The sequence below is a fragment of the Lutjanus erythropterus genome, chromosome 24 (assembly GCF_056507025.1).
Source record: "Lutjanus erythropterus isolate fLutEry1 chromosome 24, fLutEry1.hap2, whole genome shotgun sequence".
Taxonomy (NCBI): domain Eukaryota; kingdom Metazoa; phylum Chordata; class Actinopteri; order Lutjaniformes; family Lutjanidae; genus Lutjanus; species Lutjanus erythropterus.
The window spans coordinates 2,986,659-3,130,837 of NC_139340.1; the positions used below are offsets into that span (position 1 = coordinate 2,986,659).

A 144,179-nucleotide genomic window follows, 5' to 3' on the forward strand; every position below is an offset into this window, starting at 1 on the left:
TAAAAATTAAATAAACAACAACAACAAATAAATAAATAAATAAAGGCAAAATAATTAAAATAAAGTAATTACATATGTGTAAAAATAGGAATAAATAAATGTATAAAATGTGAACTTTGCAAATACATTTTGAGAAATAAATACATAAAAAAAATCAAAGGGGAAAATTATACAGAAATAAGACATAAATAAATGTAAACATTTATAAAACAATAATAAATGAAAAAAAATGAATAAAATGTAAATAACTAGGGAAATTAATAGTTAAATGAATACAGACACAAATTAAAACAAAAATCTATTTATTCCACATTTAATGTGTCTTTTATTTTGATAGTTTTGACAAGCGGAAGTCCTGTAGTTTCAGACCAACTTGACCTCTTGTGTTGGCAAACTTGAAGTCATCTGCACTTGGACGATGTCTTCAGGGACGGAAGGAGATACTTTATGCTTCTTTATCAACGGGAAAAAGGTGCGTTTAGCATTTAATTAAGTCATAAACCACTTGTCATATTGTTGTTGCTCGTTTTAGCTGCTAGCTGTAGTTTGTTCAGGATAACTTCGCCTACAAAAGTGTGTTCAAGCTGCGCAGACGTTTCCGCCGACATAAAAGTGACAGAAGTGTTTCTTTTTTTAATCTTAAAACGATATCAGGGCTTTGAAAAAAATATATATTTGTGACCCCTGAGATTCTGTGACAGATAAAGGCGGATGGATTCGAAAATAAGAGCCTCTGCTGTACATAAAATCACTGTCCAAGATTACAATTTTTCTGGGATCTCAGGGCATGCAAATCTCAGAATTTGGTGATTTCAAATGTGAACAAAACCACCAGATTTAATTGGTTGATTGTAAACTATTAAATATCAACTATTTTGATAATTGATTAATCGGTTTGAGTAATTTTTAAAGAAAAAAAAGTCAAAATTCTCTGATTTCAACTTATTACATGGGAATATTTTCTGTTTTCTTTACTGCTCTATAGCTATAATTTGAATATTTTTGGGTTTTGGACAAAACAAGACATTTGAGGACATCAACTTGGACTTTAGGGGGGACTGATAAACATTTTTCACCATTTTCTAATCAAGAGAAATAATCGACAGATTAGACGACAGTGAAAATGATTATTAGTTGCAGCCCTAATTTCCTTTTTCTGGAGCTTCATAGTAGGACTGAATAATAAATTGAAATTTTACTGAAATTGCAGTCCAGTCTACTGCAATTTTCAAATGGCAGGATGCACAGTATTTGTTAAAGGGGAATTGTGTGTCAAAATACCATTTTAAATGAAATATTGTGGTGCTGCAGAAGTGTCCTGGCCAACACATCATTCTCTAGACTTCAGAAAACATCTTTTTTTTTATGCATTAACCATAGAACCACTGACTGAAAGCACCAGGTCCCATTCAGGACTACAACACTAGAAACACTGCAAATGTAATTTCCCTTTATTCAGATGATGTTTTACTGTACGCTACCAACCCCCAAATCAGTATACAAAATTTACTATCCACCATAGAGCAATTTGGTACAGTCTCTGGTAACAGAATAACAAAAGCAACATTATACCATTAAATATAGAAGATATCACCTGGCTTCAACAGTTTCCTTTCAAAATAGTAACTGACAAATTTAAATATCTTGGAGTTTATATTACATAAGGAAACACTCCTTCTGTTTGAAGCAAATTTTCTGCTTTTGATTCCAAAACTCATTGAAAATTCAATTTTGAAAAACGCTGCCCATTCTTCTTGGCAGATTAAATGCTATAAAGATAAATCTTTCTCCCACACCTATTATATTTATTCCAGATTGTACCAGTTTATCTTCCCAAGGCATGTTTTAAGAAACTCAACGCCATTGTTAACAACTTTATTTGGGACTACAAGATCCAAACTCAAAAGAGGGTGTAGGACAAGGTGTACCCGATTTCCTCTATTATTACTGGGCGATGAATATCAAAAGCATAATTTTTTGGTTAGATGATTTATTTCAACAAGCCAACTGGCTGAAAAAGGAGAAGGAGGATTGTTCACCTTTAACCATAGGCACAATCATCATGTCCACCACCACTGAAGAAGTCAACATACAACCTCAGTCCTATAATACATGAAGCCAGTCGTGCATGCAGGACTGCAGCTCTGCACATCCAGACAAACTTGATGAGAAGCTGATATCTTATATCTATGATCTTTTACAAAACATTGGGAGAATGAGCTGGGCCAAGACATTTTAAAAGACAATTGGGACAACAGTTTACAGTATATTCATACCTGTTCAATGAATGCCAGGCATTGTCTGATAAAGTGCTGCACAGATTATACTAGTCAAAATCTAAACTCAGTAAAATATCCCCTAACATCTCTTCTCTGTGTGATAAATGTCAGTTCCAAGAAGTTAATCCATAATTTTGTACTTTGTACTTTGGACTGAAATATTCAGCTTCCTTCCCTCTATACTGAAAATCCCTCTGAAATCAGATCCAGAGAAATGATTGTATTGGGAATATCGGAGGTCTTTGGAAAACTGACTACCTTTCAACAACATTTTATTTCCTATTTCCTTTTATAGTGGCTAGAAATTTATACTTAAATTCTGGAAGAAAGCCGAAGCAACCCCAGTGAAACTTAGAGCGAATCAGGTTTGCCTGAAGTGATAAACTAAAGCAGTTTTCAGAGATCTTCACATCATTTATCTCTTATTTTGAACAACATAAAAAATGATTATAAACTCAAAAATTACACATAGTACTTGGCAGGTGGGTAAGTGGGTTAGATGAGTCTTTTCCCCACTTTTTTTCTCTCTTCCTCTCATTCATTTCTCTCCCTTTTTCAAGTTAAGTCATTTTTGTGATAATTGTAAAACCTGAAGCAGTTCCTTATTCTGTAATCGTTTGAATGCCTTTTTCAATGAAAATGAGAATACAGATGTAAAGATGATCTTTTCCTCTAATATTGCAAATCATATTGCAATTGCAGTGTCAGTCAAAATAATGATAGAACAATAAAAATTATGGTTTAAAAATGTGTATTTTGATGAACATTTTGTATTTTGATTTAAGTTTGTAATCACTAGGAGGTCGGAGGTTTAGTCTTAGTTTTTATTTTGATCTTTCCAGCATAATTGGAGAGTAAAAATCAACCACCCCCCCAAAAAAATAAAGTTTGATCCCAGTTCTCAAGAATGAGTAATATATAGTCATTTCTAACATATGTAAATATTTCCAATTAAATGATATTGTAAAATGTCTTATTGAAAACAAAATTTCTTAACAAAAACAGAAGTAGAAATCTATTCTGCTGGGACCAGCAGGCACATGTCAAACATGTGCTTCGATAACTTAATATAGAGAAGTCTGACTGTCTCACACTGAAAGTGTCTCCTATTGAACAGACAGCTTCATTTGAAGAAATCCCACTCAGAAATAAATGCTTGGTCCTAGCTCCGAAAAATGTGAGGGGAAAAAAATCAACTTGACATGGGAAATGGAATGAAATAACTCCGAAATTAAATTCTTTGGACGCAGGGAGCTTGACTTCAGACTTGTGGATGGATTCTGTTGTCGTGCTGCAACGAATAGATTTAAAAAATGATAAAGGATTTAACTGTTCTCTCATTTCAAGCATAAATGCCCAATATTTGCTGGTTCCAGCTTCTCAAATGTGAGAATTGTCTGGTGTATTGGACATTAATGGTTGTAAATTATATATATTTGGGTTTTGGGCTGTTTGTCAAAGAAATCAAGATGTCTTTTTAGGCTTTTTTTCTTTTGCCAGTCAGTGTTTCTAAAATTCAAGATGACGTCCTCAAATGTCTTGTTTTGTCCACAAGTGAAAAATATTCAGTTTAGTGTCAGAGAGGAGGAAATAAACTAGAAAATGTTCACACTTATAAAGCTGGAATCAGAGGATTTTGTTTCAAACCAATAATCAAGTACTCATTACAGTTCTACATTTAACCACACTTCAACAAACCCAAACTATCTCTTTATGTCCAATATTTGAGGAGATGTAAAGTAATAAATAGTCATGACATCTTTCTTCTTCTGTGTTCACAGGTAACAGAGAACCATGCAGACCCTGAGACCATGCTGCTGTCCTTCCTCAGAGACAAGTGTATCCTTCACTCATATGCTTTCTTGAGTTGACTGAATGTAATGTTGATGTGAGCGCCTCCCACAGGCTCTTTCCTTGACTGTCGCCTCAGTGAGGTTGACTGGAACCAAGTATGGCTGCGGCGGCGGGGGCTGCGGGGCGTGCACGGTCATGGTGTCACGCTACCAACCAGCCACCAAAACCATCACGTATCCTTTAAGATGAACTCTCTGACCCCGGTGCTCCGCTCTGATTGGCTGAGACACTGTCAGATTAATAAGGACCTCATAACAAGTCATTAAATACTACCAAGTGCACTGTAAAAACAAAAAAGTTGAGAAAGTGCACTTTTATCTTAAAAATAATAATAATCTTTAAGTTTTAGATGTTTTGAAAAGTTTGACCAACTAATAATGTTTTGTTGAACTAATTTACTTTTCTTCTTTGGATAAACTTAATAATTGTTAATATTTTAATATTTTAAGTTGCAACCATTTAATTTTCAAGGACCTAAACAATAATGAATCATGTTCACAGCTCCCTGTGGACATACCACTTTTTTGGGGTTTCTAAAATTCAAACATTCAAGTTTAACACTGACTCCCAATCTGCGGGTCAGGACCCCTCAAAGGTCTGAAGGATAACTTTTAGGGGCTACAAGATACTTAACAAGTCAGCAAAGAAGAAAACAAACATGAACATTATGCGTTTTTTCATACCGTCAAAATATTGTGTAGTTCTATCTCCATACTTCTTGAAATATAAACATGAAAAACCAAAATTAAATTCAAATTCCAGAAAGTGTATTTGTTATTCAAACAATAAAAGCATGAAGACATCTCCTGACATTGTCTCGCTGAAAGAAGCAGAGATGGCAGCATATGTTGCTCCAAATCCTGTATGTAGCTTTGAGCATTCATGAGGCCTTCACAGATGTGAGAGTTACCCATGATGCCATGGGCGCTAACGCTCCCCCATGTCCTTGGAGTGCTTTGGAGATGTTTATATAATAACAACAAACCAAAAATTCCTCAGGTTTCCCCCATGACGGAGACACAGCTGTCAGGAAATAGATAAGCAATAAAAACCTCAGAGTCTGCCAAACAGCCAGGGAGGTCGTGTTACAACTGGGTCAACATGGACCGGAAAATCAATTTGTTCAGCCATTTGGTTAAACTCCAAAATGCCAAACAGTCTTTCTGGTTTATTAACTAAATTAGATTTGTAGAGAACAAGAGGGAGTCTTGAGTGTGGGCTGTTATCTGCCAAAGTGGTTCGGACGTCCACAGTTCAGAGTTTCTGTGGTGTCTGTTCGTAATTTCTTTTCCTGGCACCAAACCAACACAACATCTTAGTAGAGGAGGAGAAAATCGATCATGAACACACGCATTCAACTGTAAAACAGACGCTGGGCAGAGACTATACACTGAACTTTGTCCTTATTTTATTATATGATTATTTATGTGCAGAGTGCTTGAAAAATCACATTTTATTTTTTGTGATTAATGGGAAAATAAAAATAGTACTAAGGAATTATAACAGTGAGCACAACTCTGAAGCATTTTCAAAACTGCTGTCCTGATCATTTTTATTTTTAAAGGAAAGTTTTTGTTTTTTTAAGTGGAGTCTTATGAGGTAAGTGTCCATCATCATCGTTTTACCTACAGAAGATGGCAGTCAACATGACCTCAGTATGTAGATTCAGAGAGGAGCACCGGCAAATGTATTTAGCTAATAAAATAAATCAGTATGAGTGTAAGCGTATGCTATATTCAGAATATTCTCACAGCTTTACCTTGCTGTCAGACCGCTTTTTCTGACAGGAAATCGCCGTTATGCAAGCCAAGTATCGTTCTTTTCAAAGCAACCAAACTCCATTAAGAAAAACTGTAATTTTACCTTGCAGAACACAGGAGTTGCTGGTCTACCGCTGCCTCGATCTCTTAGTTTGTTTGTGTGATTGTGTGACTTCAGTGAATCTGAACTAACTTTTTATAACACTGAAGTCACACAATAACAGAAACAGGCTATCCCACTGAAGCAGATGTAGACCAGCAACTCCTGTAAAATTACTGCTTTTGCTAAAGGAGTTTGGTGGCTTTGAAGAGAGCATAGATTTATATGATGGCTTCAGTTTCCTGCAGGATTAGTCTGTCTGACAGCAAAGTAAAGTTATGAAAATACTCTAAATATAGTGTACACACTACACAACAGTTTAGTGCTTAGCTGACTATGGATAAGTACCTCATAAAACCCCACTTCAAATAATCTAAACTCCAGCAAATATGGGGCATCTACGTTTTGTTGCCTCTCCCTGCACTGTGATTTTTTTGTCATCTTTACCTTTTTTGTGTATGTATATATATTTTTTTTAATTGTTCAAAATAAAACTTAACTAGTAGTAAACAGGATGGCTGGATCTACACTTAAATCCAGGTAGTAGTTGTGGTTGTGTTTGCAGTAGTGATAGTGTACTACAAGTACAGGGTTCTTACACAGTATGGACATTCCTTGTTTGCAGTGCACACTGCAGTAGCAGCAGTGGTTGAAGTACAACAATAAATGTAGCAGTAGTCATAGTTTAATCAGTTGTTGTTGTAATATGAACTGTGTTGAATTTATCTTCACCACACCGTCAGACATTACTCAGCCAACGCCTGCCTCCTGCCGCTCTGCCAGCTCCACGGAGCCGCCGTCACCACGGTGGAGGGCATTGGCAGCACCAAGACCAGGATCCACCCTGTGCAGGTCAGAGCTGGGACGCCTTATTCATCTGGTCTCATATTATATTAAAGTTATATTCATGATTTCTATGTGTTTGACCATTGTTGTAAGTACACAACTTGGCTGGTAGATATTCCCAAGTTTTATTATTTTCCTCTTCATATATTTAGGTTTCGCTTTATGTTAAATGCACAGTATGTAATTTCTGCCGCTCTCACATCAAAACAAGATCGACTTAAATTATGTGAAGTAGCGTGGGATCATGGGAGTTGTTGTCTTTGTTGTTAAACAACCATCACTGTACTTGTGTGGAACATGCCTTCCAGTTGGACTCCAGAAAGTAGTATAACAGACCTGACTGTCTGTGTACGTGGCCCTTTGGGTGTATAATTCAGGCTTTAAGCTAACTAGCACAAACAGCCAGAAGTAACAACTTTACGTCCCTCCAGACATGAAGCTCCAACCAAACGGATGTCCTGTTTAATGCGAAAACACACTGAGTCAAAGAAGAGATGTATGATTTCGAAGGCATTTCACGGGACCCTAAACTTTCTGCTGTGTTTGTAGGAGAGAATAGCGAAGGTTCACGGCTCCCAGTGCGGCTTCTGCACTCCAGGGATGGTGATGTCCATGTACACTCTGCTGAGGAACAAGCCTCAGCCCACCATGGAGGACATCACACAGGCTCTGGCTGGTGTGTTTGCTTCTTCTTTTTCATTATTTAATCCACTGTCATGTTTTAATGAATTTTACAAGAAGAGATAATTGATGTGTATGATGTCAAAAACCTTCAATCAATCTGGAAATCGGTCATGTGGATGACGTATACATGCGTTCATGGTGGTGACCATGTAGCCGGCTGATACCAGAACAAAAGTACGCAACAATTGCATTTTAATCATCTCAAATTTTATGTATTTTTGTTCCAAATTGAGGTTTATTATGATAGTATTATATGTTTTTAAATGCACCTGAACTCACCACTGTTCCTGATTATTTGCTGTCTTCAGATGGGGTCGTATTTACTGCGTTCAAGAGAAGAGTTTCAGAGTTTATGCTGTTAGTTCACACGTTCTATTTGAAGGAGGAACATTGACGAAAGGATTTAAGTCCCTAAAGAACTCTTTCTCTGTATAATCCACCTAAGAGGTTCTACAGATAATCTTTTTATATTCTGAGGGTTTTGTCTAGAACCCACTCAAGGGGTTCTGCTTAGAACCCTTTTATATTAAGGTGCAAAACACCTTTGACAAATCCTTGATGAAAGAGTTCCTCAGGGATTTTGATAATCCTTGAAGAACAGTTCTTCAAGACACTGTGTGTTGTTGTTTTCCAGGTAACCTGTGTCGGTGTACTGGATATCGACCCATCGTCGACGGCTGCAGGACCTTCTGTCAGGTACCAAGCTCACCTCTACAACCAACACAAGTTAGATCATTCAGGAATAATCAATAATCAGATTGATGATGATGCCAGATATTACAGTTTTATGACCAGTTGTAATTTAACCTGTTCGTGGTTCAACTGTTTGTTGTCACAATGCGTGAGTTTCAGAGGAGAAAAGCCTGATTTATTTTGATAAGTTCAGACCTTTTTCCAGGTGATCAAGCATGAATTTATGTGTTTAATTTAATTCAAAAGAAAATATTAACAAAAAAAAAAAGTTGAGAAAATCATGTCTTAAAACTTTTACTGTCTTCAATGGCCAACAGGTTATTTGACACGGAGTGAACCCGTTTATTTAAAAGAAAAAAGTGTGCCAAAATTTTTAAGATGTTATTTATTCATTCACTTATTTGTTCAAGCAGTGAAGACAAAAAGTCCAAACCATGTCCTTCTGCTGTATTTAACTTTATACTTCTCCACTGTCTTTATTTCCGACTTCATCTTACATTACATTTTTACATTTTTCTGCTTCATGTCCAATTTCTGACTTCCAGTGCCAATGAGTAAATAATGCTTTTAAATGAACATCCTATGAATAAGAAAACATTGAAAAGAGCAGCTGATTGTGTACTTGGTAATATCAGTATCATTAGTGAACAGCAGCAGTTTCGACAGTTATTAATAAATAAAAATAAAAGAGTAAGTCAGCTTGTATATCTTTTAAGAAGTTGTTCTTATGGCTTTTTGCCTTTTTTGCGACATAGCACAGCTGAAGACAGGAAAAGGAGGAATGAGAAAGAGGAGGCGACATGTAGGTCGGCCTCAAGTTGGAACTGAACCCATACAGCTGTTGAGGTCTCAGTACACGAGGCGGACGCTCGATCAGAGACAAAACAGGGCAGAATCTTTTTGATCCGGTGATAAAATCATAGTCACGCTATAGGAAAATGTAATGAGTGTAATTGTTGCACTGCTGTGTGACATTAATATAAATACAAATAGGAAGCCAGCTGCTGCCAAGCCAATGGAGCCGCAGACTGTTGTCTTAATGGAGAGGAAAATCCTGAGGAACCAAAGCATGTGAGTTTGTCTTTGTTGTCTCTTGTTTATAGTTATTCTTGTGTCTCTTGCGAGTCTTTTCTTGGCTTTTGTGTTTTTCTTTCATTTCATTCATGTCATCATGTGCTTCAGCCACAGTTGTTTGATAAGGACGAGTTTCTGCCGCTGGACCCGACACAGGAGCTGATCTTCCCTCCTGAGCTGATTGTAAGTCGGATGTTGTCTTATGCTCCAAGAAGTTGACTTTTTACATGCTTGGCACGCAGTCTGAACTCACACAGTGAGTGAGGGAGGTTCTGTCATTCCAAAATTCATGTGCAGCCCACCTGGGGGTTCTACCAAGGACCCTTCTATATTCCAGGGTTTGATCTAGAACTCATGCAGGGAGTTTAATCTAGAACTCACATAGACTGTTTTAAGAAGCCTTTTATATCATTTTATAATGGTTTTGTATAGAATTCACCCAGGGGGTTCTTCTTAGAACCCTTTTATATTCTAAGGGTTTTAATCAAGGACCCACATGGGGTTTCATCTCAATCCCACCCAAGGGGTTTACCAAGAACCCTTTTATATTCTGTGAGTTTTCTGTAGAGCCCAGCCCAAGGGGTTTCACCCATAACCCTCTTGTGTTCCAAGGGTTCTACAAAGAGTCAAATTGTGTTCTACAACATGGTTACAATCTTTGAACTGAGAAAAAATAAAAATCTTGTAACGCCGATGTTTGAACAATTCTTCAAGAACTCTTTCTTCCAAAAAGGGTTCTTTGGATGAAAGTCTTACTTTCTTCAGACAGAAATGGTTCTTGGTAGAACCCCGGCCCTGTAAGGAAGAACACTTTCGGAACCTGTACTTCTAACAGTGTGCGCACTTTGTCCACAGCTGTTGGCAGAAACATCGAGCCCAAAGACACTCACGTTTTGTGGGGAGAGGATGAGCTGGGTGTCTCCCGTCTCCCTGGAGGAACTGGTCCAGTTGAAGAGCAAGAACCCAAAATCTCCTCTGGTTCTGGGAAACACCAACATAGGTGAGCAACAAAACCAGGTTCATTCACAAAGTTTATTACAGAACAACAGGCCAGAGTCATTTCATCAACAAGTACAATAAATCTGGCAAATGTGTAAAGCAGTCCTCTTAAAAGGACAACATATGTCCATATATGGTATGATAAGTCAACAATTAGGACAGGACCAGTATTGAGATATGGATTGATGATCTTCAGGTAGAATAATGTGTCCTGATGATAAATTGTTGATCTGTTATTGCCATGTTCACATTCAGACCTCTTTAACTAAACTTTGTTCTCTCTGTTTTGTGTTAAAGGTCCTGACATAAAGTTCAAAGGTGTTCTACATCCACTGATAATTTCTCCAACCAGAGTGATGGAGCTGTTTGAGGTCACTCACACACCACAGGGTGAGGAACCTCCCTTTGTAGTTTATACCTCCATATCTGCAAGTACAAAAGAGTTCTGTTTTTTTCTGCTTTTTAAAACTGCTCAAGAACTTTTAAATGTTCCAGAGATTCACAACACTCATCAGACAGAAACCAAACTAACAGCTTTGTTGGTTAACAAAGTAGAGTTCTACCTAGAACCCAACATCATATTTAGAACCACCTGTGAAAGGTTTTACTGGGAACTGCCTATGAGAAATCCTCCAGAGAACCCTTCTTGGGGCTGATGGTTTCAGAACCCTCGCTGGGAGTTCTGTCTGGAACTTTTCCACCTTCTAAGGGTGCTAATAGGAACCCATCCATGGTTCTATCGAGGACCTACACAAAGGTTTCTACTGAGAAACTCTACCAAGAACCTTCTTATATTCCAGTGGTTTTATCTAGAGCCCATACAGGGAGTTCTACTAAGTACCTCCTTATATTTCAAGGGTTTTATCTAGAACATTCTCAGGGTGTTCTACTAAGAACCTTTTTATATTTCAACACCCAGGGGGTTCTCCTTGACTAAAGAGTTCCTCAAGGATTTCAACAATTGTTGAAGAACCAACAAAGGTTCTTTGGATGAAAAGGGCTCATAATGGAACCTTAAGTCTTACAAAGCACCCTGGACAAACAATCTCAACAGGTTGGTCAGAAGCAAATGGTTCTGGTTAGAACCTCAGCCCTTCAGGTATTGTCTTCTTAAGTAGAACAGTGGTTCCTCCTCTGCAGGTGTTTGGGTGGGAGCGGGCTGCAGTCTGTCTGAGGTTCTGTCTCTTCTGGAGAAGATGGTTCCTCAGTTTCCAGAGGAGAAGACAGAACTGTTCAGAGCTCTGATCCGACAGCTGGGGAACCTGGGGAGCCAACAGATCCGGAACGTCGCTGTGAGGACATTTTTTTAACTTCCTGACTTTCTTCCTCCATTTTTCTTTTTTTCTTAACTCATTTCTGTCTCCTCTACTGTTGCTGGGAAAATAACAAATTCCTAAAAATCCTAAAAGTGAAATTCTCTATTAGATGTGTTTGATTGTTCTTTTTTTTTTTAGTCTCTGGGGGGAAACATCATGAGTGCGTACCCAAACTCAGACCTGAACCCGGTCTTGGCTGCTGGGAACTGCAAAGTCAGCATAATTTCGAACGGTAAATAGAGTTTTGGAACTCTGTGAAGAATTTCTGATGTTTAGATTCATGTCAGACGTGTTTCATTTCCTTGACTCCTGATTAACAAGCAGTCATGTCTGAATCCACCAGCGGGAAGACGAGAGGTTCCTCTGAATCAAGACTTCTTTGTGAGCTTTGGAAAAACCCTCCTGAAGCCGGAGGAGATTGTTGTTTCTGTCTTCATTCCTTTCTCCAGACAGGTACAGATCTTCTCTCTCTCTGAACGTGCTCACCTTGGTCCATGTGCTTGCAGGTTTTTATTTAAGGCTGCAACTAATGATTATTTTCATTGCCAATTAATCTGCCAGTTATTTTCATGATTGATCAATTACTAGTTTGATCCATAAAATGTCAGAAAATGGTGAAAAATGTTGATGAAAGCCCAGGATGACTTTCTCAAATGTCTTGTTTTGTATAAATCTAAAAGATATTCTGTTTACTGTCAGAGGGGAGTAAAGAAACAAGAAAATATTCACATTTAAGAAGCTGAAATCATAAAATTTGTAGCTTTTTTTCCTTTTAAAAAGTTTGCAGCTTTATTCCCAATCAACTTCAACTTTACTTTACTTAACTTGTGACTTTGTTATCCTGCAGCTCACCTCTGAAATATCTCTGTTGTAATTGTAATCACTTTATTTTACACTATATTTCTTTCTATTTTGTTTTATTTTGATAATAATTTTTATTATTGTTGTATTCCTCAGATCACACAGCTTTTGCCACTATTTGGTTTGGTGTACATTTATTGCTTTATAACAATAAAAAATACAAATCAGAAAGAAATCACAACTTTTACCAAAATAATGTGTCCAGTTTTGTTGGTTTTGCTTTCATACCATTTATTACATTTCCAGGTATGTGTTAGGTGATGTTGAGTTGTCTTGTTTCTGTCATTGCTCTTACTCTTGTTTATTCCAAACCAAGCAAAACAGTGGGTGAAAACTTTATTGATACGTCGTTGTCCGTGTCCTGCAGGGGGAGTTTGTTCGAGCTTTCCGTCAGGCCCCCAGGAAGGAGAGCTCCTTCGCCACGGTGACGACCGGGATGAGAGTGTTGTTCTCAGAGGCGTCCAGAGTGGTTCAGGATGTCAGCATTTACTATGGAGGGATGGGGCCGACCACTGTCAGCGCCGCCAAAACCTGCGCCGCTATCGTCACCAGGTCAGAGACGTGTTAATCACACACTCTGGGGTAATTTAGTCTGATCAGTATTTTTGTTTTACTTTCTTTTTGATCTGAAGTGGTTTCTTTCCTTTTTTCCTTTCTCTTATTCCTTCCCTCTTCTTTTATTTGACCTCTTCAATCCCTTCTTCCTTCCTCTTTCTTTATTGTCCATTTCCTCTTGTCTGGTTTGTGGTTCTTCTGTCCACTTGTACACTCTACAGTAGAACCATAAAGTGTTCTTTGGCTTATTTCCTTCGGAGAACCCTATTTGTTTCAGAGAATTCTACCTAGAATCCAACATGAAGAGTTACCTGGAACCATCTGTGAAAGGTTTCACACAGACCCCCCAGTCAGAGGTTCTCCTGAGAACTCTTCTGTATACCAAGGGTTTTATCTGGAATCCACCCAGGGTGGTCTGCTGAGAACCGATTTATATTGTGGTACAACGAACCCTTGACCAAAGAGTTCTTAAAGGATTTCAACAACCCTCTGTGGGGGTTTTTGTCCAGTATCTTTCCACCTTCTATGGGTGTTCTTAATAGAACCTATGGCCTTAAAAAGAACCCCTGATGAACCCTTTCTTCAAAAAAGGGTTCTTCAGAAGCAAATGGTTCTGTGCAAAACTTCAGCCCTTCAGGAAGAACCCTTTTGGAACCCTTTTTTCTGCTCTAACTCTTTGAAAATGGAAACAAGAAGGCTGCATTAAAGCTGCAGTGATGAGTCAATTAATCGATTAGTTGTCAGCTGTTTAATTACTGATTATTTTGATCATTGATTTATCATTTTCAGCCATTGTTAAGAAAAAATGATGATGTGAATGAATGTATTTTTTTCTTCTCTATGACCAAAAACAGAATATCTTTAAGTTGTGGACATAACAAGACATTTTTCATTATTTTCTGACATTTTATGAATCAAACAACTAATCAGTTAATCAAGAAAATACTCAACAGATTAATTGATAGTGAAAATAATTGTTAGTTGCAGCCCTTAAGTGAAAGAAACCAAATATGATCTGAGAGACACTAAAGACTTGTTGGTTTCCATCAGGCCGTGGGACGATGAGACCCTCAGCCGGGCCTACGATGTCCTCTTGGACGAGCTGGTTCTCCCTCCTTCGGCTCCTGGAGGGAAGGTGGAGTTCCGTCGCTCTTTGACTCTCAGCTTCCTCTTCAAGTTTAACCTGGAGGTCCTGCAGAAACTCAGAGAGATGGTAGGAAACAGACTGCAGTTTGTTAAAATGTAAACGTTTAGCTGATTTAATGTAAGAGATATCTGTGTTTACAGAACGTGATCACTGATGAGCTTCAAGAGAAGATCCAGCCGTTACCCAGAGAGATCCAACCCAGCCTGCAGGAGTTCCAGGTCAGAAGATAACACTTTTAATAACCAGTGTACAGATTATAAACCTGACTACTTCCTCTTCTTCTTCTCCAGCATGTGCCGAAGGACCAGAGCGTCCAGGACCCAGTGGGGCGTCCCATCATGCACCGCTCTGCCATCAGCCAGGCCACGGGCGAGGCTGTGTACTGTGACGACATCCCCAGAACGGACGGGGAGCTCTTCCTGGCGCTGGTCACCAGCTCTCGAGCGCATGCTAAAATCACGTAAGGAGGAAGTGAAAAGTCTCTGGCCGACGAGATCTGATACACACTCCTCTAAACATCTTGTCTTTGGTCCAACAGAGGGCTGGATGTGAGCGAGGCTCTGCAGCTTCCCGGTGTCGTCGACGTCATCACAGCCAAAGATATTCCTGGGAAGAAAGTCCGAGCAATGTTTGGTTATGAAGAAGACGTACTTGCTGTGAGCGAGGTAGAGTGAGAGTGCGTGCACAAGAGTTGTGTACCAACCTCAAGATCAAATGACGTTCATGTTAAAAAAAATTTTAATATAATATTATTTACATATTACCTTTCTAATCATAGTTACAAAGTGCTTTACAAAGAGGACATACATTTAAAACATTGTTTTTATGCTGTGTGTGTGTTTGTGTACATTCTTGATTGATTGTATATAATTTCTGTCTGAAAATTCAGTCATTATCTACTCACCCTTATGCTGTTTGAATGTCAGGTTTAATTTTTTAGTCCACAAAACAGGTTGCAGATTCTCCCTGACAGTGGAAGTGAATGGTGACCAGATTTCACATGAAAAAAAAAACAACAGAAAAACATCTCACAGGTTTTATTTTAAAGAAATGCTGCTGCGCTCATCTTATTTCATTTATCTGCAGTATGATTGTCTGTCTTGCTCTTTGTGTGCAGGTGTCATGCATCGGTCAGATGATATGTGCGGTGGTTGCTGATACGAGAGCGCACGCCAAACGAGGAGCTGCAGCAGTGAAGATCAGCTACGAAGACCTGCCTGAGCCGGTTTTTACTGTCGAGGTCTGTAGAGTCTTATGAATCTAAATCACAATGAAGGTTTTATGGCTGCACCACAACATCAGATCCTGTTTTGTGCCCCATTTTGTTCACATTAACTTCTGACTTAATCTGAAATATTTTTGGTGCTGCAGGATTAGTTTTCCGCCCTGTGTCTTTCTAGTGTGGATATAATACACTCTTACTCTACACTACAGCCTCCTCACAGCTCACTGTGGTGTGTGTTGTTTCTGTCTGTGACAGGACGCCATTGAGAAGTCGTCTTTCTTTAAGCCTCTGAGGATGATTGAGTTAGGAAACGTGACTGAAGCCTTTAAAAATGTCAATCAGATTTATGAAGGTAAACTACTGTTTCTTTTAGTAGATTATTAAAGCGCTAGTTTGGATTATTTGAAGTGTGGTTGTATGAGGTACTTATCCATAACCAGTGTAGGAAGCTAATCAATGCTGCTATTCACAAAATACTTAAAAATATGTTAAAAATTGTTTATGTGTATACTGTATTTAGAATATTTTTGCTGTTTTATCTTGCTGTCAGACAGACTTTTTTGACTGGAAACTGCTGTCACATATTAACCAAACTCCATTGTCAAAAGCAGTCATTTTACCTCTGGTCTACTCCAGCCTCAATAATTTAGCTTGTTTGTGTTATTGTGTGACTTTGGTGTCTTGACAGGTAAGTGGTAGACCAGCAACTCCTGTGTTCTGAGGTAAAATGACTGTTTTTGTCAATGGAGTTTGGTTGGTTTAGAGATATTTTGTTTATATGACGACAGTTTCTCATTGGAAGAAACTGTCTGGCAGCAACATGAAGCACTGAAAATATTCCAAATATAGTGTACACTTCAATTATATTTTTTTAGGTGGCTAAAATATGTTTTTCAGCTAACCCTGTCGGCAGCAGTGCATTGCTTAGCTTGCTACACCAGTCCACTCTTTCTGTCCTGTAACTCATAACTCATATAAAACAGAAGCCGGCTTTGGACTGTGACGTTTTTGAAGTGATTTTACGTCACCATGTTTGCGATCGTTTCCTCTAGGAGAACTTCGAATGGGCGGCCAGGAGCATTTCTATATGGAGACCCAGAGCATGCTGGTTGTTCCTGTAGGCGAAGAGAGGGAGTTCAATGTTTATGTCGCCACTCAGGCGCCGGCGTTCACTCAGGTATACAGATATCTTGAGTATGTGATTTATTTACTGCAATAAGTCATAAAATGACCATAATGTTTAATCTGAGATCAAGGAAGCCACAGTGTTCTCCTTTGAAATTCTCTTCCAGGCTGGAATAACTGTTATTGCTTGCCTGTTTCACATTAATCAGACTTCAAATTAATGCTGAATTTTTTGCCAAATGAGTAAGTGTCTGTTTATGAGTTGTAATAAATCATTAATAATCTTTTAGAAGGAGTAGATGTTCATAATGGTTAAATTGAGCAAAATGTTAATGGGGTTTGGCAGGCAGTTTGAAAGTTTTTGGTAGGACATGAAAGACATGATTTGTCCCAATTTAAAGAATCGGTAATTTCATATTATTGTTGTTCCTTTCACACGTTTCCCATGCCAAGAAATGAATTGAAAGTTTAAAGAGAAATCAGAGGTAAGGTGGATTGTTATTGTTTTACTTTGTGTCATTTCCTGACTGCAGGATACAGTTTCAGAGACGCTGGGCATCCCGTCCAACAGAGTCACCTGTCATGTCAAAAGGATAGGCGGAGCTTTCGGCGGCAAGGTCACTAAAACCTCGATTCTGGCTGGTATTACAGCTGTGGCGGCGTGGAAGTAAGTCACAAAAACAACACTGAAAAACAACAAAGAGGATCAGAAATTCCTTTTCAGACTTTAAGAGAAATTGTTAGAGAAAACCGATAACATTTAAAAAAAAATAATTAAAAAGCAAGTGTATGTTGAAATTAAATCTTTTTTTTTTTTTCAGGACCAATCGTGCTGTGCGCTGCATCCTGGAACGAGGCGAGGACATGTTGATCACAGGAGCTCGTCACCCTGTCCTCGGAAAATACAAAGTACAAGAACACACTCGCGCTGGCTTTCATTTCAGTAAAGTTCTGAAAGTACTACTGGTGATGATCTAGATAGTTTTTTGATTGATCTGTGAAGTAAAAGAACTTAACTGTGTCAAGTTAGCTAAAGGCACTATTTAATTTAATTTGCATTTACAGTTGATTGCTGTTTCTTTCAGGTGGGTTTCATGAATGATGGCAGGATCGTGGCTGCAGATATCCAGTACTACACCAATGCTGGCAACACTATTGATGAATCTGTTCTGGTTGGTAACAGCGGCCATATTTATTATTTAGATAACATTTTAACTACATGTTGGCACTTAATCGACAATCTTCTTCACGCAGGTGATAGAAAAGATTCTCCTTCACATGGACAACGCCTACAACATCCCCAACCTGCGGGGCCGCGCCGCCGCCTGCAGGACCAACCTGCCCTCCAACACCGCCTTCAGGGGCTTCGGCGTGCCGCAGAGCATCATGATCGTGGAGAACATGATAAACGACGTGGCTGCGGTGCTGAGGCGCCCTGCGGATCAGGTCACACTCCATCCTCCTGTGCCATGCGCTTGATGTCATTTGTCTTATCAATAAAAAAACAATTTGTTTAAAACATAAATAATAGAATGCAAATCTTGTATGTTCTTATATTCAGTTGAATATTTCATGTTCAAACCGATAAACTTTATTGTTTTTTGTAAATATAAACTCATCCCATTCAAATTGTTACCACACTCTTTTGAAGTCAGGGTTCCAAAGGTTCCTCCTGGAGGGCCGTGATTCTACACCAAATTATTTGTTTCGTAAGAACGCTTTTATGAAGATAAAACCGATGGTATATAAACAGGGTTTTCTGTAGAACCCAGGGTGTGTTCTAGATAGAACCACTGGGATATTAAAAGGTTCTCTGTTGAACCCTTTTGGTATGTTCTAGATGAAACCTTTGGCAAATAAAGATCTTGGTAGAAAACCGTGGTAGGTTCTTAGAAGATGGAAATGTTCTGGATAGAACCCCTAGAGAGGGTACACAAGAGAAGGAGAACCTCTCATTGGGGGTTCTAGGTGAAACCTTTCACAGATGGTTCAAGATGTAACACTCCATTCCAAGTGGAACATTTTGGAAGGGTTCTATCAGGAACCAAAAAGGATTCTCTTTCAGGGAGATGGCCAAAGAACCCTTCATGGTTCTAGTTAGCACCTTTATTTGTAAGACTGCAGCACAGACTTCAAAAGTGTTGCTGCCCATGGCATCATGGGTAACATCTGTGAAGGTTCCAGTAATGCTGAAAGGTACAGTCAGGATTTGGAGCAACATGTGCTGCCATCCCTGCTTTGTTCAGCAAGACATGTTCTGCACGTGTTCCCACATGCTCCTGTCATGACTTTTTTAGAACGTATTGAAGGCATCAAAGTCAGAATGAGTTTATATTTACAAAAAACAGTAAAGTTTACCAGTTTGAACATTAAATATCTTGTCTTTATGCTGTATTCAGTTGAATATAGATCAAAAAAATCTTTGCACATTCTGTTTTTATTTAGCGTCCCAACATTTTGCACTGAAGTTTGTTTGTTTTTTTTGACAGCACAGCATAACTAACCCCTGTATTTCTTATTTTTTTTATTTCACCATCAGATTCGGGAGATCAACATGTACAAGAGTCCGTCAGTCACCCACTACAAGTTTGAGTTCAGCCCGGAGAACATGCTGCGCTGCTGGGACGAGTGTAAGGTCAAGTCTGACTACAGCGCCCGCCGCCGAGCCGTCGACCAGTTTAACCAGCAGAACCACTGGAAGAAGAGGGGCATGTCCATCATCCCCATTAAATACGGGATTGCATTTGGAGAGAGCTTCTTAAATCAGGTCAGCTTGATTTATTAGAGATATTTTAGTTTTTGTGAGGATATGTTCATCTTTTCAGACATGACAACCTTAAGATAATAAAGGTATTACTGTTATTCTTGTGTGCTTGTTTGTGTGTGTGACAGGCTGCAGCTCTGGTCCACATCTATAAAGACGGCTCGGTTCTGGTCACTCACGGCGGGACAGAGATGGGTCAGGGAATCCACACGAAGATGCAGCAGGTACTGCGACAGAGCAGCATTACGAAAATTCAGTCATCGTCTTTTCACCCTCATGCTGATCGAAGGTCAGGTTTAGTTTTTTTAGTCTGCAAAACACTGCTGGAGTTTCACAGGAAAACAGTGTCGCAGAATCTTTAACTCTGCTTTTGACTGTCCCAGACTTAACAACCAGTTAAGTAAGTTATTTTTAAATTCTACATAATAAATATAGTTTAATAACTTTGTTTCAGTAACTGCATCAATACTGACACTTTTATCTGAGTAAAACATGGAAGTCACCCTCAGTGTTTGGCAATGATCAGTTTCCATTATTCATTATTATTTTGTTATTCTTTTAGTCATTAGTTGAGTTTCTTCATTTTCTCACTTTTTCACTGGCTATCAAATGTTTAAAACTTAATATCTGAATTTATCACATTGATCTAACAGTAAAAAGAGATGCTTTTTAATGTAGACATTTAGTTTAGTGACATATCTTTCAAGTTTTTGGCCTCTGGATAAAACTGAAACACATTTAAATTCCTTAGTTTGTTCTCTTTATTCTTAAAATCAGGTGATTTTACTTAAAATTCAGCAAAAATAACTATAAATAGGTCCACTAAAAAATGTTTGAGTTTCAGCTCAGGGTTTGTTTGCCGTCAGGTGGCGAGTCGGGAGCTCAACATCCCGTCCTCTAAGATCTACATCAGTGAAACCAGCACCAACACGGTTCCCAACACCTGCCCCTCTGCCGCCTCCTTCGGCACTGACGCCAACGGCATGGCAGTCAAGGTAATGTCTACTCTCTCCTTTTTTTTATTCTACTTATAAGATATTATAATACTCACACATATATTTTTTTCTTTGATTCAGAATGCCTGCCAGACTCTGTACCAGCGACTGGAGCCAATCAGGCAGAAGAACCCCAAAGGACCATGGGAGAGTTGGGTACGACTTGATGTGGAAGGAAAACGTGAATTCTCAGTGGTTGCTGCGTGAAAACTGTTTCTCTCTGTCTCTGTCTTCAGGTCAATGCAGCTTTTTTTGAGAAAATCAGTTTATCAGCGACTGGATTCTACAGGTACGTCTGATTTAATGTATTTATTTATTTATTTATTTATGGAGTGAGAGTAACAGGTCCCTGTGTGTCCTCAGGGGGCCGGACACCTACATGGACTGGGACAAGATGGAAGGGCTGCCGTACGCGTACTTCACATACGCAGTGTGTTGCTGTGAGGTGGAGCTGGACTGTCTCACTGGAGACTACAGGGTCAGAACTCACTAACATAAAGAAATGTCAGGTGGTATTTTCAGAATTTTGAGAACTCTCTTGTCTTTTTTGTTTCTTGTAGACGGTGAGGACGGACATTGTGGTCGATATAGGCAGAAGCGTGAACCCGTCAGTGGACATCGGCCAGGTGAGTCTAGTTCAGGGGTTCTCAGTCTTTTTCACATTTTTGGGTTGTCCAGAGTACGACATGTCACCAAGTTTTACATTTTTATAAACGCACAAAAACACAGTATACAAGCTGACCCTCCCACCTCTCACATAGAGCTGCACCGCCCAGTCCTATACAATGTCCATGTCTTCTGTCCTCTCTCAGATTGAAGGAGCGTTCATGCAGGGTGTGGGTCTCTACACTCTGGAGGAGTTGAAGTTTTCCCCCTCCGGGCTCCTGTACACTCGAGGTCCGTCTCAGTATAACATCCCTGCGGTCTGCGATGTGCCGCTTCGCTTCAACGTTTATCTGCTGTCAGACTCCCACAACCCCCACGCCATCTACTCCTCCAAGGTCAGAGGTCATCATGTAAACATACACAACTCTGTTCTATGGAATGACTTTCTTTATTTGTTTATTCTTTGTTTGTTTATTTGCTTATTCTTTTCTCTGTCCTTTATTTGTTTCTTTGGTTCTTCATTTGTTTCTTTCTTGGTTTCCTTGTTTCTTTAGTTGTTTCTTTGCTCCTTTCTCTCTTTCTTTCTTTGTTTCGTTTTGTTTCTTTCTTTTTTCCCAAATTGAATGCTTGGTTGCCTTTACATCAGTGTATTTAACAAGTCATGTCCATAATGATTCTGTGGTTCTGCAGGGTATTGGAGAACCCATCTTGTTCCTGGGCAGTTCCGTGTTCTTCGCCATCAAAGACGCCGTGGCTGCAGCTCGCTCTGAGTCCGGGTTAGTCGGCCCGTTTTCTCTCGACAGCCCTGCGACAGCAGAGAGAGCCTGTCTGGCTTGTGCCTCTCCGTTCACTCAGAAGGTAAAAATACAGAAATACTGTAATATAAGAGTTTTAGACCCTTTGATGACAGTGTATCATGTATCATCATCGATGTATCATTATATAATCTTAATATTATGTAATGTACTTATTTCTGTTAATGTGTCTTTGTGTAATATTTAATTTCCAGATTCCAGCCCCCAAACCAGGAACTTTCAAACCGTGGGCCTTAAACATCTAACACTGAATCTGTGTTGTTTTTATTTTATTTGATCACAATAAAGGTACACTGACTACACACTAAATGAAACTAATAATGATTAAGTAATGCAGTCACTTTAGTAATACTCACTATAAATGTTGTTTAAGTGCAAATTGGGAGATTTCTTGTTTATTTTTATTGCACAGTGTATGATGTCAAATTAATGCCTTATAACCACTTAAATATGAAGTACATTTGATTTTTCTATGCTTGTGCTCTCATACTACAGTATCACTAAGTCAAATGAATGTTTTAATCTTTAGACAAATAACCACAGATCACATATTAAACAGGATTACAACATTTAATACACAGTCTGTGGCTACAAATCGCTTTTTGCGCTGCAGTACTCATTTTTTGCATGCATATTGACTGTGTATTGGTCCTTAAATGAATGTTAAAATGGTGCTGACCAATCACAGTGCTGCTAAAGGTTCTGTCTGAAAACGTTTAATAAAAAGAAGCAGCAGTACAACTGAGTCATGTTGTGATCTGTGTGTTTCTTCTTCATGTCTTTACAAATGTTTTAATAACAGCTCAGGTAAAAGACAGAAAAGAACCCTTTTATATCCTGAGAATTTTATCTAGAACCCACCCAGGGGGTTCTACCAAGAACCCTTTATATTCCAATGGTTTCATCTTGAGCCCATCCAGGGGGTTATACTGAGAACTCTATACTCAAAGAACCCTTGAGAAAAGAGTTCTTTGAAGATTTCAACAATAAAGAATGTTCTTAATGGAACTGTTTTAGAGCCATCGTCTGCTTAAAGGATGTAGTCCTTCAGTGTGACCACCGGGGGGTGTTGTGTCACCTTTAATTAGGGCCCTGCAGATTTGACTCATGGATAAACTGTACAAGGCTATTTGTACATATATGGATGCTGGTGGGAGGGCTGGGCCACTAATGTGAGCCGTGGACAAACAGGACAAACCGGTCTGACAGCTGATTTGTTTGGTCAGATAAATACAGAGACATAAGCGTTGCATGGAACTAAAGCAGCACAAAGGAGTGTTTGCTCAGATGTTGGTTACCATCTAAACCATGTTTTCAAGCTGCCTCTGAGTCAAGTCTAAACCCAAATCCTGGTTCAAGAAACGAGGGGTGCTTTCACACCTAAAAGTCCAAACCAAGGTTCATTTTTTTGAGACACTGATTACAGTCGGTCCAGTTAGCTTTGGTCTCACATTGCAATTATCCAAGTGGACTAAAGAACTTTACATGTCAGGCCTACGTCTTGTTGTCATCACCTACAGCTGAAATGTGTCCACATTTTTGTGAATTTTGTGTGAATGTGAGGATGATGTTTCAGTTGTGACAAAAAGGTACTATTAATCCTTTATTTGAGGGAAATAAATACAATTTTATGTCATTTAAAATTCTGTAATGTCACGATTACCAGCTAAAATATAACACTATTAAAATCATCACTGCAGAAACAGTCACTGTGACATGATTGTTTTGGTAGCTACAAGAAAATGCTTAAATATTTTAAGGAATAAACACTGATTTTGCTCAGTTTTGCCTGTGAAAAGTATTTCAGTATGAAGTCCAAGTCAGTTAAAATTCTGTAATGTGACATTGTTTGAATTTCAGCTGAAAATAAGCATAGTATATTTTGTCAAAAATAAAATATAATATATCTTAATTAAATATATTATCAAGTAATATGTTATAGTGTTTGGTTAAATGTATATTAAAACTAATGAATCCAAATCAGTCTAATAAATTCCATGCCCTTTAAGAAGGAAACTGAATTCAAAATACATTGTGAAATGATTTATTAATAATTAACTAAATAAATAAATAATTTTTTCCTTTTTTTTCTGTGAAACGGAAACCCCCTTTACATCACGCATGCGCAGCGGGCGGAGCCTGCGGAAGTTCTGACGGGAAGGTCTTTTTGTTTGGGCCACTGAGAGACTCGTCACTTGCTTTGATTCCCCTGGTTAACAACCGTTTTTTATCTGCATTAATTTCGGTGAGTAACAGTATCCTCTCCTTCTCAGTATTACCCCACACCTTAACCAGTAGGTAATAACGCTATTATGTCGGGTTTGATCTTGTAAAATAACGTTTTTTATCCGGGAACGTCGCCATGACGGGCGCCGTTGAGGGGTTAGCTTTCTCAGCTACAGCCTCGTTGTCGCTCATATATTTCAACAATGCCTCGATAAGAATTCATATTTCATGATGACATTTGGACAGAAAGTTGTGTTTAAGGACTGATCAGTATGTGCTGTCGGGTTTTAGTGTACAAGCAAAGGGTTAATAATTAAACTAGTTAACTAGTTAACCAGCTAGCGGGCCCGGCTAACAGCAGTGTCTCAGCGCATGGTGAGGCCCACAGTTAGCTGATGCTAACCTACAATTAGCGAGCGTTGGCTGTAGAAAATCTCTCATTATGTCCGAAGCTGACACGTTTCCTTTACCTCAGATGTTCACTAAAACATTTCTGCGTCACCGTCACTCCTCAGATGAAGGGGCAAACTTTAATTTCCCTGATTAATTACAGAACCGAACACCCACCGGCTCCATTCTGCCACCTCGTATTGTCTTTTGTCTGGCTTGTCTTCCTTTTCTGTTGGATGGCTCATTAATAAATCACATTCCTAATCAAGCACTGATTATAAAATGTCTTTTATGTCATAAGTTTGAAGACAGCAACAGTTCTATAGACGATCTAACTCTATAGTATATCTATACTTTATTCTTATAATAGTTCAGCTGGCAATGTGTTAAGTTAAAAGCTTTAGACATGGGAAATGACTGAAAGTCAAACATTTATGGATAAAGGCAAGTGTTATTCTACATTTTCTTATTTCTAGCAAAACCAGCAATATGTCTAATGTAGTGCAGCAGTTCATTATTACTTTCATGATCTATTTGTCAGTTATGTTTCCAGTTAATCATTTATTTGTTTTGTAAAATGTTGATCATCAAGCTCAAGATGACTTCCTCAAATGTCTTGTTTTGTCAACAACCCAGATGTTTAGTGTACTGCCAGTCAGGAGTAAAGAAACCAGAAAATACTGACATTTTTGCCTGTAAGATTTGCTCAAACTAATGAATCTATTATTCATTTTGCAGTAGTTTCTAACTAAAGAATGAAATGGCATAAGATCACAATTATTTTGATCTATCTTTTGATATATCTATTGTGATCAAAATAGGCAGTTAACAGTATCGGAGTATTGTTAAAAATATTGTTGAAAATACTGACTTTGCTTAATGTTTGACATTAGTTATTGTGACTTTTTGATGTGCAGTAATTAAACACAGTTTGGTAATTGACAGTTAAAACTGTAATACTAAATGTGAGGAGTTTTATAACACTTTATCATGAGACCAATAACTGTTCTTTGATCCCTCTTTCTAACCAAGGGCGTAGTAACAGCATCATCAATTTGTGTTTTTCATTTCATTTAAAAAGGAAATTATGATGCAATAATTCTAAACCACATCCACTTTTTGTTTAAACCACATTGTGCATCCATAGACGATTGCACAATACTGTATCTGGTGCTTTGGTAGGGATTTACAGCAGCTGCATGGTGTTTGTGAGATCAGGTCAAAATAAACTACAGTGACCAGGGTCATGGGGATGAAGAGATGTGCTTGCAGTAGTTTTTGGATCACAGTGGAGCTCTACACAGACAATCCTTCTAAGAAGGATCAGTTCATTGTTGGTTTTGGTCTTTTAACAAAATGTTTTATGCTTTTAGAGTATCAAGAACACATATTTAGCAACAGGCTTTAAACTCTATTGTGTAACTTTGATTGTGAAAGAATGATTTATGGAGCTGAACTCATGACATAAACATGGCGCCCACCCAAAAGCTGACAATACAAAGCATAATTAAAGGAACACAGTGTACTGTTCTCACATGTGTCAATGTGTTGTCTGCTCAGCTTGAGTAAACATTAACTCTGTTTTTATCCTTTTCAAGGTGTCTTTTATGAATAATCAAAAGCAGCAAAAGCCAACGCTAACAGGCCAGCGTTTCAAAACGAGGAAAAGAGGTTTGTGTTATTTACATGTGTTCTTGTTTGCATGACAGATCCATGTTCTGAGAGGCTTTTTTTAAAACTAATCCAACATGTGTTTTCCCTGCAGATGAAAAGGAGAGATTTGACCCTACTCAGTTTCAAGAAAGTATCGTACAAGGCTTGAATCAAACTGGCACTGACTTGGAAGCGGTCGCGAAATTCCTTGATGCCTCTGGCGCCAAGCTTGACTACCGCCGGTATGCAGAGACACTCTTTGACATCCTGGTGGCTGGCGGAATGCTGGGTGAGTTTCTTATTTTATTTCAAACATGTTAAAATACAGTAATATAATCAGGAATACAAAACAAATTAAAATAACTGAACATTTTTTGGCAAAATTGCTGAAATAAATGTAGGGTGAAGTAGAAAAACTTCAAGTCCTGCCTGTTTTTATAAATTGTCAGCTTGAAAACACATGAGAAGTGTTTGACTTCAGAAAATGTATAGGAACCCTGCATGTTATTAAAGCCCCTGTTTTTACCGGTGGTTATTTTTATTTCTGCTCCTGCAGCCCCAGGCGGGACACTATCGGACGACATGACCCGCACTGAGTTCTGCCTCTTCACGGCACAAGAAGACCTGGAGACAATGCAAGCATATGCTCAGGTACAGAGCATTTGACAAACTTCTTTCAATTGATAGACTTTTTGACATGCGTGTGGAAGCTCTGACCCTTTTCTCGCCCAAAACAGGTTTTTAACAAGCTGATCAGGCGTTACAAGTACCTGGAGAAGGGTTTCGAAGAGGAGATCAAGAAGGTGAGCATCTAAACGGGATCGAACACCAGTTTTTGAGTTGAATGTTATCGTGTTATAAGGTATTGTTATTTTTAAGCTGAGCTCATAGCTCGTGCTGGCAAACAAATCAACAGTTTTACAATGATTAAACAGGTGTTAAACAGTCATTTCATATTTCACGTTTTCATTTAATAGATGAAAAACTACATTTAGTGTTTCAATGTCTATTAATCTACCACAATTTTATTAACTCTAAAATGCCAGAAAATGTGAAAAACCTTAAGCTGTGATGTAGAAACTGTTCTGAAACTTTCTGCAGTAGAACAAATATTAAGTTGTTCCAGTAGATTCTACATCAGTTCCCACATGAAACTGTTTACAACAAGGTCTGTGGATTATCTTGAGTAACCAGTTAATGATTTCTGGAAAGAGACGCTGGTTTTGAATTTGGTTTTGTTTCTTTGAGCACCACAAGTGTGTGTCACTCAGTATATTAGAGAGAAGGCAGACATCTCTAAAACTCTGGATGTCACACTAAAACAATCTGGATTGATAAACTGTGCTACAGGCCAGAGGAAAAATATCCGTTTGATTTTGGGGTGAATTGTCACTAAAGTGTTACAAATAATCTCCGAATGTGGGAAAGCAGTGTTTACAAAGAGTGTTTGCCAGCTGTAGTCAAAGATGAGGGGTTGATTATTCTTTGAAACCCAACAAACCTGTTTTTTTGTTTGTTTGTTTGTTTGTTTGTTTGTTTCTTGTCTGTCTGTAGTTGCTGCTGTTTCTAAAGGGATTCACTGAGTCTGAGCGCAACAAACTGGCCATGCTGACCGGCATCCTGCTGGCCAACGGCAACATATCAGCCTCGATCCTGAACAGCCTCTTCAACGAGAACCTCGTCAAAGAGGGTGAGGAGAAAAATGTCAACCCTGGGTTTATATCGATGCAGATTTCCAGACAGTTTATACTTAAAATTAGAGATGTTCAAAACCTTGATACCACGGTGACAAACAGAGCATTAAATCCGATGTGCATATTTTAGTCCAGCATGGAAGTTCTTTTACTCATTAATTCAGTTACAGTTTGTTCATTTAGGGTTAAATATCTAGAGTCATATGCTGATGTGTTTGTGGAAATTATTTTATTTCTAAGTCTTTGATCAGTAGATTGAAGTTTTTTATTGGTATACACACACTTGAATATCTCATAGTATCCACTTCATTTTTAACACCATGACAGGGTCTAAGAGTATGTATGACACCTAAAAATTAACATGATAAACATTCTGTGATGCAACAACGGGATATTTTAATTTGTAATAAGTTTCTCTACTGTCCCAGAAGTGTCCCAGACACCATTGTTCTGTCCCAAGTGCTATTTTTATTGTCCCCAGGACAACGGGACATCATTAACTTTGAGCGTGGGGCACGGTTTCATACTATTTTTGTTATTAATTTGTTATTAATCCCTGATGATCCGCCTTAAACAGAAATTTCTTGTGTGCGTGACTCTGTTACAGTTTTTCTTTTCGACAAGTTGAGGCGGAGCTGGTTGTATTGTTGGCAGGTGTTCCTCTTCTTCCTTTGGCATGCAACAGCAAACTAGAAGCAGCCTGGGAAAATTGCATTCCTCGTTCTACTGCTGGGCAGGATCTTATAATATCGTATTTTGGAAGCTGTTATATCACAATATTGCAAGAGTGTCTTTTCCTGGTTTTAAAGACTGCATAACAGTGAAGTGATTTAATTTCCTTAACAGACTGTTCTAGATGTTCTATTATTTACTCTTTCCCACTCAGTCATTATATCCACATTACTGATGATATTCATCAAAAACCTAATTGTTAATAGTTTAGAAAACGCCAAATCATATTCATAATCTGTATTGATGTAAAAAACATTGTGGTATCAGCCCCAGCTCCTCTACAAAAGTTAGTTAAAATGAGTAAATGTAGAAGTTCTACACTCTGAAGCTAAAAAAATGTATAATTGTAAAACACTGACAAGGACAGTTTTTCTGCAGATTTGACTACAATATAATCAATGTTTTTGGATCACTATCTCTGCTCCATTAATGTGTATGTTACATTTTACTGCTGTTTACAGTTGAGCTAATTTTAACTATTGTATATTCTGTTGGAGATTGCATCACATTCTATAAGATCATCATATGTTTGTGCTATTTACTACTTTACTGTATGTTATTTTAGAAAAAATGTCTGTATTGAATGTTGTCCTATTGAGGAATAGCCTAGAAATATGTGATTTATAAACCATATTACAGAGCCCAGGCTGCTACCTACATTACTGTAGAAAAGTGAGTCCAGTCACGTTTGACATCCCTCCTTTGTATGCAGTGAGAGTCCAACACAAACTGAATTTGTCTTGTCTTTATGGTCCAGGAGTATCTGCAGCCTTCGCTGTCAAGCTGTTCAAGTCATGGATCAATGAGAAGGACATCAACTCAGTGGCTGCCAGTCTCCGAAAAGTCGGCATGGACAACAGGCTGATGGTAAGTGACTTTTATCATCTGAGATGGCTCGAAAAGTCGTCTGTGTTCTGGGTTTAGTCGTCACATTTCCTTACAGATTTTGTAACAAATGGACTCTTAAATTCTCTCTCTGTCTCACAGGAACTCTTTCCTGCCAACAAACGGAGCTGCGAGCATTTTTCTAAGTACTTCACCGACGCCGGGCTGAAGGAGCTGTCCGACTTCGCCCGCAACCAGCAATCCATCGGCGCCCGCAAGGAGCTGCAGAAGGAGCTCCAGGAGCAGATGTCCCGTGGTGACCCTCAGAAGGAGGTGAGTCTGCTGCAGAGTCGAGGCTAACTACTTCCTGTTTTCTCTGGGACTGTAAAACAAGGCTTTTTACAGGTTCTGGAAATCCTTGTAATGTAGTGTCTTCACTTTTGGATAAAGTTTGAAAATCCTTTAAATTGCAGTTGCATTAAATGGTTCATTTTTAAGATAAAGAAGTAAAATAAGTTGGACTTTGGCTCAGCCAGGCTCTACAGAATGCCTAAATGAAAACTGTGATGCACAAATGATCATTCCCATGAACTGAATTTCAGTTTCCAGTCACAAATAATACAGTAGTTTACCATATGGTGCAGCCTTAGTGTTAACATTGTGGTTTGATCAGTTTTGTCCACATGAGTTGGTGGTATTGCATGCAGGTAGACCTGCAGGAGGGTGAAAAACATGAGAGGTATTCCACAACAAACAAAATCTCTGCAGTAAATAACAATTTAGTGAAGCAGCTCGTTGTGTTAAGATTCAGTTGGAGCTGACAGTTGTTCTCTGAGCTGCTATTATCTTCATTAAATGTCTTTCTGTTGATGCAGGTGAAGGACTGAATGACATTGTTCCTCTTTGCTAACAGATTTTTGTGTTTGGGCTCGACACTTCCTCTGTCTGCCTCATTTTTGTGTTTGTGGCTTGATGGATCAGCATTTCAGACAATAACAAAGCCAGCTGCACAATGAGTCAACAAGATGAACACAAATTAATGGTTTTCTGGTGTCAATAGAGACACTTGCAAACATGCAAATCTCTCAAAGAGACCTGCAGGCTGAAGTGATCAAAACTGAATGTGACAAAACTTTAAACCATTTTTTTTCTTTGTCCGTTCAGATTATCTCCTTCACCAAAGAGGAGATGAAAAAGGCCAACCTCTCTGAGCAGACCATGATCAGCATCATCTGGACCAGCGTGATGAGCTGCGTGGAGTGGAACAAGAAGGAAGAGCTGGTGACCGAACAAGCCATCAAACACTTGAAGGTTTGCCGCGCTGTTTAAAAGCCTCTGCTGGAAGTGTTTTTAAAGTGCGTCTTACACAGCAGCTTTTTTCGTGTGTGTTTATTCTCGAGGATTGTGCAATGAGTTATGAAACTTGCCTCTGTGGCTGCAAGTTCTGGCAAGTCTGAAAATGTTTGAGTTTAAGGACTCAGATGTTGTTCAGTGCAGCAGCAGAAGGTGAAAGTGCAGTCACGTTTTTTTTTTGTTTTACTTATGTAAAAAAAAAAAAAAAGACTAATCCTGCTGTTAAAAGCAGAAAAAAGCCTGAAATGGTGAGCGTGTTTGACAGAGTAGGATTGGTCTTCTGTGTAAAAAGGAAAAAAAAAAGCCTTGTAAATTGAGTTGCGTAACTCAAAAAACACTTATCCTCAAATGCAAGGTTTAGTCATCTGGGCTGACAGTTTGTTACTAACACATTCTTTCATATCATCATAATATAAATGGATGTAGAAAAGTAAATCTTTACCATAAGCTTGACGAATGCACTTCAGCTGCAGTGATATTAAATGTCCTAAAAGAGAATTAACATGCTATTAAATTAAATCAACTACCATACCTAATATAAACAGGGCAGACACTGCAGGACTGTGTGTTTGCAGGTGTCTGTTCAAATTGTTTTTTTTTCCCTGCATGTCTTTAATCAACCCTTCTCTAATAAGACCCTCCTCTGCACACAGTGTCTGTCCAATCATAGATTAATAATGATAACTCGGGAGCTGCAGGCCTGTCAGGCTTTGAATTTTCCTTCCTTGCTGAGATCTAAACCAGGTTAGCTTAGCTCTTATCATGGCTCTCCTTCCTGAGGCCATCGTTGTCTGGCTGAGCTCCACTGCACTAATCTAGTCCATATGCTTCCTTTTCCCACAGTGCATTTCTCTCGTGTATCGTATTCATTTGTTGTATTTCACCATCCAAGAAATGTTTGTTGGGATGTAAGCTAGCTTTTTTTCAGTAAAAATTCAAATGTTGTCAACATCTTCTTGACAAAATTAACTGCCGTTTTCTCTAACATGGCTTCTTTTTTGTCTGGTGTTTGTGCAGCAATACAGCCTTCTGCTGAAAGCCTTCACCTCCCAGGGTCTGTCCGAGCTCAGCCTGCTGCTGAAGATCCAGGAGTACTGCTACGACAACATCCACTTCATGAAGGCCTTTCAGAAGATCGTGGTGCTCCTCTACAAAGGTCGGTGTCTCCCCCGCCGAGCGACATTCAGCTCCATCCATCGATGCCCAATGATTAAATCTCAAACTCTCCACTGACAGTTTGTCTCATTTTGTTTTAGGTTTATGAAAGTGTCCGTTTTAACGCTGAGAAGTACGAGGTCATTTTTCAACATTTCCTTGACCTTAAACTGTTGTACCTTCCTAATGCTTGGTGTCATTTTTTTTAACACAAGTCTGGCTTGTCGTTGCCTTTTACACTCAGCTTCAGCTTCTGATTGGTGGGCAGATTTCCCTGAAAAACCTATTGACTGGTTTAGAGGCTACACCATTGACGAGATCTAGTTTTTAAGATTTAAACGTAACCATGAGCAGTACTTCCCACCAAGCATCAGTTAACCGTTTTTTCTTTACGTGGTCCTTTTACAAAGGCACATGTCAGGCTCTGTTAGTGTATATTGGATGTCATATTCATCAGTCCTGCACAGCACTGACTCTGTCCTCCTCCTCATCATCACAGCGGATGTATTGAGCGAAGAGGCCATACTGAAGTGGTACTCTGATGCCCACCTCTCCAAGGGGAAAAGCGTTTTCCTTGAGCAGATGAAGAAATTCGTCGAGTGGCTCAAAAACGCAGAGGAAGGTAAAAGAACACACACACAGACACGCCTTCACCCTGAGGTCATGGTCCCGTCTCACAGCAGCTATTTTGACTTGTCGCAGCAGGAAAATAAGTTACTGAGTTAATCGCTCCCTCCCTTTTGTGCAAGTCAACCAACATAAACACATAAAAGTCTAAGATGTCAAGACACTTATTTTCAATATCGATCTGACATTTTTTCTTTTTTAATTGTCTTTAAAATGTTGAAATGTATCACAGTTTTGCACAGTTCAAGTTGGTGCATCAGTCCAAAACCTAAATATATACACAGAAGAGTAATTTCAACATTTATCACTTAGGCTGTAATATGTCAAATTGTGAATAGTGTTCATGACAACTTCCCAACAAACAGTCCAAAAGACTCTTTAAGGTCATAAATGACAAAGAAAAGTAGCAAATTCTCACATTTATGAGTTGAAAGTTTTTGACATTTGTGATGGAAAATACTTGTGTAGTTTGATCACTTTGACCAAGTCAAAGTTTGAAGTAATTTTTTTTTTCCTGCAGAGTCGGAATCAGACGAAGAGGAGACGGACTAAAACCTCCACCGCCAGACGAGCGTTTATTTTTTCTTTTCTTTTTTTTTTATAAGTAGCAGCAGGAGCAGTAAAATGTCCTTTTTCTCTTTTTTTCTCTTCTACCTCCTGTTACTTCTTTATCCCCAAACACTCTTCCACCACTCCAACACATTTAAATGTTATTTTAACGAAAAGAAAAAGGGCTCAGTCCTTATTGTAACATGTTTCGGTATCGCGGCTCACAGTGGAAGTGGAAAACGATGAATTCTGCCCTCTTATTCTTTTATTTTTTGGGGATTATTATTATTGTTGTAATGCCTTCTGTAATTTGGATACAAAACATTCCATGTGATCTCGATGGCCACTTCTTGTATGAATCTGAACCAGGATTTGTTTTAATATTCGCGTTTTTGCCATGCGACTATGAGGCCGATGAAAATATGAACTCCACTTTGCCAAATTTTTTCTTTTTCTTTTTTTTTCCCCATTAAGTCTCCCCTTTAACTTTTTTTTATTTTGCCGCCCAGCTCATGTTTTGGCTCCTGTTGGGTATTAACTTCGCCTTCTTTCTTGACTTTCGGGTAAACCTGTACGGCGTGTCAAGGTCTCTCTGGTCAGTCCGTCAGAAGACACGCCCCCCTGTAAGATGCCTCGCCAGCTAACTGATTATTATTGGTTTCTACTTTCTTTAATCTGATATAAACCGATTGACTTTTTTATGAAATAAAGATTATTGAAATGCTATTGACTGTGTTCTTTGGCTTTTTATTAAAGCTTTTTTAGTTTTTTATATCCAGGAAATGAGCCACATACTGTAAGTGCATGTTTAATTGTGATGCAAGACTGAAATGTTCTTATTCTTAATATTTCTTGGATACAATAAACACTGATCATGTCAGAAAAAAATGTGCAAGAAAAACATGAATGAAACAAAATGTTGCTTTTCATGAACTGGGAGTGAAAAAGGTTGAGGTGCAGAGGAGGATAAAGGTTCTCTTTGGCTCCAATTTTGTTTAAATCATAGTTTTGTAAAAATCTGATGGATATCTGGGAATTAAAAGGGCCAAAATATATTTGAAAATTAAGATTATTATAATAGCATATTTTTACACCTTTGTAATCAGCAGGGATTGTTAGTTTTAGATTTTGAAGGGTTGTAGCAATTTTAAAATATGTAAAGTTGTAAATTCTAGCCTGAGACAAGGTTGTTTTCTGACACAGCAAGTTTAGAAATAAAAAAAAAAACAATAAGCAAACTAAAGCATTTCATAAGTTACATGTATTTCATATATGTATATGTATATAAATTCTTAAAGAAAAAAATCACCAAAAAATTGGAAGTAGAGTGTTGGTAGTAATCTAAAGAGTTACAGTATACCTGAGGAAGCACATTATATATAATCCACCATACTTAATTTTATTATTATTTTTTCTTCTGCTGGATTACAACAGTTTGAATGAAATCTCAGTTTTAGTTTCTGGAGATTTTCAGTGTTTCAGTCTTTATAATGGGTGTGTATTGTGTGCAGTCGTTAGAGTTAGAGTGGATGATGTCATCACTAGAGTGGAGAGGAGCTGTAAAATCATCTAGAAATTTTCTCTTAAACTCGCTCCCACAGCCACAGTGTTCACTCTACATACACAAATTATACATCAGATTGTAGGAAAAGTCGTGCCGGTCGCAGAGGTGTGACTGCAGAAGCAAATGGACAAATAGTTTTGGTTGGCCGAGGTCCAAAAGGACAAAAAGGACAACAAGTCCAACCAACATTTTTGGTCATTTGCAGACAATGAACAGAGAGGACACTTTGATATTATTCTCATTTTTATTTTTATCATACAAAAATACATTTTTCTTCAAGCAGCTTCAGTATTTGCGATGTGCAAAGGACACATTTGTCAGGTATTCAAGTACATTTTTAAACAGTCATGTTACACATTAGATTTAGAGGTATTTCATACATAAGTTTGAGGTAGTGTGCAACATTTCCAGTGATAGTTCTCATCCATATGTGCTGTATAATAATGATAATAATAATAATAGTAATAATAATAATAAACATCAAGGGATCCAGTTTGTAGGATACATTTAGATTTTCTCCAAATTTGAATGCACTTTGCATGCCAGGGCATCCCACATTCATGTACACACAAAACGTCCCAGTTTTGTGTTTTTAAAGTGATAACAGAGATTGTGCAACAATGCAAAAGTAAACATTTCACCACACTGCAAATATATTTGTACTAAAATTTCATCTTCAAACAGCTCAAAGATAGGCAAAAGGTTATAGTGTCCAGTTCAGTTTTCGAATTAGGAACAAATCACTTCTTTTTGGGAAAATCTTCGAGGCTAAATGGCATCAGTGGGGTATAAAACTTTCCTCAGAACCCAGTTTTGAAACCCCAGTTGTCTGATTTCCACTGGTGCATGAAGGCAACATCATTCAGGACTAAAAAAGAAAAAATGAGGCCCAAATAACCCTGAACCCAAACTTGAACAACAAATACAACCTTCCCAGTGGAAGTTAATTTTTCTCAAATTAGGATTTTAAGCTCAATATGACATTAACTGACATGTCAAACACATTTTTCATGCACTGTTGTTTTCCTCTGCAGATCTTTTTTACCCTTAAACCATACAGCTGATTAAATGTGTCTGCTTTTTCTAAATCTTCAAGTGTTTGCTGCCGTAGAAACTTCGCCCTCTGCAGAATTAATATAGTATGTAGAAAAACTTTCCAGACTAAATAAATTTTTCTGTCTTTTGCCTTTGTTCCTTGCAGGATGTGATTATTTGCAAAGGTCATGTCAGGTGAGGCGCCAGAACTAAATTCATAATGTGCAAAGTTTGCATGATATGTACAAGAAATCTGTAGTGGCACCATTTTAACATAAAGCTACATGAAATCTTCCCCTGAGTTTATAAAAAATTAAAGAAGCATCAACTCCCTGATTTTTATTAAAGGGATAGTTTGGATTATTACAAGTGTGGTTATATGATGTACTTATTCATAGTTGGTGTTACCTGCAGTAGATGGCAGATGGCACACCCTGAGTTTGGAGAAGCAGCAGGAGTACCGGGGTAGGAAGCTAAGCAATGATTTTAGCCACTTAAAAAATGTCCACCTAAAAAATATATCAGTTTAGGTGTACACTATATTTAGAATGTTTTACCTTGTTGTCAGACAGAAGTTTTTGATGAAAAAATGCCATCAGATACACCAAATATCGCGCTCTTGAAATCAACCAAAGTCCATTCACAAAATCAGCCATTTTACCTTGCACAACACAGAAGTCGCTGGTCTATTGCTGCCTGGATCTGTTAGTTTGTGTGTGTTATTGTGTGACTTCAGTGTTTCAAAAGTCCGTTTGGGTTCACAGAAGTCACACAATGATTCAAACAAACTAACAGATAAAGGCAGTGGTAGACCAACAACTTCCATGTTCTGTGAGGGAAAATTGTTAATTTTCCCAGTGGGGTTTAGTAACTATGGAGAGAGCGACGTGGCTTATATAACAGTAGTTTCCCATCATAAAAAGCTGTCTGAGGGAAAGGTAAAGTGGTACTGATATTGATCTTTTCGCATTGATTCCTACACAGGTACTCCTGCTAACTCCCCTCCCTGCTAACTGGTGGCATGTCGACGCCCATCTACTGTAACACTGTCTGTAGATATGTAAATCATTTAACCCCACTTCCTGTCCCTTTAATTGTGAACTGTGTTCAGTTTTAAAGATATTTTCAGATCTGAGGGAATAATCTGTGCCTTTGCTTCATTCACATAGTTCTAGTTCAGTCTAGTGCTCCAGTAAGAGTTGAGCAAGCTTGGTACTTGGTGGAACCTCGGTCAACTTTCTCTATGTTGAAAAGAAAACAGAATTTTGCTAATGTTAGCAAACACTAGCTAAATAGCTATCTAAAAAAGGGTGTTTTCCGCCACTTTATACATTTGAAAAAAATCATATATAAATCCTTAAAGAATGAATTTTTGTCCCATCAAAAATTGTAATTGGAGTGTTAGTAGTGATAATTTATTGAGGAAAGGAGAACGTTGACTGAGGATCCAAAAAGGGGCGGAGCTTTGGAAGGGTCAGCAGTTGAACTTTCTGCCAATATGCGCCACCCACAGAAAATTTGCCTCTAATTGTGTCTTTTAATTGGCTTTGCATGTAATAATGTGTCTAAAGTTTGTTTTGCTTTCTATCTGAATGCACTGTAACCATTTAATGCATCAAAAATTAGCTGGTTAGAGGTCGTAACAGTGTGGATTAACTAATAACACAAACATGTTAAAAAATGGCGCCATGTTACGCATTAATACGATTCAAGCAAATAATGCAAATTGTCAAATCAGTTTTGTCTGTGTTGTTGCAGTTCCCACTGATCACCACTAGATCCGTGCTGATAGATCCGTTAATTGCCCTTTAAAGTGCTCCTGTATGATTGGCGATATTTCTGACAGCACTTGAAGGCAGCGTTAACGCCACTCAACTGACAGCAACCGCTGCAGTCGTCGCTCTTCAGTTTCCTTCATGTGACTGAAGGCGGCAAGGCTTTTTTTTAGGAGTTGGACACGGGGGTGTATGGGTGGTGGGTGGGGGGGTAGTTTGTACTATTCGTGGGACCAAAATAGCCCCTCGTCAGGTGCAACTTTACACATCGGCTCAGGTTACAGCTCAACCAAAACACAGAGGTTCAGAGGCACACGAACGTGAACAGAAAGTGCTTTCCAGTGTTCAGTTTGTTCTCTAGTCTAATCCAAAAATAAATAGATTAATATCTTATGTACAAAGTCCTACAGGAGTTTTTTTTTTTGTTTTTTTTTTGTTTTTTTTTTGTTTTTTTACGTGTAATGTGTCTTCATGTAAACAACATCTTTGAGGTGGACTCCTCGTCTGTCCGGAGCAGCTTCAAGTCACACAGCAGCTGAGTGCTTCTGTCCATCTCTGAGCTGAGGAGGCAAAGAAACACAAACACTGTTCAGTGAAAGCACCATGACATCACACTTCAGCCCCCCACTTTCGGTTATTTATTGGTTTGTTTCATTATAATATGGTGATTTGAAGTCTGTTTTGTTTATATTTTACTGTTATTTACACCTCATTTTTAGGTTTTAGGAATCAGCCAGCAACACACAGGTAAACTAAACAGAGTTTAGCAAAAACTAGGTTTAAACTGGGCAAACCCATACTTAAAATTAAGCAGAGCTCTGTTGCACAATTAAAAAATAATCTCAGTTTAGTTAATCCAATTGGATCACATTGTTTGCTAGCAAGGTAAAAAGTTAACAAAACATGACATCCTTTGCTAGCTACAAGCAAAACAATGTTAGATTATTTACTGACTGGCTAAAATAAAACAAACAAAAAAAAACCTTTATATTGTTAGCTAGCCAACTAAAAAGGAAAACTGTGATGTAGTTTGCTAGCTAGGTAAAAATTTGACTAAACCTCACATGGTTTGCTGGCTAGCCAAAAAGTTCCTCCACATGTGGTGATGTAAACTGAAATTAAATAGTGTTTAATTAAAATGGAGATGTTTGGTAACCCATATTAATTAATAATTAAGCGTTGTTGGTCCCTGGTAGTTATAAAAGAGGGGGGAAATGCTTAACAAAAACAACAACAACAACACTGATTACTAGCTAGCTAATACAAATAAATAAATCTGTCTCCTACTTTTAAGAATTTCTGATGTAGAAAGACATGAAATTATAGAATTATAGCTCATCTATCTTATATTAATCTTTCATTTACTGTGATGAGAGTCAGAAAACATACTCCAGTTATGCTTCTGTAACAGGGAAAATGCAGTTTTATATGTTAAAGGTAATAGTGACATAATATTGTTGATCTTGTGCCAGTTTCTAGTTTCTATATATAACTATAAGGTGTCCAGCCAAACACTATCAACTACTATAAACACGTCTAATTCACAGCTGCACATGTACTTAGGATATAAATGATCATCTGTATCATTTTAATATAGATAATCCCCATTTACAAGTTGAATATTTGTAGCTTTTTAGTTTCTTTGAATCGAATTTGTAAAAAGTTTTTTAGACTGGGACTCCAAATACCAATTCCTATATTCTTTTGTTGACTAATTTACTCTTTTAAGCTTTTTAAACTTGAGTCTTTGAGCTAAACTCAGATTTTCAAGGCAACTGTCATCTTAATTGTTTTGAATTTTGAATCAAACAAATGAATTATTTTCTTAGGTAACTATCGAGTCAAACTGAGTCAAGTACCTACACTTATTTTACACCATTGAAGGCACCACAGCCTGTTTTCATTTTGTGTTGTCAGTCACTGGAGAAACAGCTGACGCTTTGGTCGACCCAAATCATCTCTGAGCGGTGCAAACTCAGTACCTGAAATATTCATAAATGTATTGATTATTTATATTCAAATAAGGATAAATAATCAGCTGACACAGGTGGCATCATCTGCCCTACTTTTGAATTAAGTATTTTGCTGGATGAACTGACTTTGGAGCAGATACCTTTCTGGTTCTGTGCAAAAATCACCACCCAGACAATCCTGGAGTGGAATCCAGGAGAATGAACTCTTTAATTCCTACTGTAAAACATAAACTATTTGTTTTAACTTAACACAGAAGTCAGTGTCCTTGTTGCCTTAAAATTTTAAGTTGACTGAATTTGAAAATACAAGTTGAGGTTTTTTTTTTCATAGATTAAAAAAAACAAACCTTTTTTTGTCAAATTAACTGGACATTAATTCAGTTGTACTCAAGAAAATATGTTCAATAAGCTGAAGATTTTAAGTTGAGCTAACAACTCTTCAGAGACACTGACAAACATTAAAAACAAATTTGATTTCAACAAACTATAAAAAATAAGAATCTCAGAGTTTTAAATCTCAAACAATGCATGCTGGGAAGTCTGCTGATAATGACGGTTTACAAACTTGATTTAAACTTAATATATATAAATTCTGCTGCTAGGAGTCTCCTTACATTAAAACAATAACAAGATGTGGTTTGAGGATGTTGTAAAGTGGCATAGGATCATGGGACTTGTCTTTTTTTTATTATTGTAATTGGGTGTCTCTATTATTGTCTTTTTTTGTGTTATTTGCTTCCTAGCAAACAACATGTTTGTCTTTCTTAGTCTTCATGGTTAAACAGCCACCACATATTTTTGTAGGCCAAACAGGAAGTTAGCATAATCCTGGTTCCTTCCACAAAAAGCCAATGAGATTTTTCCATTGGACAGAAAATAAGTTCTGTGACAAAACAACATTTATTTGGTTCTGAAGCATAAGTGCAATTGCCAGAAGTAAAATGCTAACATGAGCTAGTTAACATCATAAACAAACTACACCACGGTCACATGACCTCACATAATTGCCATTAAGTGACTCATATTCGCTGTGATGACGTTTAATATCCCGGACAACCTCTGTGGTCTTATTCAGCCATTTGTTAGCAACCGCCTTTTTTGAGACATGAAAACTTCAAAAAACTCAACTCTAAAACTCAATGATTCAAGTTTATCCAAAGAAGAAAAGTAAATTATCTCAATAAAATATCAGTAGTTGGTAAAACTTTTTCAGAACTTCTCAAATCTTCTCAGTCTTGAAGACTTAAGTTTATTTAAAGAAGAAAAGTGAATTATCTCAACAAAACATCATTGGCTGGAGAGTTTGGCTTAAAACTAAGTATTTCCCTGAATTTTAAGGTTTTTTTTTCACAGGGTGGTAGAGCAGGTGTATCTGGACTCTCACCAGTTTCCTCTGGTTGCTGAGGCAGAAGGTGCAGATGGGTCTGAGGGAGGCGGCGCTGAGCGCGGCGGGGCCGTGCAGGATGCTCTGGTAGCGGAGACACGGCTGTCCGTCGCGGCAGTCGTCCCCCAGCAGCAGCACGTTGGCCAGGTGGGAGATGTAGCTGGAGGCCAGGCGGAGCGTCTCGATCTTGGAGAGCTTCCTGTCGGCGGGCTCGGTGGGGATGAGCGTGCGGAGCGCCGTGAAGGCCGTGTTCACGCTGTGCGTCCTGTCCCGCTCTCGCGCGTTTGCCGCCTTCCTCTGCTGGCTCACACCGGAGAGACGCGCGTCTCCGCCGCCTCTTCCTCCACCTGCGCCGCTGCTGCGTCTCCGCCGTCTCCTCCGTCTCGGCGCTCCCGCCCTGGCGCCGCCTCCTCCCGCCGCCACAGTCGTCTCCATGCGCGGGCTGCAGCCGTCCGAGCTGTCGCTGCCGCTGTCCAGGTCCTCCAGGTCGGAGGTGGTACGTTCACTGCCTGTGGACTTCATCCTGGCTCTGCTGTGGTGCGACTGAAGCTGCTGGGGCCGTGCGGGCGGGCGGCGGCTGCACATCACTTTATCCTGAGGGTGAAAATAGCACCGGGGGGCCGAGCAGCTGCCGCCGATCCGGTGACCGAGGGGGTTTGTGCCGTCCGGCCCCCCGGCGGATCAGCATACCATTTCTAATGAATGACGGCTGCTTTCTGGGTCGCCAGCCCGCCGCGGAGAAGGCAAGACAGGTGGAGCGTCAAGGGAGGAGGGGAGGGGGGGCACCTGTTGTGGTCTGGAGGATACAGGTTTAAATTAGGCTCGACAGATATGGGTCAAGGCCGATACACACAACTGCACATCCAAAATGTGGATATTTTGGCTGATATTCAGTGTTAGAAAATAATACAGAAAAACAAATGAGAGAGGATCAATAATCTGTTAAACATACTGAAGCTCATAAATGTCATGCTTCACATTTCATACATTATATGTATCATATTAATCTAATTTAAGATGAAATAGTTTAGGAAAACTAGATTTAAAATGAGTAAACTCAGATTTAAAATTCAGCAGAACTCTGTTGCACAATGAATGACTAATTTCAGTTTAGTAAATTTATTGATGCAAACTGAAATTAAATAGCATTTGATGACGATGGCAATACTTGCATACTCAAATTAAAATAAATAAATTAATGAAGAATAAAATCTAGTGCTGTTGGCACCTGTAGTAAGTATGAAAGAAAAGAGGAAACCATTAACTTTCCCCTGTTCTGTTTTCCTTAAGAAAACATTACATTGTTTTTGGGCTGCAGTTAACAATTACTGTCATAATCAAATATTTTCTTGATTAATTGATTAATAGTTTTGTTTTTAAAAATGTCGATCAGTGTTTCCCAAAGCCTGAAATGACATCCTTAAATGTTTTTGTCCACAACACAAAAATATTCAGATAACTGTCATAGAGAAGTAAGAAACCAAAAACTAATCATATTTAAGAGATGAAAGCAGAGAATTTTGACTTTTTCTCTTAAAAAATGACTCAAACTGATTAATCAATTATCAAAATGGTTGGTGATTAATTTAGTAATACATTACTAATTGATTAACCATTGCAGCTCTACATTGTTTGCTGGCTAGCTAAAAAGCAAAAAAAAAAAAAAAAAAAAAAAAAAAAAAGAAAGAAAAAGAAAAGAAAAACATTGCTTGCTATCTGGCTAAAAACAAACATAAAAGAAATTATATTGTTTGCTAGCTAGCTAAAACAAAGAAAAAGAAAGTTAGATTGTTTACTAGCTAGCTAAAAAGTAAAAAGTGAGAAACCTCATGTTTAATTTTAATACCAGACCACATCTTAAATAGGAGTTTAAAGTTTTGGTGCAACAGAATTTAATTTAATCTAAGTTTAGAATTTAATCTAAACTGAGATTTAAAATTTGATGCAACATAATTTAAATAGAGTTAAACCATGATTTAGACTGGTTAAAAAAAATAAAGTTTGTTGGTGCAACCCAGCTGTAATGTGTTTTAATAACAGAACTTTATGTTACATTATATCACATAAAACAAAGCAAGCAGAGAAAAACGGTGCAAGTACTGAAAAAGGATAATTAATTTTTCATTAGTCCAGAATAGGTCAGTTATGTGAATTATGTCCTCACCATTAAAATTAGACAGTTGTATTTATTTTAGTAGGGTGACCTGAAGTCTGGGACACACTGCTGTCCTCAACTTAGACTCACAAGTCACTGAGAACAATGTCCAGCTTTCTTTGCTAAATCAGTGGTTCCCAAAATTCTTCTTGCACCTGTGTGTTTATTAAGAGTTTTCCTGAGCCCATGTAGAATCCTCTATACAATGATGTTGGTTTTTAATGCAGTGCTGCCTGAGGGGTCAAAGGTCACAGACATTAAATGTTGGTTTTCAGCCTGCAGAGATTTCTCTGAATCTTTTAATGATATTATGGATTGTAGATGTTGAAATCTGTAAATTCCTGCAGTTTTGTTGTTCTTAGACTGTTGGACTGTTTGCAGTTTTTCACAAAGTGATGATCCTCACCCCATCCACTCTTGTGAATGACAGAGCCTTTCCAGGATGCCCCTTTAATACCCAATCATGATGCTGTCATCTGATACCAACTCACCTGTTTACCTGTGCAGTGTTCCAAACATCATTCCACAACTTTCACAGACTTTTGTTTCTCCTGTCTCAACCTTTTTGAAACATGTTGTAGGGATCAAATTCAGAATGAGTGAATAATTACAAAAAAAAACAATAAAGTTTATCAGTTTGAACATTAAATACTTTGTTGCAAACCAGTCTGATTGTGTGCGTCCTGCTGTTTGTTATCCAGGCCTGAGAGAATAACCTCAAACTCTGAGCTCCCCATTGAGTGAACAGTACAGGTGGACCTGCTGGTCCTCTGTCGTCCTGTCCCCTTCCATCTGTGCCCACTAGGATGGACACACACACACACACACACACACACACACACACACACACCATGCCCCCCCCTGTCCTCCTCCTCCTCCTTGCCTAGTGCCATCTTTGGGGGTGGTTATAAATATCTGCAAAGGGACGATGGCTTGTATGCGTTGCTGCAAAAGCTCAGAGCAAAACTGAAAATCAGGTTGTCAGGTTCAATCAAATCACATCAAGGAATGTGGAATTAATTTAAATGAAGAAAATCCAGGAGATTTTTTGTTCATGAGTTTACACACTGACAATATTGTTTATATTTTTGCCACCAGAGGGCAGTAAACCTCCAACTATCACTTCTAGAACTTTTGTTGGAAAGATTTCCAGTCTTTTTACAATAAAACACAAGATATGTGGTCATTTCATGAGGTCAAGGCCAATGAATCTGAGAGATTAAGTAGATATTTCTTCCATAAATATGGAAGGAAAGTCATTTTTAGGACATTCAAAGATAAAACAGCCAAAGAATCACACGGGGATTAGAGTGACGGCAACAAATATCAACAGAGAGCCAAGCTTGTTGCTCCTGCTGCGGCCTCAACAAACCATCCAGCTTCATCCTAATCAGTTGTAAAAAGTCAACCAGCTCTGCAGAGGCGGGCCCGGCAGAGAGGAATCCTAATTGGTGCGGAGCTAATGCGGCCTCATTAATCTTTTAATCCTCATTTCCTCGCCTGCCCCCGTGGCCCCGACCCGCTGGCCATGAACTTGTCTGGCCCCTTGCAGCAAAGTCAAATGCTCCTCTGTAGCTGCTACTGAAGACAAACCCTGTCTGAAAGCAAATTAAAAACATCTAGTGAACAAATATATTAATGACAATATTAAAAAAGAACTGAGGTACTTTGAGGTACTTTGTGCAGCAAACCAGATAAAAAAAATCCAAAATACAGTCAACAAACAAGGAATACACATTTCAGATTGTACAGGATTCATAATCAACAAACCTTGCAGATTATTAACAGTCATAGAGATAAACTTTGGAGATGAATCAATAAATTAATTGAAAGAAATCATCTTACCTTAACCTTAAAAGGATCTTTATTTGTTTTCTTACAAAACAACCAATAAACAGAGCTTTAATAAGAAATAACATAGATTATACAGTGATTAAGATATATACAACAAGAAATATGTGACAATATAAAACAACCAAATAAATAAATACTCATACAGAGGTTTGGGTTTGTAGTGTAAGACCTGAACTTGATGGCATTTACAGTGAAAAGTCTGTCCAGCTTTTAAATGATCAGCCAGACTAGTGAATAAAATAAAACAGCTGCTTGTAAAATCCTGATTATGAAGTTTATGTTTCATGTATCACATCTGCCAAGTAAGAAAACTTAAGTCTGATCCAATGATTCAGTACAGTTAAATACTCTTATTTAATAATGTTGGGATACTAAATGGTGAAGTTTATGGTTTCCTGTCTGCAGAATGCACATGTACCATTATGGAAGTTACTGTAGACTCAACAAACAGCATGCACATCCAAAACTGATGAGGACTGGGTGCTGGTCAGTAGAATAGGTACAAAAATCAATCAATAGGTCCAGCCCTTCTATCAATACATTCACATGGATTCAGATGGACACTTTTCTGGACGGCACAGAAAAAAAAAAACAGTCCAATGGAGTGGCAGGACAGCACGTTACTATGGTGATGTTGTATTGTTTACAAAGAATAGAATAAAACTGGAAAATTTCAAATTAAATTTTGAGTGTGTTTGTATGTATATGGGTGAGAGTGTATGTCAGAATACTGAGATGACCTCACTGCTGTTGGTTCATTCAGCCAATCACCTGTGTGCAACGCCACAGTCAATTTTAAATACTCCAAAGAAGAAATTGAGACATGGTATTTCTCAAACTATAGCTGTTTAATGAAACACCATAATTGCTACAGCTAAAAACTGCATACGGTGAGTGAGAGCACAGGATGTTGAAGGTGATGGTGCAAATTTGATTTCTGTGGTGTGAAAAATGAGGCCAGAACCATGATGGAAAAACTGGTATCATCTGCTTTCTTCTGGAAATTTTGGCTCTCACTTAACATGGGAGTGAATGGGTCAATTGGTTGGACTTGTTGTCCTTTTAGACCTCAGCCAATCAAAACCTTTTGTTTTGGTGAAAATGTATTCTTTAAGGATTTATATATATTCAATTTCCAAACTTACTCTGTGTGAGAAAACAGCCTCATCAAGAATTCACAAATTGAAACAATTTAAAAATGTGTTAAAAGTCTTCAAACTCTAAAACTAACAATACCTACTAATGACATAGATATTTACATGTGCTATTATAACCATCTTTGTTTTAAAATTGATTTTTTTATGAAAATGTTGGTCCTTTAAAGTTGTGTCCAAGATTTCTGACAACAGAAACATGATTTAATCAGGCATAAAAATGGTCAGCTATACCCTAAGGACCCCTGTCTCACTTCCTGGTTTAAAAAAAAGGCAGGAATACTGCTCAAGTACTGGTAAGATTTCTATTTTTCTACAAATTCTGTAAATTATATTACTATCAGATGTGTCTCAACCGTAACATGTCAACTTTGCAGCCCTTTTAAATCAAAGCTAAATAAGAATTCTGGTTTAAAAATGTATGTTTTAATTGTGGATGATGTAAAATCTGACATAGCTGACGTCTACATTTAATTTAAAAAAGTAAATTACTAGGCAGTTTGCCCATTACAAGGTATATAACCAAGAGTTTGATCTTTCAATAATTGAAGAGTAAAAGTCAAAACCTTTCAAAAATATATTTTGTCCCAATGCTCAAGAATGAGTGAAATATACTAAAAATTTATGCAGTTTCTATTCTTTTCTGTAATTATCGTAGTAAGTAGGAGTTGTTGTAGTTTTCTCCATGTATGAGTGAGCTACAGAATATCTGGTTGTAAATCCGTCGCAGAGGACGGCAAAAAGTTAAACTGTAACTTTGGACCGCTCTCTAAAACGATATCCTGTTTGCCGTCTGCCACCTGAATCCATGTGAATGCAGCATGTCTCATTAGCCTAGCTTAGCACAAAGACTGGAAGCAGGGGGAACCTGTTAGCCTGGGTAACAAATTTCTCCCAGCTTCCAGTTTTTTACAAAGACAGGCTCTTTACTGGACACAGAGATGAAACTTGTGGTTTTCTTCTGATGATGGTCTGTGTTGATGGCCCTGGATCACCTGAATGAACGCCAACTGTTTGGTGTTTGTCTGTTGTAAGCGGGTCTCAGCCTTGAACAATAGGGAGCTGAAAAAAATAGAATATTAGATTTAGCAGGTTTTCCAGTGACTGACAGATCAGAAAACAATGAGAGGCAACAACAAAAATTCAAGAGAATGTGTCAGATTCTCAGATTTGCCTGGTTGGAATACATTTTCTCAACAATTCCTTCTTTAACTTGACAAATTAGATGTTATGGTGAGATTTATGTTGATGTTTTTTCTAGACTCATCTGCTCCAGCTGAAAACCATGAAACAAAAGGGCGGGGCCTGGTGCAAAAGGAAGCTAACTGGAGTTCTTGGTACGTATGCCATGCTAAGCTAAGCTAACATGCTCAGAATTTTCATTGTGAGCATGTTAGTATGCTAATGTTACCATTTAGCTCAGCACTGTTGTACAACCTCACAGAGCTGCTAGCATGGCTTTAGAGTGCTTGTCTCATGTTTCATGATATTCAGACTATTAACTGTAAAACTTAAAGGTAGCAAAATATGCTTTCCACTGTCTCTGAATGCACCATAAGGCTGAATTCCAGCATATTAGAATTGTCATTGTGAGTATGTTAGCATGCTAACATTAGCATTTAGCTCAAGGCATCGCTGTACAGCTGCACAGAATTGCTAGCATGGCTTGTGTTTGTCTAAAATGTTAAATGAGATAAAATTGGGTTTTTTTGTTGTCTCTGAATGCACCATGATGCTGATTTTTTAGAGTTGTCATTGTGAGTATGTTAGCATGGTAACATTAGCATTAGCTCAGAGCACTGTTGTACAGCCTCATGGAGCCATGAGGCTGAATTTTAGCATGTTTGCACATGATGGACAGGCAGTTTCACAACCAAAAACACGGACCTACATTTGGCTTTGATCACTGCAGCAATCAAGACTGTCCATCCACATTTTTTGACTTTCTGGTGCAGCTTTGTTCTTTGCACCTCAATACATCATCTTCTGTATCTGGTCATTTCATGAGATAGGATGCATTTTCAGGTGTTTTCAGTTTTCTTCATGTGCAAACACATGTGTGAATCTTGGACCAGCTGAAGAAAAATGCAGCAGTAAAAATCCACCTCTTTTTCTTCCTTTATCCCTTTTTTTTATTTTTACAGCCAAACTGGGGTGAAAACCTGATGAGAAGACTTAACAAGCAAGGAAAGGATGTGCATTCCCAAATCTTATTTGTTTTCTTGAGTTTTTTAAGCGATTGAAAGTCACAAAAAAGTTCACACGCTGAACCCCATTGTACTTAAAAATACCACTCCATGTTCAGTCCTTCTTACCCTTCTGGAGCAAAGAGAACCTGAGTATCCGCTCCGGCAGGCGCAGACGTTTGGTCGGACACATCGACTGCCGTAAAGACACTTCTGTTCACAGTGCGCTGAGAGGTGACACAGCAACAAACAAAAAGTCAGAAAGTACTGTAACTCCTGAAGTCTATGATCAGTAGAACCAGAAAAATTTGCCCAGTGAATTTCTTCTTGGCACACTCACGGATCTGACACAGCATGCCTTGCCACCCCGGGGTGCAGTGGCAGGTGTTGGCTCCTACACACTCTCCTCCATTCAGACACTTCTGCAGACAGCTGGCTGAGAGGCAACACAACATCTAACATTAGAGACACGCTCAACAAGTCACAAAAATGACAACTTAATCCAAGACTTGGACTCTAAAGCAGCACCAGACGGGCCTCGCAAAGCCACATATTATCGATAACTATAAAGTCTCTGCATTTAAAAGCAGCGGCGTCAAAAGTCCACACATTCTTTACTTGAGTAGAAGTACTATGTACCTATGTAAAAAAAAAGATGGGTAAAAGTAGAAGTACTGATTCAATTTCTTTACTGCAGTAAAAGACCTCAAAGTAAAAAAGTAAATAGAAGCCATCTTTTTCTTCTTGTTAAGTCATTTTTGTCTTGTTACATCTTTTACGATCCTTTTTGTCCTGTTACGTCTGTTTTGTCTTGTTATGTATTACGGTGTTTTTTCATCTTGTTACGTTGTTTACATCTTGTTACATCTTTTTCATCCTGTTTTTCATCCTAGTGGCTTTGGAGAGAGTGATATTTGGAGCGTGCAGTGAAAATATTTTAAAACATAACCTACACTTATAATTGATTTTTTTAAGTGGCTGTTTTCCTGCAGACTCTGTCCACTGCAGTTCATTGCTTAGCTTCTGTGCTGATGCTCCTCTCCTCAGTGAACATCAGCATCGAACCAGGTGTGAAGACTTCACAGAGAGACGACAGGCCGTCCAAATGAGAGACAGGTGTCAGCTGATGAAGGAGGAACCGTGGCTACCAACACACTTCCTCCATAAAAAAAAAGCTGCAGACTTCAGCTTCAACAGATTCTGATTATCTGCAGTTCATCCCCTTCACCCCTGATGTTTGGATGTTTCTTCAGCAGCGTCTCAAGTGAGGAAGTGCACAGGTCAGTCCTGTAAAAGCCTGCAGACGTTACAGCTGATGGTTTCCATATGGGAGATGATAAGATGTTCTCTTATTTACCATTTGCTTCAGAGGAACTAGTTTTTGAGTTCTTCAAGGATTGTTGAAGTCATTGTCAAAGGTTCTTTATACTACAATATAAAATGACCAGAAATTTTAGCTTTTCTTTTGCGTCTGCATCTCTATTCAAGCTTTCAAACTCTTAGCTAGTTGGTTTGTTTACAACATAGAGAACTGCCTATAAAAAGAGAGCAAACAGCAAAACATGTCATATATTCCAAATTTGCTGAATGCATGTTAAAAAAATGCTCCAAACCCCCCAAATAATATTGGCATATTCCACGTCTTTAATCAGAAAATGCATTCAAAAATAAAAAGTAAAAGTAAATATAGTCACATTGAATGTTAGCTAATGATTGATAGATTAGCTAGCTAATTAGTTGGCACTTTGCTAAAATTAGCTATCAGATGTAACTAGCTACTTAACAACTGACATACATTAGCAAGCGTTATGCTAACATGTTTTCTTTTGATGTTTTTATAGGATGTTTTGCGAGCATTAGTAACTTAAGGTGTGACAAATGGCACTTTTGCAGGTCCTGTTCACTGTTTTTTAGTATTGGATGGACTGATTATTTGACCCTTCCTAAGTCCCGCCCCTTTTTGCTCTGTTCCTCTGTGCTCCAATAACAGTTGAGCAAGCTTGGTAACTGGCAGAACCTTGGTCAACTCTTTCTCCAGTAAAGTTATAAATAAAATATTTGTTTCCTGGGGGGCTTGTAAATATAGTCACATTTAGTTAGCTAAAGTGCAAATGCTAGCTAACGATTGATGTAGATTAGCTAGCTAGCCAATGCCAATGTTATATTCATGCCAACTAGCCAACAACTCATGTAGATTTGAAAGCTTGTTAGTTAGTGTTGTCAGATGTAATTAGCTACCTCACAATTGATGTACATTAGCTGGTGTTACGCTAACATTAGCTGCCAGATGTTTTCTTTTGATATTTATATCATACTTTCTACTAACAGCAGCCAACTTAAAGTGCGACGTAACTATGTGAAAAATTTGTTTTTCTTTTTCATAGATGAGCCAAGCAGATAGCATATCTAAGTAAGTAGGAAACAGGAAAGGTGACTAAGGTTCCACTGGGAGCATGCTTGTTCAACTGTTATGGGAGCAAAAAGGGGTGGGTTTTAGGAAGGATCAGTTGAACTGCTTGGCAAAATAGTTTTCAGTTTGTTTGCCTGTTGGATAGTATATGGACAACAGGCTGGTGGTCTGACTGTATTCTTGAGAGAGGGACAGACAGGCAGAGGTTTTCACGTGTTCACACTGAAGCATCATGGGATCTGACAGGTTGGGCCTGAGGGTGATGATGTTGTAAATGTAAAGAATCTGTATCTGTACGGATCCAATTCTTGTATCACTGAACTTACGTTTATCACATCTCTTTCCCCGCCAACCTGACGGACAATCGCAAACATCTGGACCGACACACCTGCCGCCGTTCATACACATGGGCTCACACACACCTGCAGAAACAGACAGAAATATCGTAGGCTACTAAGTGTTGCTTCCTGTCATGTAGGGATTTGATTGTGTTAACGACAGAATCATCTTAGATCATCATCTTAGATTAAAGAAGAGATGGAAGATAAAGGGATAGAAGAAGAAGACACCAAAGAATGATGAAAAAGAAGGACATCATGATGGCAAAATGAGAGAAGGATGAGGGGACTGATGCCTAAGGAAGAAGTGAGGAAGATAGTTTATGTACAAGCTGAACAACATGGGGCCCAGTATTGATCCTTGGGGAACACCAATATTGCAGTTAACACTTTGCTTCTTGTTAGTTAGTTATGATCTCATTCTTTTCTGTGGAGAAAAAAAGATACCTCATGGTTTACAGTGTCAAAAGCTTATTTAAACCCAGAAAACTTTCAACAAACTTCATCTAGTTTGATGTTCAACTCAGAAGAAAAAAAAGCCTTGCTTAATTGACAAATCAAGAATAAGGAATCCTTATGTCATTTAAAAAACATCACATAAGATCACAAAATTAGTAGAACCAGAGAGGAAAGAAAGAAATACAACAAACAAGTGACGATGAGGAGAAAGACTGACTTTTCTCGCATCTCCTCCCGGTGTATCCCTGCAGGCAGGAGCAGACGTTGTTCCTCATGCACAGACCGCCGTTCTTACAGGGAGGACTGCAGACAGCTGGACGAGGAAAAAGAATCAAGAAATACATGGTAAATTTGATAGAGTTGGAGGGATTTCTTTCAAATTCAACTCTTCTAAAAATGTCCCTGACTTAAAGCACTTAAAGCTACTATAACAAGCTTTCATATTTTGTTGATTTTGGAGGCCCGTGTGGACAAAAGTGGTAGTGTTTCCTTCAATATAACCACCAAATATAATGACTAAAATAAAAATGATCTGAATAAAAATCTACTCCTCATTCCTTTTAACTGGCTCACATACTTGTAGTAACTTTAAGAATGATTCTATGAATGCATGATTGACTGACTGACTTATTGATTGATGTCTGAACTTCTAGAGTTACCGTTTTGACACTGGGCGCCATAGAAACCGTGAGGACACTCGCAAGTGTTTGGACGAACACACGAACCTCCGTTTAGACACACAGGAGAGCAGAGAGCTGGAGAAAGAGATGAGGGCATCATCACCGAGAGATCAGTAAGTACAAACACACACATACACGCACCAAAAACACTCACCAGTCTCACAGGACGGTCCGGTCCAGCCTGGCGGACACATGCACTTATCTGGAGACACACACTGGCCTCCGTTGTGACAGTGATGGCTACACACCACTGCGACCAACCAAAAAACAGTCAATCATGATATGAGCAGTCACCTTTTTAAAGCTTAGAGATTCAGGAGATATGGAAAATCCCAGTAACTGTGAACTCACTGGTCTCACATCGAGGTCCAACAAACCCGTAAGGACACGAACAAGTCTGCAGTCCCACACAAGTGCCTCCGTTTTCACATGGTGACCTGCACAGAGCTGCACAGATGGATTGCTCTATCATTCATCATTATATTAATTAATTTGTAAGTATTTCTACCATGACAAATTTAAGAAAATTAAGACTGCTTTTAGAAAAGAATTTCTTCTCTATTTATTTCTGTGATTGTGGAAAAATACTATGGAAATCCTATGGAAGCCCATTTCTGCCACTGACACAAAATTATTCCCATAGTAAATCATAATTAATTTGTCTTCAAATCTCAACTTTACCTTACCCTAACTTTATCTCATAATTTTGACTTTTCTATCTCATAATTCTAACTTACCATGGGGAAACTTTTTCTTTCAGTGGCAGAAATGGGCTTCCATGAAGTCCAGAGGGGAAAGTGGAAAAAAATACACACAAAAAAATGTTCTGGTGATATTTTTTTTTTTACTTAAAAACACTCTCCTGTGTTTCCCACTAAAGGATAATTTTCTAGGATAATTTTTAAGCTCCTTATTTTTTCATTTGTGAAACAGCTGATGAAAAAAGCTTTGGCAGGTGATTTTTTTATGTGTTTGTTGTTGTAAAACTAATTTTGGCCAGAAGAGGCTGCAGTGTACCGAAATGAGGATTATAACAACAACAACAACGACAACAACAAAATTGTAAAAATGATGCTGACAAATAAATAAAATAAAATAAGATCTATAACAGATGAATAAGATCTTAGAACTTAGAGAAATTAACTCAGTAAAACTTTTTTATTCAATTAAAAGTAAAAATACAGGAGAGAAAACTAATTAAAACAGACTTACAAAATGAATCACCAGATTATTTTTCTCACTCTCAGGGCTTCATTAACATACATAGATGTTTATAGACATACTTTACTGAAGGTAAAAACCAGTAGTACACTGGACATTTGTGACTGTGAAAAAGGAGGTGAGCTTTACCTTCCTGACAGGTTTCTCCATGAAAACCTCTGGGACACTGACACACACCGGGAGCTATGCAAACACCCCCGTTCATACAGCCTGGCTCACAGATTGCTAAGAAAATTTGGAGAAAAATAAAAGACATACAAACAAATAAATACATAGTTAAATAATAGATGAAATCTATTAAATTTGCCATTTATTTGTGTACCTGTCTGACAATCGAGTCCAGTGTAGCCTGGTTTGCAGCGGCAGGTGTTGGGTGCAGCACACTCCATGTTCCTCCCACATGTGTGTCTGCAGACAGCTGAAAAACAGACAGGACAGTGCTGTCAAACCTCTGTACAGCTGTTTAATTTATGTATCTAGCCTGTGAATATGACACAAAGATCAGAGTGGTCATTTGCAAACCATTAATCATTAAATAATTAGTGTCCCTATGTCTGAAAAAGTGCAGTGCCCACTTGGATGCTCCTGTAGTGTATACAACATGATCAGTGCCCTCTAGAGTAGCCCAGTGTCAAAGACAACTAGCTAAAGTTGCTGCTATCTAGTAAACCAGCTCACATTTCCACCAGCCTTGAGTGGAACCATTGTAATCAAGGATCTCACCAACAGAGGGCGTTTCACAATGATCAACAACCTGTAGAATATGATACTCCCTCACTGGTTCCCAAGGAAAACCTGCTATTTTTGGGTTTAGGGTTCCAAACCAGGTCATAATTGATGTACATGGTCAGTTCAGTGTTGGTGGACATGGCCTATGGCAGTACTGAATATATGGAGCCTTACCTCGACAGGCTCGTCCATCTCCAATGTACCCTACAGGACACCTCCCACAGCGGAAACCTCCATCCATCACTGGCTCACACAGGACACCAGGAAAACATGGACGGTCTGCGCAGGTCGTCACATGTTTGTCTGCTGTTGTACCACTCCTGTCCCCTGGCTGGATGGAGGTAGTTCTTTGCAGCAGGGAGCTGCTGTAGACGGTCCTGCCCGGCGTTGTGAAGGTCAATGCTGGGACCACCTGTGACACTTCTGGGCCTTCAGATCCAGGTTCAGTCTCATCTCCGTCAGCAGAGAACTCCGACTCCGACAGCGAGTAAGACAGGGCGGTGAGGGCCGCTGTGAGTGGAAGGGCAGGTCTTGGAGCAGTCCAGGGTTTGGGCTGGGTGGAGGCCAGATGGTTGGGCTGGGGCAGGGTCGTCTGTTTGGACTGCGTGCCTTTGACAGACAGGTGAGGAGCGGGCGGTGTTACCCTGGAAACTGTGGCACCAGTCAGTGGTCCTTCAGACTGCTGGGAGATAATTATAGAATGAAAGAAGAAAGGTGATTGGAGGTTCATGTCCACTCACTCGCTTACAAATAAAGGTGCTCACTACACTCTTAGAAGTAAAGGTTCCAAAAGGGTTCTTCCTTAGAGGGTGAGGTCCTTCCCAAAATCATTTGCTTGTAAAAAACCCTTTTTTGAAGACTGAGGTTTTTCGATAGAAACCTCTGAGTAGGTTTGAGATTATGCCTTAAATTATAAAAGGGTTCTCTGCTGAACCCTTGATAAAACTCTTAAAATTCCCTGGATGGGTAAGACCCTTGTAAAAGTTTCTCTGTAGAACCACTTGATGAGTTCTTGTTTAAATGGGTTAAAAAGGGTTAATCAGAAGCAAATGCTTCTAGATAGAACCTCAGCCCTTTGGGAAGAACCTTCTTGGAACCCTTATTTTTAGTCTACACATGACAAGTTATGACTGCTTTCATGGGTTTCATCAGGCCCACACACACAACAGAAATAGTGAACTCACCTTGGAGACCGTCACTGGGGGAACCATTAGATCCCTGGAGGTGGTGGTAGATCTGCCGTATGTTCTGGCATCAGATCTGAGGTTGGCACTTGGGTGGGTGATGTAAGTATTTGAAATCACATGGTGGGCGCTGAGTGATGTTCTCGGGATATCTCTTGAAACTGTGACCGCCTCTCTCCTTCCTGTCCCGCCTCCCCTCCCTGAGATGGGCGCCTGGCGTGGTGTATTATCTCGGTTCGCTCTGGTGACAGGTAAGGACAGGTGTTTGATACCGTGCCTGGTGGGAAGGTTGGGCAGGTGGAGTTGGGAGACTTTGCTGATGCTTGCGTGCGAGGATCGGCTGGTCTTCGCTACTGTCTGCTGCTGAGGAAGGTGATTGGATGCTGAGAAAAGACAGGAGATGACATCAATGCCTTAGACAAATTGACCCATTGTCCCAAGCCTCAAGATTTTCCCAGGACAGTGAAATTATGACCCACCCTACTCTGACTCTGACTGGTTAGTACTTGTTGCCTTTGTTGGTTTGGGTCATCTGAGTTGGTTAGGTTATGGCATGAGGAGTGAGATCGAGTAGGGTTAAGACTATTTTAGTAGAACTCTTCAGAACAACCTTGCTTTTTCAAACTGATTTAAATGATTCATGTCTTATTTGAGGCTGACTGACTCATCTGCATAAACACTTTGTCCCAGACAGACATGATCCACAGTAAAGGGATTTACCTTGGAATAAAAGGGTCTCCTCTGAGTTGTTACCACCCTCATCCCCCTCATGACAAAATAACGTTAAGCAACCTTCTGTTGAAACTTTGCGGCTGGGCACTGACTCAAAACTCAAAGCACCAGTGGTGGTTATTACATCCAGACAGTGTCTAACCACTTTAACTGATTTATCTGCTGTAATAAATGACATTCCATTCAACCAAGAAAAACACATTAAAAAAAAATCAGGGAAACCAGAACATCATAAGAACAAATCAAAGATCTTTAAATGTGCCCACAGTGTTAGGAGACTGACTGATGTTTTTAATGTTGTTGACATTCATACATGCATTCTTTTATTTTCCATTCATATTTTCTTTTATGTTGATGCAGATGTCACTTTGTCAAACATTGGGCCCTTCCATAGATCTTTGGTTGTTTCAACTTAAGAGGAGCGTTAAAAAAATCCCTCACCTTCCTTGGCGTTCTTCATGCAGATGCGTCCGTTGCCATGAAGGCCGGGTGGGCAGCGGCCACAGACGTAGCCAACATGTGGCGGCCTGCGGTTGATGCATTGAACCCCAGGGAAGCAAGGCCTGCTGGCACATGTTGCTGACACATTCACAGCCAAAGACTGACCAGATCCTGAGACACACAAGCTATTGTCAGTCATCATAAGAAACTTCTTTTCTACTATGGCACTACTGCGAACTAGGGTTTATTAACTGATACACTGTACATTTACTGTCAGGTTGACAACTTACCGCTAATATTAGCTTCTGCAGCCCTTCTAAGAATATCTTTCAATAATTTTAAATAAAACATAATTATTTGGACAGTTGCAGTAGACCACCATGCCATGTGAAAATGTTTTTTCACCACAGCCCAAAAAAACATCCGTATCGCGACAGCCCTACCATGAGAACAAACAATTAGTGTTCCTATTATGGCACCAACAGCCCAGCAATATTGCCTTAAAACCTGTCCATAAAATCCTGCTTTGGTGACAACACAACCCACCCAACCCTCCACAAGTGGAGGTTGAAAGCGTGACCTCAAATTGAGCTATCATGCAATATAAAGTCTTTTCAGCAACCTGTACCATTATGCATTGGATTCCTGCCAGCTCTCCTACTACAGTTTTCCTTATTTTTTTGCATTGTATGACATTCCTTGCCCAGATAGAGAGCTGGGGCCTCATTACAGAAAAAAATCTATTTTCTGTACAAAGACATACAGTTGATAGAGACTGTTGGAAATGTTGGGTTTACCTGAAGCTGGTTTGCCATTTCCCAAAGGCTGAGTAACAGTGGATGTCTTGCTGATAGTGTTGCTGATTTTTGGCGAATCAGGCTTGAATTGTGTCGGTGTAATTCCTGAGTTATTCTTCAAAGTGTCTGTGTTGGTTGTGGATGGGTTGAGTTTAATTCCTTGGGTTTTTCTCAAAGCGTCTGTCTTTGGTGTAATTGCTGTGATGTTCTTGGGTTCTGGGTTATGGCTTGTTCCTGGAATCCGCCTCCAAGTGGTGGTCTGAGTTCTTGATTGGATTGGATCAAACCTCGGAACTGCCTTGCCCACCTCAGCTCTTGTCTGCGGGGAGCTACCACTTGAGGTCTTCCGGAAAGTGTCTGTCTTTACTTTGGGTGGCTGCAGCAGAACATCTGGTATCTTGTAGACAGTCGTATGAGGAGCAGATGTGGGAGAGATAGGGACCGGCCTGACAACTGCAGTGCAAAGAAAGACATACATTATATTTTGTCACCATGTAATACCTTAATCTGATGCTTCTAGATCACCCACACTGCAATGAGCTAACAGCAAAGAGGTGAAGGAATGTTGCCTGGACGTTTCAAAAGTTTGTTTTTCTCAAGACAGAAACCCAGCAAGAGACAAGACTGGAACAAGTTTGCGTAAAGATCTCAGTGAGGCATGAGTACCACTCACAGCCTATCATCACATTTACAAGCCACAAGCGTAGCGGGAAACAGTGATTGATGACAAAAGACTGCAGACAGGCCTCAGCCATAACTGCAACCTGAGTCTGATTTATCCTGCATTAGCCTGATCTACTAAATCTAAATTTCTTTTCGACTTGTATTCAATTGAATCTTCATAGTAAAAGAGTACAGGTACTAGACTGACATTATGAAGCACAAAATATGACAGCAGAGACCCCGGACTGTTGAGCACCTTAAGTTGTATATCTAACAAGAATGAGAGAGAATTTCACTTTCAAAACTTCAACAATTAGTGTCCTCAGTTCACAAACACTGAATGTTGTTGTTAATGGCACATGGATCACACATATCTGTTCTTACCTTGGTTTTTGATTTACTGAATCTAATTAGGGTTTCTGTTGCTTGTATTCAGTTTGAGACACTTGATTGTGAGTAATAGAAACTTCCCTCTGGGCCTCGTCTTGACTTAGAATTTGAATTTATTTAGACTTGATTCATGTGCTTTTGACAGAAGGTGCTTAAGAACAAAAGTGTAAATTAAAACCATCACCACAGCTCGCTTCGCATTCAGAAGTTTTAATATTTAGTATCTTAACAGTGTACCACCTGATGCAGCTCCTGATGACTCCAAAATTGTGTATCTTTTGCATTGACCCGCACTTAGAGGTCAAATAAATCAAACCAAAGTCGCACAGAGGACTGAAGAGCGAGCAGTTAAATAAAGAGTATAAGGAAATCCAAGGATCTGTCCTTATGAGTCTATTTTTACAAAGTTCCATAAAAATGACAAACAATATATTGCTGACAGTATTTTTTGCTGTGTGCTTTGCTGTGAGCCAATTTTTCCATTAGGGATGATACTGTCTTGAAACGTACACCATGATTTGATTTCCAGCCTGCTCAGATGCCCGGTTTTGTAATTCTTTGATTACTCAAAGAACAACAATGGAATTGCGAGAAAGCCTCAACTAGATCGTCCCGATCTAAAAGTGAACACTGAAGATGATTTGCAAATGCTATTAAGCCAAGGTTTGATTTAAAACCATGTTTTACAAACTTTAAATGCACCTGTGACGCCAAGCTGCTCGGAAACAATTCATTTATGTGAAATTAGTCAATATTTTAGAGCTGCAGAAACAAATCCTGTATTTATCTGGCGAGCACTTCAAAAGCCCTTTTCAGCTCTTCATAGTTAGCCTTTAAATGTTTGCATAAAGTAGCCTAAAAACACCTTAGGCTAAAAGAAATCTACCCACAGGTACATATAAAGTAACCTGGACCTAATAAAAATTGTGTCTGCAACAAGTGTGGCCAATATTTTCCAACCAGCCACTGTCAGCCCATCAACCGGCATATTCATTCAAACCTTATATTTTTCTACTCTTGCAACAATCACCAACTCTGGTTAAATCTTTAATTCAAAGCTTTAGATCCAAAAATAGTCTGGCAGAACCCTGGTCTGCAAATAAGACAAGTTTCTCTCTAACCACTGACTGACACTTGGTCCAAATGCAGATAAAGCAAACTTTTAACAAGCTACAAATTAGCCCTGATTTATACAAGTCTGTAAATCACACAGTCTTGTGTCTTTCTTTCTTGCTTTTCTTTTTCGTCTTCCTGCAGTTTAAGGCCTTCAAAAGAAGGAGCCACCACCTTTCTTTATCTCAGATGTTTTAATATTGTTAACAACTATTATTGATGTGTTAGCTGCATGAATTCACATCCGTACACATGCATGCACACAGAAATGAACGATTGAGCTCAGCTGGAATCAGGTTTTTCTCCCACAGCGTCTGCATTAACTCCAGTTAGCCGTCACTGCAAGGCAAAATGAAACACATGGAGGGAGGCAGCCGTATCAGCTGCCATCAGCCGTCTGGTTTCAATTCACCACAAGTAGTACCTCCCTGCTGAGCGTTCGTCTGAGATGCATGGCTGCGATGAACAAATTCACCTTCACATTCTGCCCAGTTAGCTTCAGGATGCTTTTATCCAGACTAATTTACTAACTGTAGCACATCAGCAGAGTTATATTTTTTGGGGGGGTTGCTTCCAAATAATGGTGAAGAATGTTGGAATCAACATCAGAGCCCCAATCAGATGATCATATGTGATAAAGATGTGTTGGGTAATTGAAAAATGTTTTTGTTATTCCATGAAACCTTGGAACTCTACAGAATGGCTGCACAATTTCAAAGAACAGAGCAGATTTCACAGAGGTCTTTCAGCATACAATCATGAATGTGCACAAAAACAGAGGCTGATTGGACAGTGCTATGTAAGATTATTAGTGGACAACACACACATGCACACACACATGCAAGCGATTGCATAATGATGCCCTGTGATCTTGTAAAAGTCTTGAAAATTGACTTGTATTGGAAACTGAGTTAAATATCTCATTCATTTGTCATGAAACAATTTTAAGGCAGAAAATGAAAGTAAATATTCAGACAGACATTTTTTACAGTGTAATTCTAATATGCTATTTTTTTATCATCCTAGAAACCTGTGGAGAGTAAAATGTTCTCATTTTATTCACATGGTATAGTGATCAGACTGATTTATGGTCTTTGGATGTTGAATCTCATGACTGGACGCCAGATTCGGCAAACCTGTAACTCAGCACCTCTTGAGGCATGTAAAAAAATCAATGCTTTGCAGGTTTGTTTCTTCACAGCAACTTGCGGTAAGCGATTGGGTAGGTTATTCAGTGCTTTGCTCAAGAGCACTTTGACAAGATACAGTACGATGCTGCTGATGCACACATCTGCTGCTGTTTGATATGTGCATATCGTCTCAGCAGAATTTTCTTAGCAGCTAAGTGTAATAATTAACATGCTACACACATAGAGTAAAGCACTTTAAATATGCACAGTATGCACATGCTTACCTGTGCATGTCGTCCCATTTCCCAGCATGCCTTTAGGGCATGGGCCGCACCCATAGGAGCCAAAGCTGTTGAAGCACTGGACTCCCTGGAAACAAGGCTTCCTTTCACACTCGTTGATATCTTCCAGGCATGTTACACCTGCAAAAAACACACAGTAAATTGTGTCTGTGATCAGAAACCATAACTGTGATTGATCATCTACACCTGTGAACCAGAGGAGCCAGTCAGTAAGTGAAAAGAACCTGCGCTACTGTCTGCGAATCAAAGTAGATTTCATCAAAATCTTACCTCTCAGCCCCGGCGGACACTCGCACCTGTACCCGCTGGCTGTGTTAACGCACCTGCCCACTGTGCACGGGGCTGACAAACATTCGTCCACGTCCTCGTCACAGAAGGCGCCCTGCGTACCCTCAGGACATACACACAGGTACTTCCCACTGCCAGCTGGGAAATTGACGTCTGTCACACATGTACCTCCATTCTGACAGCCACACAGCACCACATCAATCTGTATAACAGAAAAGAGAGACATTTAACATCTTAACATTAGTGGGGATACATCTAGATAATTACTAAGTACCTGCTGGAGACAGTCTTAAGCCTCTCACATATGCCAACAGTACTGTGAGTGTTAATGTCTCTTAAAATTAAGACCACATTTCCCATAAAGCCTACTGTTTCCTGCACTATTCACTGTGATCACTGTGAGAGCAGAAAAGAAATGTGGTGGTCAGGTGAAGTCAAAATTCCACAGTAACACTTTTGCTGCTGGTCTGACTGAATTACTGTTTCTCGCTAATTCTTAGCCCACATATTTACGTGCCTTTTCATAATTCAGCTTAAATTAGATCTGCTCCTTTCTTCCACTTCTACTTTTTGTTTCCTCCCTTCTCTCCTAATATTCTCAGGTTTTCTTCCCTCTCCTTTCCCTCTTCAACTCTACCTCAACGGTGAAGGTGCTCTGGGCGTTGCACTCGTCTGACAGCATGAAGCGGAAGGAGCTGCTCGACTGCCGTCCATCCTCCTCGGGAAGCGATGGGACCCTCCAGATGAGGAGGCCGGCAGGGGAGAGGACAGCCCCCTTTGGGCCCTCCTCCAGCTGGAAGAGGAGCGCCGAGCCCTCTGGGTCTGATGCTGCAAACTGGAAGACAAAGTTCTCCCCGGCAAAAGTCCGCAGGTCGCTTTGAGGTCGGTGGAAGGCCGGCGGCTCGTTCACTGAAGACAGAGGAGAAAAAACTTTATTTACATGTGTTTAGCAGGCATTTGTAACTAACCAACAACAACATGTGCTCTTTTGTCATCAGTTTTCCCACCTTTTTATTTACTACAACAAGTCTGTGTGTTTTGACAGTCAGTTTTTGATGAGAGAATCTGCTTCCCATCTTGAAATAATCTCGCTCGGTTTGGCAATAACACTCATCCAGGCTGTCCCTGCAAGAGTATTGCAAAAACACACGTCCATGACCGGAGCTGTTTCAGCATTTTCCTTCCAAGTGAAGCTCTCAACGGCCATTTCAACTGGATCATGTAACGTCCACTACTGAGATCACGCTTTCCCCCCAGATGTTTAACAGGAAGAACATGATGATAATCCCAGGAAACACCTGCTCAGCATGATGGTCGTATGTGAAGAACACTTGCTGATTAAGAGGATTATTACTATTACTGAATTCCTAACCTAACTGTCTAGAAATAAGCGAAAAGTCTGGCAATTTGGTGAGATTATTCCACTTTCATCCAGCATAAATCAACTTCGTTCAAGAAAAAAATGGCCTGAATTTGAGGCAAAGTGACGTGTCAAGTTGGTCATTTATTGCAGCTTTTACAGCCTCAGTATTACAAGTGACTTGTGGTTTGTTGAGTGTAAGTAAGGATGATTGTCATTCTGTGCAGCAGTGGTAATCAACCATGTGATTTACCCCCTCCTTTTTCTCTCAGAGTGCTTAAGCGACAGGTCAGGGCTTGCTGAGAAACTTAAGCATCCGCTCCTTTGATCTGCTCGTGGTGACAAACAGGACCACAGTTGGACGGCTACCACAGTAACTGACAACGATCACTGCCACTGTAGGTAAGATAAATACTGTTTTTCCTGCTAAATATCAAAAGGACCTCCAATTTCGCTGTCAGTTTGGGGATTTTTGAATGCAAACCCAAAGGTGTTGATGGGGTTGAGGTCAGGCTTCTGTGCAGTTTCTTCCACACCGAACTGGGAAAACCATTTCTATTTGGACCCGGCTTTGTGCACTGGGGCATTGTCATGTTGAAGCAAAGGGCCCTCCCCAAACAGTTGCAATTCCCAGATTTTTCCATGCCAAGGTCGCCCAAATAGCATTTGCATATGGCTGATCTCCCTCCCTTTTGCAAGATGTCTTTAAAAACACAAATTCAACTGTTTTTTGGCCTTTCGTTTCAAGAGACTCGAATCAGAACTTATTTGGGGAATTTGAAGCCAGCCTTATGTGCAGCAGTAAATCCATATTTTATATTTTACTTGGTCAGGAGTCAAGGGTGGACTTACCATTAGGCAAAGGTCAGTAATTGCCTTTGACCCTAAGATACCAATGACCCCACAAAACAGCACAAAACTTTAGTGCAGTTTATCAGTGTCATTCTCATTCTGGCAGCGAGCTGCTCCCTGAGAGGAGCACCAACAGGCCAGGCAAACTACAGCGCACAATCCGCTGTATCAACACGGCCACCGGCTGTTTGTTTTAGAAATGAATCCGCAAGAAAAACACAGACACAACCAGAGCTACTCACAATACAGCCTGTATGCTTGACTGAAACGGTTAACTGATAGTCCGTCAGAATTAACATCTATTAGCATTTCACATTATGAAACACTCTGATAAACTGTAACTGAATCAAATGTCACTATTTTCCAAGCTACTGTAGCTGTTTTCAGAGCCGTACACTCTAAAGCCCCTTTTACACCAGACAAAAACCCGACAAACATCTGGCTTCTGTCTTTAGTGGAAGAGGGTACAATCGAATCGAGATGCCCCTTCTTGTTCCCTCTGTCCATATGTTCTGCGATTCTTTTGCTCCTTTTTCATGCAAGTGTGTTGCTTGGTTTGACTTGGTGCTGCAGCCCAGCAGTTTGCACCCTTTTCATGCAAAGACCTGGCTGTTGAAGTCCTTGATTTTTGGCCATCTAGTGTAAAGCAGATTTGTACTTTTAATATAAAAACATCAGGCAGATTATTTATGGTACTTTCAATGATGGTTTGTGTTATAAATGCTCATAGGATGAAATATAAAATAAGTTGTTTGTACCTTGATTCACAGACCAGGTGAATTTGGAGGTGTTCGGGTCACAGAGGAGGCAAGGGCTGCTGGGATTGGAGTCTCCTTCTGTGAAACACATCCCGTCGATGTTACACGTCCTTTCCTGGCAATCAGACACAGAGCAAAAGAGGAAAAGGTTTGTTTGTGTACTCATATTTACAGCGTTGTTTTAAAATGTCGACACGCTGAGGCAGCTTTACAACCTGATAAAGCATATTTCCTCAAGCTGCTTGTTTTCGTTTTGGGGTTTGTCCGCTCAAGTTAATTCAGTTCCATTTGTCTCTGGCAAACAGGTACACAGTGTCCTGTCTCCATTCCCTTGAAAAGCAGTTCCAATAACAGCATGGCGCCCTTCTGCATGCTTTTTTCAAAATTAATGCTGGGTTTTTAAATAACCAGCTGCTGCATGTTGTCTCTGGTTTATTGATTCACCAGCTACAAGTTGTTTAGAGATTCTGCAGCACTAACAGAGTGTATAAAATGCTCCACCACACTTTTCCCCTAAACACCCACTGAATCACATCTGTCTCCTCAATCCCCTCAAAAAACCAAAAGCTAGAAAGTCTGAGTTTTCTTAACAAGTGACCTGCAGCAGTCATGTGAATGATGACTGTCCTCCCTAAAAAAGCATGAAGTTGGGGTGTTGACAGGTCATACAAAGTGTCTGACAATCACTTTAGGTTGAATTGACATTACATTGTTTGCTAGCTCACTAAAATTTTAAGACACTATATTGTTTGCTAGCTACTTAAAAAGTTACTAGAATATCACATTTGATAGCTAGTTAAAAAAGAAAAAAAAAACATATTATATTGTTGCTGGATTGACCACATCAAAATTTATCATGCACCTGACAACGTACCTGTGCAGGAGAGTCACTTTAAGTTAATGTGAAAGTTAACATTAGCGCCTACAGTTAGCAAACATGTTAAATTCAGCATCAGCTGTTGCTTGCTTGCTTGATTGATTAGATTAGTGTTTGCCAAATATTTTGCAAAATTTAGTGAGTATTTGTGTTTCTTGCGCGCATAGCCTGCTGCTTTGTCATGACTGTAAAATATTTAAATCTGTACATCTTTGCACAGAAGAATAATGGCAGCTCCTTGTTCTTCTCCTGCTCTTTCATTAACTTTTATTTGTGGGATTTTTCTATGACTCACTCTGTACTGAGTGCTTTGTGATTGATAACAGGTGATCTGGTTGCACACTTTTCCCCCCAAAAATGCAGCTCTCCATATGTTAACAGGCATGTCAACATATGGAGAGCTGCATTTTTTCCTTACTCTGCAACTCTAAGACCTGACTTGGACTTGAGGCTTGACTTGCACTTGAGTTCAAAAATTTGAGACTTGACTTGGTCCTGCAAAAAACTTGTGAGCAGTCTACCTGAACCAGATCAGACAAACACTCTTATGGATTATTTTGTTGGGTCAGGTTTGAGTCATTAGTATGGAGGAGATGAACAACTTGATAAATAGAAAACACTGTTCACTTTTGTATGTGAGTTACCTTTAACTTACAGAGTCCTGAGCGCGATGCCTCACAGACCTGGCAAACGCCATCGTAGATTGTCAGCACCTTGGCTTGGCTGTACTGGGAGCCATCATTGGTTACCTCGGACAGGAAAAAGTGGAACTGACACTGAAAAACACTTCTAACAGCAATACCAGACTATTTAAAAGCAGATTAAAATCAGAGACGTTACCTTGATTTCCCAGCGTGCGTACGGTTTGTCGTCCATCATGAAGTCTTCTGTGTTGACAGCCGTGTTGCTCAGAGATGGTACAGCACAGTCTAAAGCCTTGGAGCTGAGGAAGGTAGCTTTTGTTCGCTGTTTCTCCCCTTGAACCCAAACTCCGTTCATGTACTGTGGAGGCAGATCAACACAATTCGGAGGACATATTTTGGAAAAAATTACCTTCATCTTGAAGGCTGTCAGACCTTATGTTTCCTCACCTTGAGTCTGGTGGCGTGGCAGCTGAGGTCAGGAGAGTCGATGAAGCCGAGGCCGAAGACTCGAATGTCGCGACAGTTGAAGGCTCGGATGTCACATAGCCCGCCATTCTCCAAATCTGTCAACTCTATTGGCTGGCCTATTGGAGGACATATTATTTTTTTACTAGCTAGCTAAAAAGTTACATTGTTTGCTAGCTAGTTGGTTAGCCTAGTTAGCCTGCTCAGCAGAGAATTATTTTGCACATCTCAAAAAGGCAGCTAGCATTAAATTTAATCTTAGTTGAGAGTAAAAACTAAACTGAGGCTTAAAGAGAGGTTTAAATTTAATCTTTCTTAATTTTAAGCTTGTTTAAAAGTTTCATGGAATATTAATAAAAGTTAAACCATGATTTAATTTGGGTTAAAAAACATTCTTACTGGTGCAACCTAGCAACAGTGATCGATGTAGAGCTTTAATCTGATTTCCACCTCGTCTAAAGGCCACTTAAGGAAAACATACTGTATTCTAATGATGATTTTACAGTAAGTGGTGAGGTAGTTAAGTTTGAGCACAGCAAAAACATATATATATATATATATATATTTATATATATATATGAAACAATTTACCTGCTAAACTCATTAAGGGTCGGAACAACTGTCTCTGGATACTCACTGATGGCCAGGCTGCAGTCGTAGAAGCTGTGGCTGGGATAACACTGGCAGCCCCACTCTGTGCACTCTCCATTTCCGTTGCAAAAGTTGGGACAGCGCAGGGCTGTCACCACCTCTCTGGACTCTCCTTGTGGACCACCCACCTCCAAAGCTCTCTGGGTTCGGTTTTCCAACAGCCTCCTCTCACATTCGTTCTCCAGGTATGGCAGCATCGCCTCCTCCCAGCCCAGGTCATCTTTGAGCTGCAGGTCCAGAATGCAGAGATCCACCGCCTCATCCAGGCGCCGTCCCAGCAGCCCCCGGCACACTGCACCAACAGTGGAGTTGGCCAAAGCTATCTGGCACACTTCCAGGGCTTTGGCAGAGGTCAGGCCACTTGGTGTGGGCCACTGGGGCTGCACCTCCGGACGGGGTTCTGCCAAATGATCCTCAGGGAAGAAGTAAGCAAGGTTCTCAAGATCAGCCTGGCTGAGGCTCTGAGCAGTAAAGACAGGCTGGAATTCAAATAATGCCTGTCTCTTCGGCCTGTCAACAGAAAGCAGAAGATCCTCCCTGAATGCACCGTCCAGTTCAAGATCACTGTCACTGTTCTTGCTGTCAGACCGAATGTGCCTCCTCTCCAGAGGATGACTGTTGAAGGCAGACATATCCATGATGCTTTCCTCTCTTTCTGGACTCTTGATGTATTCCACTGTTGTGTCCATAGAGGGGAACACAGATGTGTAATCCACATTGTCGTATGTGATGCAGTTGGAGTGAGCGGAAGGACTGTACAAGTTCCTCATCCCTCTGCCAGCGTGATGAGAAGTGCTGTATCCTTTTTGGCACTGACAGAAAGGCCTCCTGACCTCCTCCGTCGTCCCAGGAGGTGTCTTGTCAAATAAACTCTCACCAGGAGCTATCCTAGCACACACACAAAAGAAACAACTTTAAAGAATATACTCATTTAGCCCAATGAATTAAAGTGCAACCCTAATTCCAAAAAAGTTAAGAAAATAAAAAGAGAATGCAATGATTTGCAAAAAACTTTTTGACAGGTCTGACCTGCAGGCAGACCAGCCTAGTGCCTGAACTCTTTTACTATGAACCCTTGCTGTTGTGACAGTTACCCATGATGCCATAGGAACACACCGCCATCGCCATAACAGATGCTGGCTTTTGAAGTTAACAACACTTTTGTATTGAGAAACATTCTTAAACTGTTGGAACATCAGTTTGAACATTAAAATATCCTGTGTTTGTACTGTATTCAGTTGAACACAAGTTAAAAATTAGTTGCAAATCATTGCATTCTGTGTTTATTTACACAACATTCTTGGATTTTTGGAAATGGGGTTGTAAAACAAACATAAATTTAAATTTTTTGTCTAAATTGCTGTTGCTGACTGACCTCCAGACCTCTATGAAGCGTTGGAGGTCATCAGGGCCAAAGAATCCACCATCAGAGCCGTGGAAGTCATTATTGCCATTGCGGTCGAAGGTGCCGCAGAGGCCTTGTGTGTTGCTGTAGTCAACGCTGGGCGCGCGGACAGACAGGCTCATCCCCCAGTCACCAACATCGGCCCTAACAAAGGCCCCGGAGGGAAAGATCAACTACAAGAGGAGAGGCACATCCAGCAGCTAGTTAACACGATCCTCTCATGCAGCAAAAATTTAGAGCCTGAAAAAGCTGTGCGTTCTTGATCAAAGTTATGATTCCTCATGCAGCTGATAGGGTATGATTCAAGCTTTAAAGTAGCAAATGATAATTTTACAAACAAATCTGTACCAGTGTCAAAATGTTCGGATACCTACGGTGACCTTCTTCCCCTGGTGGGACTCCAGGACCCTGACTCGACTGCCTTCCCTGTCACCGATGTTTTTCAGGGTTAGCTGTGGCCTGGATTCCTGCGGCTGGCCGTTGCACATGTCAAAGATGGCGATCTCGTTCCCCTCTCGCGCTGCAACGCCACAGTTGCATGCAACGGAGTAGTGTCGGCTGCCGCAGTCCCACTGGCGAGAGTGGACCTCAAAGTCCCTGATGAGGCTCCGGTAGAGGACAAAGGTGCCAGTCTGGTGGTTTTCGTAACGTCTGTGCAAAGATTGGCAGAAGGAGATCCAAATGTGTAACCATGCCAAACTGAAACTCAAATTAAGATTGGCTGACAAGCGATTAGGAGGTAAATTACCTGCCATCCAGGGTAATGACATGTGGGTCAGTCAGAGAGTAGCAGATGGAAGTAGGGATGTCCTGGACCGTGACCTGGGGGCAGAGGTTAGTAGAACAAAGATTAGGGGGGCAGCACCCGGTGACCTTCTGACCTTGGGCTTTGATGTTGTCACTAAACACAGATGGGAAAACTCCTCTGCAACCAGCCCCTCAGAGACACAAAGTCTGGAGGGCTGACATCATGTCTTACGTAACGTAATAGCTTGTGAGGACGCGACTAATGATCACATAGAGCAGCTCTTTAAACATCATGTCAAACCATCAAACAGGCACACTTTTAGCTCTTAACCCCCAGACTCCCCACCAGTCTTATAAAGCACTCTATAACTGTGTGTATATGTAAACAGAATGACAGTGAAGCCTGCAATCAAAGTCGTCATTGTAATACTCTCTTATGAAAGTAATACTTAGATGATTATATCACACTGCTGTTACTTTATTCTTAATTTAATTTTGGAATCTGGTGCCCTCTTAAGAAGTCAGTTACCCCTCAGGGAGCCCCTGTAAAGACCATGTGCAGTACAGTCTGCAAAAAACAGGACATTAATATCAAGAATCCATGGCACCAGATTACTTTTGCAACATCCAAAAGGACCCCTGACACTTTAAACACTGACCCTGAAAAACTTATTGACGCTGCTCTGCCAGCCCTGAAGCATCTTCATTTTCTCAAAAAGGGGATAAGAAGCTCTGCAAGGGACACTAAGCATGTAAGTACCATGCAACTCACAACTTGCCTCAGATTCCAGTTTTCTCTGCAACCTTCCCAAGGTCTCCAGGATACCAATCAAAGACCCCTGGAAGCCCCTCAAGGATGATGGAAATCTCATTGAATACTCATTGATCCTCACTGTGGTGCAATAAAACCTGTTCAATTATCCCTTAATGACCAATAAAAACTCACAGAAGATCCCTAGAACCCCCTTGGTGGGTTCTAGATAAAAACCCTGGTCATGAAGAGTGAGATTGGGTACACTCTCAGATATAACGTTTGAAAAAGGGTTGAGGTTCCACTTAGAACCATTTACTTGTGAAGAACCTTTTTTGAAGCGAGGGTTCCTCGTGTATTTTTTTGTTCTTGTAAGATTAAGGGTTCCATTAACAACCCTTTTCATCCAAAGAATCCTTTTTGGAAGACAGATATCTTCAAGGATTGTTGAGATCCTTAAGGAACTCTTTCATCAAGGGTTCTTTGTACCATAATATAAAAGGGCTCTCAGTAGAACCCCATGGATGTGTTCCCCATCAAACCTTTGCAATATGAAAATGCTCTCAGTAGAACCCCCTATTCCAATGAACAGGGGGTTGTCAGTAGAACCCCCTGTTCAGTGGAATATAAAAAATCTCTTGATAGAACCCCTAGAGAGGGTTCTGGGTGAAACCATGACACCACAAAAGGGTTCTCTGTAGAACTTCTCGTAAGAGTTTCTGGGTGAAACCTTTCACAGATGGTCCTGGGTATAACCCTTTTTGTCAGGTTCTAGGTAGAACACTCTGAAAGGGTTCCAAGTGGTTCTAGACCAGAGTTTCAGTTGAACTCACCTTCAGGGATGTTGGGACGTAGTTCCTCCAGAGTCGTGGTGAACTGTTTCCAGGTAAAACACCAATCAGACTCGGTCGGTTTCCATCTCGAGTGAAATCTGTGACAGCGGTGACAAAAAAAGCCGCCCGGCCGCAGCTGCCGTCGCTGCAGGCATTAGGCTGGAGCTCCACCTGGCAGGCGGACAGCGCCACATTCGAGGCCTCGTGTCCAAGACTGTCTGTGGACGTCAACACAGCGGCAGGTCAGTGTTAACAGACGACGCACAGCTGCCTGCAGAACTGTAATAATGTCTTCCTGAGCCGCCTTTGATGTGATGATGTACAAGACAAGTCAGAGCACAGAAGAAGAACACAAGACGAGCTCATGAAAAGTTTTCTACATGAAACAGCCTCTTCATCACCAGCTGGAGACCTTTAAAGGACAATTCACTACAAAATAAAAAGATTTTGTAAAGAGACCATTGTAAATAAAAACAATTTTTTTTTGCATTAATACAAGTTTTAGTTTATTTCATTTCCTCTAATTTGTGTTTTGGTCACAAATTTGAGAATAAATCTCCAATGAAGTGGATATTAGGACTTAAAGAATGGTATGTTTGGTTATATGTGGTGATTTCTACAGGCTCATCCAACTCACTTCCAAATTAGGACATTCTGTCTCCAAACAGCTTGACAAGATGGTTAACTTGCATTCCATGCAAATTGTAAGCTTCATTAAAGATATGTAAGGATAATGACACAGACACTATCTCTTGTTTCCCTGCAGGTCTGACCTGGATCTTGGACGCTCAGTGCCAGAGGGACTCCACACTGGTGGCCGTGTTCAGGGCTGTAGCAGGGGATGGGCACCGTGCTGTGGACGGTCACCTCGTGCTCCTTACTGTTCTCCGCAATGTGGAGCGAGTCTGGAGAAAACTGAAGAGGAAGAAGAAGGTAAAAAAGAGGCAGGTTTTTTATTAATTGTTCTATAACAGAATAGCACAATAACTTGCAAATACATTTTTTCTTGGTGTAGATTGGAATTAAAACACAACACAGGAATGTTTACCTTCAGTCCAGCGTAGAAACTCTCGCTTTCTTTTGGGGGAGATCTGCTGTGGCTGAAGTTAGCTCTGAAAGTCGACACGCTGCAGGAGAACTGAAAGGAAAACAGCGCTTGATGCTTATCTTAATCCACAAAATTACACATGTAGAAGAGAAGTGAAAGATAAAGGTATAATAGAGTTTGTATCCCTCTATCAGGGGTTGATTCCTTAAAAAAACAAACCTGCCCTACATAGATCAGCACTGGGTGTGTTTCTGAACTCTAAACTGCTCTTCAAGCAAATGCTAACACTAAAGGGATAGTTCAGAGTATTTGAGCCTGAACTCTTTTACTATGAAGCCACTCTGTTGGAACGTGTGCACAATGCGTCTGTGTATCATCTTGCAGAAATAAGCAGGGACGGCAGCATAAATCCTGTTTGGACCTTCCACTCTATAAAGAATATTTCCACCACTTTACCTTGCCAGCAGATGTGCTTTTTGATGGAAAACCACTGTTATGCTCAAGGAGTCTGTTGCAGTCAAGTACTGCCACCAGACTCCTTGAGCAAAGTGTACCTCTACCTACCTCCAAATCAACACAGCAACTGAAAAAACAACTTGTAAATGCTGTTTTTCCTTAATTTCTGCTTTTGCATTGGAACAGAACAGGATTTTAAGTATTTGTGGAACGCAATTATTGTTAAGTTTTAAAGAATCTAACACGACCTGTTTTTTTACATTTCGAAGTGAGAGCTTGAGAAAGACTAACAATGTACGACTGACGCAGTATTTGTGATTCATCAAAACATTTCCCCGTGTAGCTCACAGTACAGCGCTCCTCTGATCCACAGCTCTAACATTTAACTCAGTCCTCTTGGTTAAAAGAAGTGAACATGACCTTTGACCCGACTCAGCTGCTGCGTCAACACGTGTTAAAGACGGCCCTGTGCAACACGTTCCAGACACAACTAATACAACCCTGGTGTCCAAACATGGCAGCACAATGGTCCACAGCTGCACGGGGCTAAATAGTTGAGTGACATCACATACTATCATGTTAAAAAATCTAATTACTTAATGTTTCCTGGCAGCAAGTAATTTCTCCAGGAAATGAGAGCCGTCAGCAGCCTCTGGGTTCTCTTGTTTTGAAATAAGGGTAAGCAGCAGACTGTCAATGTGGCGGAAAAATAAGTGTAATTATAACAATTATTACTCAAACCAAGTTTCGAGTTCACTCCAGCCATAAAAACTTAATAAGAAGCAACTAAAAGTCTCCAATAACTGAGGAAACTTTGCCAAAAAAGCCTTCTGCGTCTGTTTGCTGTCGTTTTGCATTCAAGTCAAAGTTCTGTGATTTGTTCAGACTTCTTGTTTTATGCTCATCAGAATTAGTTTCACAGAGGTGGGAAGTAACTAAGTACAATTACCTGGTTACTGCACTTAAGTAGAGATTTTAGGTTACCTGTACTTTCTTTTTCTGACAACTTTGTCCCTACATTTGAACACAAATATCTGTACTTTCTAATCCACTTTCAGAACAGGCTCTTTCGTTCTGTTTTAATGCATTTGAGGGGAATTACTGATTTTTAAAATTTTGCATCATTGTGCTCTGCCTTTCCAATGTCAAGAATAGTTTCAACCTAAATGGATGGAAAAATAAGACATAGAAAAGTGATTCATTGATGTATCCATCAGTGTATATCATGAACAACAGATGTAACAAAATAAAAACTGCGTAAAAGACGTAAGGATGTAAAAGGTGTAACAAGACAAAAACAATGTAAAAAGACAAAGAGACAAAAACAATGTAGGAAGATGGAACAAGGTGAAAACAACATAATTTGACAAAAACAGTGTTAAAGGTGTAACAAGACAAAGATGGCATGACAAGATAAAAACAACATAAAAAGATGAGACGAAAATGATGTTAAAAGATGTAACAAGATGAAAACAACATAAAAAGACATATCAAGACAAAAACAGAATAAAAGACATAACAAAACGAAGATGACGGTGAAGAAAAGTGTAGAAATAAGGTCCCCAGAATTCCCTGTGAAGATTTGAATGGGGAGGTTTAAATGGGAAGCATGTGGAGCATGGCTATTCCAGCCTGCAACTGATTTAACTTCCCCACCCTCCTTTTGCCTTCTCTTAACGGGATATGACACACATTGCCTCTCTGCCTTTGCTTTGTTGGACTGAACCCGGGCAAAGAGAGGTCAGCATGATCCATGGCTTACGTTGCCCGCTCAAGGGGTCAAGCCCTCCACATGTGCTCTATGAAAATGTTCGGCGCAGTCTGGCAGGAATTACCGTTTCTCCAAGCCTGAAGTGAACGCCATCCATCTCCACCAGAGAGAAGGGCTTCAGCGTGGATTCCTGCCTGATCTCGGCCTTCATGCTGTGGGCGATGTGTCTGGCCCAAACCACCTGGAAGCCCAGTGGCTGGCTCCACGGCGGTGGGACGAAGGAGCACCTCAGGTGGACACTTTGGCCAATGAGCTCTGGGGTGATCACAGGTCGGGACGGCAGAGACGGGACAGCAGCTGAAAATACAGACAGAGAAGTAAAGCAGAGCTACACAGTGACCTAAAACAAGCCATGGACGAAAACAACGTAAAAGGTGTGACAAGATGAAAACAATATATAAAGTCATAACAAGACATAAACATTGTAAAAAGACACGAGTTGGAAACAATGTAAAAAGATAGAACAAGACAAAAATGACAACCAAATTATATTCTACAGATGAGGCAAGAACACAAGACCACAAGGAAATTTAATTGATTGAGGGGATTCCAAATATATCTACATCTGACTATGTGAGGTTGAGGACTGTTAAACACTCATGTCTTACAAAGAACCCTTGACAAACCTTTTTTTTTCAATAAAGGGTTCTTTAGGACCAAATGGTTCTGGGTAGAACCCCAACCCTTCAGCAAGAACCATTTTGGAACCCTTATTTCAAGGAGTGTACAGCTGCATGTAAAGGAGAATATTAGTGGAAAATCACTTCACTTCACTTAGCTATGCAGCTTAGTAGGAATAGTCTCTTTTTCAAAATAAGGACAAATAAAAAGTAATATTTTGTGCAATTAAACAAAGATCAACAGCAGTTATAGTCCTGTGTTTTAAGCAGAAAGTTCTCAGAACATCTCACCTTTGCATCGGCCGTTGACTTCGACCTCACCTGCTGGACACAGTCTGGATCCCAAATCTGGAGCAACTGAAACATGAGATTTCTCATGTTAATTCTCATTAACACCCAGAACAGGAACAATTTGCAAAACAATTTGCAGGAAAACCTCATGTTCACCTTTAGCGCAGTATCCCATGCACCCCTGCGTGGGCTGCAGGTGGTACAGCATGAACTCGCCGCAGTTCCGCACCATGACGGGGATGCGGAAGAGGCAGCAGTCCTTGGCGCTGCCGTGGAAGAACTGCCATGTGGCACAGGCGGAGAGCTGGCGGACCTCGCCAGGCCGTGGCAGCGAGGCGTCCTTCAGGGACAGCCACACCGGAGCCTGCGTACCACAGCGATTCATCTGCAGGGAGGGAGGGGGGCGTGGACAAAAACAGTCATTACCTGCAGCGAGGGGGTTATTACACCCTCCACCTGAACTGACGGTGCTTATTAAACCAGTCTTCTTCATGCTAGATGTTTGCACTGGTTTTTGATTAAAGATCTGCAATCAAGTCGTCAGGCTGTAATAATGAAAACACAACCATTTTTTTGGAAGAACTTTCTCAACCAGAGGTGTCAAAAGTCCACACATTCTTTACTCAAGTAGAAGTACAGATACTTGTGTAAAAAAAGACTCTGGTAAAAGTATAAGTACTGATTTAACGTCTTTACTGCAGTTAAAGTGTAAAAGTTCAGGCTCTGAAATGTACTCCAAGTATAAAATTAAAAAGTCGCCCTCTGAATTTTTATCAGCTGTTTCTGTGCAAAACGAACTGAACATCTCTTGTCCGCGGTCGAGTCTCTCTGACTTGTCCCTAACTTGTTCGTCTTGTTGCATCGTTTTGTCTTTCATTTTATGTCATTTTCATCTTTTATGTTGGTTTTGTCATGTTACAATTGTTTTGCCGTGTTGCTTCATTTACATAGTTTTTGTCTTATTACATCTTTCACGTTGTTTTCATGTTGTTACTTTTACGTAGTCTTGTCTTGTTATGTTGTTTTTGTCTTATGTCCATAATTTTCGTTGTTATATCTTCTACAACATTTTTGTCGTGATGTGTGTTTTTGTCTTAGTACAATTATTTGGCTGTGTTGCTTTTATATTTTCTTCTTGTTTTTTCCATAATTTTTGTCTTGTCATGCTTGTTTTGTCTAATGTTTTTTTTCCCATCATTTTTGTCTTGCTGTATCCTTTACGCCATTTTCATCTTGTTATGTCTGTCATAAGATGGATCTACCAAGGAATCGTCTTTTCTGTGTTACTGTCTGATCACAATGTAGGTTGAAATCTGTCTTGATGTCAGGAAGTCTGCACACAATGATGCAAAATAAAAATAATCAATAATTCCTCTCAAATGCATTAAAACAATAGTAACAAGCCTGTTTTGAAATGGAAGGAGTAGAAAGTACAGATACTTGTGTTAAAAGTAAAAGTTGTCAGAAAAATAAAAGTACAGATCCAGTAATGTACAGATACCTGAAAAATCTACTTAAGTACAGTAACTAAGTATCCCCATGTCTGACCTCAACACAGGTGGTCGGCATCTCCGCCGGTTTGTTGTTGATCTTGAATCTGTACCAGCCCGGCGACAGCGAGTGGTCGCAGATCAGGTCCTGGATGGCCGTGTTCTGGATCTCTGTGGAGTCGAAGTCGACGCTGCGATAGGGGTTACGCAAAACCCGGTGGCCTCCTGTGTAACACTCTGGAGCTGAAATCAGGAGAACAAAGATGGCGTCAAACTCTTATCCAGACAGAGGAAATATAGCAGATGTTATTCTGTGTTCAAGATAGAAAAAAAAGATCAGAAAAAAAGGAACCTTCCAGCCTGAGAAACAGACACTAAATGTTATTGTAGCCCTGCTGTTTTCCACCTTTGGATAACTTTTTGGACGCTCAAATCTAACTGTTTTGCAAGATATCCTCTTTGTCTTTTTGAGTTCCAGATGTGTCAATTTAATGAAGAGGAAATGAAAGCTGAAGAATCTCAGGCCATGATCAGATGTGTGGGTTTAGTCGGGTCTTTGTCTTTGACAGAGTGTGTAGGACTGGTCTGAGAGGACAGACACGACAAAGATAGACGAAACAAAAGCAGCACCGGCTGTGGTGGGAATCAGCACGCAGAAGTCTGAGTGTCCTTGGACTGACTGAGAAGTTTTCTCTCTGTCACTAGACTTAAGGTCAAAGACTTCATTTAAACTTGAGAGTGAAAGTTTCTTCTTGTCCTCGGGGATAATAGTTTGACAAAACAATCTTGGTCAGACCAGGTGGGAGATATCATAAACTGTAGCTTGATATGAACTCCATCTGTTGATGAAGATTGTGACACGCTTCTAAGCAAAGTGTTTCAGCAAACTTAGGTAGGTCTGTTTAACTAGATTTAAATTGACTTTTGACCATAATGATTTAAACCAAAGTGTTATTTAAGTTCTAGTCTTGCTTAGACACATATATCTCTATTTTAGTGCTGCACCAAAGCTGAAGAAACCCATTATCATTCCGGTATGGAAAGAGGAAATGCTTGGACTTGTTTGTATTTCTTTAAATCACTCACAATTGTCTTGGATTCAGCAACAGTTCCCCTGAAAAAATTGTGTTTGGTGGAACATCTGCATGTGGGAAAGTGAGTCCTTGCATTAAAATGGCCAAATCCCCACAAAAGAAAAGGTAACAGCTTTACATTTTTATTGTTAGCAACCACATTAGGGTTGCAAAATTAATCGAATATCAATGTTGATCATGATTTCGGCTTCCAACAACCAAATTAACTGCAATATTGATAATTAAAATGCGTGTTCCAATCAGAAAATGCAGCTGCTTATCAAGTTAAGCACTTCCTAAACTAACAGTCAGCCTCCAGGGTGCAATTGAGATGATTTGGCTTCACTTTTAGGGAGCTATTATCCTGCTGCACATGCAGCCTGCAACAGCAGCCAGTGCAAAAAGATTTTCTGGATGTTGCGACTGCAGTCCAAAGTTGAAGATTAATATTCAACAGAGAGCTGGACAAAATGTTACAAGATGTTATGTCATTGAATCCCTGTCCTTGCATGTGGAGGAAAGAGAGGCAGGGCCTGTGTCTTCTGACAGGTGCACTGTGAATAAGGACCAATCTTATTTTGATGCACAGATTTGTACATTAGGAGGAACGCATATTTGCTTAACACCTGCTGTAGGTATCAAGATGCATTTTTTTTAACACATCAACAGAAGAAATGCTCCGTATTTAGTGTTAGCAGCGATGACGCTTGTAGCTGAAAGGACACAGAAAGAGAAGAAGACATCACAATGTCGCTGTGATGTCTGAGAACTGCCATACAGATAGAGTAGAGACCAAAAGAAACCATGGATGTTACAAATTATCACCTCACTTCAGCTTAATCATCAAAGCAAACGACAAAGAAATGGTAGCACAGAAAAGGTGACGAAACGACGTGAACGATTTGCCCTTTAAAGTGTCAGCAGGCGTCGAGGAGGTGAGCAGGAAGGATCATTTCACCCCCAGAGGTTATCTAAATTGCTAAGAATAACAGACATTCCTGTGAGCCTCTCGCCTCTCTAAACTCGCCCCGGGAAAGGACGCTAAAGCCAATGGCGCATGACAGGCCTGTGAACACCGCCTGCAGCTGGAGGCTGAAACAACCGGGGGAATTATTTGAGCAGAACATGTAGTTTTCCACACTAGCACACTCTCAAAAGCTTTACATCTGTGAAGTGAAGTGGGTCGAAGTCATCGATGGAGGCCTTTCTGAACAAACCCAAACAAAAAGAACAGGCTGTATTTGAATTATTGTTCAGTCTAGGAATAGTTCAGATTATTTAATGTGGGGTTATATGAGTTCTTGGCATTGTCTTACTGATATCTGAGTAAGATGTCTGGATGGCAGCATATGTTGGTCCAAATCCTCTATGTACCTTTCAGATGTGACAGGTGCCATTTTAAGTGTATGCTATATTTGGAATATTTTCACCACTTTACTTCGCTGTCAGACAGCCTTTTCTGATGGGAAACTGCCATTACATAAGTCAAATACTGCTGTCTCTGAATCAGCCAAACTCCATAGACGAAATTAATTATTTTACCTTGCAGAGCACAGGAGTTTCTGGTCTATCGCTGCCTCAATCTGTTAGTTTGTTTGTCTTATTGTGTGACTTCTTAGAGTCTGAACTGTCCTTTTAAAGCATTGAAGTTACACAAAAATGCAAACAACCTGTCCGATCACTGCAGCAGTAGATGAGCACTTCCTGTGCACTGTGAGGTAAAATTTCTGATTTTGCCTATGGAGTTTGGTTGGTTAGGCGAGAGTGGAATTTTTGGCTTGTATACTGGTGATTTCCCATCAGAAAAGCCTGTCTGACAGCAGCTGGAGGCTAAAACTACATGTGTATAGTTTTCCACACTAGCACACTCTCAGAAGCTTTACATCTGTGAAGTGTAATGGCTCAAAGTCGTCAACACAAGCCTTTCTTAACAAACCCAAACAAAAAGAACAGCCTGTTCTTTCCAGTAGACAAAACCTGTTCCCTTTCCCCAGTTTGAGTTTGATTGTGGCGGCTGAGTAAAGGGAAAACAAACATTCAGGGTATTTAGGATGTCTTGAGACTGTCAAAGCCTTGAATGGACAGGGCGAAGTTACTGCCAGTGATCCCAAACCCTAAAAATGGTCTTACAGGCTGGTCCCCATGTTGACAGCACGTTGAAAGCAAACGCTCTTGTTTACATCGCAGCCTGTCTAAGCGCACACCTCGTCGGGAAGCTCCGCTGACAAGACTCGAGGTCACAGGTTGTCCAAACAAGCAGGAGGACAATTGGCAGGCTCCGGCTGCCAGCTAAACGGCTCCAATTGGCGGCTTAATGAGTTTACAGAACCGGAGGGGAGGGAGTGAGCTAATGAAGCGTCCCCCCGGGGGGGAGGAGATCCCACTGGGAGGGAGACCTTCTGCAGTCCAGATGTGCAAAATCTCTCCAGTTTATCAGGAAATAAGATTAATTTAGGAGAGCGTGGTGTTAACACAACTGAGGTTATGAGTCTTTTACCCAGAGGGCTTGTCACTCACCATGAAAACAGAGAGGGGTTATGGGTCTGGATGGGATCTGAAAACAATATAAGGACTCATTATCACTAATAGATAACATGAAACATGCCTGATTGTCTGCATTTAAGAGCAGAGTTTAGAGAACATGACTTTTTAAAGACCTGTAGTGATAGGAAAGGGTTTGGGCAAACTTTTCTGTTTTGCCAAAATCACAAAATATGTGTTTTGTTCCAAGCTTCCCTCTTAACAAGGTGAAAAAGCAGCATTTGTACCATTGAGAGACAAAAAAACTCTCAGACAAAATCCTCCACAAGAGGAAATAACTAAGCAAATCTCTGATAGATGACAAAGGGAAGAAAATGACAAGGAAGAGCTAAGTACAGGTCTTCAAATACGGTTGTTGAGTCAAGTCAATTTAATTTATATAGCTCCAGTTATCTCAGGGCACTTTTAATATCGAGCAGGTCTAGACTCAACAATCCCACCATGAGCAAGCACTTGTCAACAGCAGTGAGGAAAAACCCTGGTGTAAATGATCCACAGGCACCGATTCCTGTCCAGCATTTGATTTTTCTCTGTGCTCTTGGCTGGTTGGCTCCTTTGGTCCAGACTAAAATATCTCAACAAGCATCAGATCTTTTTAACACAGTCTTTTACGCCACCATGAGTCCAAACTTTTCACTTGTGCACACAAAATATCATTGGCAGGAACACTTTAAATCAGTTTAGACACTTCATGTCCTTTCCTCTACTGTCACTGTCCACACTGAAATATCTCAACAAATATTTGATGTATTACCATAAAGTTTGGTACATTTTGGATGTCAATGATCCTATATCTCAACTTTAAATCAGTGACAGGTGAGGCTTAGTGAAGAGTCAAATGAAAATATTAGTTTATTGGTTAAATTAGAATGATTATTGTTTTGGTATGATGATGGTGTGTTACTGTAATATGCAAGAAATTAATAGAAGAATGATAATATATATCCAGGGTTGTTTCACAATATTAATGCAATGTACCTGATTACTTTTAGTTACTTTTGGATTACGAAGACGAGAGTATAATGTGTCATCTGCTCAGTGTTACCCGGCTACGCGGGTGGTTGTTTCATGTGTTGATTTGTTATGGTGTTGTGTCATAAAGTGTCGCAATGCATGCGTACTGTGCATGTGCCTGCTGCATTGTAGTATGTCCCATTTGATTTGAAACTGTAATCCTGCTAAATAATCCCTGTTTTTATCAAATATACCGGTAATCTGATTACATTTTTTTTCTGTACTGTAACGGATTGCAGTTACCTTTTTTTGTATCCTAATTACATAACGCCGTTGCATGTAATCCGTTACTCCCCAAACCTGAATATATCCCACAAGCCCAGCATGTCTCAACATCCACCTTGAATCCATACTGAAACCACTTTACCAGTGGGATCAGGATAATCCTGAGTTTTACCATCAAACCGATCCTAATTTCCACATTAGAGATTTGAAATACCCCCCAAAATAACATTTGATCTGGATTCTGGGTAGCATCGGATTACCAAATCCATATCCCAGTTTTGCAGGATTAGGATCACATCTGCTGATTCTCAAGAGATTTAATTCTAATTCAGATCACTATCAAAACTCAGATGCCAATTTGTTAGAAATGATAAAAATATTGGCAGATATTTGGGATCTCGTCTGGGCTTTAGATTAAAGTTCAGAGGGTTTGAACAATGTTTGGCTGCACAACATGACCTTTTATTGATGAACCACTGAGGGTCAGCGGGGTTAAAGGCACTTTAAGTACCTTGGGGAGCATCTCGAAGGCTTGGTGCTGTTTAAACACGTCTTCCAGCACGTTAAACCTACACTGTTTGATTTTTTTTTCTTTTTGTTTTTTTAGCAACTGTGCAACATGTGTCTCCTGGAGTTACAGGGGTTGTGGCAGACTTTGTTTTGGCACAGAAATGCCTGGTATTCTTGTCCTCTGTGAGGACCCACAACGGTTCATTTTACGATGGTCTGCCTTAAAGTTTACGACTGCGTGCTTTGATGTGTTGTTGGACACCCTGGAGACAAAGATATGAGGAGAGATGGAAGACAGGGTGGCATGTTGGACGGACCAAGATAACAGCATGACTTCTGTTTAATTTGACTTAAAGTTCTGGTCACAAGTTATGCAGGATTTCATGCTCCAAGAACTGCTTCTACTCAAATCAGATATTTGAATTCTTGTTCAAATTATTTGATGTAGGGTTGTAGGAAACTATTTTTTGCCACTTAAAAAATATCCACCTAAAACAAATCAATATCAGTTTAAGTGTACACTATATTTAGAATAGTTTAATTGCTTTACTTTGTTGTCAGGCAGCATTTTCTGATGGGGAACCACCTTTATTATGAGCCAAATATTGCTCTCTCCAAACCAACCAAACTCCATAGGAAAAATTAGTAATTTTACCATGCAGAACACAGGAGTTTCTGGTCTACCACTGCCTCAATCTGATAGTTTGTTCAAGTTATTGTGTGACTTCTGTGTTATAAAAGGATAGTTCACATTCTTCAAAATCACACAGTAACATGAACAAACTATCCGACTGAGGCAGTAGTAGACCAGCAACTTCCATGTACTGTGAGGTAAAATTGCTGATTTCACCTATGGAGTTTGGTTGGTTTGGAGAGAGTGATATTTGGCTGTTTCCTGTGTGAAGAAGAAATGAAAATATCCTGAATATAGTGTACACTTAAAGTAATATAGATTTTTTTGGTGGACCTTTTTTAAGTGACTAAAAGACCTAATCTGACATCTAATACAGTAATTATCCATAAATACTTCATACAATAATCCAAACTTTCCCTTTGATTGGATGGAAACTTCCAGATAACAGTCATAAAAACACCACATCTGCCTTTGTTTTTTTTTTAATGTCATTTGTCTTTCAGCGACAGTGTGAACAGAGCCTCATTCAAATAAAACAGCAGCTCACACAAGAACTACATCTGACTTTTTGTGCTAGAATCGTAAAAGTTTTGTGCATCTTTTACAGTCCTCTTTTAAACATTTGGCCACACATATCATGTCAGCACCAGCATGAGGAGAAAAGCATGATGGGAGCACAACAAGCTGGCTGGATTATATTGAGCAACAAGTGCATGATGTTGTGTAATGAATCATCACAGCTCAGTGTTGTAGTCTTGTTTCAATTAATTTTATGAGGATTTCTGTCTGATTTTGTTTACAAGTCAGCTATTACTTTTATTTCTGTTCATGTTGTTTTAACAGATTATAGTTTGAAATTTTTTTCTTTTTTTTAGTTTAATTTAAAACTTGAGATGTATGTATGTATGTATGTATGTATGTATGAAATGTAGCATGTTTTCTCAAATTTATTTATTTATTTTACAGTGTTTTGAGTTTGTATGCCTCAAAATTATGATTTTTCTCACCTTTTTTCTTTTTACAAAGTTTTGAGTTTTTAAAACTCAAAGATTCAAGTTCATCTAAAGAGGAAAGTAAATTATCTCAACAAAAGTTTATAGGTCAACAAAACTTTTTAAAAGTTTATTTCAAAACTTAAGAGTTGGATTCAAAAGGCAAAAATCTAGAGACAGTTGTTGCCTCAAAAATGATAAGTATATTTAATCCTTTTTTTTTTCTTTTTACATGTTTTGGGTTTCTAAAACTCAAAGATTTAAGTAGAAAAGAAAAGTGAATTATCTGAACAAAAGATTACAGGTTGACAGAACTGAGACTGAGTGATGCCAGTGAGTTAGTGAATGATTTTGTTTGAAGATTTTATCCTGACAAATATTAACTACAGACTTTTATTCAGCTGAAATATCTTACTTGTTTTTGAGTTATGTGACTCAGTCTTGTTCTGTCCTCTGTTTGTGTCTATAGGTTTAGGTCTGTCTGTCTCTGAAGGTCCATCTAACCTCTGGACATGCTGAGTGATCGGAATGCAGCCTCTCAGTCCAAGTCACGCAGCTCTGCAGAGTCTGCAGCTCGTAACAAGTAAGATGTTCTTTGTTTCCTGCATTTCACCTTCAGAATAAAGCCTTAGATGGGGTATGTGTGAGACTCTGGATCGCATTAGATATCTCGTTCTATTCTAAATGCCCTTTATCATGATGATGAAGTCTTATTAAGCTGAGCGGTATGAAGTTCTTCATCCACCTACCTTGTTGCGCAAACGCTCCTAGTTGCACGATCCACAGCAACGCCATGCGTAAAAAGCCAGAGAACAGCAGGCGCATCGATCCAAACGCGCAACAGTCCATGGCTGCAGCTCCGGGTTGAAGAGATGCAACAGGCTGGCTTCAGTCGTCCGGTCCCATTGAAAGCTTGGAGAAACGGTGCGAAAGTGGCGCAAACTGCACTTATCCCTCCGCTCCCGATAATTAGAGGAAAACAGCTTAAATTTGCGCTCGCAGGAGACTGCGGCTTTCCTGTGTGGGGGGAACAAGATGACAACAAGAGAGGAGGGAGGGGGCAGCAAACCGCTGAGGAGTCTGTTCTCATAGGTGGAATCTCTTGTGATCTGCGAGACAAACGGAGCTCCATCGACATCACATGCAGGGCCGGATTTAGTTATTTTAGGGCCAAAGGCAAAGACAGGCATGGGCCCCTCTAAATCCCCTTTTATTCCCCCTAGGGATTAATATTTTCTCAAAAATGACACATTATAACCAGATGACCACTTTAGTCTATTATCTGGTGTTGTTAATAATTATAAGTGAGGCAGAAGAACATCATTTCAACATTAATCAGCATTATAATGAGGGCTCCTTCAGTGTGCACTTCAATGGTTAACATAACAGGCTGAATAAAGTTAATGATCACTGAAAGTTAGAAAGTAAAACTCTTGGGTTTTGTGGATTCTTCGGGATATTTTGGGGTCTTTCTTTGGTGAGGAGCACTTTAGCCAACTGCTGAAGGTAAAACCATCGGATGCTGTGGTATTTCATCAGATGTGTTTTGGACAAAGTATGAATTCGCTGTTCTTGAAACTTTGGGCTTCACCTGGAATGTTGTCTGATATTTCAAATGTCTCAATCCATCAGGTTTTGTCCCTCCAGCGCAGCGCACAATTTGCATCTGCATTGTTTAATATTTTGAAGTGATTTCACACAGACATCGTTTTGTGTTTCTCAGTCAGATAGTAGAGACAAAAGTTATTGTATTAAGTGCATTAATGATCGAGGTGCTTGAATTCAAGGCACTTTGGATTCATGCTTTAATTAAACACTCAGTGCACTCAGCCTGTAACACATAAGAGCAACAAAACACACACCAGCTTACATGAAAATGAAATAGCAACATGACTTTATTTTCCTTTCCTGTCAAATGTCAATTAAATGTATTAGTCTATGGCTATTTTGCAACTGCATTTTTCCTACTTTGCCCCAAGACTGAGGGGTCACTGCACCCCCAACTTCAACTTTGGTAGGCATAAAAGCCAGTGGGAGATGACACCTCTGTATCTCTTGTCAGACAGCAGTAGGATGGAAAGGCTTCCTCCTTTTTTAACACTGCTGGAGTAGCTTTCATTCATTTTTCAACAGTCTGTATACCACTGACGCAGTTTTAGTGAAAGGATTTTTAGCAAGACATAAGTAATTAACAAAAAGCAAAAAAGAAAGAAAAAACTTGATAAAAAATAAGTGTATGAGGGGTTTTATGGGTCTCTTTTTAGGTTGGGGCCTAAAGCAACTACTGACCTTTCAATCTTTCATTAAATAAAAGGTTATAAAAATAACTATTATTTGTGGTGGAGTGCAGAGGATGAATTTACACGTCTCAAAGCCTCAGGAAAGAAGCTGTTCTGTTGTCTGCCTACGCAACAGTGGATACTTTTATATCTCTTGCCAGACGGCAGCAAGATGAGCAGGTTTTCTCCTTTATTACAAATTCAGTGCAACAGAGCAGATTTTTTTTTTTTTGCAGTAAGCTTCAGTACAGAAAATAAATAATTTTGAGCATGCAAAAATGACCAGAATGCAGGGAATGAAGTGTTGGACGCTCAAAATGTCCTGGGGTTGGACCTCTTCTTATTATGTGCCTCCCCACAATGATGAAACAAAACCTATGCCCTTGATCCCAACCGTCCTAATGGAAGCTTGGATCTTGTCAGCAGCATTTCCAAAGCTTCATCAGCCTTTATTACAGTTTGTGTGCTTCTGAGCTTCAAGAACTGTGAGTGGAAACCATAAGACACAGATCTGAAAATCCTGAAAATCATCAGATCCACTCCAGAGAGCTTGTGCTGGTGCCACATGTTGACATCTCATGTTTCCACAACAGCCCAAACTCCTTATTATCGTCAGCCAAATCACTGACTCATCTTGAAATATTTTCTGCATTTTCCTGCAGTTCTGCAAATCAATGACTCAAATAAATCTGGTCTAAAAAGAAAAATAAATGAATAAAAAAATCAAACTTTCACTCCGGACTTCTACTGACAGTTGAGACATTTGTACAGCAGACTTTAAACATAAGTACATTGTATATACAGACAGTCTTCTGCAGCTGTATGTACTCACTATGTATACACTCACAGCATGTCAGCAGCTGGAGAGGAAGAGGGCGTCCAGTCAGGCTTCATTTTAGAGAAACACGAGAATAACGTGATGCACATGAAATGAATTATTAACAGTGGAGGACATGTGTATGAAAGGCTTTATTCAACATGCTGAAATGCACCCTGGGTTCTTAGCCACATGTTATCCACTAGAGGGACTCTCTACAGGGCACTTTACCACCTTTTGTCCACTGTAAGGACACCTTATAGAGTACTTCACCACATGTTGTCCATTGAAAAGCACCCTAGAGGGCACTTTACCACATTTTGTTCAGGGTAAGGTACCATATAGGGCATTTTACAGTATTTTGTCCACTGGAAGGACATCCTAGAGCAGTGTTTCCCAATCCTGGTCCCGAGGGACCCCTGCCCTGCATGTTTTAGATGTTTCCCTGCTCCAACACACCTGATTCAGATGATCAGCTCATTATCAAGCCTCTGCAGAAGCTTGATGATGAGCTGATCATTTGAATCAGGTGTGTTTGCACGTTTTGCCTGCTGAAAGGCACCTTATCAGACACTTTACCACCTTTTATCCACTGGAAGACCACTCTAGAGGGCACCTCACCACATGTTGACCATTGAAAGCCATCGTAGTGGATACTTTACCACATTTTGTTCAGTGTAAGGCACCATATAGCATATTTTACATCATTTTGTCCACTGGAAGGACACCCCAGAACGAACTTTAGCACATTTTGTCCACTGAAAGGACACTGGAAGGCCCTTTACCACATTTTGTCCACTAGAAGATATCTTACAGGACACTTTTTTGTCCAGTTACAGGGCACTTCACCACATGTTGTCCACTATAAGGGCATCCTAGAGGGCACTGCAGGGAGACAAAGCAAACAATATTGAAAGCATATAAGAAAGCAACAGTTTATCTTTACCCATTTGTTCAACCAAATACCAAACAAACAAAATTGTACTTAATTTCATATTCACTAAACTAAAATTCTAAACACCAGACTCAACATTTCCAAAAAACGTTTTACAGCAAATGACACATTTTCCAAATCCAAAACAAAGGAAAACTCCTCTAAAGACTAACCTCTGTAGGGGCCTAATCTGTTCACTCAGGTCATTATCTCTTCATGTGACTGAAAACAGTTTGTGACGGAGATGATTTCACTGCAGGGGGAAGCGAGAACCTGCAGAGCTGAAACAGAGAAGGCCGGCCTCCCGAGTGCGGAGTAAATATCAGGTGCTGGAGGCCACGGAGACAAAAAGACATACCTTTCCACTAAATAAAAGAGCTGAGAGGAGCAGCAGGTGTTCTGCGCTCGCCTTTTCATTCAGACTCCACTTCAGTGCTGTGAGAACCCATCAGACCTTCAGTTTTCAGACTCGGACCTGAGACATTAAATGTTTGAATCATGTCAGTTAAAAAAAAAAATAACTACGGTATCATTTCTTTGTAAGATTACCAGTTGTTACCCCCTTATTCCATCTTGTTACCCAGTACCAACATATATGTACCAGTAGATACATTTATACATGTACCATTTATTTCAATTTATGATACAATATGTATAAAAATCTGGACCACTTTTTCATCCGTACATCCATCTTCCATCTTCTGCCTGACTCAGATGAAGGGTCCTGAGGTTAAAGGAGCAGTGTGTAGGATTTAGTGGCATTGAGAAGTGAGCGTGCAGATTACAAACACCTTGCCTCACCCTCGCCAACCAAGTGTGTAGAGGAGAACCTGTGGTGTCTGTGAGAATATGAAAAGTACTCTCTAGATCAGTGTTTCCCAAACTATTTTTTTTTTCTGGGGACCCACTTTTTTCTGCCATTTCCACATTACCTTATATTATTTCGATGCGTGTATATAGACATGTTAAATGAGTGCATTTAGGCTCGTGCTTTTATTTCTTCTCATCAAAAAAAACCTTAAAAAAGTTGAGACCACTCAAAATTTCAGAGCATCTTATTTTAACAACCACATATTGTAACAAACTAATAATAGTAACCATTAATCACTTTCACTTCAACATGTTTCCTCAATTTAAAAAATTTTTTTTAGGGGTTTCTAAACTCACAGTTTAAGAAGAAAATTACCTCAACAAAACATTATTGGTTGGTAAAACTTAAGTTTGAGTTGAGCTCAAAACTCAAAATCTACTGAAGTAAGTTGCCTTAAAAGTTTTCTCAACTTTTTCTTTTTACAGTGCATCACATTTTAGTCTGCTTCATAAATTAGACAAAATAAGTGCAGTTAGGCTGATTTAACAGGCTCTCATTTTTTCCTCTCATTAGTGGAACAATATATTAAAACATATATTTATATATAAATACATTTTAAATGCTTTGTAAAAGGTGTTCTTAAATTTTACAGTGCAGCTTCCATAGTCTTTTATTCATTTGGTGACCCAAATAAAATCTCCAGTGACCCAACTGAAGGTCACGACCCAGTGTTTGGGATTGAATGCTGTAGATAATTAAAACATACTTAGGTATATTTTATCGTTGGACCTTTAAAATTTTTAAAATACTTGCAGCATTATCCTCAGTGGTGTAATACAACCAGTGGCATTAAAAGCATGAACAAGAAACCTCATCCAACACTCAGGAGACTGAAACTAAAATCTGAAAATTGACTCAGGCCTCAGTTCCCTGTCATCCTCCCTGTTGCTCCTACACTAAAACCCTGGTTTGTCCTGTAACTGAGCCCTTTCACACCTGTCCTACATGTGTCCAGAAGCTGTGTCGCCCACATTAGACTCTCGAGAACCTCCCTGGTATAAGACTTCAGTGCTGGTGGCTCCTCAGGAGAGGAGACATTATCTGCCCCCTCTCTCCTTTGATGTTTGTGCCCTGAGAAACGACAAGGGGGGAAGTTTCAGTCCTGCCCCCTGAGTGCTTCCAGATGTCACACATCCTCCTCTACTGTGAGAAAAAAACAAGAGAAGAACATGCAAGAGGCATGTCAGCAGCTACAATGCCCACAAACATCTTGCAGCCATATTTTTTCTGCACTATTAAAACCCCTCAGTCACTTTTAACACGTCTGCGTGCTTTGCTTCTCAAAACACTGACTTGTGTTCCCTCCAAACATGGCGTGCTTTTAACCACACATGCATTCTAGATATGTTTTCTTTACATGTGTTGAGCTGGAAAATGGCTCAAATATGTGCTGCCTGGATGAATTTAAAATGACAAATCATTTTTAAGAGTGCGGTCCGATTAAAACTGGCTGCTTTGATTATGTCAGCTTGTCTTGGAGAGGTTACAACAAGCTAATTAACAGTTATTGTTTCCAGCTCTTGCGGGAAGCAGAAATGTCTAAAACGCGGCAAATTTATTTCGAAATAAACAATTATGACCTTAAAATGATCATCCAGTGTCTGTAAACTCAGACGGCGGGGTGGGAGGGGTCAGAGGTCAATCAGCTTGACCTACAGGGCTCTCCTTACTGAGTTTTCCTGCGGGTCATGTCTGAGGTGAGCAGTTTAGTTTTTTACAACACAGGTGAAGGTTTAAGAGTGGATTTATCAGGAACATGTACAGTTTAAAGGCACATATGTGCAGGAGCAGCTACATGAAGCATAAACAGACAATGGAGCACACATAAAAGACCAGGTTGAGGTTCAGTACTGTCAGATTTTATGATTTTTTGAGGAGGCTCTTCAAGGAATCTTCTTGGGTCCCCGGTTTTAGAAATGAAATAATTCCATTGAAGTGTGGCCTCACAGTTTTTCAAGTCAGTCTTAAAACGATAGTCAGACTGAGAGGAAAATGTTGATTCTCGCAATCGTCTTTTCTTCGTCTTATAAGAAATAATTGTAATTCTAATTTCTTACTCTAAACCCCTCATCAGGAGAAAATAATGGAGCTAAAAAGCAGTAGGTGTTTTCCTGAGCTCAACTGAGCCAAATTTAAGATCTCATTTATGACAGCAAAGTTTTCTTTTAAATCTCACTGTAATCTCAAGAGCTGATTATTTAAGACAAATTTGAGATCAGTGCAGTGAGACAAAAAACAACATTTAAGATCATCAGTTGGTCTTAGGCTGAGACCAGACAAAGGTTATTTCCCAGGAGCCAAATTTAAGAAGTATGTGAAAATGGCCAAAGACTAATATAGGTCTTAAAATGTTTGAGCTCATCTATGTCTAGGAGACTTATTTTGAACTTGAATTTGACCACTGGGACAGATTTAAGATCTCATTTAGAGTTATTTTTTATAGCTCAATTATTTAAGACAAAGTCAAGATCGGTGCAGTGAGACAAAAAACTTTAAAAGATCTTCAGTTGAGCTCAAATTAGTCTTGGGCTGAGACGAGACAAATGCTATTTCTCAGAAGCTGAAGCTCTGGCCTCACTTTGAGTCAAAACACAAGCTGCTGTGCCTCACTGAGGGATGGTTACACCTCCATACTGTAGGTCAGAGGACGGCACAACCTCTAAACCTTCCACGTCGGCTTTTCTCACTCTGTCAAGTCCGATTATGAGACATTTCCCAAACAGTGAGGTGTCACTGATACAATGTCAGGTGAAAAAAAAATATGGGTAATTAAAAACACCACTCATCACCTTTGTACTAGATTCTGATTGGCTTGTTTCATTTGTTTTTAGAGAAAAACATCATGAAAAATTACATTGTGTGTTTATGTGTGAGTATGTGTGTGTGTTATTTTAGATTCCTGCACAGTTTGATTTAGTGTGGACGGAAAATATCACCTTCAGCAGGAGAGGGAGCCACAGCTAATGTGATGAAATGAAAGAAGACGGCTTAGTGGCTGTGAGGAGGAATAGTGACACAGAAGAAGAAGAAGAAGAAGAAGAAGAAGAAGAAGAAGAAGAAGAAGAAGAAGAAGAAGAAAACTTCAGTTTTATCAGAAAGTTCTTCTTAAAAACAACAGACCTGCAGATTTTAGGGAGATTGTGCGTTAATATTGCTACAGAAATGCTGTATAATTCATTTGCTAAACAGATTTATGATCACAGCAACATAAACTCACACTGGAGGCCCTTAAAAGAAAATTACAGTAATAGAGTACAATGAAACTCTGGTAAACTGACAAACATCAAGTCTTTGAAGTAAAAAAACATTATAATATTATAAAGTATTTTCTTTTCTCAAACAAACTTCAAACAAAATATGGATTCAATCATTGTAAAACAGAGGAGAAAATAAAAACATCTTGTATTACTTTCCTCAGATGAATAGAAAACATTGATGCTGTTGTAAATACTCTGCAATGACTTAGTGAACAAAACAAAACAACAACTAATAACAGTCCACAAAACATAATTTTCATTCATTAAATATGTATTGTCTAATTATTTGATCTCTATAATTATTTTTTATTGAATAATACTTCATCAACAGTTTAAACTGTTCCCAAGACAATTCCGCAACTTGATTCCACATATTGAAATACACATTTGCTTTCATTTTTACCACACACAACCTCTGCAGCTACACATGATATATGGTTTATGTCCCCATGGATGTACCTTGTCTGCAATATTTATTCTGTAAAGTGGATTTATACTGCAGTTAAACATATTCTACCCCTCACCTCCAAGACTGACAATACTTTGCTGCCATCTAGTGGCAATATGATGAAAAATGGCGTGCAGGAGAGACTTTTCATCACTGTCATGTAACTTCAAGTTTCCACTGTGCACCATAAAATTAATTTCATTGAAGTTGAGTCATTGGAACGCTTTGAGACAAGTGAGAACACTCTGGGACAATTGAGAACATCTTGAGACAACTGAGAACACTTTGAGACTATTGAGTATGCTTTAAGACAATTGAGACAACTGAGAACACTTTGAGACTATTGAGTATGCTTTAAGACAATTGAGACAATTGAGAACGCTTTGAGACAAGTGAGAATGCTTTAAGACAATTGAGACAATTGAGAACACTTTGAGACAGTTGTAGAATCTACCAGAAAGAAAGTAGTTCCTACATGAAATTGCTCACAAGGTCTATGGATTATCTAGAGTTAAACAAAAAGTTGGTCCAACAATTCTCTTTTGACAGTGTAGGATTTATCGCTGACCCCAAACGTGACCTGGTCATTTTACTTTTCGCCCAAAGGATGAAAATTCCTTCACACTCATCACCCAACATCAGTGCTGAACGTCACTGATGCTCTTTGTTTCTGAATAGGAGTAAAACCCCAGGGCCAAATTCCATCAACTGGTGGACAGACTGAAACCAGCAGAGAGGAGGCTGTTAGAGCAGCACAGCGACATCTGGTGTCATGCACATGGTCTTGAAAACCACATGTTCAGCAGTCTGGCTCTGAACACGTGCAACATGCTGCCCGTTTGGATTTACACTCTCGAAAGAGAAACCATGAAAAATGGGGAACTCACTATCTTCTTCCTGTTGCATGAAAGGACAATGCCAGGAAACAGTCAGATCCATAAAGTGTTGACGCTGAACTGATTTTATCTTGGTAATGATTAACCTGAGGCTCAATACAAAGAGGTTAAAGAGCATTTCCAGAACGGAGGATCTGCTCAGTCTGACTGCTGTCTGTGGAGAGAGAGCTCATCTGCCAGCTGTGAGTTACATCGTTCAGTATAATGCAGGTTTCACTCTGTGGAAAAATGAATTAATAGTCTTGCATTTGAATTTTGAGAGCAAACTAGATGATTTTCAAGGTTAACCAAAGCATTTAATTGATCAATGGATTGTGTAAAACTGGGCTGGTGTTGACATAGTTGAGTAAAACTACATAATGGACTGTGCATTTTCAAATAAAATCAATATAACTGAATTTCTAAGACAAATTACACTGCTATAAGAAGTGTTTATATAAAAACAGACAATTGTAATTAATAAGAGTTAGTAGACAGGTTTTAAACTAAAATTAGGCTATTTTAACTTAGATTTTAGGTGTGACTTTTCTTTTCATATTTCATGTAGAATATAGAGTACAATATGAGCTATATTTCCAAATGTGCACATAAATATGTAACTACAACTAGATAACACTAGTTAAAATGTATTTTGGGTGCTCTGTTAACAGCAGGCAAATAATTTCAGTGTATTGCTTAAATACAGAATCTAACATAATTACTGTACTGATTCATAAAATGATCATGATTCGTCAAGGACACATGCTATTTTGAAAAACTGGCTTTAAATTTAAATTCTGGGCTGGAATTTCTGTTTTTGTTTGCCTGTTTCATGTTAACTAGACTTAAAATTAATGCTGAATGTCCACTTCATGAGCAAGTGTCTGTTTATGAGTCGTAAGACCTCATTAATAATCTTTTAGAAGGAGTAGATGTTCATAGCTGTTAAATTGAGCAAAATGTGAATGGAGTTTGGTTGGCAGTGAGACAAGCAGTCATTGAACTCAAACTCCAGAGTGTGTATTTTAGTGTAAGACTTGTCTTGTTTGTTACTTTAATAGATTTGGGAGCATTTTGATCATCATAATAAACATTATTTGGATGGCTATTATGAAGACAATTATAAATGTATATATGTTTGTTGTATGTCTTATGCTGAAACTGGTTTAATAATACTTGACCAAGGAGAATGAAGAAATAATCAGTACACGCTCTGTCCTGATGTTCTCTTCATTCTGGAGTTTCAGTCCTCCTGGATGGTCTTTAAACATTCACAGATGAGGTCATGATGAACTTATACCGAAATAAAATCAGACCCTACAAATTTACAGCGTATAGAATTAGCCTATTGGTCTGTAACACACAAACACATGAAGTATGAATACACAAGGTCTGACCACAGCTCAGCAGCCTTTGCTCCCCTGAGCTCAGTGTCAGTGTTATCCAAACCAGATTGCAGTTACGTCTTCTCCGTTCAGAGACAAACACCTCTCTGACCTCAGCCGCCATGGCAACACTATCAGGTTGTTCCCTTGTTTCTCTGAAACGAGAAGACAGCTGCATCTACTGTCTAGAAGAGAGACAGTATGTCTGTTAAAAGTTAGTGCAGGCCTCTCAATGACTCCAGGGACTTAGTATGATACCTAACACTGGAAAATTCCCTAAAACACTGTTTTACATTGTATTGCATTGCATTGTTACATTACACTGCATTTTGTTACGTTGTGTCAAGCAATATTGTGTTGCGTCACATTGCATTGTGCTACACTGAGTTACACTGTACTGCGTTACACTGTGCTGCATTACGCTGCATCACGCTGCATCACATCACACTGGCTGCCTTGTGATACACTGTGCTGTGTTACAAAGTTATAAAGTTATAAACGTTATGATTGCGTTGCATTACATTCGATTACACTGTATTATAATATGCTGCATTACACTGTGTTGCTTTACATTGCTCTGCGTTGCTTTGCTTTGTGTTGCTTTTCGTTGCATTCCATTGCATTGCTTTGCGTTGCGTTGCTTTATGTTGCTTTGCGTTGCTTTGCTTTGCTTTATGTTGTGTTGCTTTGAGTTACATTATCTTACATTGTGTTACATTACATTGTGTTGTGTTGTAACCTAAAGCAGGATCTTTTCCTCAACCTTTCTAATGGTAAAAATGTATCAATAAATTATCAATATATTGCCACATTTGACAACCTTAAACTAGCTTGAGATCAATGGACTTAAAAACAGTGATACAGGCCAGAAAATGTCATGAGACATACAGAGAAGTAAAATGGATTTCTGCATTGGATTTTATGTTAAAAAAAGTGGTGTATTCATCTCTCTGCAGGCCAGCAGTGTCACAGTTCCACAGTAATGGACCCGTTTGATGGCTCAGCGTCTCCAGCAGAAGCTTTGAGGCGAGTTTCAGCCTCGCTGGGCTGCAGTCCGACCTCTGCAGAAGTGGCTGCGTACCTCGACAAACATGACAAACTGAAACACCTCAGGGAGGAATTCCTGGTACCCAAAATTGCAGATTTGCCTCCTTGTGAGTCATTTGCACATCAATGTTCTGCATCTGAGAAAATGATCTCATCATATGAAAATGAGTCTTATATTTTGTTTCTGTAGCTGACCTCTCGCTGGTCGATGGCACCAAAGACTGCATCTACCTTGTGGGAAACTCGTTGGGGCTTCAGCCCAAAATGGCGAGGAAGTACCTGGAGGAGGAGCTGGACAAATGGGCCAAAACGTACGTAGAATCTAATGGGTTCCAATAAGAGATGAATGTTTAGTCATGGCTCATAAAATAAACTTTTTTACAGGGGTGTCCATGGTCATACAGAGGGCTCTCGACCTTGGGCGTGGGCTGAAAACAACATAGAGGAACTCATGGCAAATGTTGTTGGTAAGAGATGGTTTACTTATCTACTGATAAGTTTACTGAGTCTAATTGTGTCTCTTGCAATGCTGGTAAAATTTAGCCATTTGGTCACTGATTGTGTTCATAAGGTGTTGTCAGTGTGTTTTGGTGTGTGTCCAAGCAAGCCCTGAACAAGACTCAGTGTGGATCAAATCCAGTCAGCCTTCTTTGGTGATTTTTTGTTTAAATGTTCTTTTATCTGGAAGCATTTGTGCAAAGGACATGACATTTTCACAGAATAAGAAGCTGCTTCAGGTTTTACAGTATTCATACCTCAGTACAGTATTCATAAATCATCCAACCAAAATATGATGCTGTAATATCAGTAATAAGAGAGGATGTCAGGTAGAGTTTGTCTTCCACTCTTTTAGAATTTGCATAGGTGTTGTATATACACTTTATGGGTCTTGTAGTCCCAAATAAAGTTGTTAACAATGGAGTGGAAAAAAATGATTTGGGAAGATAAATCACTGCCGTCAGGAATACATATAATAGTTGCAGGAGAAAGATAATTTTTTGTAGTGTTTAATCTGCAGCGTTTTCCAAAATTGAACTATTGGTACAAGGTTTTTAATTAAAGGCGGGAAATTTTCTTTTGTGGTTTTAAACCTTGATATTAAAGGCTTTTTAAACTATAAAAAAAAATCTAAACAGTTAACCATTTTATACTTTTACTAGTAATGATGTAAGATGTAGGATGTACGGCATCAGTCAAACTGTATCTTTAGAATGTACCTGCAACTCTGTCATCGTTGTTCTGTGAAGCTGCTTGTTCGGGTCACTGCACTTTTGTAGAGTCCAAAGTTCACATGAAGGGTCTTGAAACAAACCTACAGTTACACACACAACCTATACTCTACACACTCTGTGTTGGTTTTGCAGTGGTCCACACAGTCTTTACTGCAGTAGAAGTACAGATGCTTATGTAAAAAAAAAAAGTAGAAGTACTGATTCAGCTTCTTTACTCAAATAAAAGTGAAAAAGTACAGGCTACAGGTACAAGGACATTTCTACATTTCAACAGTTTCTGTGTGAAGTTAACTGAACCTCACCTTTGATCCACGACCGAGTCTCCCTCTCTGTCGGTTTCATCTTGTTATGTCTTCAGGTAGTTTTCATCTCTACGTGTCCATTATGTCATCTTCTCGTGTCTTTTACATCATTTTTCATCATGTTTCATCCTTTTTCATCTTGTTACAACATTTTCATCTTGTTATGTCTTTTTAGTCGTCTTCTCGAATCTTTTACATAATGTCTTCTTTTGTCGTTTTTCTGCTTGTCTTTTTTCAGTCATTTTCATTTTGTTTTATCTTTTTCAATGTTTTCACCTTGTTTTGTCTTTCAGGTTGTTTTCATCTTTTATGTCCTTTTCATCTTTGTTTTGTAATTTTTCATCCTGTTAAATCTTATACACCAGTAGGTTGCACTCATCTCGTTACGTCCATTACATTGTTTTTGTCTTGTTACATCTTGTTACATCTGTTGTGTGTGATATGCACTAATAGAACCTCAGAGGAAATGTCTCTTCTATCGATTATTGTTCCATCGATTTATTCCACAAAAGTTGTCAGAGGAAGAAATACTCAAGTAAAGTAGAGATACATGAAAAGTCCAGTAACTAAGTATTTGTACTTTGTTACTTCCAACCTCTGGTGGATCTCTTCTTACAGGAGCTAAAACTGAGGAGGTGGCACTGATGAACGGCCTGACTGTTAATTTACACCTTCTGATGGTAAGAAGCAGTCACACTTCTATATGCAAAAGTTTGTCAAAAGTTGACAGTTAAACTTCTTAATGTTTGTGATCATAATCAACTTCAGCACTAACAGTCATTTCATGTCATTATTCTGCAGCTTTCCTTCTACAAACCCACAGCAGCTCGCCACAAAATCCTTCTAGAGGACAAGGCCTTTCCCTCAGACCACGTGAGTGACCCTACAAGTGTTAGTTTCTACTGTGCAGGTCAAGGTCCCACATGCTGACACTAAAACACCACTTTTCAATAAAATCTGCCCTTTGCCGCTGGATTTTTTTTTTTTTCATCTTTATGCTCGGAAACCAACCCTTTTTACTACGTTACACATTTCCAAATCATGTTCCAAAATGGGTCACTGACTTGTTTTTATTGGCAAAGTGAAGTGCAGGCTACCATATTTCCTTAAATAGAAGCCCAGGCCTTTATTTACTTCAATTGCATCAGGTAACAAAGCAGCTGATAGCTGGTTAGCACGGTTAGCTGTGTAGTTATTCACCAAATTAGGTAACTCAGCTAACTCAAGAGCGAAACCAGGCAAGAAAACCACCTCAGTACTGTATTCCCTGTCGTCAAACTGGCCACCATTGGTCTTGGAGAATAAGCAGAATGCATGAGTGATTACCGCGTACAAGAAGAAACCCTTCATGAATCTTACTCTTAACTTTTCTTTAATGTCTGTCCTCAGTACGCTGTCGAGTCTCAGATCCAACTGCGAGGATTTGACCCTCAGAAGAGCATGCTGCTGCTGAAACCCAGACCGGTACTGGAACACACACTTGACACACAAAGTTTTATTCTCTGCTGTGAGCTTTTTGTATGTACAATAAATACGAAGGGTTAAATTCCCCAGAAAACCACATGAGAACCACCTGGAAACTGATCAGTGTCTCTGGCTGCTGCTCAGGGAGAAGAGACTCTGAGAACTGAGGACATCCTGGAGGTTATCGAGAAGGAGGGCGACTCCATCGCCATGGTGATGCTCAGTGGGGTTCAGTATTACACCGGCCAGCTGTTCAACATGGCCGCCATCACTGAGGCCGGCCAGAAGAAGGTAACATAAAGACGTGAGGGATTTAGGAATAAAACTAAAGAAAAGGCAAAGATACAAGACTGTGAATCAAATCCTCCAATAAATTCATTTCCCCTTTTTGTAATAAATCCATCGATAAGGACAATATAACCATTAATCCTGTCCTTAATGTCTCTCAGGGCTGTTATGTGGGGTTTGATTGTGCCCACGCTGCAGGAAACGCCGAGCTGAAGCTGCACGACTGGGGAGTCGACTTTGCATGTTGGTGCTCCTACAAGGTCAGCTGCTTTCTGCTTTTTTAAAGGGAGAATTTTCCACACATGGCTGAATATTTTAAAATAAACACATGTAAACTACACCGTACATTAATAAGTGATGACTGACTGTCTTCTCACAGTATCTAAATTCAGGTGCTGGTGGTCTAGCCGGAGCATTTATCCACAAAAAACATAAAGACACAATCAAACCAGCGTGAGTACATCCTGTCTGTAAATTAAATTAATTTTATTTTAGTATTCCCATTGAGAACCACTGAACTGGAATCATATAACCGGTTCAATTTTCTGATCAATGTTGAAATCTCTATACTTCTTTCTGCTCAATCACATGTGCACTGATAACGATAATCCAGCCCTGAGAAGAGATAATGAATGTATAATGATCATGTTCTTCTCCTGTGATCGTCTCCTGCAGGCTGATGGGATGGTGGGGACACGACCTGAAGACTCGCTTCCAAATGAATAACAGTGAGAGGAAATCAGTGCTTTTATAAATGACACACAGATGCACTCTGCTGTGCAACATGATGCTGGTTTGTCTTTAACAGTGAATGAAAAAGCCTGTGAAATGAATTTAAGGTTGTTGTTTGATGCCATCTTGTGGCGCAAGTGGATATTACATCTGGAGTGTTGTATCCTGGGTATTTTACTCTCTCCATATTTGTCTGTTCTAGGTAAAACCTTTATATTTACACAGAAGTTATGTTTATGTCTAAATTAATCAGTGTTTTTGACATTTCTTTAATTTAAAATTTAACTTTTATTCTGCAGACTGGACATTAGTCCATGTATAGAGAAGACAGGGTCACACTCTGGAGTAATATAAAAAAATTTATAAAATAAATTAAATAAGTAAATTAAAAAGGGAACAGACAGGGAGAAGAGGAAGCATAAAAGGAGGGAGGGACTCCTGGCATGGGTGGCTAGTCATGCATCCAGCAATTTTATCATTTTATTTATTCGTCTTATTAGTACGTCTTTCTTTTTCCCCTTTCTCCCTTTTTTCCTGCCCCATTCAGATTTTTGCTAATCTTTTACTTTTGCTTTAAATACTGTATGGGGGGGTCATCCTTTCTTAGCCGCCCCCAGACCCTGGGGAGGAGGCTGGCTGTTGGAGGATGCACCTCGTCATTCAATCACCCAACTAGAGCAGAAACCAGACCCAGAGGGAGGGGTCCTGTCCTTGTGGGGAGAATTTTTTTTCTCTTTTTTTCCCCCTTTCCCTCTACCTTTATTCATCTCTTTGACACCGGGCATCTTAGTTTGCAACCCCAGCCAGGATAATAAGTGAATAATAAGTTTCTAACAAATCAGAACAAAATATTCATATATATATATATATATATATATATATACATATATATATACATACACACACACACAAATAAATAAAGTTGAAAAAGGAGGAAGAAAAAAGGTGGGAGGCAGGTGGAGGTGATATTTTCCCCCTTCTCCCTCTCTCTCCCCTTTTTTCTGTTGTTGTGTGTGCATCCAGAGCAGTGATTAGGGCAGTCTTGAGAATATACTCACCAAAAATCTACTTAATTACAGTAATTTGAGTATTTGTAATTAGTTACTTCCTGTTCTAGAGGGGACTTTATCACATTAGTCTTCATTGTTGCGTACTGTAACAGTGTTTTTTTTCCTGTGTTCTCAGTGATGGAGCTGCAGCCCGGAGTGAACGGCTTCAGACTGTCCAACCAGCCAATCCTGCTGGTCTGCCCCCTGCAGGCCAGTTTGGAGGTACTGCAGCGCAACGGTGAATAAACTTCAACGCAGTCAGTGTCAGTCCTTTATGTTGACCCCATTCTCATGTTTCCAGGTGTTTAACATGACCAGTATGCAGGCGCTGCGCAGGAAGTCCCTGCTGTTGACAGGTTACCTGGAGTACCTGATCAAGCATTATTACACCGAGGACCCCACCCAGCCTCACAAGCCTCATGTCCGCATCATCACGCCCTCGGACCCTCAGCAGAGAGGCTGTCAGCTCTCACTCTGCTTCTCCGTCCACATCCGGAAGGTCTTCCAGGAGCTGGAGAAGAGGGGGGTCGCTGTGAGTGCATGTTAAAGTATCCTTATCACGTTGTCTGAATCTGAATAAAAAGCGCACCTCATAAGATTTACAAGCAGTATTTTAATACTGTAAATTTGGGCAATTTCACTGTTTTAAAAAGCCCTTTTCACGCAAATTTTCTGTCCATATGCATCCAGAAGTTGTAAGTCTATTGAGACAAAACCAATATACACATTTTAAATACATATAAAAACACATCAGTGTCAGAGCACAGACATCAACACTAAAAATTGTTAAAAACTGGTGAAAATTGCTATGAACCCAGATATCAACACTAAAAATGGTTTAGAACCCAGATATCAATGTGAAAAATGGTTAAGAACCCAATAATAAGGGCTAAAGATGGTTAAGAACACAGAAATCAATTCAAAAAAATTGTGAAGAACCCAGATATCAATGCTATAAATGGTCAAGAACCCAGATGTAAGGGCTAAAAATTGTTTAGAACCCAGATATAAGAGATAAAATTGGTTAAGAACACAGATATCAATGTGAAAAATGGACAACACTGAAACAAAAATCCCAGTGTAACAGAGCAGATTTAGCTTTTCATGAACTTCATCATTACCTTGTGATCTTTTGTTCTTCAGTGCGACATGAGGGAACCCAGTGTGCTGCGAATCGCTCCGGTGCCGCTCTACAACTCCTTCAGCGACGTTCATCGCTTCGTAGAAACTCTGGGGTCGGCTCTCATCGCCAGCAGCCAGTGAACGGAGAGAAGGACTGTGAAGCTTTACTCAGAAAAATATCAGCTCTGGTTCAATCCACCGATGTGGAATTTAAAAGTTGTCTGTTATTTACTGAGAGAAAAACACCTGTCATCTCATTATCTTCAGCAGCTCTGTGGGGCTACACTCAATGTTTTTGACACTGTTTGTCTGTTTCAGAGAAATTTCACATTCACTACCTGAAAATAAATAATGTTTACTGAGCCTGTTTAGAATAAAGTTAGAAATGCAGACCTCACAAAATCCACAAAGGTAAACCATATAATGTTACTGTTATTTTCTATACTAAAACACATGACTAGAATGTAATAATAAAATAATGTAATTAATACACTGTTAGCTTTTATTTTTAACTTTGTCCTGCAGAGCTGCAGTGAATAGTCAATTAATGGATTAGTCTACTGAAATGAAATTAGTTGCCAACTATTTTTGATCAATGTAAAATGTCAAACAGTTGTTGGTTCCAGCTTCTTAAATGTGAGGATTTGCTGCTTTTCTTTGTCATTTATGACAATAAATGAAGAGTCTTTGTGTTTTGGACTGTTCACTTTGGGCTCTGGGGGATTCTAATGAACAGTTTTCACTTTTCTTTGACATTTTATAGACTATGACCACTGAAAACAGTGATTATGTGCAGCACTAATGTATTGTAAGCACATTTTGAAATAACACCTCTATAATTTGATTGAAGTATTATGTTAAATACAACACTTGGGGGTCTACCAAGAACCTTTTTATAATCTAAGGGGTTTTTTTATAATCCAAGAGTTTTTGAGGTGTGGTTGTGGGGAGAGAAGACACACAGGAGAACATTACAGGACAACTTTTTCTCAAGAAAAAACAAAGGCTTGCTCCTCTTTGGAGCAATTGGGAGGGGATGTATAACCTCTCTGTGACACAACCTCTTATCACCATGTATATGTATATACACATAAATGTAGGCATAATATACGCTACAGCTGACTCCGGCTTTCAAAAGTCACTAAGGGTCATAAAACCTCAACCTCCCACGTTATCCTCTTGCAACCTGAGCTGCTGGATCAGACAGCTCTGTTTCTCAGAGGTACTCTCTTTTATCTTTGGACACCGGCCTTCAAAATTCACCAGACCTCATAAAGATTGAACCCCATAAGTCGTCTTCTTCCAAATCCTTCCTTTCAAAGTTATTAAGCCTCATAAGAATCTAATGCACTGGTGCTGAAAGGGTTCCTCTCAGATCTTTCAGTCTTTCTTCTGAGTTCTGGTCTTTAAAACTCACTCAGGCTTGAACCTATGAAGCAATGCGTGACCATGCAAGTCTTTCTTGTGGTTGTCAGACTTCATTAGGCTTAAATCAATAAACTCACAACTCCTTATGTCCACTTTACAGTTTAAGATGAGCAGACCAGATTTCCTAAATCATTCGTAAGTATTTTATCTGGGAGTTGACCTTTATACTTTACTATAATGATTAAATAACTTGTTCCAGAGTTATACAAATCAGTAACACCTGCTGATCTAAAAGATGGCGCAGTGATGTGCTGGAGTCATAGTCCCCCAACACTATATAGGCTCCTGGTGTCTTAAGAAGTGACAGATGTCAGAAATACATCACCTGGAGATTCAGAAAGATACTTGTATATGTCAGGATACACCACCTCTGGCCATTTGGTGGAGTTGTTCTCCCACTTTGATGGGGGCAGAGACTCACTAACCCCTATTTCTTTAACTTTTTCTATGCAATGACTATGACTGTTGATCAGCTAAGACACTGCCTGATTGTTCATCCGACTGGCCAGAGGATTTGGGTTCCTAATGGTGCCCAAGCCATTTGTCCACGCCCACCTCAGGCCTTAACTATACAGTTTAGAGCACCACCTGGATGGTTGGAGCTCATCAAAGTCCATCTTTGTGAAACTGACCCTAGGCTTGAACTTTTTAAAAGAGGAGGTTTTAGTCTTTCACTGATCTTAACATCCTCTCAGAAGTGCCACTGTTTGTCTTCTCAATCAAACACATGCAGATTTACATCTTTGCTCGTTCCTTTTTGATCAAAACCATCCACTTTCCTCAGCGGAGATACAGCTTCTTTGTATTTTTGTCCTCAGACACTGTATGTGTGAAACCAGCGAGCCCACGGTCATCATTAAGACAGTAAATCTGCATATTCCCCTCCTTTTTTTAACAGTACAGTCACTTTAAGCTTAAGTAGCCCGAGGAAAGACAATACCCAGCCTCTCTTCAATTATTTATTCTCACATCACCCCAAAAAGATGACAAATGCAAATTTTGGTCCATTCCCCAGCTGGGCATCCAAGTGCTCATTAGTTTTAAAGAAGGTTAATCCATTTAGGTTTTGCATATTGATATGCCAATTATGTCTAATCGTGGAATAGGCATCCGTCAAGGTAATAGTGCATAAACACATGCAAGAACATTAGGGAGAAGTCAACGTTATAATAAAGTAGGTGTTAATTGGTGAGGGGAGGACTGTCGGCTAACTCATGTGTGTAATGTAGAGCCGGGTGAGGAGGCAGGAGGGGGAGGAAAAGAAAGGGGATTTCATCAGATTTTTTCCCCCAAAATCATGTCATTTGCAAACCCCATGCTGTGAGCTCTCTGGGTGTCACGCTCAACTGAAGAGCAGGGTCACAAGGGCAGGGTGAGGAACACTCCCAGAAATAAAGGTTCCAACGGGGTTCTTCCTGAACACATTTCTTTTTGAAGGAAGGGTTTATCAAGGGTTCTTTTCTATTAACAACCCTTTTCATCCAAAGAACCCTTTTTGGAAGAAAGAGTAAAACAACTTTGGCAAGAGTTTGTCAGTGGTTCTCTGTGCCATATTATAAAAGGGTTCTCAGATAAAACTCTTGGAAAATAAAAAGGTTCTCGATAGAACCCCCTGAGTCTGTTCTAGATAGAATCCTTGGAACATAAAAAGATCCTCAGTTGAACCCGTGGTTGTGCTCATATAAAACCCTTGGAGTATAAAATGGTTCTCTGTAGAACCCCTGGGTGGATTTTAGATAAAACTCTTGGAATATATAAATGTTTGTGGTAGAACCCCTGTGTTCTACATAAAACCCTTTGATTATAAAAAAAGTTTGTAAATAAATAAATAAAAGGGGGGAAACAGTCCACACAACAATGTGATCATAATAGTTATGCAAATATTATATATGTTTATTTTGCATTTGTGTTTTTTTATATATGTATATGTACATATATACACATATATATTTAGAATTAATCATCTAAAATTCAATTTAAATTAAAATTGAAAGCTCTAATTGCTATATTTATCTTATAAAACTAAAAACCTAACATTATGTATAATAAAGCGATTCTCAAAGATCATACAATTTTCTCCAGTTCCTTTGAAGATCGATAAACTTTTCATATTTTGAAGTGACTGTCAACCTGCTGGCAGAGACGGAAGTTGGGGACTCTTATTTTGAAGGCGGTACAGTGAAAACTAATTTGTTAAGTTGTATATTTATTTATTGGTTATATATTGGTTCTGCAGCCAAAACCAATTGTTATTTCTCATTTCTGTCACTCTCATGGTCAGCCAAAAATCAAACGGCGAAAAAGTTCCCGAGGAACCCGAGGGGGTGGGCGTGTCACCCAGCCGCGGCTTCGCTTGGTGTCTGCTAAGTGATCGGAGGACACATCCGAAAATATTGCAAATTCAGCGGATAATTCGTTATGAACCTGCTTCATGAAGACACGTGGAGCACGAACGGAAAAGCGAGACCAAACAGAGGGAAACAATGTGAAAAAAAATAAGTTTTGAGGTGAGTCAAAGGCTGAACTGACACAAACAAACAAACACAGTATAGCTGCTAGGTGGCTAACAGCTAAGCTAACAACACATGAGTACAGTAGGGTTCAGGCAGATAAACAAACTATACAGCGGTCATTCCGCCCGAATGAACGAATTAAAGCTGAAATTGAAAATTACGTGAAAATTGTGAGATTATTGTAGGAAGTCACATGTCGTTTTATGTCACCTTTGTAAAAGTTTTCTTGTTTTATTGTCAGAGTAAACCAGCGCCACCTGTGCATTAGCACCGAGCAAAAGCGAATGTTGAACGGTCCTGTCTGGAGGGGAACCCTAGACCGCGTCAGATCTCGCGAGAATGACTGCTTTGACAAATCATGACCTTTCCCCCTAAACAAGTGTTTTAAACCACAGACGAATTTTTTTTTCCCGTTTCTTATTTTTTCTAATAACCACACCGTTGTCACCATTTAAAACCACACTACAAAACAGAATTAATTTGCACAGCGTGCTCAATAACAGGCAAATCTCACGAGAGTTCCGCAAATCAAGGGTTTTCTCATTGGCTAAAACGGCGGCGGAAAGAAAAACAAAAGTAAAAGAAAAACAATATTCATATGGTAAGTCATAATTACGAATTTAAAAACATACAATAACATTTTCTATTAATTTGGGCCTTTCATCTCTGAATCTGACTTGACTAATAATTTCAACTTTTGATCTCAATTATGACTTTTATCTCAGAATTCTGACTTTTTTGTATCAGCTGTATTTTAATAATAATAATAATAATAGTAATTTACCAGTTTTAGTCGGTATTTATTGTGCTTCCCTAGATACAAATAATGTGTGTGTAAATGGGTCTATAGGTCATAAAGAGTTATTGAATTCTGGCCATAGTTATTCCATCAGAAAAGTATTATTATTACGGTTATGATGATGGTGATGATGATGACGATGATGATGATGATGATGATAACAATTATTATTATTGTTGTTGTTATTATATTTTATAGTCTCTCATTTGTCTTTAGAGTATGTAAATGTATCTATTGTGTATTTTTTACTTTACTTCTTGTTTTTTAAGCACAGATTTTTCAGATTAAAAAAAATATATAGTTTTATGTTTTTCCTATGAAAAAATGTATGTAAAAATAAAAGAAAAAACAATCTTGGCTAAGGATGTCTCTTCTGAAAGATTAAAAAAACAAGAACACATTGGAATGAAAGATAATTGTAGTACAAATATCCAGTTTTATCATATATACTGAGGTTGGTTTGAATGTGTACAACTCAGAATTTATTTTGTGTTTGACTGTAGATGGTTCCAGGTGGACTGCTCTGGTCTTCACACTGTGTGAGAAACTATGGACGAATCTTCAGGTCAGTCTACTTTCTACTCTTCATTCTTATTATACATAGAACTGTAAATACAGCGGTACAACGGCCCCCAGTTCTGACAAGCAGAGTTGGTCACCAGCCTGAAAGCTAAGAATGTACTGCAGTGATTTCTGCCTTCTCTTCAATGTAATGGAACTAAATGGAATTCAGCTTTTGGTGCTCAGCAAAAATTTATTTTAGCCACCTAAAATGAAATGTTTTCACCGCTTCACCTTGCCATCAGAGAGCCTTTTCCAATGAACCAGAAAACATTCACAATTAAGAAGCAGAAATTTTTTTCTTTATATATATATATATATATATATATATATATATATATATATGTATATGTATATATATATATATATATATATATATATATATATATATATATATATGTATATGTATATATATGTATTCTGTGTAATAAGACAAAAGAAAAACATGCAAGAAAACGGCAATATATTGAAGTACTGTTGTAACTGTAGCACCCAATAATATAATAATTTACTGAAAATGTAATAATGCCTGAAAATGTAATAAAAATTGCACTTAACTCAATCGAAATTGTAGTAAAACCCAATAATGTAATAACTTGACCAATAATGTAATAAAATATTCTGACTGATATTGTAATAACATTTTTACCGATAATGTAATACCTTATTACATTATTGGAGATTTATTACATTTTCAGGTGGGTCTTTTTTTTTCTTTTTTTTTTTTTTTAAAGATAATGTAAAACTTGACAGATAATGTAATATAGAGTTCTACATTTTGTGTTTTGTGAATCCAAGACTGTTATATAGACTACACTGGATTTGAAACAACAGAATGACTGAATTGCAGACCTATACCATACAGCTATATGCACATGCAGATACTCAGGGACATCCTGGTCCTGCTGAGTGTATGATGGACTTACCTCCTTTGGTGACCAGAATTCCAGCTCAGAATTCTGGTATAGTTTTTAAGCAGCACTGGAGACCCCAGGTAACTTCCCTAAACATACGTCTTCACTTCACAGTTTTCCAACATATCATTACCTCATGAAAACAAGTCAGTGACACTTCATTTGTAAAGATATAACATAAGCATTCCTAACACCCACATACACATTACGTGACACCTGACATAAATATAGGCCTCACTCATTAATGGTCTCACTTTTAATCAGTAAGATGTCAAGTGACAAAGTGGTCAGTCATAAAGTATATTATGAGATTTACCTGTAGGCTTTAAATAAAGATTAAATTATCTTGAAAACTGAGCGGGCACTGCTATATTAAGTGTAAAGTCAACAGGTGATTGCACAGGACAAACAATTCTAGAAATAGTCTAGTAACATACTAAGGTGAACAGATTTCTTAAGTGCCTCTTAAGTGCTTCTTAACCTAAACCATTAGGCCTATAAAGTTCGAAAATTAATAATGATTGAAAAAATAAATTAATTAATAAAACTTGTGGTCCGTGCACCTGTGAACCACCTGTGAACAGACCACAGTGACAAAAAGGTTGGGAACCCCTGTCTTAAGCTATTTATAGAAGTAGCCAAGCCTTGGCTAAAGTGTCAAGAAGTTAGCATCAAGAACTAGGCTAATATGCAGTCACATGGTCAATAAAATGTATGTTCAATTATATTTCAATTGAAAATTGAAAAAATGTCTAAAGCCTACCATTACCCAACTATTATCAAACATTATCACAGAAATCTGAAGGTATTGATGCTGAGACATTGCATACTCACTTACCAAGTGGTCACATAAAGGGAGAAATGTCTCTCCCTGAAAGAGACCCTGATCGTCTTCTCCCTTGCAGGCCCTCTAGTGGCCAGGATGCCAACGTCCAAGATGAATTAATACATCAAAAGCATCATTTATACAATATAGTGACTGTATAATGGCAAATTCTGACTCATACATGGATGATAAAGTGAACAGAAAGTATAAAACTATCTGTCTGTTTTTTTTTAAGTGGCTAAATGCATTTTGTCGCTGACTCTGTCCAAAGTACTTTGCTTAGCTGGTTTTAGATGGTTAATTGATTAATTGATTGTTCATTGATGATTAGATTAATTGGCAACTATTTTGATAATCAATTATGCATCTTGAGTGCATTTTTAAAGTAAAAATGTCCAAATTGTCTGTTTTTAGCTTCTCAAATGTGATTATTTTCTGGTTTCTTTCTTCTTCTCTGACAGTAAACTGAATATATTTGGGTTGTGGACAAAAGAAGACGTCACCTTCAGGTTTGAGAAGCATTGATCAATTGGTTTTCTCTTTTTTAAAAATTCTATAGATCAACCAGCTAATCAATTATAATCAGATAATCAAACAAAATAATCGTTAGTTGCAGCACTCGTTGATTCCTTCTGTGCTTCTACAAACTGTGTGTGTCAACTGCTGGTTACTGTGACACACTGACTTTAGATAAGTAGCATATAAATAATGTGAACTGTTCCTTTAAAACTTTTCTTTGTCTCACGGTTGTAGATATGGAGCCTCATCAGAGGACGTCCTGAACCATGACTGACAGAGGGAGCATCTTCTCTGGTGTAAGATAAATATTACCAGTTGATGTCAGAGAATACAGAACATTTTAAATTGACTGGAGCAGTATGTAAAATATGTCCAGGATTTAAATTTAAAATATTCAAAAGATGAAAATGTTTCAACAGGGAGCCGCTAGAAAAGAGCTAAAGAGCTGCAAGACATAAGATGAACTTGTTCGTAAAACACAATTTAAACTTGACAAAAAAAAAAACTCACTAAAAACTTCTTGTTTTCTTTCCACCATTCAGTAATCATCCGCTCTGGTTTGGTTGAAAAATTTAAAACCTTCCACAGGTGAATATATTTTACATGCTGCTCCTTTAAATTCGTAAACATACAAAATAATATGTGAAAGGTTTTAGAGGATTTGCACTGAAGTTGAATGATCTGTTAGCTCAGTGTTTCCCAAACTTTTTCTGACAAAAAAAAAAGTTCATGACCTCCAACCCATAATTATTATCAATCATTAAAACAATCTTTAAAACTATTGGGAAAATGACTCTTAAAAAAAAGGATTTAAGTTTGGGAACCACTGTGTTACCTCAAAGTGTTGCTTAAAGTGACAGTTCACCCCAAAATCAAGAATACACATTTTTCCTCCAGTGTGTCGTGTTGTTTATTCACCTGGATGTTTTTGGTGTGAGTTGCAGAGATTTGAAGAAATCTACTGTAGAGATGTCGGCCTTCTCTCCAGTATAATGGGACGTAATGGCTCTTGATTTGTGGTACACAAAGCACTGAAAAATTTAAAATCAGTGTCTTTTTACAAAAATCATGACCTGATTACAGTTTCATGTAAGTTTCCATTAGAAAGAAAGTAGTTCTGGTGGATTTGAAAGTTTTTTCAATAGACTTTACTGCAGAAATTATCATAATTGGATAAATTTGAGCAAACAAGTCATGATTTCTGGGAAGAGACATTGCTGTTGAGTTTTTCAAAAGTATTTTTTGGCACTTTGAGTACCACAGGACTAGCGCCATCTGGTCGTATTATATTGGAGAGAAGACAGACATTTCTACAGCTGATCTCTCACACCAAAAATACTCAGATGGATAAATAACACTACAGGCTGGAGGGAAAATCTGTATTTTTGACTGTGGGTGAACTGTCCCTTTAAGAGTTGCTTTTCACTTTGTTTTTGAATTTTACAGGCAGACGTCCCCTGCAGTAGGGCTGAACGATTTATCGTTTTCTGATCGAAATTGCGATTTCAGACAACGTGATCGCCAAAGCTGCGTTTTTTTGCAGTGCTCCTGAGGGCTGTACTACGAAGCAAGCTCAACACAGCCAGGCTTTCTTTGTATGATCTGGATCGACAAAGCCTAAAACTGCAATCAGAGATAACGAGTATCACTACGGTGGTTATCAACTCACTTTGTTAATCCAGGCTTTCGTCTTCAGACTCTGTGTGCGCTCACATAAAAGGGGCGTTTGTTGCGTCATTTGACTCTTCTTCCGCATGAAATGAAGCGATCGCGAACCACTTACTGAAGTCAAAATGATCAAGTTGTTATAATTATGAGTTGTGGAAAGTATACTAAATACATTACGGCAAAAAACAACATTGTTGCTGCAAATAAAGCAGGAGAAGAAGAATGATGTCAGAAAATGACTGATGGACTAAATGTGGTCTTAATGCTGCCGTTTATTCTAACATGAAAACTGCACATTAAACAATAAAACTCCATACAGCAGATTTAAACATGATAAAGTCTGTCTGACACTGTCCTATGATGACAGAGACGTGGACATCACTGAAGTTTTTGACCAACCCAACGTAAAATGAGTGTTACTGATTTAAGACTGTCTGTGATAAATGATGATGAATTTTCTAATCGGTGATCTGAGCTGCAAAATCACCGAGACAAAACAGGTAACAGTAAAAAGTATTCAAAGTGTCTGTAGTTGTTTCATCATTATTTTACTTTGTGGATTATATACAATGTCAATTTAAAGTGTTAATATGATCTGGAGCAAACGGGGAAAATGACTCTGCATCACCAAACGGAGGTTACCATCATGACAGCGCAATGCAGACAGTTTGTACCGCTGTTTAATTTTTACATTATATGGATTCGTTCAGTGATATAACCAGTGGTGGACAAAGTACTCAACCCCAGTACTTGAGTCAAAGTATAGATACTCCTGGTCAAATATTACTCAACTACAAGTGAAAGTTGTTCAGTCAAAATTTTACTTGAGTTAAAGTACTAGAGTACTTGGTAACACGTAAGTATTCTAAAGTACATGTTTTAAAAATACTTAAGCATTCAAAAGTACAAATTACAAAGTACATTTTCTAATATCAATACATGCTGTATTGTTTTCATGATGCATTTACAGAAGCTTGTAACTCTCTGAAACCATCTAATGATGTACTGATGCTTGTAGAACCACTCTGCTACACAAAGCCTATAGAAACACCTATAAAAACTTCAGTATAGAAATACAATCAAAAATAAAAAGGACAGCTGTTGTCATTTTCTGATGTAACTGTATTAAAATCACATCATAAAAGCAGATTGAAGTGAACTGTAAGGAGTTCTCCAAGTCTGTTAAATAACTGAGATTTCTTTCTGTCTTCAGAGGCAGTATATATACATGAATTATGCTGTATTTTCCCCCCCGATAAAAACAATCCAACTTTAAAAGCTACCTGGAATAATGAATAATTATAATAACATGTTGAGATTTAATTTAGTCTTTCTCCTGCCGTCACCATTACCGCTTTTTGTTTGAATGAAAGAGGGAGAGCTTGCTTGTTCTTGTTAGTGCGCCTGGACGTATTTCTACTTTTACATAAGTCCCATTTGAGAGGAGCTACTGTGATTGGTTTCTTTCTGTGAGGAACACAGCATGTGACCAATTACATTTTAGAAAAGAAGAAAAACAGCTGACTTCAAAGCTCAGTCGAAAAGTAACAACAACCTTCCTACAAATGTAGTGGAGTCAAAAGTACAATATTTGTCTTTGAAATGTAGTGGAGTGAAAGTAATAAGTTTCCAGAAAAACAAATACTCAAGTAAAGTACAGATACTCAAAAAATGTACTTAAGTACAGTACTCAAGTAAATGTACTTCACTACTGTCCACCACTGGATATAACGAGCATACAGCTCAGCAGCTTTTCATTTTTAATGTCTTCCCTCAGTTTAAAAGCTATATCGCTCATAAACAACCTTGTTAGGACAATTATAAGTTAAAGAACGGCGCGTTTTACAGACGATTTAATCTGAATCTCTGAACATAACCTGCTGCCAACCAGGTTATGAGTTTAGCATAAGTTACCATGGTGATCTAGCAGGTTAAAAGAGAGCCACTTTCGTGACACTGAAAACCCTGGATTTAGACTCAACATAGCTCGCTAACCCATTAATCTCGCTTCGTAGTTACACTCCTCTGACGTGCATCACAACCGACAATGCAGCGAACGTCATATGGAACTTAATGAATGGACCAGACCTGTGTGTGTGTGTTTGTTTATTAATTTATTTATTTATACGGATTTAATGTGATGATGTGTGCGAATTGTCTTCAGTATAGTCAGTAGTTTTTCTCTTAATGTTATTTTTCTTTAAGCCCTCACAAATACCTAGTTTGAATAATTAATAATGATTGTAAATGTTACTATACATTGTGAATATTGCACTGAAGCTTGATTTGAAGAAAAAATCGTGAATCGAATTGAAATCGCAATATCTGCCAGAAAAATCGCAATTAGATCTTTTCCTAAAATCGTTCAGCCCTACCCTGCAGCCCAGAAGACGTCGCTGGAGCAGCAGCTTCATAAAGTGACAGTGGACAGTGTCCACTGTTACCATCCCAAACAGGCTGGAATGCACCAGTGGGGTGGCAAAACGCCCAAAAAAGGCAAATCATGGCAAAAATTTTAGCATAACCCCCTATTTTTATCTCTCCGGAGCTGTCCCCTCACTAATCCCACGCCTCCCACCACGCCGGGTCCTGACGACGAGGCCAGTTTCGAACCAGTGGGTGCACCGCCTGCTGACCTCCGTAGCCGTTATCGAAACCAACCACACCACCAGAACCCTTTGCACTTAGACATGTTCTCCGGGCGCTTTTATCTTTTCACTTTGGGTGTTGGACTTCAAAATTTACTGAGGAGGATAAGGATCGAACACACAACCTCCAACTCCGGAGCTTATTTCTTACAGCCTGAGCTGTTGGATCAGACAGTTTAGGAAAGGTTCTCAGAGGTTTTCACTGTTTTTTTTTTTGAACTCTTGCCTTCAAAAGTCACTGAGCCTCATAAGGATCGAACCAACAACCTCTAGCTCTCAAACCATCCTCTTACAACATGAGCTGTTGTATTGGTTGGAGTGGTTCTCATTCTCAGAGGTCTTCATGTTTTTCTTTGGAGTGAGTCCTTCAAAAGTCACTGAGACTCATAAGAATTGAACCCACAACCTCTAGCTTTCAGTCCCTCCTCTTACCACCTGAGCCACTGGATCAGAGTGGCAGGATCTCTTTTTTGTGACATTTTCTTCACATATTCGACAAGAAAAAGTGGAAAAAAAGTTAATTGTTTATTAACCATATCAGGACCTTCATTCTGAGCAACACCTTGAGTTTGAATTATACTTGTTTTTATTAGTCACAATACTGAAGAGAAAACTTTGAAAAATATTAGGACAGATGAGCTTGGATTTGAACTGCTCACCTCAGGTTCCAGACATGAGCGGCTTGTCTCATTGAGCTATTCCTGCTGATGATTTTTTTTTTTTCCAAATATTACGACCTGTGGTGTTCATGCAGGTGTGCAGGTGTAGTTGGTGCACCAAGTCTACCAAGTTTTCTTTTTTTTTTTAAACTTTGTTGCATCTTTACGTTTGAGTACAGTCATGGTACAGTGTTTTTTCAGCCCTGGTCCTTCAGAGCTCACTGCCCTGCATGTTTTAGATGTTTCTCTGCTCCAACACACCTGATTCCAATGATCAGGTTGATGATGAGCTGATCATTTGAATGAGAGGTGTGTTGGAGCAGAGAAACATCTAAAACATGCAACATGAAAAACATGAGTGAGCTCTGAGGACCAGGGCTGAAAAAACACTGTACCATGACTGTACTCAAATGTAAAGATGCAACAAAGTTAAAAAAAAAAAAAGTGTTAAGAAGGACCAACACAGATCACATTAAGATTTGTTGTTCTTCCGATGACATGGTGCCAGCAGCATAAACATGTACAAATTCTATGTTGTGCCTCTGTTTATCATATTACATCTGTAAAATATATATGATAGTAATCCTAATGCATTGAGAGAAGGGGGGCTGAAGTCGCAGAAGGGGGGAATTGAACTGGAAACCTCATGACAACAAACCCAGGAAGGAAACCACTACACTAATCCAACCGCGCCACCCACCCCCGCATTTTTTTTTTTTCTTAAATGTCAGAAACTCGGTGGACTCGGCAGACTCTTGCTTGACGTGGGACCGACATGGCTGTGCTACACTTGGTAGACGTGGTAGACTTGGTGCACCAACTAGACCTGCACACTTATGAACACCAGCCATGTCACCACCACGTCAGCAGGGGGCAGCACAGTGTCCACCACTTGGACCTATTTTTCACACTGTTTTTCACACTGGCCTCTTTTTCACACTTTATTTTGATCCTTTCAACTTTTTTTTTTAAGGTAAAATCATCTGTGGACTCCATAAACATGAAGACCATAACTAGATCACATAGGTAGACAATCTGAGTTATCTCAAGCGTAAAAAATAAAAAAAAAAATGTCATAAAAGTGATCAATAAGAGTTCTCTGTGATTGTGATTCTTATATGATAATGAAAAATGAAGAAGAACTCTTGGGAACACAGACACAGTTGGATTGAATCATATCAAATAATAATACGGTGGTGATAAATGTTCTCCTCCAATCTTCCAATCTTCAGACACTGAACTCTGGAGTCTAACCACCAGCCACAATTTCCTCAACTGTGATAGGCCAGTCCAAGTGGTGGAGACTGTGCTGCCCCCTGCTGACGTAGTGGTGACATGGCTGGTGTTCATAAGTGTGCAGGTCTAGTTGGTGCACCAAGTCTACCACGTCTACCAAGTGTAGCACAGCCATGTCGGTCCCACGTCAAGCAAGAGTCTGCCGAGTCCACCGAGTTTCTGACATTTAAGAAAAAAAAAAAATGCGGGGGTGGGTGGCGCGGTTGGATTAGTGTAGTGGTTTCCTTCCTGGGTTTGTTGCCATGAGGTTTCCAGTTCAATTCCCCCCTTCTGCGACTTCAGCCCCCCTTCTCTCGATGCATGAGGATTACTTTCATGTATATTTTACAGATGTAATATGATAAACATAGGGCACCACATAGAATTTGTACATGTTTATGCTGCTGGAACCATGTCATCGGAAGAACAACAAATCTTAATGTGATCTGTGTTGGTCCTTCTTGACACTTTTTTTTCTTATTTTCTTTTTTTTTTTTTAAACTTTGTTGCATCTTTACGTTTGAGTACAGTCATGGTACAGTGTTTTTTCAGCCCTGGTCCTTCAGAGCTCACTGCCCTGCATGTTTTAGATGTTTCTCTGCTCCAACACACCTGATTCCAATGATCAGGTTGACGATGAGCTGATCATTTGAATGAGAGGTGTGTTGGAGCAGAGAAACATCTAAAACATGCAACATGAAAAACATGAGTGAGCTCTGAGGACCAGGGCTGAAAAAACACTGTACCATGACTGTACTCAAATGTAAAGATGCAACAAAGTTTAAAAAAAAAAAAAAAAAAAGTGTCAAGAAGGACCAACACAGATCACATTAAGATTTGTTGTTCTTCCGATGACATGGTGCCAGCAGCATAAACATGTACAAATTCTATGTTGTGCCCTATGTTTATCATATTACATCTGTAAAATATACATGATAGTAATCCTCATGCATCGAGGGAAGGGGGGCTGAAGTCGCAGAAGGGGGGAATTGAACTGGAAACCTCATGGCAACAAACCCAGGAAGGAAACCACTACACTAATCCAACCGCGCCACCCACCCCCGCATTTTTTTTTTTTCTTAAATGTCAGAAACTCGGTGGACTCGGCAGACTCTTGCTTGACGTGGGACCGACATGGCTGTGCTACACTTGGTAGACGTGGTAGACTTGGTGCACCAACTAGACCTGCACACTTATGAACACCAGCCATGTCACCACCACGTCAGCAGGGGGCAGCACAGTGTCCACCACTTGGACCTATTTTTCACACTGTTTTTCACACTGGCCTCTTTTTCACACTTTATTTTGATCCTTTCAACTTTTTTTTTTAAGGTAAAATCATCTGTGGACTCCATAAACATGAAGACCATAACTAGATCACATAGGTAGACAATCTGAGTTATCTCAAGCGTAAAAAATAAAAAAAAAAATGTCATAAAAGTGATCAATAAGAGTTCTCTGTGATTGTGATTCTTATATGATAATGAAAAATGAAGAAGAACTCTTGGGAACACAGACACAGTTGGATTGAATCATATCAAATAATAATACGGTGGTGATAAATGTTCTCCTCCAATCTTCCAATCTTCAGACACTGAACTCTGGAGTCTAACCACCAGCCACAATTTCCTCAACTGTGATAGGCCAGTCCAAGTGGTGGAGACTGTGCTGCCCCCTGCTGACGTAGTGGTGACATGGCTGGTGTTCATAAGTGTGCAGGTCTAGTTGGTGCACCAAGTCTACCACGTCTACCAAGTGTAGCACAGCCATGTCGGTCCCACCTCAGCAAGAGTCTGCCGAGTCCACCGAGTTTCTGACATTTAAGAAAAAAAAAAAATGCGGGGGTGGGTGGCGCGGTTGGATTAGTGTAGTGGTTTCCTTCCTGGGTTTGTTGCCATGAGGTTTCCAGTTCAATTCCCCCCTTCTGCGACTTCAGCCCCCCTTCTCTCGATGCATGAGGATTACTTTCATGTATATTTTACAGATGTAATATGATAAACATAGGGCACCACATAGAATTTGTACATGTTTATGCTGCTGGAACCATGTCATCGGAAGAACAACAAATCTTAATGTGATCTGTGTTGGTCCTTCTTGACACTTTTTTTTCTTATTTTCTTTTTTTTTTTTTTAAACTTTGTTGCATCTTTACGTTTGAGTACAGTCATGGTACAGTGTTTTTTCAGCCCTGGTCCTTCAGAGCTCACTGCCCTGCATGTTTTAGATGTTTCTCTGCTCCAACACACCTGATTCCAATGATCAGGTTGACGATGAGCTGATCATTTGAATGAGAGGTGTGTTGGAGCAGAGAAACATCTAAAACATGCAACATGAAAAACATGAGTGAGCTCTGAGGACCAGGGCTGAAAAAACACTGTACCATGACTGTACTCAAATGTAAAGATGCAACAAAGTTTAAAAAAAAAAAAAAAAAAAGTGTCAAGAAGGACCAACACAGATCACATTAAGATTTGTTGTTCTTCCGATGACATGGTTCCAGCAGCATAAACATGTACAAATTCTATGTGGTGCCCTATGTTTATCATATTACATCTGTAAAATATACATGAAAGTAATCCTCATGCATCGAGAGAAGGGGGGCTGAAGTCGCAGAAGGGGGGAATTGAACTGGAAACCTCATGGCAACAAACCCAGGAAGGAAACCACTACACTAATCCAACCGCGCCACCCACCCCCGCATTTTTTTTTTTTCTTAAATGTCAGAAACTCGGTGGACTCGGCAGACTCTTGCTGAGGTGGGACCGACATGGCTGTGCTACACTTGGTAGACGTGGTAGACTTGGTGCACCAACTAGACCTGCACACTTATGAACACCAGCCATGTCACCACTACGTCAGCAGGGGGCAGCACAGTCTCCACCACTTGGACTGGCCTATCACAGTTGAGGAAATTGTGGCTGGTGGTTAGACTCCAGAGTTCAGTGTCTGAAGATTGGAAGATTGGAGGAGAACATTTATCACCACCGTATTATTATTTGATATGATTCAATCCAACTGTGTCTGTGTTCCCAAGAGTTCTTCTTCATTTTTCATTATCATATAAGAATCACAATCACAGAGAACTCTTATTGATCACTTTTATGACATTTTTTTTTTTATTTTTTACGCTTGAGATAACTCAGATTGTCTACCTATGTGATCTAGTTATGGTCTTCATGTTTATGGAGTCCACAGATGATTTTACCTTAAAAAAAAAAGTTGAAAGGATCAAAATAAAGTGTGAAAAAGAGGCCAGTGTGAAAAACAGTGTGAAAAATAGGTCCAAGTGGTGGACACTGTGCTGCCCCCTGCTGACGTGGTGGTGACATGGCTGGTGTTCATAAGTGTGCAGGTCTAGTTGGTGCACCAAGTCTACCACGTCTACCAAGTGTAGCACAGCCATGTCGGTCCCACGTCAAGCAAGAGTCTGCCGAGTCCACCGAGTTTCTGACATTTAAGAAAAAAAAAAAATGCGGGGGTGGGTGGCGCGGTTGGATTAGTGTAGTGGTTTCCTTCCTGGGTTTGTTGCCATGAGGTTTCCAGTTCAATTCCCCCCTTCTGCGACTTCAGCCCCCCTTCCCTCGATGCATGAGGATTACTATCATGTATATTTTACAGATGTAATATGGTAAACATAGGGCACAACATAGAATTTGTACATGTTTATGCTGCTGGCACCATGTCATCGGAAGAACAACAAATCTTAATGTGATCTGTGTTGGTCCTTCTTGACACTTTTTTTTTTTTTTTTTTAAACTTTGTTGCATCTTTACATTTGAGTACAGTCATGGTACAGTGTTTTTTCAGCCCTGGTCCTCAGAGCTCACTCATGTTTTTCATGTTGCATGTTTTAGATGTTTCTCTGCTCCAACACACCTCTCATTCAAATGATCAGCTCATCGTCAACCTGATCATTGGAATCAGGTGTGTTGGAGCAGAGAAACATCTAAAACATGCAGGGCAGTGAGCTCTGAAGGACCAGGGCTGAAAAAACACTGTACCATGACTGTACTCAAACGTAAAGATGCAACAAAGTTTAAAAAAAAAAAAAAGAAAATAAGAAAAAAAAGTGTCAAGAAGGACCAACACAGATCACATTAAGATTTGTTGTTCTTCCGATGACATGGTTCCAGCAGCATAAACATGTACAAATTCTATGTGGTGCCCTATGTTTATCATATTACATCTGTAAAATATACATGAAAGTAATCCTCATGCATCGAGAGAAGGGGGGCTGAAGTCGCAGAAGGGGGGAATTGAACTGGAAACCTCATGGCAACAAACCCAGGAAGGAAACCACTACACTAATCCAACCGCGCCACCCACCCCCGCATTTTTTTTTTTTCTTAAATGTCAGAAACTCGGTGGACTCGGCAGACTCTTGCTGAGGTGGGACCGACATGGCTGTGCTACACTTGGTAGACGTGGTAGACTTGGTGCACCAACTAGACCTGCACACTTATGAACACCAGCCATGTCACCACTACGTCAGCAGGGGGCAGCACAGTCTCCACCACTTGGACTGGCCTATCACAGTTGAGGAAATTGTGGCTGGTGGTTAGACTCCAGAGTTCAGTGTCTGAAGATTGGAAGATTGGAGGAGAACATTTATCACCACCGTATTATTATTTGATATGATTCAATCCAACTGTGTCTGTGTTCCCAAGAGTTCTTCTTCATTTTTCATTATCATATAAGAATCACAATCACAGAGAACTCTTATTGATCACTTTTATGACATTTTTTTTTTTATTTTTTACGCTTGAGATAACTCAGATTGTCTACCTATGTGATCTAGTTATGGTCTTCATGTTTATGGAGTCCACAGATGATTTTACCTTAAAAAAAAAAGTTGAAAGGATCAAAATAAAGTGTGAAAAAGAGGCCAGTGTGAAAAACAGTGTGAAAAATAGGTCCAAGTGGTGGACACTGTGCTGCCCCCTGCTGACGTGGTGGTGACATGGCTGGTGTTCATAAGTGTGCAGGTCTAGTTGGTGCACCAAGTCTACCACGTCTACCAAGTGTAGCACAGCCATGTCGGTCCCACGTCAAGCAAGAGTCTGCCGAGTCCACCGAGTTTCTGACATTTAAGAAAAAAAAAAAATGCGGGGGTGGGTGGCGCGGTTGGATTAGTGTAGTGGTTTCCTTCCTGGGTTTGTTGCCATGAGGTTTCCAGTTCAATTCCCCCCTTCTGCGACTTCAGCCCCCCTTCCCTCGATGCATGAGGATTACTATCATGTATATTTTACAGATGTAATATGGTAAACATAGGGCACAACATAGAATTTGTACATGTTTATGCTGCTGGCACCATGTCATCGGAAGAACAACAAATCTTAATGTGATCTGTGTTGGTCCTTCTTGACACTTTTTTTTTTTTTTTTTTAAACTTTGTTGCATCTTTACATTTGAGTACAGTCATGGTACAGTGTTTTTTCAGCCCTGGTCCTCAGAGCTCACTCATGTTTTTCATGTTGCATGTTTTAGATGTTTCTCTGCTCCAACACACCTCTCATTCAAATGATCAGCTCATCGTCAACCTGATCATTGGAATCAGGTGTGTTGGAGCAGAGAAACATCTAAAACATGCAGGGCAGTGAGCTCTGAAGGACCAGGGCTGAAAAAACACTGTACCATGACTGTACTCAAACGTAAAGATGCAACAAAGTTTAAAAAAAAAAAAAAGAAAATAAGAAAAAAAAGTGTCAAGAAGGACCAACACAGATCACATTAAGATTTGTTGTTCTTCCGATGACATGGTTCCAGCAGCATAAACATGTACAAATTCTATGTGGTGCCCTATGTTTATCATATTACATCTGTAAAATATACATGAAAGTAATCCTCATGCATCGAGAGAAGGGGGGCTGAAGTCGCAGAAGGGGGGAATTGAACTGGAAACCTCATGGCAACAAACCCAGGAAGGAAACCACTACACTAATCCAACCGCACCACCCACCCCCGCATTTTTTTTTTTTCTTAAATGTCAGAAACTCGGTGGACTCGGCAGACTCTTGCTGAGGTGGGACCGACATGGCTGTGCTACACTTGGTAGACGTGGTAGACTTGGTGCACCAACTAGACCTGCACACTTATGAACACCAGCCATGTCACCACTACGTCAGCAGGGGGCAGCACAGTCTCCACCACTTGGACTGGCCTATCACAGTTGAGGAAATTGTGGCTGGTGGTTAGACTCCAGAGTTCAGTGTCTGAAGATTGGAAGATTGGAGGAGAACATTTATCACCACCGTATTATTATTTGATATGATTCAATCCAACTGTGTCTGTGTTCCCAAGAGTTCTTCTTCATTTTTCATTATCATATAAGAATCACAATCACAGAGAACTCTTATTGATCACTTTTATGACATTTTTTTTTTTATTTTTTACGCTTGAGATAACTCAGATTGTCTACCTATGTGATCTAGTTATGGTCTTCATGTTTATGGAGTCCACAGATGATTTTACCTTAAAAAAAAAAGTTGAAAGGATCAAAATAAAGTGTGAAAAAGAGGCCAGTGTGAAAAACAGTGTGAAAAATAGGTCCAAGTGGTGGACACTGTGCTGCCCCCTGCTGACGTGGTGGTGACATGGCTGGTGTTCATAAGTGTGCAGGTCTAGTTGGTGCACCAAGTCTACCACGTCTACCAAGTGTAGCACAGCCATGTCGGTCCCACGTCAAGCAAGAGTCTGCCGAGTCCACCGAGTTTCTGACATTTAAGAAAAAAAAAAAATGCGGGGGTGGGTGGCGCGGTTGGATTAGTGTAGTGGTTTCCTTCCTGGGTTTGTTGCCATGAGGTTTCCAGTTCAATTCCCCCCTTCTGCGACTTCAGCCCCCCTTCCCTCGATGCATGAGGATTACTATCATGTATATTTTACAGATGTAATATGGTAAACATAGGGCACAACATAGAATTTGTACATGTTTATGCTGCTGGCACCATGTCATCGGAAGAACAACAAATCTTAATGTGATCTGTGTTGGTCCTTCTTGACACTTTTTTTTTTTTTTTTTTTAAACTTTGTTGCATCTTTACATTTGAGTACAGTCATGGTACAGTGTTTTTTCAGCCCTGGTCCTCAGAGCTCACTCATGTTTTTCATGTTGCATGTTTTAGATGTTTCTCTGCTCCAACACACCTCTCATTCAAATGATCAGCTCATCGTCAACCTGATCATTGGAATCAGGTGTGTTGGAGCAGAGAAACATCTAAAACATGCAGGGCAGTGAGCTCTGAAGGACCAGGGCTGAAAAAACACTGTACCATGACTGTACTCAAACGTAAAGATGCAACAAAGTTTAAAAAAAAAAAAAAGAAAATAAGAAAAAAAAGTGTCAAGAAGGACCAACACAGATCACATTAAGATTTGTTGTTCTTCCGATGACATGGTTCCAGCAGCATAAACATGTACAAATTCTATGTGGTGCCCTATGTTTATCATATTACATCTGTAAAATATACATGAAAGTAATCCTCATGCATCGAGAGAAGGGGGGCTGAAGTCGCAGAAGGGGGGAATTGAACTGGAAACCTCATGGCAACAAACCCAGGAAGGAAACCACTACACTAATCCAACCGCGCCACCCACCCCCGCATTTTTTTTTTTTCTTAAATGTCAGAAACTCGGTGGACTCGGCAGACTCTTGCTGAGGTGGGACCGACATGGCTGTGCTACACTTGGTAGACGTGGTAGACTTGGTGCACCAACTAGACCTGCACACTTATGAACACCAGCCATGTCACCACTACGTCAGCAGGGGGCAGCACAGTCTCCACCACTTGGACTGGCCTATCACAGTTGAGGAAATTGTGGCTGGTGGTTAGACTCCAGAGTTCAGTGTCTGAAGATTGGAAGATTGGAGGAGAACATTTATCACCACCGTATTATTATTTGATATGATTCAATCCAACTGTGTCTGTGTTCCCAAGAGTTCTTCTTCATTTTTCATTATCATATAAGAATCACAATCACAGAGAACTCTTATTGATCACTTTTATGACATTTTTTTTTTTATTTTTTACGCTTGAGATAACTCAGATTGTCTACCTATGTGATCTAGTTATGGTCTTCATGTTTATGGAGTCCACAGATGATTTTACCTTAAAAAAAAAAGTTGAAAGGATCAAAATAAAGTGTGAAAAAGAGGCCAGTGTGAAAAACAGTGTGAAAAATAGGTCCAAGTGGTGGACACTGTGCTGCCCCCTGCTGACGTGGTGGTGACATGGCTGGTGTTCATAAGTGTGCAGGTCTAGTTGGTGCACCAAGTCTACCACGTCTACCAAGTGTAGCACAGCCATGTCGGTCCCACGTCAAGCAAGAGTCTGCCGAGTCCACCGAGTTTCTGACATTTAAGAAAAAAAAAAAATGCGGGGGTGGGTGGCGCGGTTGGATTAGTGTAGTGGTTTCCTTCCTGGGTTTGTTGCCATGAGGTTTCCAGTTCAATTCCCCCCTTCTGCGACTTCAGCCCCCCTTCCCTCGATGCATGAGGATTACTATCATGTATATTTTACAGATGTAATATGGTAAACATAGGGCACAACATAGAATTTGTACATGTTTATGCTGCTGGCACCATGTCATCGGAAGAACAACAAATCTTAATGTGATCTGTGTTGGTCCTTCTTGACACTTTTTTTTTTTTTTTTTTTAAACTTTGTTGCATCTTTACATTTGAGTACAGTCATGGTACAGTGTTTTTTCAGCCCTGGTCCTCAGAGCTCACTCATGTTTTTCATGTTGCATGTTTTAGATGTTTCTCTGCTCCAACACACCTCTCATTCAAATGATCAGCTCATCGTCAACCTGATCATTGGAATCAGGTGTGTTGGAGCAGAGAAACATCTAAAACATGCAGGGCAGTGAGCTCTGAAGGACCAGGGCTGAAAAAACACTGTACCATGACTGTACTCAAACGTAAAGATGCAACAAAGTTTAAAAAAAAAAAAAAGAAAATAAGAAAAAAAAGTGTCAAGAAGGACCAACACAGATCACATTAAGATTTGTTGTTCTTCCGATGACATGGTTCCAGCAGCATAAACATGTACAAATTCTATGTGGTGCCCTATGTTTATCATATTACATCTGTAAAATATACATGAAAGTAATCCTCATGCATCGAGAGAAGGGGGGCTGAAGTCGCAGAAGGGGGGAATTGAACTGGAAACCTCATGGCAACAAACCCAGGAAGGAAACCACTACACTAATCCAACCGCGCCACCCACCCCCGCATTTTTTTTTTTTCTTAAATGTCAGAAACTCGGTGGACTCGGCAGACTCTTGCTGAGGTGGGACCGACATGGCTGTGCTACACTTGGTAGACGTGGTAGACTTGGTGCACCAACTAGACCTGCACACTTATGAACACCAGCCATGTCACCACTACGTCAGCAGGGGGCAGCACAGTCTCCACCACTTGGACTGGCCTATCACAGTTGAGGAAATTGTGGCTGGTGGTTAGACTCCAGAGTTCAGTGTCTGAAGATTGGAAGATTGGAGGAGAACATTTATCACCACCGTATTATTATTTGATATGATTCAATCCAACTGTGTCTGTGTTCCCAAGAGTTCTTCTTCATTTTTCATTATCATATAAGAATCACAATCACAGAGAACTCTTATTGATCACTTTTATGACATTTTTTTTTTTATTTTTTACGCTTGAGATAACTCAGATTGTCTACCTATGTGATCTAGTTATGGTCTTCATGTTTATGGAGTCCACAGATGATTTTACCTTAAAAAAAAAAGTTGAAAGGATCAAAATAAAGTGTGAAAAAGAGGCCAGTGTGAAAAACAGTGTGAAAAATAGGTCCAAGTGGTGGACACTGTGCTGCCCCCTGCTGACGTGGTGGTGACATGGCTGGTGTTCATAAGTGTGCAGGTCTAGTTGGTGCACCAAGTCTACCACGTCTACCAAGTGTAGCACAGCCATGTCGGTCCCACGTCAAGCAAGAGTCTGCCGAGTCCACCGAGTTTCTGACATTTAAGAAAAAAAAAAAATGCGGGGGTGGGTGGCGCGGTTGGATTAGTGTAGTGGTTTCCTTCCTGGGTTTGTTGCCATGAGGTTTCCAGTTCAATTCCCCCCTTCTGCGACTTCAGCCCCCCTTCCCTCGATGCATGAGGATTACTATCATGTATATTTTACAGATGTAATATGGTAAACATAGGGCACAACATAGAATTTGTACATGTTTATGCTGCTGGCACCATGTCATCGGAAGAACAACAAATCTTAATGTGATCTGTGTTGGTCCTTCTTGACACTTTTTTTTTTTTTTTTTTTAAACTTTGTTGCATCTTTACATTTGAGTACAGTCATGGTACAGTGTTTTTTCAGCCCTGGTCCTCAGAGCTCACTCATGTTTTTCATGTTGCATGTTTTAGATGTTTCTCTGCTCCAACACACCTCTCATTCAAATGATCAGCTCATCGTCAACCTGATCATTGGAATCAGGTGTGTTGGAGCAGAGAAACATCTAAAACATGCAGGGCAGTGAGCTCTGAAGGACCAGGGCTGAAAAAACACTGTACCATGACTGTACTCAAACGTAAAGATGCAACAAAGTTTAAAAAAAAAAAAAAGAAAATAAGAAAAAAAAGTGTCAAGAAGGACCAACACAGATCACATTAAGATTTGTTGTTCTTCCGATGACATGGTTCCAGCAGCATAAACATGTACAAATTCTATGTGGTGCCCTATGTTTATCATATTACATCTGTAAAATATACATGAAAGTAATCCTCATGCATCGAGAGAAGGGGGGCTGAAGTCGCAGAAGGGGGGAATTGAACTGGAAACCTCATGGCAACAAACCCAGGAAGGAAACCACTACACTAATCCAACCGCGCCACCCACCCCCGCATTTTTTTTTTTTCTTAAATGTCAGAAACTCGGTGGACTCGGCAGACTCTTGCTGAGGTGGGACCGACATGGCTGTGCTACACTTGGTAGACGTGGTAGACTTGGTGCACCAACTAGACCTGCACACTTATGAACACCAGCCATGTCACCACTACGTCAGCAGGGGGCAGCACAGTCTCCACCACTTGGACTGGCCTATCACAGTTGAGGAAATTGTGGCTGGTGGTTAGACTCCAGAGTTCAGTGTCTGAAGATTGGAAGATTGGAGGAGAACATTTATCACCACCGTATTATTATTTGATATGATTCAATCCAACTGTGTCTGTGTTCCCAAGAGTTCTTCTTCATTTTTCATTATCATATAAGAATCACAATCACAGAGAACTCTTATTGATCACTTTTATGACATTTTTTTTTTTATTTTTTACGCTTGAGATAACTCAGATTGTCTACCTATGTGATCTAGTTATGGTCTTCATGTTTATGGAGTCCACAGATGATTTTACCTTAAAAAAAAAAGTTGAAAGGATCAAAATAAAGTGTGAAAAAGAGGCCAGTGTGAAAAACAGTGTGAAAAATAGGTCCAAGTGGTGGACACTGTGCTGCCCCCTGCTGACGTGGTGGTGACATGGCTGGTGTTCATAAGTGTGCAGGTCTAGTTGGTGCACCAAGTCTACCACGTCTACCAAGTGTAGCACAGCCATGTCGGTCCCACGTCAAGCAAGAGTCTGCCGAGTCCACCGAGTTTCTGACATTTAAGAAAAAAAAAAAATGCGGGGGTGGGTGGCGCGGTTGGATTAGTGTAGTGGTTTCCTTCCTGGGTTTGTTGCCATGAGGTTTCCAGTTCAATTCCCCCCTTCTGCGACTTCAGCCCCCCTTCCCTCGATGCATGAGGATTACTATCATGTATATTTTACAGATGTAATATGGTAAACATAGGGCACCACATAGAATTTGTACATGTTTATGCTGCTGGCACCATGTCATCGGAAGAACAACAAATCTTAATGTGATCTGTGTTGGTCCTTCTTGACACTTTTTTTTCTTATTTTCTTTTTTTTTTTTTAAACTTTGTTGCATCTTTACGTTTGAGTACAGTCATGGTACAGTGTTTTTTCAGCCCTGGTCCTTCAGAGCTCACTGCCCTGCATGTTTTAGATGTTTCTCTGCTCCAACACACCTGATTCCAATGATCAGGTTGACGATGAGCTGATCATTTGAATGAGAGGTGTGTTGGAGCAGAGAAACATCTAAAACATGCAACATGAAAAACATGAGTGAGCTCTGAGGACCAGGGCTGAAAAAACACTGTACCATGACTGTACTCAAATGTAAAGATGCAACAAAGTTAAAAAAAAAAAAAAAAAAAAAAGTGTTAAGAAGGACCAACACAGATCACATTAAGATTTGTTTTCTTCCGTTGACATGGTGCCAGCAGCATAAACATGTGAAGTGTTGCATACTTGGACTTTAAAATTCACTGTGTCTCATAAGGCTTGAAACCACAACCTCAAAACTTCAGGACAGTTCTCTGTCAGCCCAAGCTATTGACTCAGACAGACAACTGCTGTTTCTTGAAGCTTTTCTACCTTTCTGAACTAACAGATGGACTTTAAACACAGTATTTGAGAGCTTTTCACTCTTTCTTTTGGACACCAACTTTTAAAAGTAAGTGAGACAAGTGAGATTTGAAACTCCAACCTCAACTTTTCCAAGAAACAGCAGTCTAACAGAGTGAGCTATTGACTCAGACAGAGGGACTTTCTGTCTTAGGGGTCTTTGTTTTTGACAGCAGCCTTGAAAACTAAAAGAATCACCGATAGATGGATCCCATAACATTAAAACACTGGCAGTGCTTCAACACTCTAAGCCAGTGTTTCTCAGCCCTGGTCCTCAGAGCTCACTCATGTTTTACATGTTGCATGTTTTAGATGTTTCTCTGCTCCAACACACCTGATTCACATGATCAGGTTGATGATGAGCTGATCATGTGAATCAGGTGTGTTGGAGCAGAGAAACATCTAAAACATGCAAACATACACACACACACACACACACATATATATATATGTATATATAGTGTGTTATAGTGGGTAGAGTGGCCGTCTTGTCTTGTTATGAATAATTATGCATACCCTCGTCAAATGAAGTGTTACTTAAATTTGTTTTGTTGGTTTGTTTTCACGAGGTAGTGATTCGTTGGAAAACTGTGGAGAGCAAAGTATGTTTAGGGAAGCAATAGTTATTCTCTTGTTTCAAAGTATTAAACAGTCTTAGATTCTCAAAACACAAAATATAGACCTCTATATTACATTATCTGTCAAGTTTTACATTATCATTTAAAAAAAAAAAAAAAAAAAGACCCACCTGAAAATGTAATAAATCTCCAATAATGTAATAAGGTATTACATTATCGGTAAAAATGTTATTACAATATCAGTCAGAATATTTTATTACATTATTGGGTTTTATTACATTTTCAATTGAGTTAAGTGCAAATTTTATTACATTTTCAGGCGTTATTACATTTTCAGTAAATTATTACATTATTGGGTGCTACAGGGACGTCCTGGCTGACAGATCTCAAAATCAAACCAAATCTTGTTCCCCAGATGAAAGAATGTGACAGTTACCCATGATGCCATGGGCACTAGCACAAGTCATCTTGGGCTTTGGGACACACTGAAAATAATCGTTAGTCTCAGCCCCAAACAATACAATAATCTAGGTTTTTAATGCAGTGCTGCCTGAGGGGTCAAAGGTCACAGACATTCAATGTTGGTTTTCAGTCTTGCTCCTTACATGCAGAGATTTCTCTGGGTTCTCTGAATCTTTTAATATTATATGGATTGTAGATGGTGAGATCCCTTCATGCAGTTTTGTGTTGAGAAACGTTCTTTAACTGTTGGACTGTTTGCCCATGCAGCTGATTTTTGAGCGTTTTACAGCTTCTGTTGCCCCTTTCCTTATGTTTTGAAACATGTTACAGGCATCAAGTATTTGTCTATTCTGTTGGCCAGGTATTTAGAATTTTTAGCATCCAATTTTACATTTAAATAAACAAAAAATAATTACACAAATATGCAAATGTATGTATCCAATACAATAGTTATTAACATCATAGTTCATTTGTTCAGTTCAACCTGTTATGTCTGCTGTGCTGCGCTGTTGGAAGGAGCTTTAAAAAAAGAAGGTTCAGGTGTCTGAAAATTAACTAACAGACTTACATATTCATGTAGGAACTTCTCTTTTCTAGTAGTAACTGGCTCCTGATTTTTGGAGAGACGCTGGTTTTTAATTTTTCTTATCTTCTTATCTTGGTGCTTTAAGGACCACAATCTGAGTGTCATTTAGTCCCATTATGTTGGAGAGAAGGCAGACATCTCTACGGCTGATATCTCTCACTTAAAATATTTAGATGGATAAACAGTCCCTTTAAAGGAGAAGTATGTGATTTCCAGTGGCATCTAGCGTTCAAACCTTAGATTGCAACTAAGAGGATTTACCCCGACACCGCCCCTCTCTCACCAAGAGTACGGTGGCTGTCAGCGGACAAAATGGCGAGCGAAAGCTATCTCACAACAAACTACAATTAAGTGTGTAGGATGAATTACCTGTCCAGCAGAAAACAGGCAACCCCGGCGTCACTGTCAAAACGTTTGTCCTCCATTAGCGGTTTCCATCGTGTAAACGCTATGCCGATGTTGATTCGTGTTTTTGCCGTTTCCTGTCATGCTTGCGTTTACTTTCTTTGCATCTCCGCTTCTTGGATGACGGGGATTCACTGTCCGCTGCTTTTTGTTCTGGTACAGTGTATGTATGATCCTCCATTTGTCAAAACTGTGCCAGTCAAGGTTCACAACGCTAAATGATCTGCCAGCAATCACCCGCGTCTATCCTCCCCGTCTACTTACGTGTTTACGTTGCGGCGACTACATAAGGTCGCCATGGGCTTCCCAAGACTCACTGTTAGTGCAGTTTGTCCGCTCTGCGCTTCCCGTAGACGGCGCAGGATGATGATCTCCGTAACTCGACCCGACAGTATGTAAATATAAATTGCTATTTCTAAAGTAACGGGAATATATAGATTATGAGTTTACGTTGATTGATAATAATAAATAACATACTTATATATAATATATCTCATTTATGTACATAAATTCCTGTAATTATTACACACTGGTTCTTTAAGTTTTACTGCATTTGAGTGCAATTATTGTATTTATTTTGCATCACTGTGCACCACGTTCCACACATTAAGGTCTGTTTTAACCTCATTGAAAGGAACGATGATGCATAGAAAAGGCGACTCCTTCACTGCACTGCATGTCATGCATGACAGACGTAATGAGACAAAAATGACATAAAAAACCTCTTTTGCAAGAGTTTGTTTTTGAAAACAGAACTTTCTTCAGCAACTCTAAAAGAATCCCAAACAAGCTGAACTTGCTGCAGAGATCAGCTCAGGAGGCTAAGAGGCTAAGACTGAAGTTGTCTGATCAGTGTGGGTTTGAATCCTGCTTGAGGACATGTGTTATTGTCTTGAAAGACACCAGCAGAGCAACGCCCCCTACAGGCTGCTCTGATTCACAGTGTATGTGGAGATGATTGTTCTTAATCCAAGAAGATTAACAGTCATCTGAAACCACTTTCAACCAGTTAACAACAGGATTGTTTCACATCACATGTTTAAACCAACAAAGTTCTTTAAAGTCATTTTTGAACATTTTACAAGTTGTTTATGAACTCCTGCTGTTCAGCCTGTCAGTGTATAAAGATCCATTCACATCTAAAAAACATGTAATACCTGCAAATCTTAAAAGCATGTTTATAGAGCAGATGTGTAGACTAACCCCCAGACTAATGCAACAGCACCACAATTTATTTAACTGTGATGAACACAATGGAAATCGCTGATGGAGGACAAACGTTAGTTGCAATTTAAGGTTTGAACGCTAGATGCCACTGGAAATCACACACTTCTCCTTTAAGTAACAAGCCTGTTTTGAAAACATAAGAAGTTGAAAATACAGATATTTTTCTTTAATGCAGGGAATAAAAGTAAAACCTTGTCAGAAAAATAAATACTCAAGTAACCAGATAACTGGTCAAGTGCCAGTACCCAAAGCATCAGAGACAATCCTGCAGTAGCCTTTCAGACAGACAGAAGCAAAGGATTATGGAACAAAAAATCACAAATAGCTGAAATTTTAAGGACAGTTTGGGGAATCTGTGCGCTGTGTTTGTGTTGTTGACTCTATACAGTTTCATACCAAACTTATTTTGACATCTATGTGACCGTCTTTCCACGATTCACACATGAATTATGGTCTCTGACACCCTTCCTTTGTAAACATCACCATGTGTGGGGACACGTTAAGCTGAAGTCCCCAACTGAGCGGCGCCCTGGGCAGTCGGTGGCGGCAGCAGTCGACAGGTAATAGGGATTGAGAGCTGCATGCATCAAAACTAATTACCTTAAATAGCCCCAGCCTCGGGCTTATTTTTCCAGTCCACGTCTCTCCAATTTGACAGCTGGCAAAGGTAGCCGCAGCGGCGGCGAGGTGCTGCGTGGGACTTTTCATCCCGTTAATTAATTGTAGGGGAACTAAACCGTGAAAAGCTACAGACAGGGGAACTTTAGTGGCCGCTCTCTTGGCAGGTCTGCTATGACAGACACCAAGGGGGGAAGTACACATTAATAAAGCCAGGTGCGAGGAGAAAACAGTAAAAAAAAAAACATTTACTGGATTAGTTTTGGGTGGTTTAACTTCATTTGAACTTGAAGCTATCAAAGAACTCCATCAAATAGAGTTTTCCCTCTTTAATAAAGTGGATAAAAGCAGCTTGTTTTTAAGTCAGAAAAATGGATTTGTTTGAAGAGCAGGCTTCATGAATAAGAGAAGAAGCCACAATAGAGCGACAGAAAAGACAAGAAAAGGCAAAATATTAGCCTGAAAGAAAAAAATGATGATTTGGAATCAGATACTACAACCTTGTTAGCATCGCAAGCTTATTTCCATATTAACGACCCCTTCAGAACCTTCAAAGTAATGAATAATTGACAACAAATGAAATGTTTTGATTGTCGTCAGCGCCCGGCGTGTTTAATGTTTCATATGTTGCTTCTGAGCTAATTATGGAGATGGCACATTTGTCAGAAATATGTCCCCCTCGCAACCCCTGCCCCTGCCCGTGTGTTTCCAGACAGGAAGGGGAGGAGGGTGGAGGCAGGGGTGCAGACAACTACAGGCCCTGTTGTAATTAGCTAGCAGGGAATGTTCAATGACCTGGGAGGGAGTCTAATGGTTGCCAGTTCTTACAGGCATTGTTTGGCCACAGAAACACCAGATATTACAACCTCAGAGGGAGCGGAGCAGATACGGTTATTGATGAAGACGCCGGGCTGGTGCCACACTTGTACTACTGTGTTCCTCTTGCAGGAATTAAAAACGCACATTTTTCTTTTTCTGATGGCGCAGGTGGGGGGGCCGCAATCTCGCCTCGCCAAACAGCACATGAATAACGTGGATGTATGAGTCAAACAGTTTGTCAGCGTTTCTTACTTTAGTACAACTTAACTTACATAACTTCACATAACCTACTTCAGCCCAAATCATCATCTTTTCCTAAACCTAACCAAATAGTTTTGGTGCCTAAAACGGACCGAACTGTGGCTGTTTCACAATGAAGATCACCATGACAACAAAGGTCACTTGACCCTTGTTGCCATGTTCAAAACTCATAAAATGCACCAGACAAATCAGCAGTAAACGACATGCAAAATGCTTTAAATGTGCAGACATGACAGGTGAAATGTCCTGAAAAATTGGTGATATTTACGCACCATCCCATGAGATTATGTCAGACACCAAGCGCCATAGATATATTATACATGGATGCTGCATTGACCAGTTCGGCTTGTTGCCACGTTATATCAGCATCGCCGCCATGTTGGTCCAGGCAAGACAGACCAGTGAACCAGTGAATGTGGGGAGCTGTGTTTTTTTCCTGGATAAAAAGCGCTGTAACCTTTCTTGAATTCAAAAAATGACCGACATGGTGTAAGATAAAAAGCTTGTCTTGGTTTTTTCAACTTATGTAGGTCATTAATTCTTTTAATATAATAAACATCATAGTGTTTTTTTTCCAGAACAAAAAAGCAGCTCCCTATTCACTTGTACATTCAGGTGTATTTGTTCATTAGTTATTCTTGCCCTGTCCAGTATGGCGGCGACGTTGACGTGTGATCCAAAAACCAATGTGGTAACTACGTATATGTGTCTACGCTAGGGGGCGCTGTACTCTCCTGTCAGATGATTTGAAGATGCAAAAAATACACCTATTGAATTAAATTAAATTAAATATGAAACTAAATACAAGCTCTTTGCCCCCAGATTATGCACCGTTTAACTAACAACACTGGAGTTGTCATTTAATGGACTTGTATCACACACTTCAGATTTTCAGCATATTACATTTGCAGCCAACTTGTCCAACTTTTCTGAAAATGTTGACTTGCTGGACATTCTTTGCATCTTTGGTTTCCAATTGGTCAACAACACAAACTCGCACACTTAAGTTAACCAAAGTCAAGTATTTTTTGTCCACAAACAACTGTTTACACTTTTGACCGGGCCTTTAAAAGATAGTTTTTGTCCTTTTCCTGAGACGCTGTCAACACTTTTTAAAGAGTAACTTCAGATTTTATCCTTCCAAATGTTTGTCCAGTGTTTGGGAGCTGAACTTTTCAGAAGCAGTTAGTCGCTGATGAACTTTTTGGCCGACACCTTGTCTCTCTGATGCACCTTGACAAGACGACAGACGAACTGGAGCTGACAGAGGTCGTCTGTGTCAGACAGACAGACAGCTGGAGTGTGTGTGTGTGTGTGTGTGTGTGTGTGTGTGTGAGCTATATTTGGTTGCAGCTTGTGTTTGTGTGTACGACAAGTGTTTGTTTGTGTACATGTGTGTGAATGTTAGTGTGAGTTTGAGTGTTTATCTATGCATGTGTATACACTCTGCTCTGTGTGTGTGTGTGTGTGTGTGTGTGTGTGTGCAGTTGTCATGGTCCAGTCAGGTCGGAGTATCCTGAAGACACTGTCAGGCAGGATTGATTTTCTCTTTCCCGATCTGTGGAAGCATTCCTGTAACACAGCTGACCCCCCGAGTTGCGTTACCTTGTCATTTTGCGACACGGATCAAAGTGAAGACGAGCTGGAAATAGCCGCACGGCGACCTTGAACTCTAAGAAGAGGAGGAGGAGGAGGAGACGTGAGTGACAGGAGGTCTGAAACACACACACATACTGTACACAGGTTCATAAACACACAGAGGAACACGATCCTGGGTTTTAAACTAAACATGGGTTAAATTTAATTCAGTTGCACCAAAACTTGAAACTCAAATTTAAAATGTGATCCAATTTCAACTTTAAACTTACACTTGAGGAGGTTCAATTTTCAAAATGGCTGCATTTTTGAGACAGACTGAGCAAAATAATCAAGTTTCAAAAGTGACTTATGTGTCTCTTCTTTCTTTCACTCCAGTTGGTAATTTGACAGAAGTTTTTCTCAAAGGAGGAGAAATTGGAGCTTTTTTTGCAGAGTTATCATGAGTAGGCTAACTAACTTTTTAGCTAGCTAAATGTATAAGCAGTATATCTTTAAACAAAAGGTTTTGCCAGCTAGCAAACAATGTAACATTTATTTTACTCTTTGGCTAGCTAGTAAGCAATAATACTTCTTTTTAAACTTTTTTACTTAAATTGTGCAGCAGAGCTCTGCTTAATTTTAAATGAGGATTTAAACTTAGTTTTGCTAAACTTTGATTACAACTAATCTTAGATTAAATCAATATTTGTATTGATTTGTTGAATACATAGTTAAAGGTTTGTTTCTAACTGCAACATGCACTGATGTTGTTATTTTTATGAATATTTATTACATACTTGCCTTTGAGTTGTAAAACTCTTCTCTTCCTGTGTAAGTGACTTCTGTCCAGCAGTACTGTACTTATTTTCATGCAATGCAACTTTATATTTCTTCTCTACTACTAAGAGGGAAATATTGTACTTCTCCCTTCAGTAAATTTATTTTACAGCTATACTGTCATTGTTACTTTTTAAAAGCATGATTTTACATGAAAAACATACAGTCTGCTTAAAAATGATATACATGATAGATTGGTTATTATAACTAACTGAGTGTCTATTTGCACTTTGGTGAGAATAGTCACATGGAAGCTATTTAGCTTTTTACATCTGCCCCCTAATTTTGAGAGGCTTTTGAAGTCCTGTGTGAAACTAGGAGTCATTGTTGACTTTTGTCTTTTTAGAATGAGTTGACTTATTACTTTCAGCATTTTATTCAATCATTATTTTCAGTTTTCAGTCCCAGTTTTGTTCAGTTTTAGCAACAAGACTACTTTGTTAGGTTTAGGAAAAGATGATGGTTTGTCTCTTGTATTTACATCTCCTGACACCTGATACTTTTACTTGTCAGTGATACTTTAGGTACATTTTGTGGCGAATACTTAACTTTTACTTTAGTTAAATTGTGCACAAAAGTCTTATTTTTAATGGAGTATTTTGTACTGTTGCTATCTTTAAAACCACACTTTATTTTACACTACACTAATAAGTCGTAACAAACTCTACTTTGTCTCTTACTAGACAAAAACTATAAATATGTTCTTCATTAGACAGTATTAGACCCTTTATTAGACTCTTATTAGACTTGATTAGAGGGTAATTAGTAATTAACAAGTAAAGGCCAACATTACAAAGGCAGAGAAATATTTTGTCTATGGGATTTGACTTTAGTTTATACACTACAGTTCTGTTGTGATGTGTCCCCAATTGCCTTCTAATAAAGTCTAATAAGAGTCTAATAAAGAACATATTATTTCTAGAACTACTATCACTCACTTTCAGATTATAGTTTTCAGAGGATTTTTAGCCTCAGGGGTTCAAATTTTCTCCACTTACAGAAGAGTCAAACATGTTTCTGTTACCTTATCTTTCTATAAAACTTACTTAAGAACAGGCAATTAAATACTGAAAGAAACAACCTGAAAAGACTGAATATATAAAGCATTTAAAGTGGACAATTTAAATAATATGAAATTAATTTCTAACAGATGTGTCAGCAGGCTTCAAACAACCCTAAAAAAATAAAAGATTTAAAGAACCTGCGATGAGTTCTGCTCAAATAAAAAAGATTCCTTGTTCAAAATCAACATTATAACCTGTCAAACTGCTGCTTGTGACTCCTGTGACACTTCCACACAGCAGCCAGTAGAGGGCAGGACAGCACCAGGAAACAGAGGAGTGTGTCTCAACCAGCATCATCATCATCATCCTCCACTGAAGAGTTCATAATAAAATCCTGAGTCACACACAAACACACCATCATCAAGACCTTTAACCCCGACAGAAAACCACTTGAGAATCATCCTCTGTGGTGGAGAAACTCCTCTCGTCCAGCATGTCAGTGTGTAGAAATCAAACACTTTTTTGAACATTAAACTCAGACATTTAAAACTGTATGTACCAACTCAGAAAACCATGTAAAGGAGCTTTCATTGTGGGATTATGAAGCAATTTTTACTGATTTGTAGTCGTTCCTACAGACAAAAATACATGTTTGTGACTTTGGAGTCCAGATTTTAAAGCATTTTTTGGCTCCTGAACCAAAAAATGTTTAATATTCTCCCCAAAAGAACTGCGTACAAATCTCATTTTCATCCATTCTTCTAAAAGAAAGTTTATTCTGTCTGCTGCTGTTTAATCTAACAACAAACCTGAGTAAAGTCAGGATTTTGTTAGACTTCTTTTCAGCAATGTATTGATTCATGTAAAGTATTTGCATAACAAATTATTCCATGGTCATATGTGTCGAAAATAAACAGTTTATCATCCTGTAGTAGTTTAATTTGATCATTCTGTGAAGGAGCTGACATACAGCATGTGGCCATAAGTTTCTTAAAGGCATAGTTTGGATAAATGAATGTGGTTTTGTATGAGGTCTTTACTTTGGAAGCTAAGAAATGTACTGCTGTGGAAAGACTCAGCAGCAAAATTAAAGTGCAGAGACGCTGGACGTTTACATTTCCAATGTCTGACTGGTAAAGTTTGGAATTTAGATTTCCAGATTACTAGAAAAGAAACATTACGTACCCAAGAACAGGAAAAAGCACCTTTGTAATCCTGGATTAGAAGCGGCTTGTTGTTTTAATAAACACAATATTGAATCTGAGATCTTTTTTCATGCGGTTTATATAATCTAGAGGATTTTACCATTACAAGACTGATAATAGTTAAATTATATGTCTTATTATGTAATGTTGGTGTGGGTCTCTATACTGAAATTATGTAAAAATGACGGAGGCACTATGAAACCTTTTTAGAGATTTTTGGAGCACCTGGAGGTTTTTCTCTGAGCTCATTTTGATGATGTTTTTGGTAATAACAGGCCACGGCCTGTGTGATCACTGAAGTATTAGTCATTTGTGTTTTAGATCTCTGAAGAAGTCTTTCAGACGGAATAGATGATGGCCTTTTCTGACAGGAATCTGCTGTTTTAGGAGCCAAATGTCGCCCTTTCCAAACCAACCAAAGCTCATAAACAATGACAGTCATTTTAGATCACAGATCACAGGGGTTGCTGGTCTACTGCTCCCCTTAATCAATTCATTAGTTTGTGTAACTGTGTGACTTCAGTTAATCTGCACTAACATTTGAAAACACAGAAGTCACACAATAACATAAAGAAACAAACAGATCAAAGCAGTGATAAAGTAGTGTGACTTCCACATTTTGCAAGGTGAAATTACTGTTTTTGCAAGTGGAGTTTGGTTGGTTTGGAGAGAGTGATATTTGACTCATATAACGGTGGTTTCCCATTGGAAAATCCTGTCTAACAGTGAGGTAAAGCAGGAAAAATTTTCTAAATATAGTGGACACTTGCATACATATCATTCTCTCCAAACCAACCAAACTCCATATACAAAATCAGTCATTTTACCTCACACAACACAGGAGTCGCTTGTCTACTGCAGCCTTGATCTGTTAGTCTGTTTGTGTTCTTGCGTGACTTTGGTGAATCCAAACTAACATTTTAAAACATGAAAGTCACACAATATCACAAAGAAATGAAGTGATCATGGCTTCAGTAGATCATTAACTCTCATGTCCCATTAAGTAAAAATACTGTTTTTGCCAGTGGAGTTTGGTTGGTTTAGAGAGAGCAATATTTGGCTTACATCACAGCAGTTTCCTGTCAGAAAAGGTTGTCTGATTGCAAGGTAAAGTGGTGAAAATATTATTAATATAACGTACACTTAAATTGATATTGACTTTAGGTGTTTGAAATCCATTTTGCTGCAGTACATTGCTCAGACTCCTACACTGATACTCACTGTTGTTTCTCACTGATGCTCCTCTGGCTGACTGGGGGAAAATCTCTGCAACAGGGCTCCACAATCTGGTGGAAAAACCTGAAAGCAGATGAGATGAGGCTGTTATTACGTGTTCAAAATCACATATGGATGTAATGTTTAGGCGTCCACATACTTTTGGCCATAAATACAGCCTCATTTCACGATCAAACTGATTTTTCTCTCTGCAGATCAGGTGAACGACCTAATTTCACCCACAGTATGCTGGGAGTTGACTGTGTCATCTGGTCCACCATCCTCCTCCTCCTCCTCCCAACACACACACGCACACACACACACACACACACACACACACACACACACACACACACACACACACACACACACACAGTGAGTGAGAAAGTGCCGAGGCCCAGCTGGGTGAGCTTGCTGCTCCCTCTCTCCCCTCGCCGTCTCTCAGAGCTATTTGGTTGGTTATGGATCCCTGAGGGACGCCGCTGCCTCCTGTGAGCGGAGGATCCATGCCAGGCCCTCGCTCGAACCACGTGTGTGTGTGTGTGTGTGTGTGTGTGTGTGTGTGTGTGTGTGAGTGAGAGAGAGAGAGAGAGAGAGAGACAGAGAGAGAGTGGGGGAGACAGGGGGAGATACTCTGGCTGGCACTTTCTCAAACATGCGCCAAAGGACAACAGCACAGTGAGGGTGTGTGTTCAAAAACAAACAATGCAAACACACTGTATGAAAAGTTGCAAAGAACCAGTCCTGAAATTAAATATCTTTGAATATTTTGAATAATTTTAGCATTTTAAAAGTAAAAAAAAAAAAAGACAATTACTCAGTGTTTGCAACAGGAAGAAGACTCTGTTGCAAACACTTCACTGGAAGCAGATATGACTCATCAGTGCTCTTCAAAAAACATCTCAGATATTTGACAACATCTTCCAGGTTTTCCAGACTGGGTTTGTGTCTCTGTCACTGACTAGAAACCTGCGGTTTTCTAATGAAAACACACTGTGTTCCTGTTTGTTTCTCAAGGAGAATCGGGTGTTTTAGAGTTGTACCACAAACTAAAGTGTATCACTTCCTCCTGTTAGACTCTTATTAAACTTCATTTGATTGGAAAACTAAAACACAGCTGTACTGTAAATTAAAGTGCTTTGTTTCTCACTGTTAGAACATATAAGACTTTATTAGACAGTAATTACAACAGAACTGTACTGTAAAGTAAAGTCACATACTGTGGAACTGGTAGAGGAATATTTAGTGTAAAAAAAACACTTTAGTTTGCAGTACAGTTCTGTTGTAATGTATCTTATTAGTGTACTGTTGGGTGTATAGAGTCTAATTAGGTTTTATAACTGCTGTCTAATAACATATTGTTTCAAGTTTTTGTCTAAAATGATAATAAATGCAGGTTTAATACTAAAAGATTTAAGTTATCACAGTGTCATATCAAACTTTCACAATGCAGCTTGTAGGTTAATGTCTCCTATTATATAATGCATGAAAAAACAAAACCAAACAAATACTGTGTTTGTCCAACAGGCTGGAGAGCCTGCAAGACAAGAATGAGGGGAAAATACGGCCAATAACTGTTGTCAACAAAACTGTGGAGCTGATGTCTTGACAGACTGAATTTGTGCAAGTTGCACAGGCACAGTGGATTAAAAAAAGATGGTGAAATGAAAAGTAAAACTAAAAAAAATAAAACTAAAAAACGGAAAGACAGATAACTGTCCAGACTCACTACTGTACATCACAGTGTACTGTGGGGAGACGTCTTCAGATGTGACTCAAAACCTGAAACTTTTTCCTGAACTTCAGTTATTATATCTTGTTAAACATATAAAAAATGTTTTGATCACCCATAGCATAATGTCCATTGAATTTAAGGATTATATATAGGTCATAAAAGATAAAAAAATAGCTACAAGTTGCTTTTTAAAGCAGTGAGACTCACTGGTGCACAGTACTGCCTTTAAATCAATCAAATAACTCCACTAAAGAAAAATACTGGAATGCTTATTAAGTGTATTAAGTTCTTCATTTACAAATGAAACAGATCTTGTTATAATTGTTGTTATCTGGAGCCTTTTTGGTACGATTACTTTGAAAAGAGTGTTGTTTCTCCCTGGAACAAGTTGCCTTTAATATTTAATGAATTCTACAAAACAAATCTCAACTTTTGCTTTCCAATTTTCACTTGCTCCTGCAATATTGTTGGAAAAAAAAATGCCTAAAAACATCTCAGCATGCATCATAATATTTTAGAAAGATTGCTGTGAAATCAGACATTTTAGGCTGAACAATCCCCCCCTTCCAAAAAAAAAAAAAAAAAGCACACAAAATCCTGGAGGGATTCGCTTATTAACTCATGAATTAATCAAATGGTCAATCCACAATCACAGTCCTTCAGATTTTCTTCCACAGCCGACAAAAACCTCAGACCTCCATCAACGGTAAGCTGGACTTTTTATACTTCATTTAATGAATGGCTGTACTTTTATAATTTGATTTATTATGTATGTAGCGATAATGCAATCATTGAGTATAGTTTTACTTACTTTGTATCTGTGGGACACAACTTTCTCTTATCTTAAAGATCAAAATGTGTGATCAGCTTTAAAATGTTACACATTGTTGCAGATTAAACTTTTCAAACCTTTATAAAAAATATGCATCAGATCTGTTGGAGTTAAGTTGCCATGAAATTTTGAGTTTTCTCGACTTTTTGATTTTTTACAGTGCATCAACAAGAATGAAATCAATCAAAATGCAGGAAACTCTGCAGACGACCCCTGAATCCTTTGAACCCCACAAACACTGATAGATATTTAAGAAAATATTTATAAGATTCCTCAGAAGAAGAAGAGAAAAGCAGCAATAAATCCAAATTATTCAACCATAATAAATGACCGACTGATGGACAAATAAATTACAAGGTCAATAAAATATGATTTTCTGGCATGACTTGGCAACTAGTGATTTTTTTTTTCTTATCTGATGATTATTTTGATGTTTAGTCCAGCGGTTTTCAGATTGGGATCTGTGGAACAACAGGAATGGAATATTTGAACTTTTATCACATTTTTTGGAACAGCAAGAGTTGAATTTGCTGTTTTAATTGATTATAATTTGTAATGATCCTAGTTTGATCCGTTTCAAACTAAATTCCTTCCTCCAGACAAAGTCCTCTCAAATTCAGGATCCATGGTCAAATGTGCGTCTGGCGTGGGTATCCTTTACATGAACAAGTTTGGAAACCCCTGGTTTAGTCGATTAAATGTCAGAAAATTGTGAAAAATTCTCACCAAACTTTCCCAGAGCCCAAAGTGACGTCTTCAAATTTGCTCCTATTGTTCAATTAACAGTCCAAAACTCAAAGACTGAGGCTGACACTGGTATTCAGTAGTAAAAAAATTCTGATATAAATATATCGGCCAGTATTCTTTATACATATATACAGAACGTATATGTACACTATATAATATTTTATACTTTTTACACACTAACCAAGAGCAGATATTTTATGCTGCAGTTCATGGGGATGATAAACATTTCCCATCCTGTTGTTGCAAATTTCCAGAGTGATGGAGACACAGAGTAAGACAGCAAAAAGTACAAAATAATAAGACCAACAGTTTAGGGAAATGCACAGTATTTGTAACCCTACACTGGACTAAACAATTTGTCAAAATAACGGCCAGATCAATTGATAATGAAGAAAAAATCTTGATAGTTGCAGCCACCACACCAGAAAATTATACGTAACTGACCCTTTTAATTTATTTATCCACCCATTTGGCATTAATCATTACTTAATCATTTGGATTTACTGCTAATGTTTACCTTATAAAATCTGAAATATCAGCCAGTGTTCATGGGATCCAAAGGGTTTTTGGTCATTTTGCAGTTTCTTATATTTTCTTGTGTGTTAATTATTTCATTCTTGTTGACACATGCATTTTTATGTGTAAAATGACCTTTACCTGCGATAGAATGATTCAGAGTCATTTTAGTTTTGCTTTTACCCCCAGCCACAAAAGCTACAAGTGTCCAGCACACGGCATGAGTGGAGACGGAGAGACGCTGAGCTGCTGCCAGAGGAGAGCTGACCAAGATTACAGCATGTATGGCAATAAATGACAAAATAATACATTTGTGTAAATTTCTTACTTTCAAAATAACATGGAAGATGTCTTGCTAAATTTACATATTAAATATTAATAATATTATAAGTAGTAAAAATAAGACTTGTGGCTGTAGGTAGGCAGTGGACCAAACCAATGTGAGGTATAACAAGGGGGGGCACGCAATCTGTCAATTTAGTGTATAATTTTGATCCCAACCGTCTCTACACAATACTGAACCCTCGAGTTTAACAATAAATTTTATGGTCCAAAATGAGATCAGGGCAGGGAACAGTAAAGTATTTTTAATAATAATAAGTTACACATAAGAATTAAATTAATTAAATTTACTTGTGGATACCAATGTGAGGTAAAGTCGTCTTGTATATTATACTGACTTTAACTGAGAATGAGTGGATTTTTGAGCATCAGGTTGCGAGTTATTGCTCCTATAAGCTGTTATTTTTCCTCTGTTTTACAAATGTATGAAATAGGTTCAAACTGCTGCTGGGAAACACTGTTTTTCATATTGCCTAAAAAAAAGTCAACATATTTGGAGTTATTTCATTCCCAAACAGCTCCTGTATATTTTGGCATTTCGACCTTCTTCTCCTCCCTCCACATATTTCCTCACTTTCACACTTTCACAAACCTGAAAACAGAGACTAATGCAAATACTGTTGTTGATCCCCGTTTTAATTGTGTGTCGATCCTGCAGCTTTGGCGTTTTTGCATATGTAATAAAAACGACTTTTCTTTTTCTTTTTTCACCCTCTGAGCTCTAAATTTCCAGCTCTTAGTTTCAGTTTCTGCCTCGCCTTTTCTGGCTCCGACAACTTTGTTCCATTTCTCATTCTCTGGCATAATTACGGCTTTATAGCATTCTCCACTGCTCGGGCATGCTGTAGATATTTCTCCTTTTTTTTGTCTTTTTTGGTTGGGCTCTCATTAATAATTCACAGAGAGAGAATGGGAAATTTTAGTGCAATTTGCAGCTGCTGAATCCCAGTTATTGTTTTGCAGGGTGTTGCACAGAAAGAGAAAACCTCGGACGAAGGCTTTGTAGTCCTGAATGTAATTTGGCTGCGTCTCTCTGACAGGCCACACATCATTAGGGGGGGTGAATGAGATGTGTGTGTGTGTGTTGTAGTGGGGGGGACGGGTCCGTCCAGCCAGTCAAATATACTGTCCTCATCTGTCGCTCCGAAGTCCCGATACTCTGTGCTTCCTTAATGCTTTTAGATGCTGTTTGTTCATATTTATGCCTCATAACTATCTATGTTTTATTCCGTTTGTTTGCATTCGACCAGGCAGCCGCTGAATTATTCAGAGCGGGCCGAGCGCCGTCGCAGAGATGACAAAGACGATGGGAAACTTTTGGCCGCTTTTCTTTCAGAATGCAACACCAGACGCTTCTTGAAAGAACAGAGATGGCTTTGACGAGCAGGATCTTTTTTAGGTCATCCTGGTGGCCAGGCTTAAATGTACAGTTACAAAACAATAAGACAGTTACATTTAGTAAAAATGAGGATTATTAGCAAGATTATAATTTTAAAATGCATTTTTAAAATAAAGAATTATATACTACCATATGCAGTGCATGTTACAACTCTGGTCTCAGTGAAACCAGCTAATCTGACAGTTGAGAAATTTAAGTTGTCTTGAAAAAATACCTTCATGAGGTGTAAATTTTGCCTCAACATCTTGTCTTAACATCTAATTTAAAGAGACATTTACAGGTAAGACCAACCACTAATATCAGTTACACAGAGCAACCACTAACATTAGCTACAGATACAACATCACAGTACAGTGACATTTCTACCTTTATCTGAGAAAATATTGTCATCATCCAAGAACTCAACATCTAATTTAAAGAAACATTTATAGAAAAGATCAATTGCTAACTGCACAAAACAACCACTAATGTTAACTAGAAAGACCAATCGCTAAAATTAGCTACACAGACCGACAGCTAACTTTAGCTGTAAAGTCCAACTGCTAACA

At 39.2% G+C, this 144,179-nt stretch overlaps 5 protein-coding genes and 2 long non-coding RNA genes across 8 annotated transcripts; 5 read left to right on the top strand and 2 right to left on the bottom strand.

The window, feature by feature from the left end:
• Positions 1-4,047: 4,047 nt before the first annotated feature.
• Positions 4,048-21,985, top strand: aox6 (aldehyde oxidase 6). Of its 2 annotated transcripts, XM_084713353.1 has the most exons (34): positions 4,048-4,118; positions 4,210-4,306; positions 6,737-6,845; positions 7,389-7,515; positions 8,158-8,219; positions 9,210-9,287; positions 9,399-9,473; positions 10,146-10,290; positions 10,587-10,679; positions 11,430-11,581; positions 11,744-11,837; positions 11,949-12,058; positions 12,834-13,018; positions 14,072-14,234; positions 14,309-14,386; positions 14,459-14,628; positions 14,707-14,833; positions 15,286-15,408; positions 15,649-15,745; positions 16,446-16,570; positions 17,052-17,185; positions 17,340-17,427; positions 17,604-17,690; positions 17,773-17,964; positions 19,058-19,285; positions 19,411-19,506; positions 20,149-20,277; positions 20,359-20,433; positions 20,514-20,566; positions 20,641-20,755; positions 20,838-20,903; positions 21,090-21,278; positions 21,574-21,741; positions 21,893-21,985. In XM_084713353.1, exons 1-34 carry the CDS (start codon positions 4,091-4,093, stop codon positions 21,941-21,943), a joined length of 3,909 nt encoding a protein of 1,302 aa, XP_084569479.1. In that variant the 5' UTR covers positions 4,048-4,090; the 3' UTR covers positions 21,944-21,985. The 2 variants fall into 2 exon arrangements, with proteins under 2 accessions (XP_084569479.1, XP_084569480.1); XM_084713354.1 differs by lacking the exons at positions 4,048-4,118; positions 4,210-4,306; positions 6,737-6,845; ... (3 more) ...; positions 9,399-9,473; positions 10,146-10,290 and adding an exon at positions 11,209-11,343 and having other exon boundaries at positions 10,606-10,679.
• A 1,833-nt stretch (positions 21,986-23,818) lies between these two features.
• Positions 23,819-33,628, top strand: bzw1a (basic leucine zipper and W2 domains 1a). The gene is made up of 12 exons (XM_084713478.1): positions 23,819-23,943; positions 25,913-25,985; positions 26,080-26,256; positions 26,524-26,618; positions 26,705-26,770; positions 27,522-27,657; positions 29,151-29,260; positions 29,381-29,551; positions 30,383-30,529; positions 31,589-31,727; positions 32,226-32,348; positions 32,874-33,628. The coding sequence occupies exons 2-12, from the start codon at positions 25,922-25,924 to the stop codon at positions 32,903-32,905; spliced, it is 1,260 nt and encodes a 419-aa protein (XP_084569604.1). The 5' UTR covers positions 23,819-23,943; positions 25,913-25,921; the 3' UTR covers positions 32,906-33,628.
• A 4,082-nt stretch (positions 33,629-37,710) lies between these two features.
• LOC146304518 (basic helix-loop-helix transcription factor scleraxis) lies at positions 37,711-41,592 on the bottom strand. Its single transcript, XM_084713690.1, has 2 exons — positions 40,634-41,592; positions 37,711-37,836 (listed from the first exon to the last, which is right to left on the bottom strand). The coding sequence occupies exons 1-2, from the start codon at positions 41,216-41,218 to the stop codon at positions 37,801-37,803; spliced, it is 621 nt and encodes a 206-aa protein (XP_084569816.1). The 5' UTR covers positions 41,219-41,592; the 3' UTR covers positions 37,711-37,800.
• Positions 41,593-46,750: 5,158 nt separating this feature from the next.
• LOC146304519 (von Willebrand factor D and EGF domain-containing protein) lies at positions 46,751-83,953 on the bottom strand. Its single transcript, XM_084713850.1, has 33 exons — positions 83,617-83,953; positions 75,937-76,121; positions 74,545-74,773; positions 74,389-74,454; positions 73,542-73,774; positions 71,251-71,340; positions 70,976-71,117; positions 70,203-70,420; positions 68,620-68,693; positions 68,246-68,522; positions 67,842-68,044; positions 66,453-67,354; positions 65,798-65,934; positions 65,547-65,708; positions 65,351-65,455; positions 63,830-63,944; positions 61,497-61,768; positions 60,842-61,061; positions 60,554-60,691; positions 56,974-57,426; positions 56,177-56,347; positions 55,004-55,386; positions 53,994-54,501; positions 53,413-53,508; positions 53,220-53,315; positions 52,221-52,316; positions 52,024-52,119; positions 51,849-51,944; positions 51,407-51,502; positions 50,719-50,814; positions 48,323-48,418; positions 48,112-48,209; positions 46,751-46,858 (listed from the first exon to the last, which is right to left on the bottom strand). The coding sequence occupies exons 1-33, from the start codon at positions 83,714-83,716 to the stop codon at positions 46,838-46,840; spliced, it is 6,270 nt and encodes a 2,089-aa protein (XP_084569976.1). The 5' UTR covers positions 83,717-83,953; the 3' UTR covers positions 46,751-46,837.
• On the top strand, positions 62,190-83,449 carry LOC146304520 (uncharacterized). The gene is made up of 4 exons (XR_014769301.1): positions 62,190-62,621; positions 63,842-63,977; positions 70,969-71,135; positions 83,337-83,449. It is a non-coding gene; the product is annotated as an uncharacterized LOC146304520 (long non-coding RNA).
• Positions 83,954-94,689: 10,736 nt separating the features above from the next.
• On the top strand, positions 94,690-101,170 carry kynu (kynureninase). The gene is made up of 13 exons (XM_084714000.1): positions 94,690-94,887; positions 94,971-95,091; positions 95,165-95,247; positions 96,933-96,994; positions 97,116-97,187; positions 97,704-97,778; positions 97,923-98,069; positions 98,228-98,326; positions 98,446-98,519; positions 98,742-98,794; positions 99,984-100,069; positions 100,149-100,379; positions 100,991-101,170. The coding sequence occupies exons 1-13, from the start codon at positions 94,716-94,718 to the stop codon at positions 101,108-101,110; spliced, it is 1,395 nt and encodes a 464-aa protein (XP_084570126.1). The 5' UTR covers positions 94,690-94,715; the 3' UTR covers positions 101,111-101,170.
• A 7,097-nt stretch (positions 101,171-108,267) lies between these two features.
• Positions 108,268-109,992, top strand: LOC146304522 (uncharacterized). Its single transcript, XR_014769313.1, has 3 exons — positions 108,268-108,519; positions 108,764-108,825; positions 109,976-109,992. It is a non-coding gene; the product is annotated as an uncharacterized LOC146304522 (long non-coding RNA).
• The last annotated feature ends 34,187 nt before the right edge of the window (positions 109,993-144,179 follow it).

Bases quoted from the DNA above. Each gene is read 5' to 3' on its own strand.
- aox6 (XM_084713353.1), top strand. From the start codon at position 4,091: ATGCTGCTGTCCTTCCTCAGAGACAAGT. The intron at 17,186-17,339 runs GTAAGTCACAAA...TTTTTTTTTCAG, and splicing joins ACAGCTGTGGCGGCGTGGAA to GACCAATCGTGCTGTGCGCT. The intron at 19,507-20,148 runs GTACTGCGACAG...GTTTGCCGTCAG, and splicing joins TCCACACGAAGATGCAGCAG to GTGGCGAGTCGGGAGCTCAA.
- bzw1a (XM_084713478.1), top strand. From the start codon at position 25,922: ATGAATAATCAAAAGCAGCAAAAGCCAACGCTAACAGGCCAGCGTTTC. The intron at 26,619-26,704 runs GTACAGAGCATT...CGCCCAAAACAG, and splicing joins CAATGCAAGCATATGCTCAG to GTTTTTAACAAGCTGATCAG. The intron at 30,530-31,588 runs GTTTGCCGCGCT...GTGTTTGTGCAG, and splicing joins AAGCCATCAAACACTTGAAG to CAATACAGCCTTCTGCTGAA.
- LOC146304518 (XM_084713690.1), bottom strand. From the start codon at position 41,218: ATGTGCAGCCGCCGCCCGCCCGCACGGCCCCAGCAGCTTCAGTCGCAC. The intron at 37,837-40,633 runs GTGAGAGTCCAG...TTGCCTCCTCAG, and splicing joins TCAGCAACCAGAGGAAACTG to CTCAGAGATGGACAGAAGCA.
- LOC146304519 (XM_084713850.1), bottom strand. From the start codon at position 83,716: ATGGACTGTTGCGCGTTTGGATCGATGCGCCTGCTGTTCTCTGGCTTT. The intron at 61,062-61,496 runs GTAGAGTTGAAG...TCTGTTATACAG, and splicing joins AGAGCACCTTCACCGTTGAG to ATTGATGTGGTGCTGTGTGG. The intron at 52,317-53,219 runs GTAAAGCTCACC...CCATCTGTGCAG, and splicing joins TGGAGAAACCTGTCAGGAAG to CTCTGTGCAGGTCACCATGT.
- kynu (XM_084714000.1), top strand. From the start codon at position 94,716: ATGGACCCGTTTGATGGCTCAGCGTCTCCAGCAGAAGCTTTGAGGCGA. The intron at 98,070-98,227 runs GTAACATAAAGA...AATGTCTCTCAG, and splicing joins CTGAGGCCGGCCAGAAGAAG to GGCTGTTATGTGGGGTTTGA. The intron at 100,070-100,148 runs GTACTGCAGCGC...TCATGTTTCCAG, and splicing joins CCCTGCAGGCCAGTTTGGAG to GTGTTTAACATGACCAGTAT.